General features: G+C 42.2%; 3 protein-coding genes across 3 annotated transcripts in view; all 3 read left to right on the forward strand.

The window, feature by feature from the left end:
• Positions 1-17,214: 17,214 nt before the first annotated feature.
• Positions 17,215-96,165, forward strand: ERCC6 (ERCC excision repair 6, chromatin remodeling factor). Its single transcript, XM_032766647.2, has 20 exons — positions 17,215-17,329; positions 25,179-25,299; positions 27,607-27,715; positions 30,721-31,450; positions 45,964-46,092; positions 52,648-52,806; positions 62,069-62,204; positions 72,490-72,660; positions 73,222-73,398; positions 74,764-74,880; positions 76,776-76,871; positions 78,671-78,889; positions 81,888-81,998; positions 84,897-85,016; positions 87,071-87,165; positions 89,707-89,852; positions 89,949-90,659; positions 91,262-91,463; positions 92,757-92,835; positions 93,320-96,165. Exons 1-20 carry the CDS (start codon positions 17,313-17,315, stop codon positions 93,749-93,751), a joined length of 4,077 nt encoding a protein of 1,358 aa, XP_032622538.2. The 5' UTR covers positions 17,215-17,312; the 3' UTR covers positions 93,752-96,165.
• Positions 96,166-106,874: 10,709 nt separating this feature from the next.
• On the forward strand, positions 106,875-114,164 carry LOC116816947 (bone morphogenetic protein 2-like). The gene is made up of 5 exons (XM_032766638.2): positions 106,875-107,166; positions 107,792-107,931; positions 108,859-108,975; positions 110,238-110,439; positions 113,713-114,164. Exons 1-5 carry the CDS (start codon positions 106,875-106,877, stop codon positions 114,162-114,164), a joined length of 1,203 nt encoding a protein of 400 aa, XP_032622529.2.
• A 24,596-nt stretch (positions 114,165-138,760) lies between these two features.
• DRGX (dorsal root ganglia homeobox) overlaps positions 138,761-144,179 on the forward strand; it is a 23,780-nt gene continuing 18,361 nt past the window's right edge. Inside the window, exons 1-3 of the mRNA XM_032766658.1 lie at positions 138,761-138,794; positions 142,659-142,756; positions 143,018-143,119. Of these exons, the coding sequence (XP_032622549.1) occupies positions 138,761-138,794; positions 142,659-142,756; positions 143,018-143,119 (234 nt within the window). The remainder of the gene's footprint in view (positions 138,795-142,658; positions 142,757-143,017; positions 143,120-144,179) is intronic.

The following is a 144,179-nucleotide window of genomic DNA, read 5'->3' on the forward strand; positions in this document are numbered from 1 at the left end:
TAAAATGTTACCTTTTGGCTTCACAGATATGACCTTGGAAGCCCAGCCTCCCTCTTTGTTATTGCCAGCTGAATGGCTGCGCAGTATTAGAAAGCAGCCACAAAAAATTTAAAAGGACTTTCTGCATGAGGTAATGATGCACTGAGCGGCGGAAAAACAGGAATTGAAGGAGTGGCGGGACAGCAGGAAGAGGGACCGAAAGGAGAATGCGGCACGCCAGAATGAAGCCACAGAGCAGCTCTTAAACGTTATGGAGAGCCAAGCGGACATGCTCCAGACGCTACTAGCACTGCAAACCGAGCAGCTCCGCATCCACCTTCCCCTGCAGCCACTGCCACAAAACTCTTTCCCATGCACCCCTCTCCCACCCCAACACTGCCAACACACTTACCAACTTCCTGGCTCCAGTCTGTACCCGCTGTATTCCACTCCTGCGCCATCACAGTCCAGGCCTGTGCACTTCCAGTACCCACTGCACTCAACACCCATCCCTCTATAGTTTAGTCCTGCTGAATTGCAGTACCCACTGCACTCAACACCCATCCCTCTGTAGTTTAGTCCTGCCGAATTGCAGTATCCGCTGCACTGTACTCCAAAGGACAAGGTTGCATATGATACCTGGACATATACAAACCTTTAACTGTCCTGGGACCTCACCTCCTCCTGGGACCCCTTGTTCCCCCATCCCCCACAGTGCTGATGTGATTTTTTTTGTTTGTGTCTCCTCCAGTTGTTACTTTTTAATAAAATAATTGTTTTGGTTTGAAAGCAATCTTTATTCCATTAACTGAAAACAAACAGAGCCCTGCAAAGCAACAGGCAATTTTCTTAAACCTTACAGTGCATCGTATGCAGCAATCACAATCACCTCCTAGCATAACAAGCAGTGCAATCTCAAGCATAGCAACAAATATTAGTGGTTTTCAGCTTCAAATTGCTGCCTCAAGGATCCCTGATCCTTATGGTCCCACACTGTGCCACTCTAATAGCCCTGGTCTCTGGCTATTCAAATTCAGCCTCTAGGCGCTGTGCCTCAGCGGTCCAGCCCTGAGTGAAGCTTCTTCCTTTCCATTCACAAATATTATGGAGTGTACAGCATGCAGCTGTAAGCATAGGAATATTGTCATCAGCCAGGTCCAGCCTCCCATATAGGCAGCACCAGCAGGCCCTTAAATGGCCAAAAGCACATTCAACAGTCATTCTGCATTTACTGTTGTTGAACCACTCCTTGCTGCTGTCAAGGTTCCCTGTGTATGGCTTCATAAGCCATGGCATTAAGGGGTAGGCAGGGTCTCCCAGGAGCACAATAGGCATTTCGACTTCCTCTCCGGTGATCTTCTAGGCCAGGAAGAAAGTCCCTGCTTGCAGCTTCCTGAACAGGCCAGTGTTCCGAAAGATGTGTATGTCATACACCTTTCTAGACCTGCCTGCGTTAATGTTCATGAAATGCCCAAGGTGATCCACAAGCGCCTGGAGAGCCACAGAGAAATACTCCTTCTGATTAATAGTGTCAGAGGGGTAGCCGTGTTAGTCTGGATCTGTAAAAGCAGCACAGAGTCCTGTGGCACCTTAGAAACTAACAGACGTATTGGAGCATGAGCTTTTGTGGGTGAATACCCACTTCGTCAGATGCATGATTCTGATTAATGTACTCGGTGGCTAGGTGGTCTGGTGCCAGAATTGGAATGTGTGTGCCATCTATCACCCTTCCACAGTTAGGGAAGCCCATTTGTGCAAAGTCATCCACAATGTCAGATATGTTGCCCAGAGTCATGGTCTTTCAGAGCAGGATGCGATTAATGGCCCTGCACACTTCTGTCAACATGAATCCAATGGTTGATTTTCCCACTCCAAACTTGTTAGCGACTGATCAGTAGCAGTCTGGAGTAGCCAGCTTCCACAATGCAATCCCCCCGCGCTTCTCCAATGACAGGGCAGCTCTCATTCTCATGTCCATGTGCTGCAGGGCTGGGGCGACCTCATCAAACAGTCTCATGAATGTGGCTTTCATCATCTGAAAGTTCTGGAGCCACTCCTCGTCATCCCAGACGTGCATGACAATGTGATCCCACCACTCAGTGCTTGTTTCCCGAGCCCAAAAGCAGTGTTCCACTGTGGTCATCACCTCTATGAATGCCACAAGCAATCTCGTGTCATAGCTACTACGTGTGGCGAGATCAATGTCGAACTCTTCTTGCCTTTGTAGTTTAAGGAATAACTCCACTGCCACTCGTGACGTGTTAGTGAGAGCAAGCAGCATACTGGTCAGCAGTTTGGGATCCATTCCTGCAGTCCAAACAGGCAGCGTACGCCGTTGAAAGATGGCGCCAAATGCAGATGGAAGAACAGGGATTGCTGGGATGCAAAGCAATGCATTATGGGCCATTGGGACAGGACCCAGGATGCCCCGCAACCCCCTCCACCTTCCCACAACTCTTAGCGGCAGAAGTGGAAGAGATGCTCTATGAGATAGCTGCCCAGAGTGCACCACTCCGAATACCGATGCAAATGCCGCAAGTGTGAACCCGCTATTGCACAGGCAGCTGATTGTGAACACACAACAGCAGCTTCCCTTCAGAGCTCTCTGAGTGGTGATGTAACTGCCGGGAATGTAACTCTGTCAGTGTAGACATACCCTCACTTGTGTGCAGGATTCAATTCAAATGTGGAACTTTCCACAAAATCTGGGACATTTAAAGCTCAGTACACAGTAATATGACCTAGAAGCTCATTCACTAGTCTAGGATTCAAGACACCAGGATCTATTCCTGCTCTGCTACTGGCCTGCCAAGTGACCCTGAGTAAGTCACTGCACCTCTGTGCCTCAATTTACCCATCTGAAATGTGGGGATAATGATGCTTCGTAAAGTGCTTTGAGATCTACTAATGGAGTATCATAAGTCTTAGGATGTTTGCTGTTAGCATTGTGACAGATTTAAGTTCATTCAGGATATTGTCATGCAATGAAAGTTAACCATAACTCAATAAAGTTTGTACCTTTGGGGTACATTGTGTTAGAAATGCAAATCTTTATGCATTATTCTGAGATCATATGGAACTTCTTTAGGAGGAAGACAGGATTAATGCAACCTCAGGAAGGTCAGAGCCAGGAGCAATGCATGTGAAATGGATTTCCTAGGAAGTACCTTGGAGTGATGGGAACACAAGTTCTCTCCTCCCATGCCAACCTTTTGAAGATTCTGTCCTGAGGGTGTGACTTAAGGTATACTAATAATCTGCTGCTGGAAACTCCAGATAAAAGAGGCCTCATTTGTATAAAGAGGATGGACTAAATTTGTCATGGGTGTGCTTGTTCTGAGCAGAAGCTGTGATGAAAAGGGATCGTCTGGATAATGCTTAATCCTGCCTGTGAGCACTGGACTGGACTAGATGACCTCTCGAGGTCCCATCCGTCCTACATTTTATAATTCTATGAACCTGTAACCACAAGAAAGCACCTAGCATGGGTTGATTAAAGACTGCACTTGCAAGAGCCCATCCAGAGTGAGGATGAACTCTGGTAAGTTTATTAGCGTGCACGTAGGGATTTTCATTTGTTTATGACATGTTTTCTCTGCAGGGGTGACTCCAGGCACCAGCACACCAAGCGCACGCTTGGGGCGGCAAGCCGTGGGGGGCGCTCTGCCGGCGCTGTGAGGGCTGCAGGCAGGCTACCCTCGGCAGCTTGCCTGCGGATGGTCCATTGGTCCGCCGAAGCTGCGGAACCAGCGGACTGTCCGCAGACAAGCCACAGAAGGCAGCCTGCCTGCCGTGCTTGGGGCAGCAAAATTCCTAGAGCTGCCTCTGTTTCTCTGTAATGTTTTTTACCTTAAGGATAAAATAGGCTTCCTTGGACAGAACTGTGTAGTAACTTACATCTGTAGCTGTCACTCTGATCAGTCTCTGAAGACAGCACAAACACAGTGATGGCAGGGAACTATTTAACCTGCACATACCCCAGACAGCAGGGAATAAGACGCAGGTATCCACCCAAGAAAGGCAATGACTGGGGAGCTGGAAGCCAAGAGTGGGTGCCCTTACTGAACCACTGAAGGGAAATACACATGCAGTTGCCCTGAACTGTGACAAACATACAGTCCTGTAGATATATAGGATATGTAATATAGCCAAGTTAGTGTGGGGAAAATCTTAGCTTCTTGAATTTGCCCACATCTAAATCCTTGGTCTTCCACACTTAATGTTGCATTAGCACTAGATTTTTGCATTTAATTTCTTAGCTATATTGTGGCAGGGAAAACAATTCTATTCCTCAGCAATATCTGGAGTAAGATGTGCTGTCTCCTGCCAACTATACAAATTGTTTTTGCATAATTAGCATCTCTCTCAGATTGATTACCCTGGCATCGCTCTGAGAGCTACTTGCCAGTCGACTTCCTGGTACAGAGAGATTGAGAAGCTATATTACTGTGGATAGAATTCCCATTTCTGCCAATGGTGCCAATATTCTATGCCTTCTTGAGAAGTAATGCATCAGCCTAAATCATTTCTCTGTTTTCATCATAACTCTCTAGTTCTGGTGTTTTGTTTTAAAAGTATCACTGTGACTTGGGGGTAGCACTTCCACTGCTGGGCCAAGAGCCTGCCAGGACTTAAATAAGGTCAGACCTAATGCTGATACTGCAAGGATGATGAAAGCTGGAGATGCTTAAACTAAAATTCCTTCTGCCCAGCTCTGGTGGGCCTTGCAGGCTGAAGATCCTTAAAGGGACTGTTGGGTACTCAGCACTTCTCAAAAGTTAGGGCATTTATTTAGATGTCTAAATATGGATTTAAGACCCTAACTTTAGGCTCTTGTTTTTTGAAAGCTAGAGACAAGGCACAGCTTTTTAACGGTGAGGATAGTTAATCACTGGAACAATTTACCAAGGGAAGTGGTGGGTTCTCTGTCACTTGAGATCTTTAAGTCAAAATGAGAGCTCTTTCTAAAAAGAAAGGCTCTAGCTCAACACAAGATAATGGAGGAACTCACAAATTCTCTAGCCTGTGCTATGCAGGAGTTCAGACTAGATGATCTAATGGTTCCTTCTGGCTTTAAACTGTGAATAAATGAAGATATTTGCCCAAGCTCTTTAGGGCAAGGAATGTCTTTAGATATTTAGTAAAGTGCTGTATTCCACTGAAAGTGCTATATAAATAACTGTTCTTAGGCAGAGGATTGTTACTATCTCAAAGCCAGCTCAACACATGTGGGAGTCTCCGGATTGCTCATTTCAGAAGTGTAGTAGAAAAGGAGGCCATTTTCTTAGGACATGATTCCTCAATTCATGGATGGGACCCTTTGGAATCAGTGAACTCAGGTGCGAAAAGCTGCAGGACTCAACCCATAGAGACAGATTCTAGTAATAGACCAGTCCTGAAGTCTTTCTTTGGCCTTTACTCTATCAAAATTCTTACAAATCAGTGGTGGGATTGGTCTCAGTAAAACCAAGGAAGGAATTCAGGATTTGGCTTAATGTAAACACATTGGCACAACCAGGCCACAGCTAATACCTCTCCCACTTCCAAAATACACCAGCCAATGGCACACATGCTTGAAATAAGTCACTTGCTAGAGGTGCGAGCCCAGAGTGGAAAATACTCTCTTTGCCCTCACCTTCCTCAGTCTCAGTTTAAGGACAATATTTATTGTACGAAACAGAATAGAAAGGCTCGTGTCCCTTTTAGTCTTGTCACTGGACCAGGAATCAAGTATCAGCCTTTGCATTAGATTTTCAAGGTAAAGCATCAAGTGTTTCCTTTCCAAGTTGTTTTTTTATGCTTGCCTCTAGACGTGTTTGTGCTTAGGTGAGTGCCTCCAGCCATCAGAACGCACAGCTGAGCTCCAAGGCAGTTGCTTTAGCACTCTGCCAGTAATCCCACATGGAAGAGGAAGGGAGGAAGCTCTAGAATTTAATTTCCACTATCTTAGTTCAAATCAAAGAGCGTAATTACTCTCTTCTCAAAAATCGCCTGGGTCATTCCAGTAGGATGAAGTTGTCATCTTAAATTCTCAGCTTAGGGCAACCGGGGAGAGCACGTCAGTACATGTGAGAAAACACAACATAAAGACACAAACAAACATCCACCTGTCAGAGAACTAATTTTTTTTCTGATTTATATAACTAAACACACTGTAGGCAGTCTTGCCAACTAGCCATAATGGTACCGACAAGTGAAGAAGGGGACACTGTATTTACTTTTCACTTTTATCCTCCAGCAAGTAGATACTGATAGTTTACACTCACTTATTAACACCACACTTGGTTCCAAGAAATTGATGAATGCCACTGTAACAGGATCAGCCATCTCCCAATGCATTCTCCGTCACCAGGTGGATGCTCTGCAGCACCTGCCTCAGTTTCTTTCTGGTCATAGAGCCCCTTAATAGCACCCACACGAGTCTAATCTTGAACATTCCCTGCTGTGGTCCAGTTAATCAAACTTATCCAGAGTCTTTCAGAAAGAACACAAGCAATATATTTTCCACCTCACGCCAGTGGAGCAGCCACTCCTTCGTTGAAGATTTCTCTTCCCTTCGGAGTTCCCTACTGTCCCTCTTCTCAGTTCCCTCCTCACGGCTGGCTCAGTCCCTTCTTGCTGCAGGAGTAGTCTTGCTCCTTCAGCAAAATCTGCAGTTGCTTCCTCAGGACAGTTGTATCTTCTCTAGACTTCTGTCCTATGTGGCACATCCTAGCCCTGTCCTTTCCTCCTCTATCTCTCTCCTGGCTACTTAGTTGTGAATTAATCACTGGTTCATTACTTATTACCTCACCTGGGGAGGTGAGTGGATTCTTGTCACAAGTGGGCTTAGGCCATTTCCCATTAATGGGCTCCGCCACCCTATGATGGTCATTGAGAGCAGAATTTTGCGCTAATGGCTCTACATCTTTAGACTGGCGGTGGTGTTGTGTGTGTGTGAAGTGATATCAGCCCCCCTGTGAAAAGCAGCACCTGCAGATGCAGCTTCAAACTGATTCTCTTGTAATCATAAACATACTAACGGTATTCTACTGCTCTCAAATGTGCAGTCCACGTTGTGGCATGAGATGGAGCATGTTTTAAATGTATGATTAGGTCCAGATATTTACAGACAGAACCATGTTTTAACCTGCTGAGGATAATGATTGTTGTAAATTCACCCCTGGATAAGGTGGGGTTTTGTTGCAATGCTCACTAGTGAACAGCCTTTGTGCAGGTTGGTTTTTTTTTTTTTTTTTGGTAATCTATCAATAATACACTTCAGTGGAGCTACAGAAATTGCCGCCTGCCTTAGTAGTAATAATATTTAATATTTAATGTGGGGCCATGGCCCCTTACTGTTGGACTGACATCTGACCATCTTTCCATCCCCTCCATTAACTCATTTTCGTCTCAAGCTTGGGAAAGAAGGAACTTTTCATGTGAAAGCTCCTCTTTTGGCAACTCGTATAAAGCTCTGTATGTTTTTTCCAGGATAGTCATTGCTTATAGATTGCTTCTCATTAATCAGCATCTGGAACACAGAGACTGCCCCTCCGTGCAGCAGTTTAGCTTTGACAACAGCTTCATGTTGCTCTGTCTTTAAACGCTCCCTGGTCACGCTCTTTCTCACTCTGCACAAAGGCCTTGTACTTAGAAGATGGCAACATAGGTTAAAAGTAAGCACCTTCATCCTAGCCAGTGAGCAAAGATATTTGCATTAGTAGCCAATCCTCTGAGCAAGAAAGACAGGCAAGTGTACACCACACAGATGCTATATACCCTGCCCTGGTACCTCAGCGAATTTTGGATATATGTCAAGTTGCTAATACACCTCTACCTTGATATAACGCTGTCTTCGAGAGCCAAAAAATCTTACCGTGTTATAGGTGAAACGGTGTTATAGCTAACTTCCTTTGATCCACCAAAGTGCACGCTCTTCCCAGCTCCTCCCCCGAGCACTGCTTTACCATGTTATATCCAAATTCTTGTTATATCGGGTTGCGTTATATCGGGGTAGAGGTGTATTTATGGCCCTTAAAGGGCTAGAAGCCAGGCAGTCTTGAGACTTCTGGAAACCGGTGGGGGGGAGTGTTCTCTGCACCATTAGTTGTTGATCAGAATAAGCTCAATCCTCATCATTTTCAGAGCCAGTCACAAAAGCCTTCCCCTAATGAGAGTTAAAGAGAACTCAGTATCATTTCTCATGGCCAGGTGACTATGAGGAGGAGATGGGAGAAGATAAAAATATCTCTATGTAACAGCTGCTGGTCCTTGATGAACAAATGCACTGAAACTCTTAATAATGTGTCTGGTACAGAAAGACCACAGTAGTGGGCATGTGAGAAATACTATAGATTAGGCAAAAGAATCACACCAATGTTTTAAATGCTTGGGGCATCACTAGAGCTCATTTAAACTACTTTCTTGTTAACTGCAGCCCCGTGGCCTCTGTGGTCGTGCAATAGAGACAACACTGAAAAGGGCTGTCAGGTAAATTGCACTGGAGAGATTGTTGCAATCTGTATATTTCCAAGGCTGAGCTGGGGGCTGCAAGAATGAGGATGTGGGGCATACATAGCTTCACATCTGCATGAGAGCTGGGGGGAGCAGAAAGAAGCAGCTCTCGGATAGGATCAAGTGGAGAAGGGTTTGACAGCCGATCGCCCTGTTAGAACTCCATTAGTGGAGACAGGGTGAGAGGCATGAAGATGAAAGATGTTATCCTTGGCTAGCATGAATAGTAAGACAGAGGATTAGTAGCCATATGCAAACAAGTTAATTGCTTAAACTCTGCTATCCACCTACCACACATCTCTCTAATAGTGAACAAAATGTTCTGTATGCAGCCTGTGTGATTTGGGATAAAGTGTGCACTATAAATGTGTCCTTACTATTAGAGATAATTTCTTCCTGTGTCTGTGGCACTTCACTGAAGCAAACTGTGGAACAGGCAGGCCCACTGACAGCAATTCCAGGCCCCAGGGCAGAACAGTCAATGGGCCCCTATGCATGCACAAGCTGTGCCCACGTGGACGTGGTCCACCTGACGTTTCAGCGGTGCTGCGCTTGCGCTGGCTGGCTGGAGTCCAGAGAGCTGCTGGCACGGTCAGGGCTTCCATATGCTCACCTAGTAGGGTTGCCCACTGTCTAATTGCGCAAACCCAAATACCTTTGCCCCGACCCCTGTCCTGCCCCTTCCCTGAGTCCATGCCTCTGTCCAGGGCTGACCTTAGCGATAGGCAGAATAGGCAGCTGTGTAGGGTACCACTCTGCCTGGGGGCACTACTCTGCCGGGAGCCCGGACAGACGGGAAGCAGTGGAAAATGTAAGAGCAGGACTGCTGGGTCCTAGAGAGAGCCGAATGCAGCACAGTCTGAGGGAGGGGCTGCTGGGAAGTCGCTGGGAAGGGATGGGGGAAGGAACTCACCTGCAGGGGCTGGCCTCGAGGTGCTCAAGCACCAGGAATATTCAAGGCTGGGGGTTGTGCTCCACCAATATTTGGAGCTGGGTTTCTCCCCTGCCCCCGCCTCAGAGCTTCCCTGCCTGAAAGAAAACAGCCAGTGTCTCTCTCCTTTGTGCTGCTTTTGCCTAAGGCTATAGAGATCAGTGGCAGGCAGCCTCTTGGAGCACCGGGGGAGGGGAAGAGGAGAGAGGAGGGGGAAGGAGGGGCACAGATGCTTGGGAGCTCTCTCCCCCGCCCCCCCTAGCACCCAGTGGCAGCAGCAGGGGTGGGGTGAGGTCACACATGATGGCAACCCCCTGCCCCGGTACCCATCCTAGGGGAGGCGAGTGGGCTTTCTGGACCTGAGAGAGTCCCCAGGAGCATGTGCAGTGACTGTGGTGCCTCGATGCAGAGTGAGTGTGCCGCGGGTGGGGGGAGGAGGGGGGAGAGGAGGGTCCCTCCCCTGGAGCTTGCTTCTCTGCCAGTAAGGAGTGGAGAGAGTCCTCTCTGACCCTAGCCCTGGGGGTAGCCTGTCTGCATCCCAAGTTCCTTATCCCCAGCCCTGCCCCACCCCAGAGCCTGGCGCCCCCAGTGCCCCATCCTGAGCACCCTGCTGCAGTGTGAACCCCTCATCCCCAGCCCATCCCAGAGCCCTCACTTGAGGGAAAAACATGCAACTTAAATTTGGTGGTCAGTTGGAGTATCGTGTTTAGCACAATACTTGATTATTTTACACCCTTTAAAGTATACAGGTGTTACAAAGTGGGAATGTTCTTAATGTTTTCTCTGACTACTGTGTAGGTGCCTCAGTTTCCCCTATGCATTTCTCAAGGATCTAGATGGTGGGATAAGGGGGTGTGTGATTGTTGTAGAGCCCTAGAGTGCCAGTATGATGCCGTCTGCACAGAGAAATGGCCAAAACCCTGTCTCCGGGCAACTGATGGCCTGGGTCGCTCTCCTGCAAAGGTGCCAACTGAAGGTGTTGAGAACAAAGATGGCCTCCTAATGCCTGGAAAAGACACAAAGGCCGGAGGAGAGAGTGTCAGTGCCTGTTTGGACTTCCGGGAAGTGCATGGTGTGGAAGAGGATGCTGGGATGCTTTGGAACTACTCCATACAAAGCCAGTCAGGACTCTAGGGGAGCTCTCCTCTCTCTGAGCAGACTGTCTCAGAGCAAGACACTTACAGCTTCCTCCTGGGTCTGACCTCAGAGCATTCAGAATGCCCTTCCACACTGTGCGCTTTCCGCAGCGAGTGTGCCCAGGCAGTCCTGGGGCAACCAGAGGTCCCGGCACCCCAACTCAGCCACCCAATAAAACAGAAGGTTTATTAGAACGACAGGAATCACAGTCTAAAACAAAGCTTGTAGGTACAGAAAACAGGACACCTCAGTCAGGTCCATCTTGGAGGGTGGGGAGCCTAGACCCAAGTTCTGGGCCTCTCCCCATTTCCCCAGCCAGCTCCAAACTGACACCCTCCTCTAGCCTTTGTGTCTCTTCTGGAATCTCTTCTGATTTCTTGTCAGCCCAGCACCTTCAATTGGCACCAATTGCAGGAGAAACTGAGGCAACCCAGAGAGTATTTCCAGAGAAAACATTAAGAACATTCCCACATTTTTTCACAACAAGTGCAACAAAATATAAGTTACCGATTATATTGAGCAGGCAAGTGCTGCTCTGACTTTTAAACTTTTAATTGACCCTTGTAATCTTGTGGTGCTAAGATGCATTGTACCTTCATTTTTATATTGGCTTACAGGGGCGACAGCAGGGTGGGGGGGGCGCACCACCAAAAATTATACAGTCCTGCCACCTATGCTCACCTGTGAGTGTGACTCCTTTCCCCTGGCGTGAGGGCTGTCAGGGCTGTGTTGGGTGAGGTGCTGTGGGGGAGGTGATTGGCTGGCTGCCTACCTGCTGAGGAATGACAGTGAAAGTGAACTCACTTCAGCTCGCAGGCAGCCAGCGATTGCAATGGTCACAACAACCGGCTGGGCTGGGGACAGAGCCAGATAGCATGTGCGAAAAATCAGGACAGGGGGTTGGGGTAGGGTGAGCAGATGTCCTACTTTTACAGGGACAGTCCCAATTTTGGGTCTTTTTCTTATATAGGCTCCTATTGCCCCCCACCTCCGCGTCCTGATTTTTCACACTTGCTGTCTGGTCACCCTAGGTGGGGGTAATTGGTGCCTATGAATAAAGACAAGCCCCAAATATCAAGACTGGCCCTATAGAAAATCAGGGAAAAAAAACATCTGGATCTGGTCACCCTAACTGGGGAGCGCATCTCTCCCCCGGACTGGCAGTGAACCATCTCATCCGGGGGGAGCTGCAGCAGGGCAGGATGAGCTGCTGTGGCTCCATAGGTCGCCCCATCCCTGAGAGTGGGGAGGTTCACACATGATGGCAACCTCCCTTAGCGTACCCATCCTAGGGGAGGCGAGTGGGCTTTCTGGACCTGAGAGAGTCCCCCATGGAGCATGTGCAGTGACTGTTGTGTGCAGAGTAGCGTGTGCCGCGGGTGGGAGGAGGGGGAGGGAGGGTCCCTCCCCTGGAGCTTGCTTCATCTGCCAGTAAGGAGTGGAGAGAGTCCTCTCTGACTCCAGCCTGGGTAGCCTGTCTTGCATCCCTAAGTCCTTTTATCCCCAGCCCTGCCACCCCAGAGCTGCTGCGCCCCAGTGCCCCATCCTGAGACCCTGCTGTCCAGTGGTGAACCCCCTCTCCCCAGCCCATCTCCAGAGCCCTCACTTGAGCGGTAAACCATGCAATTAAATTTGTGGTCAGTTGGAGTATTCGTGTTATGCACAATACTTTGATTATTTTACACCCTTTAAAGTATACAGGTGTTTTACAAAGTGGGAATGTTCTTTAATGTTTTCTCTGACTACTGTGTAGGTGCCTCAGTTTCCCTATGCATTTCTCAAGGATCTCTAGATGGTGGGATAAGGGTGTTGTGATTGTTGTGAGAGCCCTTAGGTGCCAGTATGATGCCGTTGCACTAGAGAATGGCCAAACCCTTCTCCTGGCAACTGATTCGCCTGGGAATCGTCTGCATGGGTGCCACGTGAAAGGTGTTGACCAGATCCTCTGAATCTGTTTTTGGAACAAGATGCCTCTAATCCTTTAGAAAGGACCGGTGGGAGAGCTGTATGTGCCGTTGGGACTTCCGCGTGAAGAGTGCACTATGGGTGTGAAGGAGATGTGCCTACGGGGATGCTTGGAACTAGTCCATACAAGCCAGTAGGCGACTCGGGCTGCTCTCCTCTCTCTGTAGCACGACGTCTTCTCAGAGCAAGACACTTACAGTCTCACTCTGGGTCTGACCTCCAGGCATCAGAATGCCCTTCCACTTGTGCGTCGTTCCGCAGCGCTGTGTGCCCGCAGTCTGTGGGGCAACATATGGTCCCGGCACCCTCATATCAGCTCCACCCAATTAAATCACCTGAGGTTTAGACGACATGGATGCACAGTCTTAAAACTAACGCTTGTAGTGTACAGAAAACAGGAGCACTCTTAGTCAGGTCCCATCTTGTGGAGGTAGTGTGGGAGGCTGAGACCCAAGTTCTGGCCTCTCCCCATTTCCGCCAGCCAGGCTCCAAACTGAACTCCCTCCTCTCGCCTTTTGTGTCTTCCAGCAAACTTGCCACCCATATTCTACTGACAATTCCTGTAACAGTAGCATCAGGAGAATGGAGTTTCTCAAAACTAAAGCTCATTAAAAACTATCTCCGCTCTACAATGAGTCAGGAACACTTGACTGGTCTTGCTATTCTTACAATCGAAGAAGACATCACTTTGTCTTTGTCATACGATGACATTATTATTGATTTTGCAGCCAAAAAAGCCAGAAAGATTGCTTTTAATTAAAAACTAATACTTGTTTCAATACCTCTTAATATAAATTTCCAATAAAATGTAGACAAATTTAAAAAAATTATATTATTTGCATCATTCTGTCAAATCAGAATTTTTTCTATAGTGCTACTTTTTAGTGCTAGTTCATCAGCATTACAGTGTGCTTAATTAAGTTAAACTGGTTTTAGTAACATCCCTGTGGCAAGTTTTCCAATAGAGTAAGCTTATGTTTGTGTTGCTAAGAGCAAGACAGGCACAGGGGCACCAGTTTAATAATCTCGCCTAGGGCACCATAAATCCTAAGGACGGCCCTGCCACTGTCCCATCTCTTTTCCAAGACCCTGTCCCCTGCTCACTCCTTCCCCCCCCTCGGTTGCTGGCTCTCCCCCACCCTCACTCACTTTTACCAGGTTGGGGCAGGGGGTTGGGGTGCGAGAGTGGTTGTGGCGTATGGGCTCTGGGAGGGTGTTTGGGTGCGGGAGGGGGTGCAGAGTGCAGGCTCTAGGGGCCGCCCAGAGGATTCAGGGGGCCTGGGGTCTTCGGCAGCGGGTGGCCCCTGCCGCCAAATTGCCGCCGAAGACCCAGCACTTCGGCGACGGGTCCCGGGGCGAAAGGACCCCCTGCCGCCGAATTGCTGCGGAAGATGCTCCGGGGGCCCGGGCCCCACGCGAGTTTTCTGGGGCACCCAGAGCGAGTGAAGGACCCTGCTCCAGGGGTCCCGAAAACTCTCATGGTGGCCCCTGCAAGGCCCAGGAAAAATGCCCCATCCCCTCCCCGGTGACCCTGGTTTGGGTGCGGACTCTACACTGGGGCAGGGGGTTGGGGTGAAGGAGGGAGTCAGGGGGTCGGCACTTACCTCAGGTGGCTCTCGAAAGCGACTAGTATACCCCCCTGACATAGGTGGGGAGCCATGAGATCTCCACGCGCCACTGCCTGCATGCACCACCCCTGCAGCTCCTATTGGCTGCAGTTCCTGGCCAATGGGAGCTGTGTAGTCAGCGCCCGGGGTGGGGGCAGCGTGCAGAGATCCCCTCCCCAGGTGCTGTAGGGACGTGGTGCACAGCAGCGGAGTGAGGACAAGCAGGAAGCCTGCCTTAGCCCCTCTGCGCTGCTGGCAGTGATGGCCAAGGGCTGCCCCTGGCCCTTTTAAATCGTCCAGGATCCTAGGCAATTGCCCCCTTTGTCCTCCTCCTCCCCCCTGCCACGTCAGCGGGCCTGGGAATAGATGAGATATTGCTACCTTGTTATATTTATTTTATTTTCCATTATTCTCACTGATCAATAAAATGGTTTAAAACAACCTATTTTTTAAAATCTGCAGCTAGTCTCAAAACACGCACACGTTTTCCTCTACAAAACCACGTGCAGCATGGCAGAGAAAAATCTGTTCTACAAGGGAACAACTCTACAGTCTAAGCTGGCTTGAAATACACAAACTCTCTAGAGTCAAAGGTTCAAAACCATCTATCTAAGATGGCCTCATCACTGTAGTATCTGAGAAACTCCCAATCTTTACTGTATTTATCCTCACAACATCCCTGCAGTAGGTCAGCACTATTATTCCATTGTACAGGTGGGGAATAGGGGCACAGTCAGACTAAGGGGTTTGCCCTAGGTCACACAGGGAGTCTGTGTCAGAGGTGGGAGCTGAAACAGATTTGCCAAGTCTCAGGCTATTAGGAAGTCCTCCTCAACCCTTTATCTTTCTGAAAAAGTACCTAGTATAGGGTACCTCTATACTAGTGTTGCCGGCACAAAGTGCCCTGGGGGGGGGCAACAGCGGGGGGGTTCGTTGCCCGGTGTGCACTACGCCAATAAACACACCAGGGGTGGAGAAGCAAAACACAAGTTTATTTGAGCTCTAATAAGGTGCGAGGGAGAATGCAATCTCAAATCCTGCACACCTAAAACAAGCAGTTTCTTCCTTTTATATCCCAGTTGTTTACTACAAAACTTTTTCTTGCTGACTAACTGATCTTTCACTCCCCCCTCCTTTCCCATCCAGGCTTGATCAGTAGCTTTTCACCATCTTTCTTGTCTCCCCTCCCTGCTCCCCTTTCGGCTGCAGAGACATGTATCATGTATCTAAGAGTGGCCTTGAACGTGCTTACAATTAAGCTGCAATGCCTATACAATCAGAAAACTAACTGGTGACATTAGCATTTTACAGCTAATTAACACTTAGGTTTCCACTAGGTTACATCACAAAGTGTTAAACATGGATGCGAACAATGGTTCATTGCAGGCTTTGAGCAGCGAGCGGCTTTATGACATTATGTGTTTCATTTCCCCTGAGTTCCGTAGAGTGCCTAGTGACAAACCAACAATTAGGAAGCCTACATTGTGGCGCAGCAGCAAGCTGCGGCCGTGTACATCCACACTCTAACAGTGATAGAAGGGGTTTCTGTCGGGTAGAATATTCCCCCCCCAATGAGCCAGTAGCTAGTTCGATTAGACAGAATCTTCTGTGCTCCATCGCAGTGTCTACACCAGGGTGAAGCAGTCTAATTAACACAAAACAGTTTTCATAGAGTGCTGATTAGAGTAGGTAAGCCCATACTCACTTCTAGTGTAGACCATAACGAGAGTGCACATACATGGTGCCTCTGTCTCAGAATACAGCCAGCTTAGAAACAATTCTGTCCATAGCTTCAGTGGCCCAACAAAAGACCGCTGGCACTTTTTGCAAGAGCAGGCTTTTGTCCCTAGTTTCCTGGTTGAATTTAGTACCCTCGCCCTGTCCTTAGTCTTGTAGCTAGCCTGTGTTTGTAACAGTACGACCGAGCAGCAACATATATAACACCTGAGCACCCTAGAGAGGACCAAAAAAGGAGCTCAATTACAAAGTGTTTCTCTAAAATAGGTTGAATCCGTAAACTGTATTCTAAAAGATTGAAATGGAAACACAAACAATTCACTGCTCTGCTCACATTCATATTTTGGCAGGGGCATGTCATCTCCTACTTTTTGTTTGTTTTTATATCATTTTTGGTCTTCTTTTTCCTGCGAGATTGGCCGATAATTTTAGTTGAAACACTCAACAACTTTCGTCGTCGGACGGAAATCCAACCTTCGCGCCAGACGACGCATGCTGGAAGTACTCTGCAAGAGTGGAGGAAAGGAACAACGCCAAAAACAGACAAAGTAGTACACGCCAACGCACATGCCTATTAAAGAATACAGATGAGCCAGGGGATAGGTGCCAGCAATGTGCTAGCATACCCTGTACGGGGGAAAGTACAGAGACGACAAAGCGCTCTCTTGGGTCTTCTGCGCAGAGCGATCGAGAAGAGAAAGGAGCGAACGAGTTAGTGCGAGTCCTGCGGCATTGTCTCGCGCCGGAGCGTCAGCAGAGGGAACGGTTGGTTCTACTATAGCGCCACATAGTCCCCCAAAGACCTATGTTTTGGGGTTTTGGGGCCCCAGGCCGGTCGCGCTGAGTCCTAAGCACTGCACCGATGAGAGATTAGATCTATTGGACCCGGGGCCAGGCCGGAGAGCTGACGGGGGCGGACTCCAGACGACGGCGCGCTCCCCACCTGCCGGGCGCCTGACCATAGCGAGAGCTCGCTCCGACGCGACCCCCGGCCGCCCGCACATAAGGGCCAACAATCACGCCAACGCACGGGCAGAGAGCGAGCTCGCGCCGGGTGCTCAATCAGAGGAAGCCGCCCGCCGGGCGGGTCGCACGAGCGGGGCCCTGGGGCCGCTGCGAGCGGTCCGGGTCCGAGCAGCGCTGAGGAAGCGGCGAAGGGCCCGTGTGACAGCGACCTGGAGGGCAGCCCTGGAGCTCCGGCCTCCGAGAATGGCCCCTGCGACTCCTCTGGGGTTCCTTCGCGGGAGCCGCCCCGGACGGGACAGCCGCTGTTACACATTGACAGGCAGCAGATCCAGTCCGTGGCGCCCGGTGCCCAGATTGCTGAGCTGAAAGGTCTCGGGGTTGACGTTTACGACCAGGATGTGCTGGAGCAAGGAGTCCTCCAGCAGGTAGACAATGCAATCAGTGACGCCAACAAGGCGACAAAATTAGCCAGTGCAGAAGCAGAATACCAGTCGATGCTGGACGATTTAAGGTAAGATTACTACTTTTAGACACGTGGTATCCAGTAATAAAAGTTTGTTGAGTCATAGAAGTAAGAGATGGAAATGATTATGTATCGCTCACTTCCCCATAAGATATCAAAACAGTTGATTAGTTGAATCCTTATTTCCATTATACAGGTGGAGAATGCGAAGCACAGACAGGTATATGTTAAATGACTTATGTGAGGTCATCTACCTAATCAGTGGCAGAATAAGGGACTAGAACCCTGGTTTCCTGATTTTGAATCTGGTGTCTTGTCCACTAGCCCATGCTGCCTCCCACCAAGTATCTTATCCCGTTTCTGACCAGCCAGTGTACAGTTGTCCCATGCAGTGTATTGCAAGGTGTAAATCTAACTGGAGTTATGCTTGGAGAAGTGATCCTGTAAAAACAGCACTATGTTATGTGCTTCATATGGTCTGTGTGATCCCATAATTGATGGATCACAGAACAAAGCATCCTGTCACAAGCTCTTGTAACAGTATTCAGGAAATCCACCCTGTAAAAACCAAAAGCTAAAGTATATAATCAGTAAGGTCTAGAGCAGTGGTTCTCAAAGCCGGTCCGCCGCTTGTTCAGGGAAAGCCCCTGGCGGGCTGGGCCAGTTTGTTTTCCTGCCGCATCCGCAGGTTCGGCTGATCGCATCTCCCGGCTAGTGGGGGCTGCAGGAAGTGACGCGGGCTGAGGGATGTGCTGGCCGCCCTTCCTGCAGCCCCCATTGGCCTGGAGCGGCCAAACCTGCGCACGCAGTAGGTAAACAAACTGGCCTGGCCCTCAAGGGGCTTTCCCTGAACAAGCAGCGGTCCGGCTTTGAGAACCACTGGTCTAGAGGAATGGGACTAAAGCTTTGTATACATTAGCTCTTTTGTTGGTCAAACTTTTGTCAGTCAGAGGTGTGGGAAAAAAACAAACCCTGACCAACATAAGTTACATCAACAAAAGTGCTGTAGTGGACAATGCTGTGTTAGCAAGAGAGATTCTCCTGCCAGTCTAGCTATTGCCAGTCTTTGGGGATGGTTTAATTATGCAGAAGAGATCTTTCCCATCAGTATAGAGCACTACACAGGAGACCTTACAGCCATGTAGCTACAATGGTAAAGCTGTGCTGCTGTAAGATCTGTAGTGTAGAAGCAGCAAAGAGTCCTGTGTCACCTTATAGACTAACAGATGTATTGGAGCATGAGCTTTTGTGGGTGAATACCCACTTTGTTGGATGCATGTCAGTGTAGACATACCCTAAGACGCATGAACTCCTGCACTTTAATCCTAGCTCTGCTTCACAGTGTCCAACTCAACCATTGACTTACTGTGTGATCTTGGACATCTCATTTAACATCTTTATTCTTTAGTTTCTCTGTTTTTGCATTATTGTTGTTTTACAGTGCCCGAGAATTGTTTCTTTACAGTGTGTCACAATACGTATAAGACAGCTCTCAAAGAGCTTAGAAAACTTTATGCACCTGACTAATCCTTTTGACATCAGTGAATCTATTCATACATGAAGTTAAGAGGACGCATAAGAGTTGTCTGAAATTAGGCCCTAATCTTTCAGTGATGGAGCAAAAGGTGGTAGTGGGTACACAGGAGTTGATACAGGAAGAGTGGGGCAAAGTCAATAAGATAATGCATTTACTCTTTCAAGGCTGGTGCACAGCGTCGGGAATAAACTTTTCATAGAAATGTAGGGCTGGAAGGAATTCATTAGGTCATCTGGTCCAGCCCCCTGTGCTGTGGCAGGACCTAGTATACCAACACCGTCCCTGAGAAGTGTTTGCTTAATCTGTTCTTAAAAACTCCAGTGATAGGGATTCCACAACCTCCCTTGGAAACCTATTCTAGTGCTTAACTTTCCTCCTAGTTAGAAAGTTTTTCCCAATATCTAGCCATAATCTTCCTTGCTGCAGATTAAGCCTATTACTTCATGTTTTACCTTTAGTGGACCTGGAGAACCACTGATCATTGTCTTTATAACAGTCCTTAACATATTTGAAGACTGTATCAGGTCCCCCCCTCAGTCTTTTTTTCTTAAGACTAAACATTCCCACTTTTTTTATCCATTCCTCATAGGTCAGGTTTTTTAAACCTGTTATCATTTTTATTGCTCTTCTCAAGACTCTCTCCAGTATGTCCATGTTTCTTAAAGTGTGGTGGTGCCCAAAACTGAACACAGTACTACTCCAGCTGAGGCCTCACTAATGCTGAGTAGAGCAGGACAGTAACCCTCTCCTGTAACCATCTCCAGTAACACCCCAGAATGTTAGCCTTTTTGCAATTGCATCACACTGATGTCTCATTCAGTTTGGGATCCAGTATTTTTTCTTAGTTGCATGTGCATGTCACAGAAGAAATGGTCTTTAAGAGGGAATTAAATGAGGGAAGATGAGTAGTCTTTTCAGACTAGTTAACAAAGAGTGTTTTACGTGTATGAAGATGCTTGCAAGACAGTAAGCAAATGGGACATGAAGTCTGGTATCACTGACAGATTGGAAGGGTCAGGGACAATGAGAGAAGAGATGGATGTAAGCAGAGAGAGAGTTGGTCAGGGTCCTGGAAAGTCAAAAAATAAATGTTACACTTGGTGTGGTGGTGGAGGGGAGTGAATGAAAGATTCAAATAGTGAGATAACAGAATCAGAATGACAGAACCCAAGGATAATCTTAGTAGCTGCATTTTTGCATGGACAGGAAGAGGGTGATGCAGATATCAGGGAGGTCAGATACGATGAGGTTCTTGTAAACAAGGTGGGAGGTGACCAGAGCCTCGAGGAGAGTTCTAGTTGTGTAGACAGAGAAAAAAGGGGGATTTAAGTGATGTTACGAAGGAAGCAGCAGCAAGATTTGGAGATGGCCTATTTGAAATTTAGATATTTCCTGAGATGGAGTGCAGGGCTCGGCAGCCTTTCAGAAGTGGTGGGCCAAGTTTTCATTTATTCACTCTAATTTAAGGTTTTGCATGCCAGTAATACATTTTAACGTTTTGTAGACGGTCTCTTTCTATAAGTCTATAATATATAGCAAAGCTATTGTTGTATATAAAGTAAATAAAGTTTTTAAAATGTTTAAGAAGCTTCATTTAAAATTAAATTAAAATGCAGAGCCCACTGGACCAGTGGCAAGGACCTGGGCAGTATGAGTGCCACTGAAAATCAGCTCGTATGCCACCTTTGGCACGCATGTCATAGGTTGCCTACCCCTGGCCTAGTAGATATATGGGACTGCGTATAGAAAAGAGTCAAAGATGGTATGTGGGTTACAGGCCTTAGTTATAGTGTGTGTGATGGTGTGTTCAACCAGGGTGGATAAAAATCAATGATTTTTTTAAAAAAATCCGATTTTTTTATCAAAAAAATTCAATTTAAATAAAATGCTTTTTGAGGGGAAAAACTATCTAAAGATAGATTTAATTAAGATCCATGATGAAATATCTTTGAGCTATAATGTAATAGGGATTATAAATTCTAATTCTGTAGTATAAGACAATATATTCATGCAATGTTTAAGAAAAGTTTTATAGATGAGTTCCAATAGTTCATGTGTTAGGGATCCAATCATATCAGGTTCCAGGGGCTTCTGTATAGATTATTTAGGTTAATCTTTCTATCTACCCAATGGGACTCAGTTCTCAGTCTAGAACAGGCATGGGCAAACTGTGGCCCGTGGGCTGGATCCAGCCCCTCAGGGCTTTGGATCCAGCCCACAGGATTGCTGCCCCCCGTCCCCCCGCTTTCCCAGGCGGCCCGGGTGACACAGAGCAGCCCCCCCCCCCCCCCCGGCCCTGCGCCACTTTCAGCAGTGGCTGGCCCAACGTCCCTGCGGCCCCCGAGCCCTTGCCTCCAGACGTCGTTCCCCACAGCTCCTATTGCTTGGGATCAGGGAACCGCAGCCAGTGGGAGCTTTGGGGGAGGTACCTGGAGGTGCAGCAAGGGCAGCGGACACAGAGCCCTTCGCTCCCCCTCTCCCAGGGGCTGCAGCTCTTCCTGGAGTGGCGCGGGGACAGGGCAGGTGTGCAGGGATCCTGTCTTGGCCCCAGTGCGTGCCGCTGCCACCCCGGATCCCGAACCCCTCCGGCACCCTGCCCCCCAACTCCCTGCCCTAAGCCCCTTGCCTGCACCATGCACTGCTCTTGCACTCCAGCTCCCTACCCTGAGCACCCTACCACACTCTGCACCCCTTGTGCACCCCAACCCCCTGCCCTGAGCTCCCTGCTGGACCTTGCACCTCTGTGCACCTCAACCCCCTGCCCTGAGCCCCCTGCTGCAGCCTGCACCCCGACCCCCTTCCCTTGGCCTCCTCCTGCAGTCCGCACCACTCTTGTATTCCAACTCCCTTCCCTGAGACCCCTCATACACCCCGCACCCCTCCTCTGCCCTAATCCCTTGCCCTGAGCCCCTTCCTGCACACTCATCCCCTCCCACACCCCACGCTCCCTCTTGCACCCCAACCCTGCATACAATTTCCCCACCCAGATGTGGCCCTCGGCCCAGAAAGTTTTCCCACCCCTAGTTTAGAAGATACCATCAGAGATGCTTAGTTTTACTGTTCTCAAACTGTGGATTTGTCTCTCCAGCAGTTAAGTGCTTGTTAACAGCAAAAATGTTTTAAAATAAATACATAAATAATAGAGGTGAGAAATAACATACCTCAACTCTATTGTCCCTCTGCAAATTTGTGTATACAGAGTCAATCCCTTACCTCTCTCTAAAAATGCAAAGTTTCAAAAAGTTCAATGAATAGAAGATTGTTGGGGGTGGAATAGATGTGGACAAGGAGAAGAAGTCTGGAGATAAATGTGAGAAGCTGGGGACATATGTTTGTTTTGTTAAAATATTATATGTTTGCTGTTGAAGAAGAAAATCCAGAACACTTAACAGTTGTTTTAGTTAAATAAAACAATTTAAATGTCTGTCTGGTGATGTTCTCCTCCTAATACAGCATGGCAAGAAAATCCTCCAAATATTAATGATTAACCTGTTGAATTGGAGATAGTTTACCTCCCAGTGACTTCATAGATATCTGCTTCAATTACCTTTGGTAAATGAAATAACTAAACAATCATTCATTTTCTGATATAGCTGTAAAACTAATCTGAAAAGTTTTTTTCAAAATAAATCATTGTTTGAAAATGTATAATGTGTACCTTCTAAAAAGGAAACCTACATCTATCTCTGAGTTGTGAAGAATATGTATTAAGATTATAACAACCAACAAGAATGCACTTTTATGTAGAAAACCATGATTAAATCGAGTCTTCCTGACTACTGATTTAAATCAAATCCACCTTTTGTTGAACAGTAACAGAAGAGAGAGAGTGGAGAGAGTTTTGGAAAAAAGACAAAGTTCAGTTGTGACCATTTAAGTTTTTAAGTCAAAAGTGATATCCAGGAGGAGATGTCAAAGAAAGAGGATGAAGTGAATGACTGGATGGCTTCAGACAAGTCAAGAGTAAGAGGCATATGTTTGAGTTGTCAGCATTGATGTCAGAGCTAAAGTAGTTGAATCTATTTGATCAGATGAGATCACACAAAGAAAAAGGTGTAGAAGGAGAAGCGGAAGTGGCCAAGGTTATAGTACTGTAGGACTCCAGAAATCGGAGAGGTAAGCAGGAAGATTTGTAAAAACGCCCTGATGGAGTGGCCGAAAAAGTAGGAAGAGAACTAGGAGAAGGGACAGTTGCAAAATCAGTAGAAGGACAACATGATGAGAAGGGAAGACATGATCTAAAGTGTTTAAAAAGAGCAGAGAAGTCAGGGATAGTGAGGATGGAGTAAAAGCCCTGAGACTTGGTGAGGAATAGGTGATAACTCAATGGAGCAGTGGAGGGTGAAATCTAAATTAGAGTAATACGTTCCAAGATCAAAAGGGATCATTGTGATCATGTTATCTGACTGCTGAATAACGTAACACATATAACTGTATAACATATAACTTCTCCAAAATAATAAATTAGAATGGAGCAGGGATGGGTTTGGAGGAGGTGAATTCAAAGCAATGATTTTTAACTGCTTTCTTGATGACTTTGGAGTTGAAGGGAAAGGGAGATGTGGTTGAAGATGTGTTGGTTCTGAGAATAGGAAAGACTACACTGTGCTTAGCCATTATCCTCATTTACAGATGTTCATCTCACAGTCACAGAGATTGTGACTATTTCATATTTACATAGCGCTTTTGAGATGCAAAGCTGTGCATTAGAATGATGTATTTATTCTACCATTAGAACTTGCAAATGTGACAGAGGCTGATACAGGACCCCCACATAAGGGTGGACAGAGGAGGGCACATTTAGTTGGAGTAGACATCCATGAAGATGTTTTCACTAGTATGTTCCACCCCAAACCTAAGTAATAGCAGAAAACGTGGTGAAAAAAGCATGGCTTTTCACAATGCACATGCCGCATGTACTGTGGATGGCAACAGCAAATTATGATTCTCCTTTTAAAACACATTGTAACTCTCATTTCATTCAACAGAGACCACTTTGCAAGAGTAAATGTGAATTTATCCACTGTGTGTATGTCTTCAAAGAAACTCTCCTGGCCCCTTGCTATTTAACTAGTAGGGCTTGAACAATGTGAGACTCGTTCTTCATCTGTTTGCACATTTGTTCATGTAATTTCTAATTACATTCCAAAGAGACCTCTGTTTGTTGCATCAGCCTCTGATGGTTTGATTTCTGTTTGGCCTAATATCAGCATCTAAAAATATCACTTGGTCTTGCATTGTTATATAAATGAGCTAGCTAGCAGACTAGTCATACAGCAAGTTACAAGTGTGAAAATAGGGATAGGTAGAGAGAAAAGCTTGCTTCTTTAACATATATTTAAAAGTCCACTCTCTCCACCATTATTTGTTTGGGCTGGTATGCTTTCCATGGCATTTCTGATTATTAATTTGAATGGTAATGTATTATCACATTCTGCAGTTGGTCCAAAGGTATCAGTTACATCGTGTATTGTTGGAGAAAAGAAGAACTCAGTATCTTATATTCAAAAAAATGTCATTTGCTACAGATAAGAGGTAAAGCTCAGTACAGTAGGCTCTTTGTGCTGTCGTTTCTATTGATGAGGCACCCCCCCGCCCAATTTTGACAGATCATGCAACAGTCATTAAATGGTGACACTTTTTGGTTACTATCCGTCTGGGCTTTTACCTGAGGCAGTGGCAGGTTATACATAAGAATTTGAATAAATATAATGGCCTAGGCATGAAAGGTTCAGTAGTACTGTACCTTCTTAAAATTATTTTACAGCGCGATACAAAAATAATTTTATCTGTTAAATTAAAGGGACACTAAGGTTAAAATAAGATTTAAAATAAATGCTCAGACCAATGTAATTTCTTACTATAGATTATTAAAACAGATTTTAAAAAAAACCCAACTCTTTCACCACTTAGACTTATTTCTTGCGCTTCTCTACCTTGGATATAAAAGTAGGTTGGCCAGTTTCACTTCCTGGTAGAGCCCCGCACGGAACTATTCTTTAATCCCACTCCTGCTATTATGGCAGCAGGTCCTGCAGGACCCGTGGGATCCCAGTCCCACTGCAGGGCTCTACATCCTGGTAGTCGTACATTAGCAGAGTTGTAATTTATTGAGTTCCAAATACAAACAACCTATTGCAGTATTTGAACAGAATTGTTTAACATTTCAAAAACTAGCCTTTGTAAAATTCAAAGGCCAAGAACATCAGCATACTTATTTAGAAATCCAACTTTAGCCTTCTGTTTGTTAAAATCTTGGCTATAATTTTTAAGTGTAAACTGTCTGAGTTGAAAATGTCATGTATCCACTCTTCTCATTATTACAGCTGAGTACTAAATGAACATCTTTTTATTTTTCAGGTCCTGTACGACATCTCTGAAACAGATCAATACAATTATAGAGCAACTTACTCCTCAAGCTGTCAACAGCAAAGATATAAACAGAAAACTAGACTCTGTAAAACGGCAAAAGTATAACAAGGTGACTTTAAAAAATTAACTTTGGATTGCTTAAGACGCTGATCTTGTGTCAGTCTTCACACTTGAGGATCCTGATAAAGGATCAGAGTCTAAACTTGCAGTTCCTTCACCATTGTAACAGTTTTTGGTTTTCTTTACCAGAGGTTATAAGAACTTAATCCAAATCTCTCTGAAGTCAGTGGGAGTTGTTCCATTGACTTGGACTTTGGATCAGTCTCTAAAATAATAGTTCTAGAGCTTGTTTGGATAAATGATTGTAATTAAATTCCTGCAGGGCCTCATGGTGGTTTTTCATAGTGTTACCAATGTTATGTGACTTTTTCAACACACTTGTGTCCATGTTATCTGAAAATGAATTGATGAACAGCCAATTGCAGGTTAATAGCTAACTTGAATGAGGTGTCCTTTATTAGCCATTTCTAAAACTGCTGAAGACTTAGACCAGAGGTTCTCAAACTTTATTGCACCATGACCCCTTTCTGACAACAAAAATTACTACAGGACCCCAGGACGAGGGACCGAAGCCTGAGCCCGCCAAAGCCTGCCTCCCTGGAAGGGGGGAGGCTAAACCAAAGCCCCACTTCTCCAGACTGGGTGGCCAAAGCCAAAGACCAAGAGCTTCAGCCCCAGGCCGGTGGCCTGAGCCCTGCCACCTAGGGCTGAAGCTCTTGGGCTGAAGCTTTGGCCCCAGGCCTCAGCAAGTCTAAGCCAGCCCCGTTGACCCCATTAACATGGGGTCCTGACCCACTTTGGGGTCTGACCCACAGTTTGAGAACTGCTGTCTTAGACTAAATCACTGTATAGAAAAACCTGAGCAACTTATGAGTCGTCTTATTGATCTTAAGAGACTAGTCAAATGAGTGAAGTTGCGTGTGTATGATGATTGCTGATTCAGGCCCTAAATTACAAGTTGCATCCTATTTGTGTTGTCACTTTCTGATTTCAATGTTTTTAATAATACTTTGCCTTTTTGAATAGTTAAAAAAAAAAATCCTTAGTAGGTGAAAACCAAACTCTTTTTAATAGTGAGACAGAAATTTTAGTTGCCCTTTAAACACATAAGATGTGAAATTATCTCCTTAATATCTTAGTGCTGACATGTGGCAAGTGTTTTATAATATGGATATTATGACAGCAGGGATGTCAGTGCTTATGTAAGTATCTTTTGTAACTGCACACAGGTGCACTGGACAATTTTCAGCAAATGACACTCTTAACGAAACAGCTCACTGAGGGTAGTTTTACTAAATTTAAAACTTGATCCTCAAATCATGCGCCTCTCGGGGGAGAGGAAAAGATTTAGATAGAACAAAGTTTATGAGTAATAAAAACGTACTGCTTTATGTGTTTAATAATTTGATCAGTTTATTTTTAAATCAGAAAATCATAGATTCCAAACCCAGAAGGGACTATTGTGATTATCTAGTCTGACATCCTGTATAACACAGTCCATAGCCCTTTTGGTCACCTTAGGAATCGTAACTTTGCCATGTTATAATACTTACGAGGACAATAAAAGTGGATAATAGATTGTGAAAGAAGTGTAAATGATGGTGAGCTACAATTGTTACAGGACTCATAATTTTTAATTCCCTCACTCTTGTATTTGTATAAGCACTGTGGTGTTAGTTTTTTGCAGATAAATTAGTTGTCTTCTCTTGAGCTGACTTGGTATAATAATACCCACTGATGCATGAAGAACATTGACTGGTTTTTGAGTTCTTTCAGTCTCTTTGTGGCAGCACATCTCAAAACAAATGTGTTGGAGAGAAGATTTGTACTTAATTCTATGATTGTATTTAGCACATGTGAAAGTGAAGGATTAGCGGAGCTCAAATATATGCTTAATGGAATTTCATATGCTATATATGAGGCTTTTCTTCACTGGATCCTAGACCCAAGTTTTAAAAATGCATACCCAAGTGTATGTGAAAGTATCTGATGCAAATGAGATTTGTTTGCATGCACAACCTTAACTTGTGCATGCCCATCTGGTGTTTGCAAGCATATGCTGTGCATGCACACTTGAATTACTGCACTGTTAAAAATTTGTGCCCCAGTCATGGTGAACTGTGCCAAACTGGGGGTGTAGATGTGTATGAATTATGTAGAGAAGTACCTACCAGGTGCTGGGATGACACCTTCTGCATGCATTTTTATCACATGGAACCATATCAAAATTTGAACTTGTTTCAGAAGCAAAGTGCTAACCTGCTGCTTAACATATTAATAAAGCTTGAACCTTGTTTGTAAGAAAAGCAAGTCTGCTACCAAGAGTTTTAAATTTTGTACACTATTGTCATTCAAGGAACAACAGTTAAAAAAGATTAAAGCAAAACAAAAGCGTCTCCAAGCAGTTCTTGGTGGAGCAGAGACTCTCTTTGGAACAAATGATGTTGAATTTCAGGACGATGAAGGTGAGGGAAAATACCGTTGCAAATCTGGTTTTGCATTTCTGTCATTTCTATGTAATGCCTTTTGTTGTTTGAAGCTCATTGCCAAGATCTTTGCCAGTGAACATAAGTAAATAAATTTCAGTGGTTTGTTTTCAAAGAATGATTTTAGGAACACTTAATTCTCTGCACCTGCAGAATTGCAGATCTCTGAGTATCCATATGGGGATTTTTAAAGACTGAAAGTAGATCTGTACTTAGTTCAGTAGGGAGGACTGATGCACATTAGAGTATTGGGCTTAATAAATTGGTAATCTTAACATTTTTCACAGCTAATGTGATAAAGCTAGCATAATGATTAAATTACATTTTATAATCAGCCATCAATCAGTACTCACAAAATTGGTTTTCGTATCTTGGTAGGAAACACTTGATAGAAATTAAAAAAAAAAAAAATTCTGTTGTACAAGCTGTACAGTGTGAGAACAACAGTTTCTTATGGAATACTTTGATAATTGTCTCAATGTTTCCAAGATCAAATCTAACTGATCGTGTGTTTTTTTTCTTTTTTTTTCTTACTACCTTCTGCAAACCCAGCATGAATTCTTAGTCAGGCTGGTATCTTTCTGTCACATACATCATCATTAGTCATCAAAATTCTGAAGGCCAAAATAGGTACCCATTGACACCTGTGCAACCCCATTAGACTTCAGTGAGTTTGCACAGGGGTTGCTCATTGAAATTGATAATACTGTTCTGACACATTAGTTGAATAGGTTCCAGCTCTCACTCATATCTATGTTGGATCTGCAGGTCATACAGGAGTAAAAAGCAGCAAAGACTTATTTGTGACAGTAAAAGTGGTAGATTTGAGTTGGAATAGCTCTGTGGAATAAGAACATGCCGCTTTGGCCGTCATTTTTATGAGTAGAAATACACCATAAGATCCTTCTTTTTACGCTCTGTGCATTAATACTCGGGCATTTGGTATGAGGAAGTGTAGCTTAGTCATGATGTGGTCTTTACGTCCAATTTGTGTTCTTATTTCTGAAAGCTTACAGTTACCTAATCTGGTGAATGAGTTTACGGAAATAGCTACATATGTGATTACTGAATCCTTGTCTTCTGTAAATAAATATTTAGAAGAAAATAGTATTCTGATGCTATCGTGATTAGCTTATAAATACCTAGATATAACATGCAAACATGTAAAAAATTTAACATAAAGCTGTAGCAGGGTATAGTTGATCTTAAAGAGCAATCGTATCTGTTCAAAGAACATTAAACTCAAGTTACTTTTACACTTGCTCATCACACTCAGGATGTGTAGCAAAAGAAACATACACCTCTATCTTGATATAATGTGACCTGATATAACACAAATTCGGATATAACATGATAAAGCAGTGCTCCGTGGGGGGCTGCACGCTCCGGTGGATCAAAGCAAGTTCAATATAATGCGGTTTCACCTATAACACAGTAAGATTTTTTTGGCTCCCAAGGTTAGTGTTATATCGAGGTAGAGGTGTAGTAATTTAATAGCTTTTTTTTGAAAATTAGGCATAAATTTTAAATTAGTTTCCCCTTGAGTGAGATAAGTAAGTGTTCAATTGAATCGTTTTGGAATATGGTACTACTTTAAAAAAAAAAAAAATTCACTACACAGATTTAACTAAATTCTATATTTGGCATTTACTAACATTGGTCCTGATATGGAAATGTAGTTAGGTACATTTGTAATCTCACTGAATTTAGTGGGACTACTCATGCTTAAAGTTAAGCACAAGCTTAGCTACTGTGCTGGTTCAGTGACAGAGGCCCCAGTCCTACAATCTGATTCAGGTGTACCCTTAAGTACCTTACAGGATTGGAACTGTAATTTGTCTTTCTGGTGGGAAGGCTGAAGAAGAGGTGTATTGTGGAGATATTTAATTGTTGTCTCATCAAGAAACATTAATAAAGAGGAATCTGGAGGAAGTGAGCTTGTAGATGCAGTGTTTGTATTTGGGAAATTCTGGCAAGGACTTGAATTGGGCACTGAATCGAAGAAATGGAGTTTAGAGATACCAGCATCTTGATAACTACTGTTTTTAAAAAATGAGTTAAAGTGGTTTCAGATACTGCACCAGTCCCTTAGTGTACCTGCCAACTTTTTGTTATGCATCATGTTGCGAATGCATATACATATAGACCAGTGAATGTGGTGTATGAACAGTTCAGTAATTTTTGTGCAGTTTTGTTTTGTGTTCTGTGTAGTTGCTATTTTTTTTAAGTCATAATCAGAAGGTAGATGGCAATGATCTTTAGTAGATGTTTGATAGGGTATTTGATAAGGTAAGAAACTTTGATCGTATAATCAGCTTTGTGTCCCTTCTCTGATGTATGGTGTGAAGAAATGCTAAGACTACAAGTTTGAGTATAATAGCCATTAAATTATTAATTGTAGTGTTGGAAGATCAAAATTCACGTGGTGTGTGGGATTTTCAGTCTTTTGACTTGTGGAAAGTCAGTATGTCGGAGAGGACGTTAGTGCGTTAGTGGTACTGAGTGTTGTGACGACAGTGGGTTAATGCTTGGAGATTGATGATTATCTTTGCAGATATGCTTCATGTTAGTAATGGCTGATTTCAGTGGTGGGTGAAGTGATTGCACTGTGTGTATAGTTTGAGAAACACTTTGACATAAAAGGTGCTATATACTGTACATGTAAAGTGTTATCTGACCATTTTGCCTCTCTATTTCATTCTTTTCCTTTTTGGAACACTTTTTTTTTTTTTCTCTTTTTACCTCCAGTTTAGTTTGTATGGCTGTTTTCTCTAATCATTGAACTAGTTGGATGCAATTTTGGTTTATTCTGTACAATGTATGAGGAGCAGTACTAGTTTCAGGATTGATGCTTTATATATTATTAAAATGAATAAATTTAAAGGTTAAAACAAACCTACTTACCTGTTTGAACTGTGGAATATTACTTAGAGCACATTAATGAATCTGCAGATAAGAAATGAATGTTCTGAGTCTCTTTGCAGAGCCTGGTCCATCGTCTCTTGGCAGTATGCTCATGCCAGTCCAGGAAACAGAATGGGAGGAACTCATTCGTACTGGTCAGATGACCCCGTTTGGAACTAAGCTCCCTCAGAAGATAGAGAAGAAGCCACGCAGGTTAATGCTAAATGAAGCATCTGATTTTGAAAAGTATTTGGCAGATCAAGCTAAGCTGTCATCTGAAAGAAAGAGATCAGGCCTTAAGAAGGGAGCAAAGAATAAAACACAGGCCAAGAACATTCAGTGTGCAACTCCCACATTAGTCATAAAGGGAAAGAGAGGCAAAACCAGAACCCTGTCAAAAACAGACAAGCGCCTGAGAAAGCACATGAAGAAACTTCAGAACCATGCTCTTCAGATCCAATTTAAGATAGGAATTCCCAAGGAAAAGAGACTTCCTGAGGTCAAGGAGAAGCTGAGAGGCGAAGACGGGGATGACAGTGAAGAGTCAGAATATATTCCTGATGAGGAGCTTTTTAATACAGAAGAGGAGGACGAGGCAGCATTTTTTCATGCTGATAATTCTGATTATGAACTGAAGACTTTGCCAGGAGGAAGAAAACATTCAGGGAAGAGAAACCTTAAGGAAGAAGCTGAGGAGGATGAAGACTTCTTCCCAAGCTCTGAGGAAGAGGAAGAGAATACAGTAGGAAATCGTAGAGTAAAGAGATGCAGAGATGATGGAGATGAAGATTACTATAAACAAAGGCTAAGGTTAGTCCAAGAAGGCTTTGTTAGTAACTTTTATAGGTGATATCACACACACACAATGGCTGAAATATACTTTCAAGAATTCAGCTGAAGGGAAGGGGTTGTAAAATTAAACATAGACTGAGCCAATGAAAATATCCACATGCAGACTTCTAAAAGGCTGTTATGATATTGGGAATATTCTATAATTATAAGGACCTCAGCGTCTGATTTCCTGCTGTTAAAGAGCCTGCGTTGTGAAATAAACAATTTCTACTTCATTGTTTTTCAGTGTGGCCAAAAATCAATACATGAGAAGTAAGGCAGTTTGGGGGAATTGTGTAGTATTACTAAATAATAATTCTGTTTATTTCTGTAGCACTTCATAAAGGATTTTGTATGCTTTACAGAGATGTACAGGTATCATTCCTCCTATTGTACAGATAGGAATACTCAAGTACGAGGAGATTGTACCTTGCCCAGTGTCTTGCGCACACAATCACTGATAGACCAGAGAATAAAAGCTAGGAGTTCCGAGTCGTAGTCTTCTGCTATAACCCATTGATTTTGCTGCCCAAGAGGAATTAACTCTTAATTAGTGGTAGTTTTGTACAGTAGTATTTTTATATAGCCTGTTGAGTGTTTGGAGGCCTTTCAACAGGAAGTTCTGATGTCTGTAGGAGAGTTTCCATTCGCACTAAACAAACGTTAGTTTTAGACCAGATGTGGGCAAACTATGGCCTGCAGGACCGTCCTGCCCGGCCCCTGAGCTCCCAGCCAGGGAACCTAGTCCCTGGCCCCTCCCCTACTGCCCCCACTCCCACGCAGCCGTGCTCTGGCCTGCTGCTCCCGCTGGGCGGCGTGGGGAGCGCAGCTGGCTCTGGTTGCATGTCGCAGCTGCAAGCTCCTGCTGCTGCTAAGGAGGCGGTTGGATGGGGTAAAGGTTCTGAGGGGACGGTCAGGGGATGTGGAACAGGGAGGGTTGGGAGTGGGAATCCCGGTGGGACTGTCAGGGGGTGGGGATGTGGATAGAGGTCAGAAGGGCAGTCGGGACAGGGAACGGGGGGCTTGGATAAGGGAGTGGGATCCTGGGGGGGTGGGCAGTTAGGGGCGGGGGTCCCGAGAGGGGTGGTCAGAGGATGAGGAGCAGAGGACGCTTGGATTCTGTTAAATCAGCACACGTTTGAGATAGGAAACTGGATTCTATTCTGGCTCCTGTATAAAGACTAGAATTGTTATGGAAATGCTGGTTGTGATTCTGTAGTAAGGTTGAGTTGAATTTTGCACATTAAGCACGATTCCACCATTTTGTTATGTCAGAAGAATAGGGTCTCTTTCCCAGACTTATAGCACTTGCTCTTTGAGTACAGAATTAATTTTCTGAGAATTTACAAGTAAATTGTTCAATTAGTTTGAGTTAAAATTAATTGATCCTTTAAGAAATGTAGCACCCTGTGTCAGACCACCCTTTTTTGGACCTGAATAATCTTAATCATAGAATTATAAAACTGGAGGGGACCTTGAGAGGTCATCTAGCCCAGTCCCCTGTGCTGAAGGCAGTAGTAAATATTATCTCGACCAGTGTTTCTCAAACTTGCAACACTTGCATACCCCTTTTGAGACAGTTGTCTTACTGGCTTACCCCTTCTCTGATTAAGGTAATTTTTGGGGGGAGACCCCTCTGAGGCCACTGCCAACCCCTTGCCACCTGGAGTCCCGACCGCCGGCTCTGCGCGGCCCATTGCTGGCCTGGGTAAACGGCACCCCCAGCTGGCAGCAGGCTGAGCGAGACTGGTGGACGGAACCATGGGCCAGCAGCAGGCTGAGCCGCTCAGCCTGCTGCGGGTCTGGGATCTCGGATGCCGGCCCCACTCAGCCCGCTGCTGGCCCTTGCCACTTGGGGTCCCGGCCACCCACTGCTGGCCTGGGTGAATGGGGACCCCTGGCTGGCAGCAGGCTGAGCAGGACCAGTGAATGGGACCCCGGGCCAACAGCAGGCTAAGTGGGACCGATGAATGGAACCCCGGGCCGGCAGCGGGCTGAGCTGCTCAGCCTGCCGCGGGTCTGGGGTTCTGTCTGCCGGCCCTGATTAGCCCACTGCGGGCCCCTTGCTACCTTGGGTCCCGGCCACCGGCCTGGCTCAGCCCGCTACCAGCCCCTTTCCAGCTGGGGTGAAGCCCTTTCACGTACCACCAGGGGTATGCGTACCACACTTTGGGAAACACTGATCTAGACCATCCCTGACAGGTGATTGTCTAACTTCTCTTAAAAACCTCCAATGATGGAGATTCCACAAACTCCTTAGGCAATTTATTTCAGTGCTTAACTACCCGATAGGAAGTTTTTCCTAACGTCCAACCTAAACCTCACTTGCTGCAATTTAAGCCCATTACTTCTTTTCCTGTCCTCGGAGGTTAACAAGAACCATTTTTCTCCTTCCCTCTTGTAACAACCTTTTATTTACTTGAAAACTATTATCATGTCCTCCCTCAGTTTTCTCTTCTCTAATCAATCTTTCTTCATTGGACATGTTTTCTAGTCCTTTAGTCATGTTTGTTGCTCTCCTCTGAACTTTCTCCAATTTGTCCACATCTTTCCTGAAATATGGCGCCCAAAACTAGACACAATACTCCTATTGAGGCTGTATCAACCCATATCTCGTGTCTTGCTTACAATACTCCTGCTAATACATCCCAGAATGATATTTGCTTTTTTTGCAATAGTGTTACTCTGTTGAGTCAATTTAGCTTGTGATCTACTATGACCCCCAGATCCCTTCTGCAGTACTCCTTCCTAGGCAGTCATTTCCCGTTTTGTATGTATGTGACTGATTGTTCCTTCCTAAGTGGAGTAGTTTGCATTTGTCCTTACTGAATTTTATCCTATTTACTTCAGACCATTTCTCCAGTTTGTCCAGTTCATTTTGAATTTTAATCGTATCCTCCAAAGCACTTGCAACGCTTCTCAGTTTGGTATTGTCCACAAACTTTATAAGTGTACTCTCTATGCCATTATGTAAATCATTGGTGAAAATATTGAACAGAACTGTACCCAAGACCCATCCCTGCAGGACCCCACTTGATATGCCCTTCCAGCTTGACTGTGAACCACCGATTACTTTCAGGGAACGGTTTTCCAACCAGTTATGCGCCCACCTTATAGTAGCTCCATCTAGGTTGTATTTCCATTGTTTGTTTATAAGAAGGTCGTGCAAGACAGTATCAAAAGCCTTACCAAAGTCAAGATACACCACATCTTCTACTTCTCCATCCACAAGGCTGTCAAAGAAAGCTATTAGATTGGTCTGACACAATTTGTTCTTGACAAATACACATTGACCTACTTATCACCTTATTATCTTCTAGGTGTTTGGAAATCGATTGCTTAGTTATTTGCTCCATTATTTTTCTGAGTACTGAAGTTAAGCTGTCTGGTCTATAATTCCCTGGGTTGTGCTTATTTTCATTTTTATGTATTGGCGCACTGTATTTGTCATTTTCCAGTCCTCTGCAATCTCTCCCATCTTCCTCAACTTTTTGAAGATAATCGCTAATGGCTCAGATATCTCCTCAGTCAGGTCCTTGAGTATTCTAGGATGTATTTAATCAGACCTTGGTGATTTGAAGACATCTAACTTGTCTATGTAATTTTTAATTTGTGTTTTCCCTGTTTTAGCCTCATATCCCACCTCATTTTCACTGGCATTCACTATGTTAGACATCCAATTACTACTAAAATTTTTGGTGAAAACTGAAACAAAAGTCATTTAGCATTACTGCCATTTCCACATTTACGGTTATTGTTTCCCCCCCATCATCAGGTAACGGGCCTACCCTGTCTTTGGTCTTCCTCTTGCTTCTAATGTGTTTGTAGAACGTTTTCTTATCCTTTCTGTCTCTGTCTGGTTTAATCTTCTTGTTTGCCTTGGCCTTTCTAATTTTATCCCACATGCTTCTGTTTGTTTATATTTATCCTTTGTAATTTGACCTACTTTCCACTTTTTGTAGCACTCTCTCTTGAGTTTCAGATCATTGAAGATCTCCTGGTTAAGCCAGGGTGGTCTCTTGCTGTATGTCTTATCTTTCCTGTGTAGTGGGATAGTTTGCTTGTGCCCTTAAAAATGGCTCCTTGAAAAATTGCCAACTCTCATGAACTGTTTTTCTCCTTACACTTGCTTCCCATGGGATCTTACCTACGAACTCCTTGAGTTTGCTAAAGCTGCCTTCTTGAAATCCATTATCTTTATCATGCTTTATTCCCTTTTATCATTCCCTAGAATCATGAACTCTTTCATTTCATGGTCACTTTCACCCAAGCTGCCTTCCACTTTCAAATTCTCAAACAGTTCCCCCCTGTTTGTCAAAATGAAATCTATAACAGCCTCTCCTATAGTAGATTTCTCCACCTTCTGAAATAAAAAAATGTTTCTAATACATTCCAATAACTTGTTGGATAATCTGTGCCCTTCTGTATTATATTCCCAACAGATGCCTGGGTAGTTGAAGTCCCCCATCCACCACCAAGTCCTGTGCTTTGGCTGCTTTTGTTAGTTGTTTTTAAAAAGCCTCATCCACTCTTCTTCCTGGTTAGATGGTCTGTAGTAGGTAATGGAATAAGACGAATGTTTCAACCTTCCAATGTACTTTACTCATTGAAATATTGTGTATAGGCTACTTTGAAGCCTTTTTTTTTTTTAGATTAATGGTAATTTTTACCATTATTTTTCTTAACTGAAAGTTTCTTCTGCTACAGAGAATTCCATGATGAATTTCCTCTTTGATAATGATGGCCATTTCCCATTGTTCTCAAAGGAAGTGAGGCTAAAAATGCCCTTAGTAAAGATGTCCTCTTTAAGTTGGCCACTATGAAGTACATAGGGCTGATCTGTAATTTATGTAACCTGGTTATTTAGATAGCTGCTGAAAAGCAGTAGGTCACCTTTAGTATTGGGTAGCCGGGTTCACCCTGTGCTCTAGCCTGCTGCAAACTACTCCATGGCTTGCTGTGCACTAACTCTGTATAGACATGCCCTTGCTCTCTATAGAGAGGTGGGGGAGAAGAAGTTATCAGGGACTGTGTGCGAGGAACAGGATGACACAATCAGGCCTTACAGCAGGGTTCTGAAGTAGTTGGGCCTTCTGGGGGATGGTAAGCATCAGGTGAGAGACACACCTATTTAGACTGTTTTATTGTTTTTAAATCCTTTTACTCTTCTGCTTTTCTATGTTCTTACTGTTAAGATTAAATAGTACTTTAAGAAAATTGCTTGGTCACTCTATTGTACACTGGTCACAGCTCCTGAAGGGAAAACTTGCAGGTGTCAAGTCCAGTTGGACTTGCTGAGAAATTGTAGTTAGTACACAGGAAGCTTTAACCTAAGACTCTAGGAGCAAGAGAGTCATGAGATTCCAATCCAAGGAGGTAAAGGTTGAGGGCCTGTCATCTGAGGTGGTGCACTGAGAGAGATCAGAGGTGTCAGGAGGTGCAGCTAGCCCTGTGACCTTGACAGCCACTGCCTCTATTCCAGGGGTAGGCAACCTATGGCACGTGTGTCAAAGGTGGCACGCAAGCTGATTTTTCGTGGCAATCACACTGCCCAGGTCCTGGCCACCCGTCTGGGGCACTCTGTATTTTAATTTAATTTTAAATGAAGCTTCTTAAACGTTTTAAAAATCTTATTTACTTTACATGCAACAATAGTTTAGTTATATATTATAGACTGATAGAAAGACCTTTTAAAACATTAAAATGTGTTATTGGCACGCAAAACCTTAAATTAATGTGACTAAATGAAGACTCGGCACACACTTCTGAAAGTTTGCCGACCCCTGCTCTATTCATTCCTAATAGAAGTAAGGCCTAGCTGTCCTTAGGGAAGATGTAGGTCCAAGATAGCATAGGTGAAAATGATTATTAACTCAAGTTCCAACTACAGAATCCTTATTGTTAGTGGGGATACCTTGGCTACAAAGAGCTCAGTTTTACTTTCAGATCCCAGATTGAGAGACCAGAGCTGGAACTGATAAAACAATAGGCATGGAATCACATCACTTTTCAAAGTAAAACCACATGTTAGTTATGTAATTCTTCTGTATGGGGATTTCAATAGGGGATTAATCTGAGCGATGTCGATAGGGCCAAAGACAGGCTTTTTTGTAGGCTGTGCTAAAGTATTAATAAATGTATTAATCGGTAAAATATTTACTACTTTATTGAATGAAGCTGTACTCTTCCATTAAAATAGGTCAATATTAAATCATTTTTAATTCAGTGTTTTCATCAAGAGTAATTTATTTTGATTGAAAGTTTTAATATGATTCACAGTTAAATTCATTCAGATTTTTTAATAATGTTAAGATTGTGACAATTTATCCTTAGCAAAGTCATATCATAGACTACATTTCTTTAAGTTGCTAAAGTTACAATAAAAGCTTAAATGAATTTTAGAAATATCAATAACTGTAATTGCCACCAAAACATTCCATCTCTTAAAAATTTCATAGCTACAGTTATTGTGGCTGTTAAACTGCAGCTGTCCACATTGACATTTTTATGTTGATACCCCCAGGTAATCTTCATTATGGAAAATGCTACTAGAAAATAAAGTGCAGTGAATTAAGAAGCATATTAAGAATGCCTTGTAAATGAGAGCAAATAACATTTCTGTCTAGTGCCATGTCAGTTTTTAGTTTTGGATTCAAATGACTGGATGAGATTTCAGTAAATTTTACTCCTGAGAAAGGAGGGAAAAATCCTTTAGGAGTACTTAACAGAACAGTACTTTAGGGCTAGATGCTGAGTAAAGTGCTGTGTTTGTAAGGCAGAAAACAAGTCTTAAACTTAAAACTTTGTGAGGAGTGGGAGTGAAGGATTGTCCTGCATCAGGGTGAAAGTATTGTGGTTTTGAAGTATGATAATTAGCGAAGTGTAATACTGCTATGGCCTTCTAGATCAAGAGACCATTTCCAAAGTGGAAGTTTGTGTTCTTGCAATAAACAGGTCAAGTATGTGATAGTTCTGGGGTCTTTCTTTTCTTCATACGGTTACTCTGAGGAAGCAGGAGGCCCAATTCCATGAAGCAAGATGTAATCAGTAGCAAGGAAGAGAGGAAATGTAGTTACAGAATTGAGCATGCATGCCTCTGTGACTTTAAGTGTATTATCTTGTGTAAAAAAAAACCGATTTAGTTCATATGATCATGTTCACTTCTAGTAGCTGTAATTGGAGACTAGAACAGCTTGCAACCTACGTCCACTCCAGTTTATTTTACAATAGCACCCAAAGCCCCCAGTCAGGGCTTGGGGCCTGTTGAGCAGACACATAGAGAAGTATTATCCCAACCTGAGGCAGTTAAAATCTAATTTTTTAAGACAAGAGACAACAAGTAAGAGTAACAAACAATAAGAGAGGATAAAGATAAGAGGCTGCTAATATCTATAACCTCCCAGTTCTGAATCAGCTCTAAGAGGTAGGTTTGGTTTTTTTAAAGTAAAAATATAAATGTGTCCTCATTGCCGACTGACCCTCATTCTAATAATTATTGGCTAAAGAGTTTGTCAGTTTCTGCAGTAGAGTCCCATACTTCTGGTGCTGAAGATCCCAGGTTCAATCCCTGTTAACAGGGTGTCTTTATGTTGTTGCAGTTCATTACACTTAAACTACAGCTCTCTTAAGGCAGAGATGCCTAAAGTTAGCCTATGGAGTCCTAAAATGCTCCCTCCTTTTCCTTGTAACTGTAGGGTGAAGACAAAGCTGATTAATTTCAAGATTGAATTGCTCATGATTAGAAATTGCATGTTTTGCTGATTTCCTCTATTTAAGTTCAGAAGATACAAATATTGGTACTGTGCGTTTTTATTTGTAAAGTTTTTATATACATTTATATTCAAAACTTTTTGGATCTGTCAGACTCTTTGCAAGTAAACATCTTTGGGTTTTCTTGTATTGTTCTTCTGAACAATCTGAAGCGTCTTACAAAATGAAAAGATACTTTTCATCAATGGTCACTTTTAAAGTTTTTCTATTATGATGGATTTCCCTTCAGAAATAAGTCCAGAGTGGTGTGGTGGTGGTTTTAACTGAATTTAACTATAACTTGGGGATCTGTGCTTTTTTTCATATATTGGATTGAAATTATCAAGCATTTATGTTGTGGAGTTTGTTGCTATTACAGTATCTGTATCTGGGGAAATTCATAGAGTCAGAGGTCATCTTTACAGAGATCTTTTGCTTCTGCGGTGCTTCCTTGCCATCTGTGTCTCCATGGCAGCCACCAATGCTTTCTTTTCAGATGCTTCCAGGGGTAGATTTCCAATCCATATTGTGCAAATTAATTAGGTGGTGCATTTCCCATAGATTTCCAGAGGAGAGCATGGGAGATAGCTCTCTGCCCACAGAGTTCAGTCCCTATCAAGCACACATAGGTTATGTGTACGCAGGGATGAAAATTTCATGGTTGGCCTGGATCAGCTGGCTCAGGCCCTAGGACTGAAAAATTGCTGTATAGACTTTCAGGCTCAGGCTGGAGCCCGAGCTCTGGGATCCCGCAAGGGTGGTTGGTCCCAGAGCTTGGGCTCCAGCCCGAACCCAAACATCTATATGGCAATGTTTAGCCCTGCAAGCCCAAGCCCTGTGAACCTGAGTCAGCTGACTTGGGCCAGTGGTGGCTATGCCTTGGGGCTTTTATCTCCATGTAGAACTGCCCATGGGCAGATAGTCAGCATTGGAAAGGCTTCCTTTTTCTACACCTCCCGACCTGTGTGTGTCTGATACAGTCCCCTGAGTTCATGGAAGTGCAAATGGCTATTGGCCCCAGAAAATTCAGTCAAAAATATCAAAATGAAAACTGAATTGCTTTTTTCCCTGGCCAGGTCAGCATTTACATATCATATCTCTCTCCTACCCAGGGAGATTGATTCAAACGCTTCATAATTTCAGAGGTATAAATTAAAAAAAGAAAATGCTGAAACATTACCTTTCCGTGAAGACCTTCTCTTAGACAGAGCATCCTGACTGCTCTTTAAAATGACAATGCCAAGATGCAAGTGAAGATGTATTCCGGTTCACTCTCTGAATACACCTTTCATTCTAAGCTCAAGTGCATAATTGTCTGCATCAGTCTTAATTTACTCTCTGAGGTTTGTGCTACTAGCTGCATGTATTTCATCTGCTAGGACATACCAATTAAATCCGCTCATACAGACATAAAAAGTCAGATCAGAAAAGTAACACCAAATGTCTCAGTTTAGCAGATGAGAATAATCGGTAAGGGATTCTTAGCTGTCTAAAATAGAGAACATATTGTGCTACAGAATTGTAAACTATATTAAACACTCAGCTTGGTTCCTGAATATATTTTTTAAAATCTTATTGTGCTCATTACTGTGCTTCTGTTGTGGAATTTCTTTCTTGGGTATTGAAATAAATGGAGTATGAGCTTGCTATCTAAATTCACTCCTATATTAAGAATGATTTAACTGCATGATGCATGGTATTTCCACTTCTTTTGCAGACTGAGGCTACTCTTGGGTCAGTGATAATTAATAACATGAAAAATGAAGAGATTTCTCAATAAGGTTGCTGAGAATTTCAAGCAGCATGTTATGTGATACATTAACATCTGTATTTCTTTTATTGCTCAGTTATCCTAGTAAGGCCTAACCTGGGGTGAGTAAGGAATTTTCCCACCCCATAAACTACATTGTACAATTGATTAGGTACACTGAACTGTGTCTGGCTTGCATCGGATATTTGTCACTGCTGGGGAAAGGATACTGAACTGTATGGCCTGTCTGAGCTATTATGGCAAACCTTATGTTTCCATACTTTCATTACAGCTAAAACAAGTTGCTGCAAAACTTCATTATTTACTTTTAAAGTATCATGGACTATTGTATCTCAAATGTTCCTTAATACAATGCCTTAGCATTCTGTTCACAGGGTATCTTAATACATATGGTAACCTTATTAGTAACCTAGGTTAGGTTAGGTTAGGTTATGGTAACTTAACCAAGCTTTGGAAAATGTTGATAATATTGGAGAAAGTTACAAATTGCAGCCATTTCATATAAACTTGGTACTAATGAAAGCTACAATCACCTGTGGAGGAGATGTAGCACCAAATTATTTTAATACTAGTTTCTTGTAGTGTAACACTTGAATAAAATAACAGATACAAAGTTTGCAAAAGAGGAACGTTCCCAAGGAAAAATAAACTGCATAGTGCACCAACTCAGACTGTGGACATAAAATTATTTGGTACCTAGAAAGTCAGCAGACTTAACCAATGTAGTCCAGGACTCTTTTACAAAATACATTTATGTAATCTGAGACATCAGGCTTCCAAACATTCCATGGCCGAACATGACTCGTTGCAAAGTGCTGAGCACCTGCAGCTTTCAGTGTCTACAATTGGATGTAGTATCCTTATGGCTGCTCCTTGATTACTTTCTCCAGTATTTATGAGAGGGTGCTATATTTCTTCCCAGAGGAGAATAAACTTTCATTACTACTTAGTGATGATTCATATTGGAAGGATAAAATTAGAGATTGGGTCCTTCCTTATCCAAATTACTGCCCAGTTTGCCAACTACATGATAAATTGATTTAAAAGCCACTGAAATGCATTTCCCTTCTATTTGTGCCCCGCAGTCAGTATTGAAGCAATGTAAGATATTTAGTATGATTATGATAGTGTTTCCTTCTCTGTTTGACTTGTTGATATTTTTTTTTTCTGGGTAGACTAATCTACTCAACAAATTCAGACCCATGTCTCCCTTCCCACAGGTCCCTTCCACTCCTACATTTTATGATGTCAGCATTTATCAAATTTTACCATCGATTCACCATTAATTTGGGGGTATTTGCATAAACTGTGCATGGTAGCTTATCACTGTAGAAGGGAACAGAAAAATCCCAAATATATTCACTGTGTGTGAATATGAAATACAGCATTTCCTCAGCATTTTTAGACAGAGTGGGGGAAAGTACATATGCTAATGGCTGTGGAAAATACCTAAACGAGTCAGAGTGTATCTGTCATGTGTGCATGAATATTTAAAGGAGTGCAGGGAAAGAATATTGCTTATTTTTTTTAAGTAACTTCTTCTGTATCTTGCTTTTTAAACTAATCAGGGGTGTAAACATTTTATTTCATGGAATGTGGCCAAATGAGACAGTTTAGGAACTTGCTTATAAATATTTGTAACCCACATAATTTTTGGTTAGAACGCTGTTAGTATGAAGACCTCAGCTATTCATTTCCCCCCATATTCTCATTTTTTTGCATATACCTCTTCATTTCTTATTTAATGTCGGTCTCTTCTTCATAAGTTTTGTTCTTACAGGCTTATAGCCTCTATACAGTGGAGCCAAAGTGCTTTACTAATGGAGCTGGCCTCAGCAAAACTGATGAGCATCACGAGGCACTGGTCAGTTTCACTTTCCAGCCATCTCCCTAGGTAATTAATTGATGCATAGGTGGCAGTAGTCATCCATGTTGCTCTACATAGTCGAAGTTACAGGTTTATTGCTGAGTTCCCTAGAAATAGGCTGTAAGTGAATTCTGGGAAGGTAATGGTTTTCTAGTTGGAAAATTACTACAGAGCAATGTCTTTGTCCCTTAATTCAGTTTGTTTAAAGTTCATTTGAGAGTATAGAGATTGTCTGGTTTAACCCACATAGTTGCTATTAGGGCTCCTGAATGAACTCTTGCAGAAAAATGATGAGACAGAAACACCACATCACCTATGGGTAAACACTTCTCAGAAAATGATCACTCTATAGCTGACTTCTCAGTCCTCATCCTCAGAGGAACCCTGCACAACACTTTTAAAAGACAAGCTTTGGAGCTTAAATTCATAACTTTGCTAGACTAAAAATCATGGACTGAATAGAAACACCAGATTTATGGCTTATTAGAACAATCTATAACCCCTGACAATCTGCCCACCTCCCCACCCAGCTTAGTTTTCCCCCTCCTCCTTTCCTCCCTGTGTCTGGAGGGGTGTTAATACACCACTTCGCCTTGATTGGTCCCTTGAAATATGTGTTAACTACTTATGCTAAACAATTTTTTCCACCTTGTATTTAGCTGTGAGACTCTGATGCCAGATCTACACTACAGACTTCTGTGGGTATAACTACATCACTCGGGTGTGAGAAATCCCTACCTCTGAGCGACATAATTAACCCAACCTAACCCTCGTCAGTGTGGAGAGTGCTATGTCAATGGGAGATTTTCTTCCATTGGCACAGCTACCGTCCTTGGGAGGTGGATTAATTTAACCAATAGGAGAAGCTCTCCTGTTAAGGTAGTAGCATCTCCACTAAAGTGCTACAGCGGCACAGCTGCACCACTGTACATGTAGATGAAACCCTATGTTTCCCAGACCTAAAGAAGAGCTCTGTGAAAGCTCGAAAGCTTGTGTCTCTCACCAACAGAAGTTGGTCCAATAAAAGATATTACCTCACTCACTTTGTCTTACTTACTCTTGAGATACAATACACTTTGCATAATACTGTATAAGAAGATATTTAAGAGAGAGATTAAGTATTATGGTGAAGAAAGGAAGGATGAATTTCAGAAGAGGTGTGTAAATATCCTTCAGATTATCAATATCTCTTTAATCCATCACCCTGTTGTGATAAAATGGAAAATAAATAAACCTTGTTATTCCATTATCTTGCAGTAATTTTTTTCTGCTATTACAGCTATCTAGTCAACAGAGGGAGCCTGAGCTAACTAAAAATTCACGTGTTAATATTCCCACTAGTAAACTTTAAGAGCTTAAATGTTAGTTGGGGGCAGAAATTGTTCAGCTGTAATGTTTATGCATCATAGAAAGCAGAGATGTAAAGATCTGTTGGGTCCCATCTTGTCCATCCCCTATTGTGCCATTGTAGAATTGTTCTAGAGAGTATATTCTGCAGTGCTTTCTCCAGTCTAGAGTTTAATGATTCAAGAGCTGAGACATCTAGCGCTTCACTGGTGAGACTGTTCCACAGCATAATAGCGCTCACTGTTAAGATGCATATCCTAGTATTCAGCCTAAATTTTCCTTTGCTCATTTTCATCCTTTTGCTACTGTTTGCAACCTTTTGGACCATCTTAAACAAGTCATCTCTCTGCTTATTTGCTTACATTTCTCAAATACTTGTAGACTACTATTGTACCCACCTTGTCCCCTGAAGTCATCATTTTGCTCTACATATTTGGTTATTTAAATCTATCCCTCCACCTCATAATGGTTTTTGCAGTGAGGTGTATAGTTTCCTGTGTGATATATACTTAAGATGGGCAGTAGAGTATTTGCAGTTTTTCCCTCTGAAACATACAGATTCATTGCCGGGGGCAGAATTTCAGCAGGCACAGACTTTCCTGCTAGCTAGTTTTTCAAAAAGCTATAAGGAACTAGTCATCTCATCATCTGGTTCTTACAGTATGTGGTAACCTTTTATTAACTGAAATATTGATGACTGCTCTTGTGCCGTGCCTCCAGAGCAGCAGCGTGATAGCACATTTTCCATCTGTCCCACAGCTATACTACCTTATGTGAAAATTCTCTGAACGCACAAGCTTAGCATAGTTAGATCTAATAGCATTTGATGAAAGACTTCCCAGGACTGCCTAAAAGCTACATGAACTGGTGTTAGTTTTTCAGTACTCTTCCTACTCAGTCAATATTGAATCAGTTTCTCCCACCCTGGAGATGGGGAACACTGTGCTATTGGAAGTACATATTTTGAATAAGACAAAAACCCAAGATGTTAACTACTTTGGGTATTTAAGATCTTTTCTCACTTTTCATAAGAGAAGTGAGAACCCCAGTGACTTCTCCAAGTTCTGGCTTGGATAATTACACTGCTTACCTGAAATCTCTCTGTAATTTCAAATTACTATCATCATTTTCTACCTGAAACAGTAAGTGTTGAACAGCAAAAGGGTGGATAGCATATAAGATGTCGTAGGCTTTTTCTGGGTAAAAGGAGCTATGTAAATAATATTTTGCGTAAAACTTTCAAAAGCACATAAGATTCATTTTTAAAAGTGAGTTGGGCTCTGAAGTGCCTAAATCCTGTTGACTTTCACTGAGACTTAGGCTTCTACATTGGTCAGGCTCTTCTGAGAATTTTCTCCTTAGATATATGGAAAGAATGAAGTCAAAGTTTTTAGAAAAGTATAATTAAACACTTCAGTAACATTGAAGACAGTAGTGAAATGCATGTACACATGGAGACAATTAAGATGTCCACATGCAACTTTTGGTATTTCCTAATTTTTGTGCGCTTAACCATGTAATCTTAACATTCTCTTAGATGGATTATTATTTAATTCTCTAAAGAGATTTCACGATATAGTTCGTGTGAATGACACTATACAAAAGCTGTTTTTTTTTCTTTTGGGGGCAGAAACGCTAAAGACATTTTTCCATTTTCTAATTTATCTTGGGTTTTCCATTTGCTGTGTAGATCAGTTTAATTTCATGTTGTATTTTGTAATCATGGTAATTGAATGGTGAATCTTAACGTCATTATAGGAGATGGCATAAACAACGATTGAAGGACAAAGGGGAACGTCGAATGGCAGAAGAAGATTCTGATGAAAGTGACGCTGAATTTAATGAGGGTTTCAGAGTACCAGGATTTCTCTTCAGAAAGCTTTTTAAGTAGGTATCATATACTTTAAAATATTGTACAGACTCTTTATGCAAATAAATAAATATTAGCTGTCATTTCCAAGTACCCTATCCTGTACTCAGATGAGTAATCACTGTGGCTTCTATTAAAAATAGATGGATCATAAATGATTACGTGAATATGGGAAATATCTATATATCAGCTAATCTAGTGATAAAAGAAAGATTTAAGAACTGTTTTTCTTTGTAAAGAACACTTTCTTTTCTTGGCAATGCTAATGTTTACTTGGGGTATGGAGTGGAAGGAAATTTTATTTTTTTAATGTGAAGATTAGCATATAGTGGCTGCAGCTGCTTTAGTTGTGGTGCATAAAAAGTAGGAAAATGTGCACTTGTGTGATGGGAAGAGAGTTAAATACTTGGCAAAAACTGTGGGGAAGTCTCATCTTGAAAAAACTATTTTATAACCTATGTTAGTTTTATTTAAAGTGCTATTTAAACTTAGACTAGACAAAATGCTCAGACATGTCGAGGCTGCAGTCCTGTAACCTACGTGGGGTGTAGATCTGTTGCAGGATTATTAGTACCCTCAGTATGTTAGAACATTTTGTCCAGTCCAGGATTGTCCTTCTTTCATTTCGGTGATACCACGATGCTGAATGTAAATACTGAGAGACACTTACAAATCATTCAGCCTGGGCTCTTCTGAATAAGCCAATTACAAAAAGCAATGCAAATAAAGTAGCTGACGAGTCACCCCATTACATAACTTCCCTCTGACTTTCATGCAGTATTGATGTGAGTGTAGCTGTGGCTGATGGTGTTCTGCACAGTAGGAAGACTATCTCCTCTCTGGAAAGATTAACTTGAAATCTAGTAATTAGCTCTGTAGATGGCTATGCTTTGTAATAGACATTGCATGGTATCTTTTTAATCAGGAACAGTTAGTTTTATAACCTCAAAGAAATTACTACTTTTGTCCCACAGTTCCTCAGAATTAAAGAGCCAGCTCTGAAAGAGTAATTGAATAAATATCTGGTTGACAAGACCCTGATCAGCCAATGTATCATCTCCAATTCTTTATACAAAGATAATGCAGTAATCCCCCTAAAAACAGATCCAACTGAGGCAAGCAACTAAAAATTAATCTTTGAGATATAAGCCTCACTAATGAAGGGTATCCCTGCAAGCATGAGTCAGTTGGCAAAACTTCCTAAGTGGTTAAAAAGATCAATTGAGTTGAATGATTTGTCTGACTTGTAAGTTAAATGTTCAAGTCTTCTATGTGTGAAGGTTCTCAGTCAATAGGCATTAAACTTTGAGTTCTGACCAAATTTGAGTACAAAGATGGCTGAATATTGACCTAAGGAACCCTACAGTTGTAAATTCTACATGATGCTTTTTGACACTGTTTAATCGAATCCAAAACACATTTGCTCCCATTGGTAGTAATATCAGATCTTTTAACTTTTTTCAGTAAACTGTTTAAGCAATATAATGCTTTCTCACTATCTATTACCATCTGCTCTTCAGAAGGTGTAGTTAGATGAACTGTGTTCCTGCTGCTTAATATAGTGGTGGAACCAGGTTTCAGGAATGCCAGTGTAAGAACAAAACAAAAACTGGTGAGCAGGATTACTTTTAATAAAGGCTGAGATTTTGACATGGATATTTTTATTAAAAGTCACAGACAGGATGCAGGCAATAAACAGAATCACAGAAATGTACACAAGGCCACAGGGGACCCTATGAAGCTATATTATTGGTGGTGGGGCTCTAGCTGAAGCCCTAGGCAGTGGGGTTTGGGCTTTGGCTGAAGCCCAAGCCCTGTCTCCCATGCTGAATTACTGGAATTTTGAGGAAGTTGCAGCGGTCTCGTAAAATCTCAGATCCGTGACTGACCCATAGCCTTAAATAAAGCTATGTGATACAGTGTACTGGGCATATGAGGCCCCTGCTGGTGGCCTTATGGTTCTACCATGCCCTGCCCCTGAAAAGGAGCAGTGAAGGTGGGTCCTCAAGGTATGCCTAGAAAGGCTGCAGGGAAGCAGCCAATTAGAGCACAGCGAGCTCAGTTAAAAGGAGCAGCAGGGCCTGCTTCCTGAGCTTATCAGTTCGTGGCTGGGACCAGAAGTGGGAGGAAGTCCTGGGAAATGGAGAGAGTCTCTGGGCAAGGAGGCTTGTGGGAGGACCTGCTCAAGCGGGGGTAAGCTGGAAAAACTTTCTAGGCCAGGAGGGCTCGGAGAGACCCTGTGCAAGCAGGGAACAAAGCAAATGGAACCTAAGGAGTGTAACCTAAGGTAATGGGTGAAAGTGATGGGGTCAAGTGGCAAGCAGCCCAGGGAATAGCAGCAGCAACCAGGTAAATGAAAGCAATATGTGACTGCTTGTCTATAGGGTCCCTTGGCTGGGACCCGGGGTAGTGGACAGACCCGGGTCCCCTCACCAGCCTTTATGGAAGTGGCTTAAGCCCCAAGCCCCCAAGAAAGGGACTCAAATTTAAACAGACCTAGAGATGGGGCTGAAGATCCCAAAAAGGGCCAACCATTCGTTGAACTTTGTTACCCTGGAAGGGGACTGCAGTTAAGAAATAACCTGTCTGGAGAGCTGACACACCATAGAACTGCTAAAGGCAAAGTGTCACCATGGAGAAAACCCTGAAGGCACTGCTCTATAACAGGGCAGGGACAGACTTGAAGTTTGCCCGGAAGGGGCTGAGAACTGAACCGAGACACAGGGCCACAGATACCAATAAAGGCACAATGATAGTCCTTATTCAATCTTTGTTACCTCAGAAAGGGTTCATCCATTTTACACTATGTGCAACTTAGCTGGAGGGCTAAGCCACTGAACAGGGCAACAGTGAACAGGGGGCACCGTGTGAGAAGAGAGAGTGTGCAGGTTCACACCAACTGACAGGGAGCTCTTACAAGAGGTGAGTGTGCCCCGTCACAAGCCATAAATGTACATTTACTCTGCTATTTATGCTTCTACCTGAGGGAATTCCTGTCTACGCTGTGAGACGTATTGTTGTGATACCCAATCACAAAACAGTTCTTTCCCAATGTAATTAAAGCATACCTCTGTCCCGCCACTGAAGATGAAAGTAAAATGTATAACTGAATCCATGCTGTAGCTGTGAAATTACAGGGTTTTACATAATATGGTTAAACCCAACTCAATCATAGTTATGCTGGGAAGACCAAAAAGTATTTTAACTGGGTTCCCAACATGTTTTCATAATGAAGACCAGAACATAGAAAACTAGTGCACTGAAAGCTGTCAGGATATGGGAGATTAGAATTAAGTTAGGATGATTGTATCTCACTAGAAGAGTATTAGCTTGTCTCATTTCTTCCCTGTGCTGTCACTTCAGTTCTGTTTTCTCTGTTCCGGTAAAACTCTCCACTGTGTCCTGTAGTCATTAAAAGTGCTCTTCCTACTTGGGGAGGGAAACTAGTGTAAAAAATCTGAGAATTTGGGAATAGTTAATATTTTTAACTAACATTTGTATGGTCACAGTCATTGAGTGCAGACAGTCAGTATAAAAAAATCACCACAATACTTGTGAATCCGATAAGCAAAGATAGAAAATAAGTTGTGAAGAAAAGTATTTTGACCTCTCTTTTACAAGGTCATATTTAACTAAAAAAAACTCATATTCCTGAAAATATTTTACTTACTGTTTTACAATAATTCTTAAGATAACATAACAGAGTAAAAAGAGACAGCATTTAGTGTACAGTCAGTTTCTTCCCTGTATAATGGCAAATACCCTCCCTCAAAAAAAAAAAAAGGGGGGGGGCACCTTATGACAATGTTTTTAGCGTGGAAACCTACTACAGTAGGATCATGTTAGCATTAAATATGTTTAAAAACTGTACATGCTAAACATGTGCTAATGCTGTCAATCTCCAGTATAGATGGGGCTTGATTATGTTATAAAACCGTTTACAAAAGCATATAGGCAGTCCCTGTAGGCTTCGAAACCGTATTTGCGTCTTTGTAGTGGGAATCTTAAAACATTGTTCAGATGTAACGTGGTATGAGTTCTACTGTAATCACACCATAACTGGCTAGCAATATGCCATTGCAGGAAGATTCAGAGATAATAGTCACACATCAGATGTCATGAAGGTGATCCAATACCCCAGTTGTTGGTGTAGAATGAAAACCTAGGTAAGAAGATAAAGCACCTATCTAAATACAGGCTTTGAAATCATTGTGAAGTGTTTTTCTTTCCTGCCTGTGGGGGTGTCACGCAGATTAATAGTTTACCTCCTTAATGATAGGTTTCAGAGCAACAGCCATGTTAGTCTGTAACCGCAAAAAGAATAGGAGTACTTGTGGCATCTTAGAGACTAACAAATTTATTTGAGCATAAGCTTTCATGGGCTAAAACCCTCTTCACTGGATGCATGCAGTGGAAAATACAGTAGGAAGATATATATATGCACACACACGCACACACAGAGAGAACGTGATACAATGGGTATTACCATACACATTATAACGAGAGTGATCAGTTAAGGTGAGCTATTACTAGCAGGAGAGGAAAAAAAACTTTTTGTATTGGTAATCAAAATGGCCCATTTCCAGCAGTTGACAAGAAGCCCCCAAACCTGAAGCAAATACTCACCAGCAACCACACAACAAAAGCACTAACCCAGGAACCTATCCTTGCAACAAAGCCTGTTGCCAACTCTGTCCGCATATCTATTCAGGGCACACCATCATAGGACCTAATCACATCAGCCACACTATCAGGGGCTCATTCACCTGCACATCTACCAATGTGATATATGCCATCATGTGCCAGTAATGCCTCTCTGCCATGTACATTGTCCAAACCAGACAGTCTCTATGTAAAAGAATAAATGGACACAAATCAGACATCAAGAATTATATCATTCAAAAACCAGTTGGGGAACACTTCAGTCTCCCTGGTCACTCGATTACAGACCTAAAAGTCACAATATTACAACAGAAATCCTTCAGAAACAGACTCCAATGAGAGACTGCTGAATTGGAATTAATTTGCAAATTGGACACCATTAAATTAGGCTTGAAAAAAGACTGGGAGTAGGTGGGTCATTACAGAAAGTAAAACTATTTCCCCATGTTTATTTTTCCCCCCTACGGTTCCTCACAAGACTAAGCTTGGTAAGTTTATGGAGGGGATGGTATAATGGGATAGCCTAATTTTGGCAAATAATTCGTCTTTGACCACTAGCGGTAAATATGCCCAGTGGCTTGTGATGGGATGTTAGGTGGGATGGGATCTGAGTTACTACAGCGACTTCTTTCCTGGGTGTCTGGCTGATGAGTCTTGCCCACATGCTCAGTGTTTAGCTGAGTGCCATATTTGGGGTCGGGAAGGAATTTCCCTCCAGGGCAGATTGGCAGAAGCCCTTAGAGTTTTTCGCCTTCCTTTGCAGCGTGGGGCACAGGTCACCTGCTGGAGGATTCTCTGCACTTTGAAGTCTTTAAACCATGATTTGAGGACTTCAGTGGCTCAGATGCAGGTTTGATACAGGAGTGGGTGGGTGAGATTCTGTGGCCTGCATTGTGCCGGAGGTCAGACTAGATGATCACAGTGGTCCCTTCTGACCTTAAAGTCTTTGATCCTATGGTACTCCCTTGAATAACTAGTACACAAATGCTTCAACCGCCTTGGTATTTCCCTTTAAATGACTTATGAAGCAAGACAGACTTAAAAACATTTCTTTCACCCTCATGGCCTTTCAGTTTAAATTGTGTTTGTTTTAATTCAGTATAGTTCCTGCTTGCACTATTGTACATTGTTATAAAAAAGCATGACCTAAAATCAGTCTCAATCTGGCCTCCCAACTCCGACCTCCTTGATTTTTCATTTTATATTCTTCCGTTAATCTATGTTTAAATTGGGATATAGTCTACATGACTGTTCTTTCTGTGTTCAGTCTTTCACTTTGAATTGTAACTGCAGTGGTATCCTCTTCTACTGCTACATCCTACTTTCTGAGACGGATCTTGTTTCTTTGCCTTCCAAAATATTTTTGACATCTGTCAGCTTTTTTCATATTTAAAGAGGATGAATTCTGTTAAATGAATTTCTGGTTGTATATAAAGTAAACAAGCTTTAACAGATCTAACTGTTCATCTCTTGTAGTGGAACATAAATCCCGTGCACCACCAATTACAAGCCTAACCTTCCAATTTAGTCCAAATGGCATACCTTATTAGATACCTACCTGTTAAAGTTCCCCCTTTCTGAAGGGATAATAAAGATTTGAATGTTAGAGCAGCTTCCCAAGTTATTTCTAACGGTATTTTAAAAATACATGAAATAAAATACCCGGTAATTACCTTGTCTATCAGTTTAATTAGAAATGTTTTAGCATTGCATAAAGAATGAATTTGTCACATATAATGTCTGAGTGCATCAAAAATGCATGGCCTTGTAAATACAGCACTCATGTAAAACACACATGCAGCATGTTACTGTAACTAGTGTTAGAACCTTGCCAAATGATTATTTCATGAGTACTTTCTGTTATGATCTTATTATCAAACATTTGCCATGTTTTTTCCTTGTTGTTATAGGTACCAACAGACAGGTGTTAGGTGGCTCTGGGAATTGCACTGCCAGCAGGCAGGAGGAATTCTGGGAGATGAGATGGGATTGGGCAAGACCATCCAGATAATTGCCTTCTTGGCAGGTCTGAGCTACAGCAAGATCAGGACTCGTGGTTCAAATTACAGGCAAGTGCTCCTCTGCAGACTGTCAGTCTGTGGAGCTCAATTAATATTTCATCAGATGTATTGCTGGTGGAGGAGGGTCCTGTGAATTATTAATGACATTTCAATTACATTATTCCTTTAATTCTTTTAGTGGGGGACATCAAAGGAAATTTTTTACGAGACAATGGAGCTGTAGGGCAGGAAAAATTAAACATGTAACACTTTTAATGAATTCCAGGCATTGATGCTTCATTTTGCAGATGAGCCACGCTAGATATTTTGGGTCAATACAATGTCTAAGGTTAGCTTACACAAATGGATTGTTTACAAACTCAATTACGTTAATATCAATAGTTTACACAATATGGAATTTTAAATTAGATGTAATACCTTTAGTTCCATTTATTAAATTTTGCATTAAAATATTTGTTCTGGCAAGACACCAGGTGAATGCTTTACAGGAAGTAACAAGCATATTCAGGATGAAAGTCAGAGCTTCTGATGGGTAACGGAGCATCCTTGCGTAATCTTTTTTTAATACCAGAACAGATGAATCTACATCTGTGTTTTCTTCTGAAAGCCGTTCTTTAGGTTGACCGGACTTCCATATCACATCCGTTATTACTCCTTCCATGTGTCACTGAGTAGTACCTAAAGAAGGAATTTCCTCTTATCTGCGAATGAGACAGATTACCAGGAGATGATTCTTCTAAACCCTGGAATACTAAGTGCATGAATAAAAGTACTAATACTTTAGTTCTATAGCACCTGCTGTCTTAGGCTCTCAAATAACTAAATAGGATTTACTAAGAGTAGAAAATAAGTAAGGAAAATTTATTTTCAAACTGAATTAAATCTTTTCTTTGTATAAAGAATACTTAGCATGGACGTAAATACTGTTAAAATGACCTACAAAATATAGCATCTTTCTAGAACGATCTTACCAGCAAATAGCTTTACTAGCTGGGAAGAGGATACAAGTATAGAAAACATTGCTATCCTCCCCCACCTAGAGCTGGGCAAATAACTGATTTTTTTTGGTTCACTGGAATTTCTGAAAAATCAAAAAAAATTCACTACAACCAGAACCGAAGCCAAGAATTGTGGTCAATTTCAGCTAATCAAAAGTCAATTTTAAGTTAAATTTTAAGCATGTCATTTGACTTGAACTGCTTTGTTTCTGTGCCTTTTTGAAAGTCTAGATTCACAAAACAGGAAGAGGTGACGGTGGTGTTGTCCGTCCCTTCCTTTATAACTTTTAGCCCAGTGTTTACAGCATTCACTTGGGATATGAGAGACTCTGGTTCAGTTTCCCCATCTGCCCGATGTGGAGCAGGGATTTGAGCTTGGGTCTCCTACTTAAAGCAGAATGCCCTAATCTCTGAGCTGTAGAGTAATCTAGGGCAGGTGTCTTCTCAGTCTCTTCCATTGAAGCTGTTCTACTAGTTAAGCATTTTAACCATCAGGCTATAGTCATTTTTTCTCTCTTCCCGCTCCCTTCCTCCTTGCCCTCACCCACTAGTCACTATTCAAGTAATTTATACAGAGTGGAACAGCTTGAACAGGAGAAATTGAGAGAGACCTGCCCCAGAGGAACTTTGCCATCAGGTTATACAATTGGTGAAGCTCTGTAGTTAGTTATTTTCCTGTGCCCTTCCAGACAACGTAAATGGACACGTTAAATTCTGTTGAGATAGGAGTGCTTCTGTTTCAGTACATGTGGCAATTTCCTAATGTCATATCAACAAAAATATGTTTACCCAATTGTCTTCAGTGCTGTCTAGTTCATGCCCCAATTTCTTTTTGAAGACAGTTTGCCTTTGCTGATCAGTAAATACTGATATCTTCAGCTAATACTTGGAGTGCTCAAGGTTCTATCACATTTCAGATGCTGTTGAGATGGTCTGACCAGAATTTTCTCTTTGGCCTTTGTTGTTGGCGGCAGTGGTAGATCTGCAAGTACCATAGTAGCATAATTGCTGAAATATCTGCATGGGTTTATTGGCAAAGCATGCTAGTAGGAGTCAGGAAACACCCCCCTACACACACAACCCCCTGTCTCAAATTCTAATCCCAGCCAGATGCCAGGCCACTTACTTACTGTCTCTTTGAGTAATTACTTAAACTTTGTAGCCCAGGGTAACTTTGCAAAATGTTTTAAAAGTTGCTAATAGTAGTTCAGCTGCAGTAGGGTTAACAGCTGAGGGAGTGCGAGTGTAGACAAGTACCGGCCTTGCTTGTCCTACTTTTTTCTTATTTCATATTGCAGTCATTAGTGAGCATAGTGCTTTACAGGCAAATAAAAAGACAAAGTACACACTGAAGTTTAGTTGGCATTATTAGTTGGCTGAAGCTATGGAGAGTGTGGGAATAGTGACAGAAGTCAGGGGGAGATACTGCCTTTCTCAAGAAGAGCAAGATATAAAAGGTTCCGTGACGGTGTGCGTTACTTGTTAGTAGTGTCCTTTTATTAAAAAGGTAATTACGTGTGTTTCATTTCATTGAGGCAACTGGAGACAATAGGCTTTGCAAAAATGAGTTTTGAGGAGAACTTTGAATGAGGACACGGTGAACATTAGATCTGGGAAATGTAGCCAAGCTTTCCCTCCTCCTTACTAGAGTAATCGATTCCAAAACCAGGAGGGAATCACTGTGATGATCTAGTCTGACCTGCTCTGTAACACAGGCAATAGAACATCCCCAATTCCTAGAGCAGATCTCTAGAGAAACATCCAGTCTTGATTTAAAACATTGCTAATGATGGCGAATCCACCACGGCACTTGATAAAATTGTACCAATGGTTAATTAGTCTCACCGTTTAAAAAGTTGCAATTAATTTCCAATCTGAATATATCTGGCTTCAACTTCCAGCCATTAAATGGTGTTATACCTTTCTCTGCTCAGTTGAAGAACCCATTATCAAATTTTGTTCCCCATGGTAGGTACTTATAGACTATGATCAAGTTACTCTTAACTTTCTCTTTGTTAAGCCACATAGTTAGAACTCCTTGAGTCTGTCACTATCAGGTGTGTTTTCTAATATTTAAATCATTCTTGAGACTTTTTCTCTGAACCCTCTCCAATTTATCAACATCTTTCTTGAATTGTGGACACTAGAACTGGAGACAGTATCCCAGCAGCGGTCACACCAGTGCCAAATACAGAGGTAAAATACCCTTTGTACGCCTCCTCAGGATTCCCTTGTTTATTCATCCAAGGATTTTATTAGCCCTTCTGGCCACAGCATTGCACTGGAAGCTCATGTTCAGCTGTTTCTCCACCATGACCCACGAATCTTTTTTAGAGTCGCTGTGGCCCAGGATTGAGTCCCCTGTCCTGTAAGTATGAAGTATATACTTGGCATGACGGATTTGACAGAGAGATCAGGTTTCAATAGAGACAATAATGGCTGGACCAATGTTCCTGGTAAATGTGACCCCTACATGAGTCACCTCTATAAACCCTGGAGGCCACATGGCTACAGGCAAGACAGATTCATGATAGCCATGTGATAGTTTCCTTCTGAGATGCACTGTTTGGGGGAAGTCTATAGAGAATTTACAGTGCAGAAAGGACTTTCAGATATCTGATTCCAATCATGGGATGGGAATCCCGCTGAGAGGGACGTTGTAGTGAGGGCACTAGAAGCAAAATTTTCCAAATTAGGTGTCTTATGTTGTGCCCTAAATAGAAGTTGCCTCAGTTTCAGAGATGCAGAGCAACCCCAGCTTCCACGAAGTAAAGATTCAGGAGCTTAACTATAGACACCAAGGCTTGAAAATGCTGGCATAAATCTCTTTAGGAATTCACACTTCACATAAATGGCGTGGAGATGAGTGCAGCGTTATGTGATGTTTGGGGTTTTGAAGATCTACAGTGAAATCTTGGCCCTATTGAAATCAGTGGGAGTTTTGCCATTAACATCAATGGGACCAGGATTTCACTCCTTAGTATATCAAGAGATGCATCTGATTCAGACTGACAGAACGTTGATGAGAATATGATAGGGGAGGATTGCGTCTCACTTCCTGTATTGGAAAGCCCTGCAGAGTAGAATGGAAACTGTCCCTAAAAGACACTCCTGCATGTCACTTATTTGGTAAGGATAGGCAAAACTATTGCAGACAGACTGAGCCTACCATAATACACCATCATGAGTGGTCCTGGATAAAAGGCTGGGGAAGTATCTCTGTCACATCTCCGAATACAAAATTACTAATTTACTACTTAAGAAACCAGACTCAGAGACTCATACCGTAGTGGCCATAAATGTCTTCCCTTGTCTGTGTACTTGGACCATCACATAAGCCATACCTTCCCTCTCCCTCCCTACTTCCTCTGACCTATTAGTGACTGATTGACACAGAATTAGTTCTTACTTGGCAATTGCTGATCGCATCAAAATAAGGACCTCGGCATGCATGAGCAGACACACATGTTCCTTCCCTCCACGATACCCTGGAACCTTATGTGCCTGGCCCCTGATAGGGTAGACATTGAAGAGATTGCTGTTTCTGAGCAGGTGTCCAAGTGATTCTAGGTGCTCAGAAGGCATCTATTGGAAGGGCATATAATTTCAACTGGAAAAGGTTTGTGAACTGGAGTGAAAAGACCTAGGAGTGGATCATTTTATTTATATCCCAAAAACTGTTTACCAACTTTCTTTACCCATCTCAGTCTTGGTTACAGGTCCCACTCATTGGAATTTATTTGGTTGCTGTTTCATTTGCTGCAGGTAGATAAATTTCTGCTCTGTTTTCAGTTCAGATTTTGGCAAGACTTCACAAACCCTTAGTTAAAAGGACCCTTGTCCTTCATCTGGAGTGTACTGAGGTCCTTAGAACATCCTCCAGATTTTCTCTCTCTTCAGTCAGATGCATTAAGTCAAACTGTCTCCAGGAGAACAGCTGGTTGGCTGACTGCATTCTTTGTTGCTTTTCCTCAGCAGGCCTGCTAAAGAATAGTTATATTAATCATATGAGTCTTGAATATTATTTTGATGCATTTCACTTTCTCTCTGAAGCTATCTCTACACTTGGAGGAGGAGGTGTAATTCCCAGCTCAAGAAGACATACTCTCACTAGCTTTGATTGAGCTAGTGTGCTAAAAATAATGTAGCTCTGGTGGCTGGAGGGTCTAGCCATCGGAGTGTGTGTCTATCCTCTTAGAAAGGTATTTACTCAAGAAGGCTAGCGGATTACAGTGCCATGGTTACACTATTGTATTCCCTTGACATGGAATCACGCCTCCAGCTCAAAGTCTAGACAAACTTAGAGGCAGGAGGGCCTGCTGTACCCTTTCAGCTAGAGCACCCACTACCTGCCAGTGAAGAAAGTGAGTAACTTTGCAAGTCTAATAATTCACTGGGAGGTGGATTCAAGAGTTACGAATCTATTATAATTACAGCCTTCTGAGTACAAGATTTCCAGGTGAATAATTTTCCTTTTTTTCCCTCCGACCTCTTCAGGTAGCTAAAATGGATTTTCTCCAAACCTCCAAAACAATCCATCTGGATCGAAACCAAGCATGAGAAAATAGCTTCTGTGGGTAATTTTGAGAGAGAGAATCCACTGATTATGAATGTTTAAAGGCAAAGTTCCTTCTCAATACTGTCGGTAGTGGCCTAACAGCACTGAAGATCTTCAGTACTTTTATATTAACTAGGCATCTGGTAACTACTTTGGCTTGTATTACAAGTCTTGCTTTTTATGCTACGGTTGAACAAATCAGAAAATGGTAGGATTTCGTTAGATCATTGATGAGCAGTCTAATTTCTGTTTGAAGTTTACAAAGCGGAATGCCACATTGAGCCTAGGGAAACAAAAAGCCAGACCTGAAATTTGGGGCTAGAAATGAAAACCTGCCTGCCTTCAGTAGGAATTCTTTGAGTGCTGCAGCCAGTGCTGATAATAAGCAGCAGACTCAAATCAATTAACCATCAATATTCATATCCTGTGATCCATAATGAAAGAGTATGGTATATTGGATTATAGCTCAGATCTCTCATTAATATCATATTGTGGGGAAAAGCCTTCAATAAGAGAATGTATGGTATAATAACCCAAGAACTAAATCAATTGTGAATGAAAGTGCCCACAAGAACATAGTATCTCTTGACGTTAAAACAGTTGCTTTTTGAGAGCCAAAGAACAACCAGGTTGCGCTTCTCTCCCTCTCTCTATATTGGAAGCTGTTTGTGAGTTCTGATTCAGTTTGTTTCCATAGTTTTAGCTCTTTTTGTTTTTAAACTGTGTTTAAACTCTTTGAAAACTTGAAATTCGGTGAAACTTGCTTGGGTTTGGGTTGTATCAGGCCTCCAAACTTTGCCCAGGCTTGTGAACCGAGTGAACAAACTTGAACTGATTTTTTTTTTTAAATGAACCCCCTCTTTTAATGCAAGTTTTAGGGCGGGATTCAGTTTCAACTCATTGTTTTACATGTTTTCAATCAGAAGCCTTCTTACCTATGTGTTACTTTGAAATGAAATTCCAGGGAAGGGTAGGTGAGTTGCAAACACCTGTGAAGTGGAACAGATTACAAAACTGATCAAAACCCCTGCAAACTAAAACCGGCAAACTTTACACAGCTGGGGGGATTTTTGATTTGGAGTTTTGAGTTTGCAGCATTGGCAGAGAGGAGTTATGCCACTGCTACCCAAGTGCTGCACCTTGTTTTCTGAATCCATTTTAAATCCACTTCAGCTGCTCAAGTCGAGCTGTCTACTTAAACATACTATTTGGGCCCATTTGCACTGGCTGGCTAAACCAGCAGTTTCTTTAAAACCGCATGGAAGTCCGAGTGTAAAGGGGACAAAGGATTATCAGTGTTTGAAAGGGATTATGGGGTGACAGAGCGATATAAATGTCAGAGAATTACACTAATTTCGGATTATTCAAAACTAGTTGAGTCTAGTTGTTTATAATGAGGGACCTGTGTTCTTTCTGCTGTTTGTGAGGAAACATTTGAATAGCCTGTCACTTTATTTACTTTGCATGGAGCTTTTTGGATTTAAGGAGGGAAGAGCCATGGTCCCTGCTTGAAGAGTTTAAAGTCTGAAGAAGGATCATCCAGTGTTAGGGCAGTAGATTAAGATGTGGGTGGCCTGGGTTCAAGTCCCAACTCTGCGACAGACTTCCTGTCTGACCTTAGGCAAGTCACTTAGTCTTTCTGTGCCTCCATTCCCCATCTTTATTCCACATAAAGATAATAGCCTTTCCCTAACTTGCTGTGGTGTAGTGAGCTTAATTAGGAGATTGTGATGCACTCAGGCGCCACAGGTTGGGGCGATGAAAGTACCTAAAACAGACTAATTAGATATAGAGAGAGCTTGAAGATAGCAAAGAATGAGGGTAGGGAGAGGGGCGCAGGAATTAAAACAAATAAGTGTATTGTAGCAGCTGAATCTCATACATTCTGTTTTTTTTTTTTTTTTTAATAGACTGAGGTGGGGAAGGAGGAGAAGGAAACATCACAGTAATGGAAGCTGGTGAAGGAGAACAAGGATGGGAATAAGGGCTATTAGTGCACAGACATTTTTCCACAAAGAGGGAGCTGAGGCTGGGGAAGAATGGGTGGAGAAATGAGGCTAGAATGAGCAGAATCTCTTGTCATTTTGGAAACCTATATGTTAAATAACCAGAATCCTTCATAAAATGTCCCCAGTCTCTGAAACGCTGTTATCCTTTTTTTGTGGCTGTTCTAGTTTGTTTCCTTCCTGGCTATTTATCAGTAATCTAGAGGTGTTTAGTGATTTCTCTTCAGTCTCTCACAGCTAATACCTCTTAAATGCACATGATTTTCCACAGCAGTTTTGCATGACTTGAAAACACGGATGTATGTGATTGTGGTAAAGATGACTTACGTACATATGTATGTATGTATGTTGATGTTTCAATGTAGAGAATATTTTAACAGTAAAACAGTATCATTTTGTGTTGAGATTTTTCCTGCTGTTGTATCTTCTCTATGATAGTCTGTCAGTGTTTCTACCTGGACTAACTCTGTGTGTCTCTTATTTTAAATAAATAAGTAAATAAGAGAGAGAGTTTTCCTTCTGAAGAGCAGGATAGCTATGTATTCAACTATATCGTCCTGGAGTCTGTTCCTAACTATAGTCTTCCAGAGAGAGGGGGGAGGGAGAGAGAGAAAAGGGGGTCAGATGTGAACAAAAGAAACTAGAAGCCAGGGAAGTTCCAATCCTAGCTCTGACACTGACTTCATCTGTAGATTTTGGCAGATTGTTTTGCCTGTTTACCTCAGTATCCTCACTTCTAAAATGGGGGTCTGATACAACCTCATAGGATGTTTGAAGTAGTTGCTTATAAAGAGCTTGAATATGAAATGTGCTCTAATAGTGCCTCTTTAATAAAAAGGATACAAGACAGAGCCCAAAAGTAATCAGAACTTCAAGTATTTTTGGTTTTAAAGTTGCATTTTCTTTATTACCAAGATAATGCAAAATGTTAATGTATAATGATGTGGGCAAACTCTTTTTTCACAAAATGATCACTTTCATATCTGACACCTCAATCCTTTTTCTGAAAGGAAACCTGCATAACCCCTTCAGAAGACGAGCCTGGGAGATTAAATTCATAAGTGTGCTGGACACTAAAAATCATGTATGCAATAGAGATACTTTTTATGTCTCATTACACCAATCTGTAACCCTCTAACCCTCCTTTGGCCTATGACTCCAGTGCTGTTAATTGTCCACTTCATCTTGAATGGTCTCTTGCAACATGTATTAACTCCTTATCTGTTCCACCTTGTATTTAGCTGTGACACTGTTTACCTTCCCAGACATGAAGAAGAGTTCCCTGGAGCTTGAAAGATTCTCTCTTTCACTAACAGAAGTTGGTGCAATTGAAGTCCTTACCTCACCCACACTGTGTATAATAAGATGCTTGAGAGAATGTAGGCCCCCATTTGTTTTTAGACAGCATGCAAGTAAAAAAGTTGTTGGCAGCTGATAATTTCGATTCTTTAAAAGAGACATCGTGCATCCTAAATCTGATTTGCATTACCACAGTACCCTTTTACCATTTCCTTTGCAGCTTTTCTATTTCTGTATTTCTATTGATAAATGCATCCATTAACTGTTCAACTGTTGTAGCTGTATCCTTTACCCCTTTCATCATGCTTAAAAAAAAAAAAGCCAATCAATTTCCTTAGCTTGCGTATTCTACTTGAAGTATTGTGTGTCTGTTGGTTACTTTAATGGGTCACTTAATATAGTGTATTTATTTTACATTAATATTTTTCTTCCTGAATGTTTTATTTTAGGTTTAAAGGTTTGGGCCCAACGGTGATTGTGTGTCCTACCACAGTGATGCATCAGTGGGTGAAAGAATTCCACAGTTGGTGGCCTCCCTTTAGAGTTGCAGTTCTACATGAAACTGGCTCTTACACCAACAAAAAGGTAACATTTGAAAAGAGGTGTGTGTGTGTGTATACTTTGTGTTATCTCAGTATATAGGGTTGTGTATCCATTATTCCTGAAGATTTTGTGTGATGCTTCTTTTTTTTTTTTAAATGTTTTATCCTTTAAAACATTCTCAGTGATGTGCATAGATTCTCTGGGAAATACAACCAAAAAAAGTGATGACTAAACCGTAATGTAACCAAGAAGTGTGTATTGGTCTTAACATCAGTGCATGCTTCTGTAGTAAGCAGTGCTCTCACACAGAATTTATTGTTCGCTATGCTATAGCTCACAATACTCCGACATACTAAAAACCATCCCAGACCCCTTCCAGTGTGCCCTGGGGGAAGGGAATCCTTCTTGACACCCATATCTCAGGACTAGTTTAACCATGTGCATGTGAGCAAAAATTCCCATACCGTGTCATTGAACTCTGTTCACACCCTACTGTGTTGGTGATGTCCATGTAATATTCAACATGTCTTTCTTGAATCTTGTCACATTGGATTCTTCTGCCTCCAGAGACAAAAAATTCCAAACACAGCTCATGCTCTGACGGAGGGAGAGAGTTGTCCTTGCATCAGTTTAACCTAAACTTTTGTCATCTGAATTTAATTCTCAAGAGTCCACATTTTCCTTTTACTCTCTTCTAAATCAATGCAGTCCCCTCTAGGTATTTTTGCAATGTAATACAAGCCCACATGCACATGGAGAGCACAAATAAATCCCTCTTCTTCAAATTTTAGAGTCTGAATGCTCAATCCAGAAAGGTGCTGAGCCTTGTCAACTCCTTCTGAGTTAAGTGTAGTCTTGATCATTAAGTAACTCTTTTTTCTGTACATTCCCACAGGGGTAAGATGCTCTCAAGTAAGTGTGTTCACCATTGTGCAAAGCCATGGTGTAATTGTTTCCTTTGCCTTGCATATAATTAGGAAACAGCGTATGAAATTATTAGCCTTCTTTTCTGCAAATGATCAGTGTATCTAAGAACCTACTTGTGTACAGACTACTGGTACTGGAGAATTCTTCTATTGTGCCATCCTGCATCAGAAGAGCCTTGATCCAATTTTTAATTCATTTCACCTTACACAGGCACATGTCCACTTTTTTATTTATTTGGTCATTATCTCAGTTTAAATCAATGAGTCCTGCTCCCTTAGAGCAAGTGACAGTAACTTTTTTCTCTGACAATGTCTCTGCTACTCTTTCACTTCTGGAGTAATCTTTAATTTTATAAAATTGTATTCCATTTCGCAAACTGTTGAAATCTGTTTCACATGAAGTGTCAATATTTGGTACTTGTTGGAAAGGAAATGAGAAGAATATTTAGATTTGGTTTTGGCTTCAGTTTCAGGCGCTTAAGTGAGTTTGCAGAATTCAGTAAACCATTTTAAAATTTCTCTTTAAATATTTATTGAATTTCTTGTAATAATATTATAATGGTATGGCTCTTAATTGCATTTGATTAAATATATTATGAAATAATCGATACAATTACAGTACACAGCAAAAGATGAACAGCACACTGAGAAATGTGCTAATAGCTTGCTGTTGCTCAATTAACTCAATATGTCTTCATTCAAGCCCTAAAAGTCTACTGACCACAATAATATGCTTTCATGTTTTCCTAAATTAAATCATGCATACTTTCTTATTTTAGTGTTTTTGTTAATTAATGAACCTAACTTACACAGAATTTCCACAAGCAGGGAGAGAGGTGCGCTGAAGACTTCAGGACTCCCCACTCTGTCCCATCATCTAAATAATCAACAGTTCAAATACCCTCTGCTGATGTCTGTCTCTTTAAATATTTTTATTTGTGTTACTGTAACACCTGGAGCCTTAGGTATGGACCAGAACCCCATTGTGATAGGTACTGTACAAACAAAAAGACGCTCCCTGCTCCAAGAAACTTACAGTCTAAGAGCTAGTCTACACTGTCAGCGCTTGTGTCTTGTGTGGTCGTGGCTCTGAAAAACCCACCTCCACAAAGGGCATAGGCTGGTGCACTGTCTACACAGGCGCTTTACAGTGCTGAAACTTGCTGCGCTTAGGGGGCTGTTTTTTTCACACCCTTGAGCGAGAAAGTTGCAGCACTGTGAACTGCCAGTGTAGACAAGCCCTAAATATAAGACAAGAAACAACAGATGGATACAGACAGATGGGGAGGAATTACAAGTAAACAATGAGGCAATAGTGATCAGCAGGATAGGCAGTGGCCTCTGCACAACAAAAGCAATAATGGCACTCTGCACCTTGGAGCCCTGAAAAAGAATGTCTTATGCCAGGGTGTCAAGGAAAATCAGCATGGTTTGAAACTCATACATTTTTCCCATGGCTGTATGTATGCCACAGTTTTTCCTACTCACTCCGTAGCCAAAAAAGGGTCAGTTTGTGTGTCTAATTAAATTAAATCCCTTTGTAAAAACTGTGTTGGCGCTTCATTGGTCTTGGAGTGAAGGAGTCTGTTACTGTTACGATTTCATCAAAACATACAATTTACAACATCATGAAAACTGATCCTGCAAAATAAGTAGTTCATTAGACTTGTTCTTTCCTATTTCAAATTCCTCCTCGATACGCACTTACTCTTTGAAGCCTGTCAGTGCTGACCTACCACCTACAGAAGATTTACACAACAGTAATGCGGTGATTCCATCTCCTGATCACCTGCAGGGCCGGCTCCAAGCCACAGCGCGCCAAGCGCGTGCTTGGGGCAGCATGCCGTGGGGGACGCTCTGCTGGTTGCCGGGAGGGTGGCAGGCGGCTCCGGTGGACCTGCTGCAGGCATCCCTGTGGAGGGTCCGCTGGTCCTGCGGCTCCGGTGGAGCATCTGCAGGCATGCCTGCGGCAGGTCCACCGGAGCTGCAGAACCAGCGGATCCTCCGCAGCCATGTCTGCGGGAGGTCCCCGGGACTGGCGAGCGGCAGAGCGCCCCCCCGCGGCATGCCGCCATGCTTGGGGCGGCGAAATTGCTAGAGCCAGCCCTGATCACCTGTAGTCATTCACAACAGTACTCTTATAAGAGGCACTCTGGGATGCATGAGAGGAGCAAATGACTCCCAAGAAGCCAAAAATATCCAGCCCCTACAGCTAATGAATAAAATTTAGCTATATGGCAAAAAAAAAAAAAAAAATTGAATAAGAATTGACATGTGGCCCTTTTGAACATGGTAGTAACTGCATAGTGTACTGAGGAGGCAACAGGACAAGAGTTTTGTAAATCTTCAAATGAACCTTGAATTCTTTAACTTAGAACTATTACTGTTGCACTGCCTTGCATCCTGGGATCTCCAAGTGTTTTACAAACATTAACCCTACTAAACATTTTATTCACTTAACTTCAAAGGCACAGTATAACTCGATGTAGTCGTTCCCCCTCCCTCCCTTCCTCCTTCCCAAAGTTGCTCATTGCACATTATAGCAGTGTAACCATGATTGTTTTCCTGTGAATTAGTACTGGGCAATGCATTGAGCTTTATTTAGTCTAGAGACACTGGAGCCACCAGTTCCGATGAGTGAATGTGGAAGTTGGACAGTTTTTCCCAATATCTGATCTAAATCTTCCTTGCTGCAGATTTAAGCCCATTACTTTTTGTCTTTCGTTTAGAGGACATGGAGAACAATTGATCACCATCCTCTTTATAATAGCGCTTAACACATTTGGAGACTGTTATCAGGTCTCTTCTCAGTCTTCTTTTCTCAAGGTTAAACAAGCCCAGTTTCTTCAACATTTCCTCATAAGTCAAGTTTTCTAAACTTTTTATCATTTTTGTTGCTTTTCTCTGGACTCGGTCCAGTTTATCCACATCTTTTCTAAAGCATCGCATCCAGAGTTAGACACAGTACTTTAGCTGAAGCTTCATTAGGACTGAGTAGAGTGGGAGAGTTACCTTCTGTGTCTTAAACATTGTACTCCAGTTAATACAGCCCAGAAAGATATTAGCCTTTTTTGCAACTGTATCACATTGTTGACTTGTATTCAATTTATGATCCATTATAAACCCAGATCCTTTTCAGCTGTACTACCACCTAGCCAGCTGTTCCCCATTTTATAGTTGTATATTTGATTTTTCCTTCCTAAGTGAAATACTTTGCACTTGTCTTTATTGAATTTCATCTTGTTGAGTTCTCTAATTTGTCAAGGTCATCCTGAATTCTAATCCTGTCCTCCAAAGTGCTTGCAATGCCTCTGAGCTTGGTGTCATCTGCAGATTTTATAAGCATATTCTGCACTCCATTATCCAAGTTATTAATGCAAATATTGACTATTACCAGACCTCGGACTGATTCTCTGTGAGACCCCACTGGGTACACCCTCCCATTTTCATAGCAAGCCCACTGATAACTATTCTGAGTGTAGTCTTTCAACTAATTATGCACCCACTTTATAATTTTCACCTAGGCTGCAAATCATGTGGAACTGTATGAAAAGCCTTACTAAAATCAAGATATATTACATGTACTGCTTTCCCCCTATGCACTAGGCCAGTAACCCTGTCAAAGGAGGAAATTTAGGTTATTTGGCATGATCTGTTCTTGACAAATCTAGGCTGGGTACTCCGTATTATCCTCTAGATGCTTACAAACCTGTTTAATAATTTGTTCCAGTATCTTTCCAGGTATTGAAAGTAGGCAGATGACTCTATAATTTCCCAGGTTTTCTTTGTTCCCCTTTTTAAAGATATCTATATATGAACTACATCCTAATGTCAAAGAACATTTCTCATATGGAACTTTGGGGGCAAAATGAGCTAAGTCGTGTGCAAGACTTAACAGACAGTGCAAGAGAACGTTTGGTTAACTAAGCTAATCACTAAAATGTACACACAAGGCAGCACAACGATTCTTACTACATGACCGAAGAAGCTGTAAAGTCAAAGTGGTCCAGTTCAGATCACTCCAACTGTCAAACTTTAAAAACTGCATAACAGACATTTCCTATTGAGAATTTTTGTAGCATTACAAGACAAGAATTTGAAGTTCAGGAGAAGAAAAAAAGCTGTAGTGCTGGTGGCTAAGTTTTGAACTGTACTAATCAATCTTGCAAATCTGCTATACTCCTCCTCTTACCCAGGGGTAATGTATGTATTTGAAGATATGGGAGGTTAACTTGTTTTTTCTTTACCACCACCACCACCATTATAAAAGTGGAACATAAAGCTTTTCAGTAGTGCACTTTGTCACTGGGAAAAGAAGAGGGTTGGAAAGACCTCCCTTACCCAACAAAATTCTGAGGGTATGTCTACACTACACTCAGTAATTACTGTGGTGATGCATGTCCACACTACCCTCCTTGGGTCAGTGGTGCACATCCTCACCAGGAGTGTTTCCACCAATGTAAGAGGGGCAGTGTCAGGAGCTGTTAGAGCCTGGTCTCAGCTCTGCTAGCAGCTCACTGCCAGGAGCTTGGCTACCTCCCAGGCTCCCGACAGCCTGCCCCATTCTCTGCCAGGAGCCAGGGGAAGCTGCTTGGGGCTTCCTGCCTCCCGATTCCCCACTGGGAGTGGGGGGGAAGCCTCCCGGGGCTTCATGGCCCTAGGGAATGGAGTCCAGCTGCCCCAGCTCCTGACAGGGAGTGGGAGCTTGGAAGGGTGCCCAGGCTTCTTGCCCTGGCTCCCAGCTGGGGGTGGGGTTCAGCCACCCAGCTCTCCAGGAGAGTGGCAGTCAGCTGGGCTCTAGCTGCCTAGCTTTCTTGTCAGTTTCATGGTACCTGTTCTGAAATTGATAGGACAGCAAATAGCCGATGTAAGTAATGGAGTATCTACACAGATACTGCGTTGCCCCAACTACACCAGCATAAGCCCTATACCTTTCATGGAGGTGGAGTAGGGCGCTTACGTCGGCAGAAGCAAGGCTGCAGTGTAGACACTGACACATAATTAGGTCGACATAAGCTACCTTATCTCAACCTAATTGTGTAATGTAGACTAGATCTGAATAACTGAGGCACCCACGCACAGCTTGAAGCACAACCTATTGTTAAAGTTGCAGAGTCATCTTTGTATGTCTAGTCAATTTGAGGCAGTTGAAGAGCAGAATAGCCCAGATATAAGTACACAGGAGCATGGCTACATCCCCTCCAAGACAGAAAGGCATGCAGATTCTGACATGACAATTTACCATGCAGTGCCAGACTTTGAAATCAAAGTACTGCTAATGTCTCTCTGCAGTTTACCTGTAGGCAATTTTTGCTTTATTTATTAATAAATATTTCTTCAGAAAATAAGCCAAAGGCACCTTACATTGCAAAGGAAAAGGATGCAATCCATAGAAATAGTTAACTGCAATATAGTTTCACTCTTTTAAAAAATTCTCTCTTCAAAAAAGAAATATCTTTCTCTCCACCAGCGTCAATATTTACTGGTCTAGTTTCCTACATAAAGAGCCTATTTAAAATCTAATATACATGTATGTGACGCTGTCTAGAATCTGTGCAAGCAGCTTCCCACCTGAGAATCTGAGTGCTTTGCAAATGTTAATTAAGCCTTGTTCTACTTCCGTAACGTAGGTATTTTCCTATTGTACAGATAGGGAAACTGAAGTACAGAGGTCACAGAGTCAGTGGCAGAACCAGCTGTAAAACCTCAGTTCAAAGGTAGCCAAGGCTGGAACTAAATCCCTTTCTCGGTATGGAAATAAACTTAAAGTGAAGCAACAACAAATAGTGTTATTGAAGCCTTTTCATAATGCATGTAGATTGTTTTGGGGGGGCACATAGCAAAGAGAGGTTTTATAGGTTGAATTTATGGATTTCTTCTTAATGGTTAGTTATGAGATAGTGAAAAGAGTGCTGGAGAAGGCCATTTAGATTGACAAATAATACACGGTTGAGTCAGCAGTTCTATATTTATTGTCCTGGTAGGTTCACACTTGTTTTTTAAATACATATTGGAATCTTAGGGAAATAGTAGCACAGCTTGTTCACAGTCTGTTTTTTTTTCAGACTTTTTTCATTCACATACATAGCTTGTATCACAGCAAAATCATGCAATATAACACTTAAATATTCAGCAGGATGAAGAATGTGTTTTAGTTAGAGGCATTTCTCTGGTGCACATCATCAGAAATACGATATGGCCAAAAAATCATTGGTTGGTGCTTGTCAAAATGCTGTCCTGTATTGGACACTAGACATATCTTAATTGGGAGGCCCTAGATAATCTGTCATCACCCTGATTTAGGAAGAAAGATCATTGTTTCAAGTCTGAAGGCAGGAAATACTGTTTTGAATAAAAATGCAAAATTTTTTAAAAGGGTTTTCTCATTTTGACATTGTTTCTTGTAATCTGTGACACCGTCTCTTTTAATACCAGAACTTAGAATTTTAAGCCTAATTAACCACTGCTTAACCCCTTAGGCATTGGATGAATTTGTCCCCATTAAGCAAAACTTACTCTAATGCTGTCCCAGTTAAGCAGCAGTCATTAGGCTAAATTGGTTCCCTGAGACATTCCAGTAAAGCAAACATTGCTATAAAGTACATCTTAATTTAAGCAAAATAAAGAGTATTGTGAGCAGATTGCAAACTAAAGACTATAAATACACCAGTTGATAAAGTAGCATGAATTCTGAAATGCTACAGTATCAGAACAGGATACATCAAAATTTAAAACTGAAATCTATGAAAACCCTTTTCCTCTTACATTATGTTCAGAACTGTAACTTACGCCATACACTCTCAAGTATCCACTAGATACGCTGAAATGACAGGTAATAAATGTTGTTGTCTGCATTGTTAAAATTGTTTTTGCTGTGTTTTTCTTCTTTGTCAGCACAAATCCTTGTTTATTAAAGATTTAGCTTGAAGGAAATTTTAATTAATTACAGGTTCACTAAATCCTGACTAGGAATCTGCTGTGCTGTGTTTACAGTGAGTGGCCTTCCTGTGCCTATGTTTCACTGCTGTTCTCTCTGCTATCTGACAATGTGATTTATGGCTGTTGTTTTTCTACCAGTCCACTGTATGCCCTCTAGGAGGGATTGGTCTCCTGAGCCTCCATAATAACAGCAGCACTTTCACAAAACATCTTTTAATGACAACAGTGTAGCATTCTGTAAGTCAGGCTAATAGCAGACATACCCTATTAATTGCAAAAACTGGGAGAGGTTACATATTTTACAAGCTTTTAATTTGAAATCGCCCGAGATGATTTGTCTTAAGTGTTTGTGTAGAGATGTCTACAATATTCTCTGATAGGCCATTACTGAGAATCTAGAACACACAGTTACAGAATGCTAGGAATGAATCAGATGAAGTTAAATTGTGTGGGCAAATCTGCCTAGGAATACTACTGGTTCTGTAAAACAGAATGTTATAAAAAGAGTTCATGTTACGGGAATAAAGTAGCTAATTTCTACTTTTATTTTAACAATTGCATATGTTACACTTATTGTGGTAGATAACATTCAAAGAGAAGAAAATCTAAGGTTGAACTGAAAGAGGTTGGAGGGTGGACATTATGTCATGTCTTCAACTATATAGGGATCAGTTAAAATTATTTTTTTTTTTTTTACAGAATGTGATTGGTGGCTTATCAGATGTTCATCTGAGTCATTAGGGAGGAAAGCAGTGTGTTTAAAAAAAAAAAATTCAAAAAATTCTGATTTTTAAAAATCACACCATTGTTTATCAGCTCAAAATCTGCTAGATACATGATCGTTTGTTACATACCAGTTCTGGCCATTGTTTGGCAAACATTTTCATGTTTTCTCCTTGGGAATTTAAAAGATCAGGAAACACCCTGGCTGTCATCTTTTCTTCTTTTCTGTTTTTGTGCTGATGTCCAAATCTTGCTTCTATTAATGTCATTGGGAAAACTCCCACTGATTTCACTATTGTAGGATTGAGTCCCAGGTCAGCAGTGAATGTGCACAGCTCTTGAAATAGTATTGACTAGTTACTATAAGCCAGTAAGAGAGCTCATGCATAGAAAGACACTTGGTTAAGTGTTACGATATAATTGGCCAAATGCTGCCACAGATCTGTCAGTGTGTCACTCTGAATTTTCCAAGTCCTGGAGGGCTGAGGCTCACGTATGACTAATTTCTCTTGACTTCTTGAACACAGATTAAATTGAGAGAAGGTTTAGAGAAGTTCCAGTTACCTGCTCGTAATTCTTTTCTCAAACTTTCCCTTTACCATTTTTCTCGATTTTCTTATTTATTGTTAAGTCTTCATTTGCCAGCCTTTGATCTTCCAGTATTTAAAACATCCAACAAAATGGTAATTGGTGGATTTCTTCTTCTTCTTCTTCTTCTATTATTTTATTTATTTTGATGTTAATGCCCAAAAGCCAGCTGAGACAGGAGGCATTATTTTGGTAGGAAGTATACAGACAAAGAATAATAGAGGAAGGAATGCCCAACAGATAGGGCACTAGTCTGGCACTCAAGAGACCTGAGTTCAGTTCCCTGCTCCACCGCAGACTTCCTTGGTCAGCTTGGGCAAGCTATTAGCCTCCTTGTGCATCTGTAAAAAGGGGATGATAGCACTGCCCTACCTCACAGAGATGTTGAGAAGATAAATTCACTAAAAGTGTAGGTGCTCAGCTGCTGTAGTCTTGGAAGTCTATAGAAGTAGCCAAGAAAGGTAAGAGACAGTCTCTGCCACAAAGACCTTACTGTCTAAATAGACAAAACACACAGGGTAGGGGAAAGGGATGTTACAAGCAAGCAGAATGAAGAGTGTGATAGTTTGCAAATGTCATGTTAGTACCATGTTTTTCTTCAAAATTATTTGGGTGGGATTTAGCCAAATGGAAAGACTTTGTCGGCTTTAAAATATAAATTTTCGTTAACTCATTTTTTCCTTTTTTTTTTTTTTTTTTTAATTACTGCATCTTAGTTGCAATGCCAAAGTTAAAGCTGAGGAATAGAGAGGAGGGCTTGAGAAAATTAGTTATTCAGGGAAGACTTAACTTCAGTAGGTTCCAAACAGGTCTTGAATTGTAATGTAAGAGATAATATTTCTTCTGAAAGGGCAGTGGACCAAATTCTGATCAATTACATGTGCTAATGCTGAATAATTCCATTTTAAGTCATTGGAATTACTTAGGATTTGCACCATTGTATCTAAACAGAGTTTGTTCCTTCATGTGTATTTGTTAGCTGTTTTGGGATGAGATAGTATTGGTCTTGGCCATAGTTATTTTATTTACAAAGAATACTTAGTTATTTCCGATACTTTTTAACACAACCAGGATCACAAATACACAGTTCAGTTGGTCTTAATTTGGCATTTGAATGCTAAATTATTGACAAGAAGTAATTCTGTTCACAGGTGAAACTAATTCGTGAAATTGCAGCATGCCATGGCATTCTAATCACCTCCTATTCATACATTCGATTGATGCAGGATAATATCAACAGCTATGATTGGCATTATGTGATTTTAGATGAGGGTCATAAAATCCGGAATCCAAATGCCGCAGTTACACTTGCATGCAAACAGGTACGGTACCAGAAAACAAAACAAATATCTTCATTTGTAATATTTTTTAAAATAAATAAATAAATTATTTGAAAAAATAACCTCAGAAAATGATAGTAACTATGAATTGCTAAGTTAAGTTATAGATTTAAATCTTATCAAAGAACAGATTGTTACAATCATTTTATTTTGTGGAGTATTAATGCTAAGTCCTGTTTGAGCTGTCAGTTTTGTAGACAGCTTTTCACAAGAAGCTTATATTTATTTCAGAGAAAATATGCTGCATACATCTCTACTTCGATATAACGCTGTCCTCGGGAGCCAAAAAAGCTTACCGTGTTATAGGTGAAACCGCATTATATCGAACTTGCTTTGATCCATGGGAGTGCGCAGCCTCCCCCCCACCCCGGAGCTCTGTTTACCGCGTTATATCCAAATTCATGTTATATCGGGGTAGAGGTGTATTTTAAAATGTGACAACTCATTGATGTGAAATTAGATAGCCTCTGCAGTAGGAATCTGTATTATAAGCCAACTCATGAAAATGTCTTACTACTAAGTTGTTTTGTTTTATATTAATAGTTCCGCACTCCCCATCGAATCATCTTGTCTGGCTCCCCTCTGCAGAATAACCTAAAGGAGCTCTGGTCCCTCTTTGACTTCGTATTCCCAGGGAAATTGGGAACACTGCCTGTCTTCATGGAACAATTCTCTGTTCCAATAACCATGGGAGGATATTCCAATGCCTCTCCCGTGCAGGTAAAGCTACAGCAAAATATTTTTACTAACTGATGGTCATTAATTTGAAGGAAATGGATTGCTTTGTTGTTTCAAAACTCACTTAAAAATGTATACTGTATTGGGTGTCTTGTGTCCTGATCGAGTAAACATATTTACATACATTATATATACATGCATAATATATTTTTTTCACTGTCTGGGCTTCAGACATTAGCAAAATGCTGTAATATTTGAATTTCAGACACTGTAGAGAAATGGTTAAATCCACACTGACAATGGTTTTCATTTAAAAACAATTTAACTATTCCCATCCTATTAATAATAGCAGGTTTTATGAAAGTGTGTTTAAACTAAATCTAATTTTGGAGCATAAATTGCCTAGGATTATTCTTTTAAACGCAAGTATATCTGTTAATCTTTGCAGTTGTTGCAGTTATCACAAGTATTTTATTTAGCTAACTTTTAAACATTTACCTGCATTTGCATTTATTAAATTAGTTATTAGATTATCTGAAGATTAAAAGTGCTGTATAAATGCTTAGAATATAAATTATTTCTACTATAACATTTCTGGTAATGTTTTATGCACGCATTTTTCTATTATTTTATCTTCATTCTGAGTTTAAGTGCTTCCCTTGTCTGAGGCTTGGTAATTTACTAAATTGAATGACCAGTTTGATTTTTATGTATCAATAATTTATTATATTCTTTGTTTTGCTTTAAGAGAATTGAGGGTATTTTTAGCCATTATGTACAGTTAATACCCATCTCACACATCCATTACCCATTACAGAACCATATGCTCCATTTAAGGCCAGAATGACCTTTAGTTTCTGTGATCATAGGGATTTTCTTATACCGATTTTTTTAATAGTCTCAAGTGGGCACTAATCTTCACTTATTGTCTGCTACCCACCGTTGGTTCAGGCTTCGTTTTGATCTTCAGTCTGTATATGAGCAGTTCTGTGTGTGGCTTTTGGTTTATGAAAGATTACACACACGGATTCATTGATAAAAGGGACTTGCCTAGAGGGAAGTGTTTCTTACTAGCCAATACATCTATAATTTCTAGTCTTCTTTCAGTGGAATAAATTTCACCAAATTAAGCCAAAATGAATTGTATCTGATATGAGGGAGTCCATTTATTAAATATTATTGTTGGCTCACATGAATTCATTACAAATCACATTATATTGGATACTAAAAAGACATTACTGTAACTTCATATATCCATTAAGAGGTAGAAAGTATAATGTGTCTGCTTGTGCCATCTAGTTTTTTTTACTTTTTCCTACTCCTACCTACTGAATCTCATTTAAATAAAAACAAAAAACCCTCTACATTAAAAACTCCCTTAAATGCTGTTTTTTTCCCCTTCTAAAGGTAAAAACTGCCTACAAGTGTGCATGTGTTTTACGGGACACCATAAATCCCTACTTGCTGCGAAGAATGAAGGCTGATGTGAAAATGAGCCTGTCACTGCCAGATAAAAATGAACAGGTTTGTTTAAAATATATATAGTGTTTGATCCTTTGCCTCCTGAAGTCCACAGCAAAACTTCATTTGATTTTGTTGAGAGCAAGTGTGGAAAAAGAGCATAAAGAAGTTAAAGCTACACATTTTAACTTCTCAGTAGTGGCATAAGGCTAATGAGCTGGGGAAGTCAAAGTGTGTTTAGCAGCTTGAATATCTACTGAAGTATTTTATTTTATAGGTATTTATAAATCACTTGATTACCATATCATCTGGGCACAGAAGTCTGATGGAATTCTGTAATGTGGAAAGTATCTGTTTTCATCTTAAATAAGGAATTGTAGCCCCACAGATCCTACAGTTTAGAGCCTCCTCTATGATCCAGCATGCAATGCTTCATCGTGACCTTGTATTCTCCACACAGCTATGCATCCATGTTAAAACAAAGGGCATGTAAGGTGCATTCTAGTCTATTTTATGCAAATTGGTTTCAGACCTTGGGCTCCTGGAGAGTGATCAGTGCAACCCTCAAATGGTCAGACTTCTGCATCCTAAGAACAGTGCCTGTAGGGTACCTCTTGTGGTATGTTCATAATCAGAGTTATCATAAAAATTGTTGTTCCTGCTGTTAGGAGGTTCATTTGGCCAACAAATTGTTACCAGGGAAATATGTAGTGACAGTAGTAGTTCAGGTTGCAAACTTGCTTCTGTTCTGACCCCCTGTTTGTACATGCTAATAAACTTCCAAAATTTTCCCTTTTTGGGCTGAAATTTTCCATGGTGGTTCTATGCCTGAAGGTGAATGTTTTTGGAAAGGTGTTGAGCTAAATTCCTTCAGCCATTTTTGAGTTAATGAAAGGGTTGTGTTTTTTTAAAAAAAGAAATAGATATCTGTGACTTCCTGGAGCCACGGTTTCTAGTGTGGGTTAGGGTTTATTTCTTCCCTGCATGAGGCTTTGTTTCTCTGCTGCACCCCTTTTTCTTCCTTCTCCCCTTCTTGCTCCCCTCACAACTGCTCCTTGATTCAGGATGCTTCTCCCTTCAATTTCTACCACCTTGAGGCATCTAAGACAAGTGGTCATGCTAGTGATTCCACATTGGGACAAAAAGAACAGGAGTACTTGTGGGACAGTGTCATGGGGTGGGCAGTGAGTTAGCAGGGGAGATGATTGTGTCTGCTGTGAAGTCTCATGCTCTCTGTTTGGTCAGACTCTGGAACATGGTTTCAGTACACTTTAAAGAATGTAGGTTGCTTCTCCCTAAAGAACACATTCCTAAATGAATTAAAATCATTTGATTTTTCTTGTCAGTCTCAGAGCTGTACGTGAGTTTGACTTACAGCATGTTTGTTGCTTTGCAGGATGTGAATGAGTGATTTTGTTCCATTTTAGCCCATCAAACAATGTGAAAAATCATTATATGGTCACGTTCAAAGATTGATGACAGAACAGATAACATATGTTATCCTATTGTTTACCCATGAGATCATAAGGGGATTGCAGGTTTTAAGGGACGTACAGTGTATCTGTTATAAAGCGCTTCCAATACTTAGTATTCTATACATTCCACTTTAAAAAGCCCTTGCATTAAGGGAATGTTAAGATTGCACAGTTAAGCAATGAGGTCAGGAAATTGCAAAGTGAAGCTTGAATACATAAATGCAGTTGAAAAAAATTATGAACTGAGAAGAGCACAGAATGGATGCTGAAACTCATCCCTAACTATAGCATTTGCCCCCTACAGATACTGTACCTTTTTCTAAACATTTTAGCTTCTGATGAGTTCTTATTCTTAATTTTGCACTTTTGATGAATCAAGAGTTCCTCAGTGAAGCTTTATTCTGTTTTGTTTGTTGCACGTTTCATATCTCATGAAGCTGAACGGTAACTGGATAAGCGCATAATATATATATATTTTTTTAGGTTCTGTTTTGCCGTTTGACAGATGAACAACGACAAGTCTACCAAAACTTCATTGACTCCAAAGAAGTTTACCAGATTCTCAGTGGAGATATGCAGGTTGGCATTAATTAAGGTAGATGATGACATGTAAGAGTTTAAAAATAACCATCTGGATAAAGGTGCTGACTGCCCTTTGGCATTTTTCTAACTGGACTCTGAGCAGGATCTTAGAGGGGAAACAAAAGTACCTTTATACCCAAGATGTCCCAGAGCCTTTTCCATAGTAATGAATTAGAGGCTAGTAGTAGACTGACTAAGGAAGACATTATGTGTTGAACAATAGCATGCACACACAACTGGATGTTAGAACCTGTTTTACTGAATGAGGGAATGCTGGCCAAGGAAGTGGGTTACCATTTCTAAAAATCACGAGGATCTTCATCTTCCACCCAAATACCAATCATAGGTAAAAGGACTTCTTAACTTTGCAGCTTTTGCCTTGGTACATGACCTGAAGTGTAAACAGCCTAAATCCTGGTGTTGGCTTTCAACTTATGACCCTCTGTTCTAGAAGTGAAAATGCTGCCTATAATGCATAGTGGTATCTACAGAAGGAATGTAGCCTATAGATTATACTTCAGACACTGAAAAAATTATGAATGATGATGAATATCCAATATGAATGACAATGAATTGTTATTGGGCCAGAGAATGACTGTGAGTGTCATTTTCTACAGCCTGGGAGTTTGTGCATTTACCTAGGATGTGGGAGATCCAGGTTCAAATTCTTATTGTAATAAGACTTTAATTATTTTATCAAAAGTAAAACCCTTTAAGAGGAGAGATTGAAAACCCCACACAAGAATATCCCATTGCCCCGTGGCTAGGGCACTCTCCTCTATTGGGGGAGATCCAAGTCCAAATCCTTTCTCTACATCTGGCAGATAGCAGAGTTGAACCCACATCTCTGACATCGCGGGTGAATGCGTTAACCAAATGTAGGGCTTCTGGTTTGGGGGATTTATTAATTTTATTATTCCAGGTTTATTTTTAACAATTTTTCAGTTCTCTGTAGATATCCAAAAATTAGGGGGGTTGGCGCTTTCTCTTTGTTTATACAGTAATGAGTAATTTCCACACAGTAGTGCTTTTTAGAAATTATACCCACACACACAAAGTCTGCCTTACTGCTCAGTATAGACAAGTCAGTAGGTACAATTAATCAGTCCTTGTGGTTTTCTGGTATTTTGTTTTTTTTTGTTTTTTTTTGTTTGTAGTAGGGGTGTTTTATCAGTTAAAACCAAAAACCTATTTGTAAGGGAGGCACCACCATCTCTGGCTCTTCTGGCCGTTTTGTGAGTCCTTTAATTACGTTTGTCAAAATGCCTGAAAGTATAAATGAAGTTTTTTAGGTAGAAACAAAAGGTTTTGTTCTGATATTACTGAAATATTTAGACTTCTTTAGCTTGATTGGAAGTATCTGAAAAATGTGATACAAATTCATGAATAGTTTCAACCTGAAACTGACTTTTTCTGCAAATAAACTATTTAATCTGAAAATTTTTTCCCAGGAACCATGTGTTCCTTCTGATTTATTGCCTTATTTTGGAGGGATGCTAGTGAGATCAGCTGTTTCAAGTTGCAGCCTTTGTTATACTGAGTAGTAGGTAGAAGAATGTGTATAACGGAAGCATTCATAAGTTGGTTTTTACATGCATCGTATCTTAATGGCCACTGTATTATATCAACTGTATGATACCTTTTACTGAAATGGGAACAAAAGTGTTCTGGTGTAAAAACCAGAGCACCAATATTCAGTGACTATCAGTTTGGTCCATTATTGTCTCTTCTTAAATGTAACCCATGGTAGAAGAAAAATTTGCAAGAAAAAGACACTTCTCTCCTGTATTCTGTAGGTTTTCTCTGGACTTCTAGCCTTGAGAAAAATATGCAACCACCCTGACCTCTTTTCTGGTGGTCCCAAGATTTTGAAAGGTGTGCCAGATGATGAGTTAGAAGAAGCAGATCAGTTTGGATACTGGAAACGTTCTGGAAAAATGATAGTGGTAGAGTCCTTATTGAAAATATGGCACAAGCAGGGTCACAAAGTGCTGCTATTTACCCAGTCAAGACAGGTAAGAACATCTAACAAACTTATTACAGTTATGCAGTAGCTGCAGTAAAAACAAAACAAAAAACAAAAAAAAACCTCCACCAGATTAGATGTGTATGTGATCTAAAAAGACCTATAACTAGAAACTAGGTTATTTTGTGGATTCCTCAAAAAAACAAAATTCCAATTATTCTGAAAAGTGTCAAAGTGGGAAATTTCTTTGTTTCTTAGATGTAGAATAACTGGAGGATAGACTTCTATACACTTAAGTTCCATAAACTTTATTAGCATGATAGTGTATACCAAGTATTGCCCAAGTAAAATATGTGGAGCCAAATATTGCTGTCACTTACGTGAGTGTAAATGAAAACAAGTCCTTTTGAAACCAATAGAGTAACTCTGGATTTACACTGGTGTAACTAGGAGTGGAGTTTGGCACAGTAGTACAGTACAAATAACTGTCTGTGATAGGGCTTCACATGCCCTGTGCCATGAGTCTATTTCTGATTCAGTGATAGTTGGTTACACATCATTAGGTATTCCTGCCATGTCTTTAATTCTCTCAGAATTGTACTGAGTTTTTTGCTGTTCAAGAGGAGTTCTTACAATTTGGAAGCGTGAAGTAATATCTTTCTTGCACTTCATATTTTGATCAGAGGAGTAAATGCAAATTGCAGCTTCCATTTCTCCGATCACTTCTTTTATAAAGTTGTTCCTTGGCTCGACACTATATATTTTTTTAATGAGATCACACGTTTGATTGATAAAAGTAATAATGTTGACATAATATACTTAGATTTCTGTAAGGCGTTTGACTTGGTACCACATGACATTTTGATAAATTGCTAGAACTATATAAAATTACCATGAAACACACACAATGGATTAAAAATTGAGTAACTGATAGGTGTCAAAATGTAAGTATAAATGAGGAATCATCATTGAACAGTGTATTTCCAGTGGAATCCTCTAGGCACTGGTTTTTGGACCTATGCTGTTTAACATTTTTTTTTCAATAACTAGGAAGAAAACATAAAATCATAAATGATAAAGTTTTGTAGCTGACCAAAAAAAAAATAAATTGGGGGAGTGGTAAATAATGAAGAGGACAGGTCACTGATTCAGAGCAATCTAGATTGCTTGATAAACCGGCTGCAAGCAAACAGTGTTCATTTAAATACAGCTAAATGTAAATGTAGACACCTAGGAATAAAGAATGTAGGGCATACTCTATCCTGGAAAGTAGTAACTCTGAAAAAGATTTGAAGGTCATGGTGGATAATCAGCTGAACATGAGCTCCCAGTGTGACTGTGGCCAAAAGAGTTAGTGCAGCCCTGGGCTGTATAAATAGGAATCTCAGGCACAAATAGAGAGGTTTTTTAACCTCTGTATTGTGCTGCTGGAATATCGTCTCCTGTTTTGGGACCAGAATTCAAGAAGGATATTGATAAATTGGAGATGATTCAGAGAAGAGCCAGGAGAATAATTAAAGGATTAGAAAACATGCCTTATAGCAGTAGACTCAAAGAACTCAATCTGTTTAGCTTAACAAAGAGTTTACAGGGTGACTTGATTATATTCTATAATTAGAGGACAAATATTTAATATTGGGCTCTTCAGTCTATTAGAGAAAGGTATAACATGGACCCAATGGCTGGAAGTTGAAGTTAAACAAATTCAGACTGGAAATAAGGCGTACATTTATAACAATGAGAGTAATTAACCATTGGAACAATTTACCACGGGTCATGGTGGATTCTCCGTCACTGATCATTTTAAAATCAAGATCAGATGTTTTTCTAAAAGAGCTGCTATAGTTATTATTTTGGAGAAGTTCCGTGGTCAGGCCAGACGTCAGAGGGGTTGGGAGGTCATACTAGATTATCTTAATGGTCCTTTCTGGCTTTGGAATCTATGTATCCCGGGTAACAAAGAATGGTATAAATTACCTTGTATAGATGCATTGTTGTGACCCGAGTGTTTCTGATTTTTCTTGTCCTGTTCTCCTTACTGAATGTTCCAAAGGCAAAGGCTACTGTCCTGCGTCTTTTTTGGGTGATGTGATGTTAGCATCTCTCCCTCCTGTGTCTCTGTTAGTGTATTAGTGTGTCCATTTTAGATCTACAGTGTTGTGGAAATGAACACATAGTTTAAAATAAAAAAATTGCTAGCCTTAACTGTGGATAGTAATAGATGCTGTGGCCTCTACTATTCTTGTACTTTCCAAAAATTGTAAAGGGTGTTAAAGCATGTGCAGCATGGCTGTTTTCTGTGGCACATTTGTAAATCTTCACTCACGTACAGTATATGTCACTACCTTCTTAGAGGCAGAGGAGATAAAAGAGGTCCACCCAGATGACCAACAGTTTGTCTAAGCGAGGTGGGAAGTGGCACCTCATCAGCATCTCCACTCCTGGGCCAAAACAGTCATTTGGAAGTCGCTCCATGTGATAAGGCCGGCTAGGGCAGAACCATTCTCTGGCAAGGTCCCCCTGCAGAGTAGCAGAAATAGACTGAAATGTTTAATGCTGACAATTCAGCATTGATGTTTTCTGTCCTCCATTACATGGCTGCCTGTCAGCTTTGGTAGTGTCTGCTGTAGGCACTTGTACAGCTAGAGCCCATAAAACTGTTCCATCCTGCAAGTTCGAAGTATATACATGGCCTTCCCTTCTTCCCTGTTCCACAGATGCATGACTTCACCTTGTCTCTGCAGGTTCCCTGAAGTGTTCCACCTCCTCCCTGGTAATTAGTCTTTTGAGGCCACTCTGCTCCACTCTGTCAGGGCAAACACCCTCCTTCCCAACAAGAGGATACATCACATATGTTTCACAGCTTCGTATCATTTGTGAATTTTCTGTTCTTTAGCCTTTCTAAGTCCCCCCCATTCCCACCCAGGAGAGCATGCTTTATCCCTTCAGTTGCAATTGCTGTTAGTCAGTTAAAATTATTTCCGGTATTATCTGATCAAATCAATCTTCACACCTGGATTTCATTCAAATCCTTTCCATCACAATAGATGCTGAAGATCCTTGAAGTATTTCTGAGAGACAGAAACTATTCCTATCTCAAGATGGATGGTACCACGACAATTGCATCCAGACAGCCACTTATAACAAGATACAATGAGGTGAGAAATTGCAACCTGTCCACAAAATTCATATTGATAATTGATGCCTGAGCTCAGTTCAGAGTAGACTACATTGGGCATTCACTCTGGTCAATCTGGTCTAAGGGAGCAAGCTTTTGGCATTTGAGTTGATTCAGAACTGCTTATCTTAGTGTGAAGGGAAAGAAATCACCATTTTTCTCAAACTGAAGTTTGGTTCTCTGTTAAAACAAAGCCCAAGACTGAACAAGAAAGAGAACTTTAATGTAAAAGAACAAATTAAGTTTAGACTGTTTAAAGTGTGATTATGGTCAGGAAAAGTGAGTGAGCAAGCAAGGCAAAGCACTCCAAGTATCTGCTCCCCCTACATCTTTGTCATATCTGCTGACTTACCTGACAAAATCAAGCATTTACACTTGTTAGCATTGCGAGCCAATACACCCATGGAAAATCAAGCTAGATTATTTTCTGTCTCGTGCATTTCCGACAGAAGGGGTAGCTACGGTCTAATTATAGAATCACTGTTACTTGGGATGAAGAGGCAATGAGTACACAGCTCAGTCTTAAAATCCCAGGAAGTTGTAACACCAACATATGTCATTCTCCACTGAGGAAACGACTGCCGTTATTAAGATGTCAGAATGCCTGCAAGAGATCAGCTCCTGGATGAAGAGCAGCTGACTCAAACTCAACCCAGGCAATACTGAAGTGATACTGGTTTGAAGGGGGAAATTTTTCAAAGAACTAACTGTAACACTGTTTCTTCACATTCTACTGCAGGTGTATAGCCCCCATTTGTCAAAGTGAGACGAAGCCTCTGCATCTACTTTGACTCCTCACCTAAGTTCCCTGTAAGCTGCATGGCCGCACATCAGCCTATTTAGCATTGTGCAGGCTCTCAGGGAACCCACCCAGGGACCTACCAGGGGAGGGGCGCCCAGACCCCAACCTGTCATGGCTGGGACAGCCCCTCTGCCCCAACTATGCCACAGCCCAAACCTGCTGGGGCATCCCTACTCCAGCCTGAACCCAGCCACAGCCGGGGCAGCGCAGTGCAAACCCAGACGGCCCAGGCCAGGGAACCCCTCCCTGAACCTAGGCCCAGCCAGACCTGCGGGAGCCAGGAGAGGGTGCCTATCCTGCGTCCCCAGCCCCAGAGCTGCCATGGCAGGGAGAGGCACCTCTCCCTCCACAGCCCAGGTGCTGCTGGGGAGAGAGAGGGCTGGGGGTAGTCCTCTCTCCCCACAGTAGCCCCAGAGCACCCTCCTACATCCTAAACCCCTCATCCCTGGCCGCACCGCAGAACCTGCACCCCAACCAGAACTCTCTCACCCCTGCACCCCAACCCTCTGCCCCAGCTCTGAGCCCCTCATCGTTGGCCCCATCCCAGAGACCTCACCCCCAGCTGGAGCCCTCATACCTCTGCACCCCAACCCTCTGCCGCAGCCCTGAGCCGCTTCCCAATCTCTGAACCCCTCAGCCCCACCCACCACATGAATTTTGTTGTGTGCACCAATATGAAGGTGATGTGTCACATATCACTTCCATATTGGTGCACATAACAAAATTCATTCCGCACATAGGAGGGAAAAATTAGAGAGAACACTGCTCCTCATTAAGGGTATGTTTACACTTTGAGCATGGGGATGTGATTCCCAGCTCGAGGAGACATACTCACACTGGCTCAATTAGAGCTAACATGCTAAAAATAGAATATAGCCATAGCAACAGAAGGAGCCAGCCACTCCAAGTATGTATCTAGTGACCAGTGGGCATGTACTCAGGCTACGTCTACACTACAGAATAAATTCAAATTAGCTTAAACCGGTTTTATAAAACAGATATTATAAAGTCGATTGTGCGCGTCCACACTAGGCACATTAATTCGGTGGTGTGCGTCCATGGTCCGAGGCTAGCATCGATTTCTGGAGCGGTGCACTGTGGGTAGCTACTGTAAAATAATGAGGCCAATAATGTCGATTTGCGTCCACACTAACCCTAATCCGATATAGTAATATTGATTTTAGCGTTACTCCTCTCGTTTTGTAGGAGTACAGAAATTGATTTAAAGAGCCCTTTAAATCGATATAAAGTGCAGTGTAGTGTGGACGGGTGCAGCGTTAAATCGATTTAACGCTGTTAAAATCAGTTTAACAGCATCGTGTAGATCAGGCCTCAGTCTGAGTGTGATCATCTTTAGTAAACATTGCAAAACTTTTCTTAAAAAAAGAAAAAAAGAGGTCACCATAGCAAGAATGGCACTTATAACACAGATACCCCCTTCCAGCTGCCCTCCCCCAACAAAAAATTAATTAAAAGGCCTGAACCAAACCAACCGACAGTAAAGCCAACTGAAGGTTGAGATTTTTAACCTTAAAATGGGAAAAGTCCAATAAGGGCTTCAGTATTGCCCATCCATTTTACATGGAAGGTGCTCAGATACAGTGGTGATGAGTGATATTATAACACCCTAAGACAGATAGGTAACCATTTGAAAAAATAATTATTTGACTTGTAAAGTGGATCCAGAAGTTGTGGAGAGGGAATACTTTCTGCTTCCATAGCACCTTTCATTTAGGAACATAGGACTTGCCAGACTGGATCAGCTCCATGAGCAATCTAATCCAATATCCTTTCTCCAATAGGGACCAGCACCAGCTGCTTCAGAGAGAGATGCAAGAAACCCTGTGGTGGGCAATTATGGAATAACTTGTCTGTTGTGATTGGATTCTGGGTCTCCGGATTGTTAATGATGGTCTTCACTTCTGTAGTACATGTTGAAACTAAATTAACCCCTTTTTCTTTACATAAAAAAGTGCATAATACATCCAAGAAAATAATGTGACAAGGGCATCACTACTTCAGACATTCTAGCTTGGGGTGTTTGCTAAATCCTATCTTGTGTTGCATGTATTACAGGATACGTCCATCTTTGTTTTTCTTCTTACAACTCGAGTAGGTGGTATTGGCGTCAACCTGACAGGTGCTGACAGAGTTATCATCTATGATCCTGATTGGAATCCCAGTACAGACACACAGGTATTTTTGGCTCAGAATGTATCATTTAATAGCTAGGTTTAAAATAAAAAAGGATTGAAAGAGGTAATTTAAGTTATTTTAACTAGTGAGAGATCAGTGTTATGCTGCTTCTAGTTCCTGCATTGCAGCTGTTTGAAAGATTTCAGTGTTCTTTCCTGTAGCTTTCACAATCTCGCATGGCAGGGGAACTGCTATGTCCCTTTTTTCCCCTTAAAGATAAACTGCAGTACCTAATCAGAACACCTTAGAAATGTAGTTAATAAGCAGAATGAATGAACGATAAATGTTCAAAACAGCACCGACTGCTATCTGAATCTGCAGGGACTTTAGCATTGTTTTAAAAGGTAAATTCTACTTTTTATTAATCTGAACATGGTTGCTGGCCAAATATTAAAGTAGCCCACACATCCATAAACTACCATATATACTCGATCATAAGCTGGTTCATTTATAAGCTGACCCCCGCAAGATGGATAAGTAAAAATGGAATTTTTTTTTATGACCCGTTCATATGCTGACCCTATAATTCAGGGGTCAGCAAACTTTGGCTCCCGGGCCATCAGGATAAGCAGCTAGTGGGCTGAGATGGTTTGTTCACCTCGCATCCACAGGCACACAGGTAAACCTAAGTAAACAAAGTGTCCCGGCGCACCAGCTGCTTACCTTGACGGGCCGGGACAGCAACTGGTAGGGAAATTTTTTTTTTTTGGCTGGGGGGGAGGGTGAGTAGCCTCTGTGACCATCCCCCACATAACCCCACTCCTAGCCCGGGACCCGCATGCTCTCCCCATCCCACTCCTTCCCACCTTATCTGGGGAGGGCCAGGGGAGGATGTTTCTGACCTGGCTGGAGCTGCTTCAGCAGGCTGGGCAGCCCGACTGCAGCATGCTCCGATGGGCCAGACCAAGTGGCATGGCCGCAGCATGTTCCAGTGGGCTGGGCCAGGCAGTACAGCTGCATCGTGCTCCGGCGGGGCCACAGCCTGCTCTGGGGGGCAGGGCCAAGCGGCACGACTGCAGCTGCTTCCAAGGCTGGAGGGAGAGCAGCCTGGCCAGAAGCAGAGAGACACTGGCCCCGCCTCTTCCCTTCTAGCTCTGCTGGCTGTGCTGCCTCTTTTGGGGGTAGGGCTATGTCTCACCTCTCCCTCTCTAGAGCTGTTCACAAGCTGACCCCCTTCTCTGGTGCTTCCCTTTTTTACTTAAAATATTTGACTTATGAATGAGTATATACGGTTCTTTGAAATTCCTCTGCTTTGTCATGTGTCTGATGGGGGCTGCATTCCCTAAATTCATCATTTAAAAACATCAATGTCAGCATGGTAGTTTCCTATGTGATTGTAAATTAAGCCATGTAAAACCATTAGATGCTGAGATTATATTTTATACACTTCAACTTTCTTTCTGAAAGAGTTGAGCTTTGTATAAAGTAGCCACATTTCTAAATAAAATTACTGTGCTGGATATTTATTCTCAGAATGCATGCATGTTCATTAGGTGTGGGGGAAATCCATTCAGTCTCTGTGGATATCTTTAAACGCAAGTTAGGGACTTACCCGTCTGAAAAAGGGGAAAAATTATAGCTCCACTAGACCATCAGCGCAGCCCTACGAAACTCCCTTCACAGACGGTCTGGGTGACCTGAGTTGTTCTGTATAGGGTATATTTTGTAAGACCTTCAAGTTTCAAGGTAAGTCATGGAGGAGTTAAAAACTGTTGGGATGCACATGAATAAAGTACAATTGATTTCTGAAATGAATCTTTCTTGGGGATTAGTTTATCCAAGGGAAAACATGATTAGATCACATGCCGGTTCCTTTCTTGTTGAAATTTTACATAGATTTGTAGATATGGTTACTAGTCTTATCTTTCTAAGAAGCTGGCCCATATGGAATTATTTTTTCCTATCAGTGTAGAAATGTGATCATTATAATCTCTTGAACTATTTGTTAAATTTTCAAAGTAGATTTAAAATACATAGTAGTGTCAATAGCTCCCTGTGAATACAGCCCTTTGCTTCCAGAGGTTGGGTGTGCTAAACACATCTTTATGCTCTAGGCTCGAGAGCGTGCTTGGAGAATAGGCCAGAAGAAACAGGTGACTGTTTACAGGCTCCTTACTGCAGGTACGATTGAAGAGAAGATTTACCACAGGTCAGTAGGACCAATATTCACTGATACTTGAACTATGCTGGAGGAGGAACGGTTGGAGTGACTTTTCCATATCCTGCAAAAATGTAATCATGACTGCAACTTTACTCAAGCGAGTAGCAATAATACCTAGCTCTCCCAGAACGTTTTTATCTGTAGATCTCATAGCAATTTAAAGGAGGTCGGTATGATTATCTCTGCTTTATAGATAGGGAAACTGAGGAACAGAAGTGAATGACGTCACCCAGTAGGCCAATGGCAGAGCAAATAATAGAATGCAGGAGTCCTGAGTCCTAATCCAGTACACATTGCACTGGGCCACACCTATGCAATTCATTTCTATGGGATTATCCATGTAAGCAAAATTAAGCACATGCTTAAATCGTTCTTCATTTTTGCCCCTTATAGCAATCCCCTTGTATATTTAGTAAATCATAACGAGTTGCACTATTTAGTATTCTAAATAGGACTCTGCAAGTATTTTCTTATTCTGAATAAGGAGAATGCTGTAGAAAAATTGAAATGGACCTTAAGCATGAGTACATAACCCACTGCTACTAAAAATAATCTCTTAACAGATCTATTCCCTGTGTTTGTTCAGTCAGATCAGATTACTTTCATTGCAAAGGAAGGCTACTGCTTTTTTTATTTCTCTTAGCTGTGCATAGCCATTGTAGCCATAAGCAAGTGAGCTGGAGTCTGCTGATTCTGATGCATTGTCAACAGAGTTGTGTACTGACACTAAGGTGGTTGAATGAGTGCAAGTTTACAGAATGCAGTGGTTCACCACACAGCTGTCAGTATAGAACCAATTTCCATGTTATAAAATAAATGCACTTTAAATTATTTTCTTTTCCTTTACCTGCCAAAACCTGATATTTACCTGAGAGTGCTATTCCAGGTATATAGTCTGAAATCAATCAGATTTCTAGTATTATGTGTGATATGTGATACATAGTATAAAAAACAGAATAGCCACTCACCAGACTTTATAGTTTTGCTTCTATCCCCAAATTATTAATTTTACAAATATCAAAATGAATACGTCCCCATGAAGAACTGGTTAATATTCAGATGTATGTTTAAAATGCATCCAAACCCCTTAAAACGTATACACTTCTAAATCAAAACTACTTTTTAGTTTGCTTCACCATCCAGTTATTGTAATCACTCCATTAATGTGAACTCCAAATGAGGCTGAAGTACCTAAGTACATTCATTTGGATGTACATTTCTCTTCACAAAGGGAACATCCTCTTTCAAAAGGCAGATAAATGAAAAGCCCTAAATAATCCAATACCGCACTTACGGAGAGCATTTGCTATTTGCTTCACCACACAGACACAAGGCTTCCGCTGCTAGTTGGCTCGCCTCCCACTGACAAACATTGGTTCAGTTTGACTAACCCTGACCACACAAAGGAAGTGGGGTCTGATCTAAGGGTTAGAACAGCCATCAGAAATTCATTTCTTTTCAGAGAGCTGTGATGGACTCACTCTGAGCCTTGAGCAAGCAACTTTATTTCTCTTTGCCTCCGTTTTCCCATCTGTGAAATGGCAGTAATACTGACCAACCGCGTGGGGTTTTTTGAAGCATAATCAATTATTGTAAACACCTTTGAAATCCTCTGCTAGATAAGAATTATTATAATTATTATTACATTATGCTGTAGTTCAAAACCATGTTAATGTGACCTGTCTTTGAACACAGATTTTGCTAACAGGGCTTTAACACAGTTTCCCTGCATAGTGTTGACAAGGGACTAACTCTGTTGAAAACTGTGGTGTGGACAAGGGGGAATGGTTTGAGAACTATTTTAGAATCCTATTAGGCCATCCTACTGTGGACTGGAAAAGAATATTAGTAGCTTGCCATTGAATACAGTAGTACAAACAGGGCCTAACTGCAGGGGTGGACTAATGCTAAACAGAAGCCTAGATCTACCACTACTGAATGGAGTGTTCTGGCAGCTTAGTTCCCCCAGACTGTTCCACCCAGTCCCTCTGGATGGGGTCTTAGTCTTCCTCCACCCTGTGGGGTAGTCCAGCCCACACCAGCAGACAGTCGGGCTCTGTGCTGCTGCACTGCCTATATGATTTGTTGCCCCTCTGACCAACATCATACCATTTAAACTTCATCACTTTGACAATCGCGCCCTCTTCTTTCACAGAGCTTCCTGATGGCTGTGTGGCATACATATGCGGGGTTTCAGTTTTAATGTACAAAAAACCGTCTAGCTGTGAAGTTATTTACTACTTAGAATAAATGAAGTCTCATAGGACACTTCAGGATGGTGGGTACCTAGTGTGTTAAGGGATTGCTAAAATGCAGTAAATTCTTATGGTTAACAATTTAGTGGGTTGTTTAAAAGTTACTAACTCAGATTGTCTTTGTAAAACAAACATCATCTTCCCACCACTTAATTGTTCTGCAGGGTAAAATTCATGATGATAAAGTTTTCTGCTTGAGCACTGTATTCAGTACTTAAACATAGCTAGACATTGTTTCATGCCAGTGGTACAATTTTATTTTATGTTTTTCCAGACAAATCTTCAAACAGTTTTTAACAAACAGAGTGTTAAAAGACCCAAAACAAAGGCGCTTTTTCAAATCCAACGATCTTTACGAACTTTTCACTCTGGCCAGCCCAGACGGGTCTCAAGGGACGGAAACTAGTGCTATTTTTGCAGGTACATGAAATCATTTTACCTAAACTGTGAAATCTAGATTTTGTACAAGAGATTATGCAAAATGTTTATTATTATTTAACTTCATACCTATATCAGGTACTGGTTCAGATGTTCAAGCCCCGAAACGCCAACTAAAACGGAAACTTAAAAAGCCAGCTGATGGTGCTTCCAAAGGTGATCTGCATCTTAAAGAGCACAACTCACCTAAATATGACAAGCCATCATGTTCTTCCTCGATAGGCCATTTATTATATTCTTCTTCTAAAACAATAGAGCCAGTTAGAGAAACCAAAGGAAACTTGGAAACTTTCAACCAAAACAGTTCTGCAAAAGTTGGTAGACAAGCTACAAATAACATAGCTTCACTGATTAAAGATGAGGAGAAAAGTTTGAAAACAGCTGAGGGGACTGTATTCCAAGCACTGCCAGAGAATGTGGAATGTTCAAACTCTGCATTATTTGGTGAAATGCGTGGGGCACCTACTGTAAGTATTGAGAGCGGACATGGTCTCGTATGTGAGACAGAGGGCTCCCAGTGGAAACAGAATGGTAAGTTTGAAGATGAACAGCTAAGTAATAATCCTCACAAACGCACCTCAAAAACTAAACACAGTATGGATACTCTGACACTTGAGGGCCACAAGAATAACCCTAAAAAGCCAAAACATCACAAAGGGGCCAGATTTGAAGGGGAGCGCATCCCATATCTGGTGAAACAAAAGCAATACAGAAAGGACAACCAAGAGGAGGAGGAAGAACAAAAGAAGAACGATGATTATGTCTTGGAGAGACTTTTCAAAAAATCAGGTAACTTTTTTATTGATTTGCGCAACAATGCCAGGCTAGGAAAAAGTATAGAAAAGTCTACGCAAGTGGGTTTCCATTATTGTAATTGCTAGCAGCTACAATACAATAGATGACTTTTAAACATTTTCTTTAATGTAAATGATCTGTTGAAAATATTTGTGATTTAATCTTCATATAGCGAAAACAACCACAGGTCTCTTTGGCCAAAGGTAATAAGTGGGACAGCGGTATGGTGGGAAACACTGGTGCCAAGGGAGGTAACTGAGTTTCACTTAACTGGGAGTTCCACTGAAGATAAAGTTACTCAAATGGATTTAGCCCACATCTAGCAATACAGTGGAACCTTCCTAATTTGCACTAACAACTGGGAGATCCAGTATGAATGAATGAATTTTGATGCCCTAACGGCAATAGAAGTGGTTTATTATATTGCAAGTTTCTTTGATTCACTTGATATAATAGGAATCTGTTATAAATGGATGTATTGAAATGTTGACTGTTTCCACTGTCAGTGTAAAAATGAATTAAGGTTTTTTTAAAAGTTCACTGCTTAATTCTTACACGTTCTTTCCACCTCCTCCCCATTGTACATACTCTGCTAGGAGTACACAGTGTGATGAAACATGATGCTATTATGGAGGCTTCCAATCCAGATTATGTGCTAGTGGAAGCAGAGGCAACCCGAGTTGCCCAGGATGCCTTGAGAGCCTTAAAGATCTCCCGACAGCAATGTTTAGGAGCAGCTTCTGGTGTGCCAACCTGGACAGGCAACAGTGGTCTGACTGGAGCACCATCCAGACTAAAGTAAGATTAATACCCACATGGCTTCTCCAGAGAGGGAGCCATTAACATAGTCTGCTTTTTGTGCTAGCTATTTGCTCTGGATTTACTTCAAAAACTATAAATGAGATACAGGGCTGATTACAGGAATTGTATTGAAATATTAGGTCTCGGATAAAATTTTCGAAAGCACTTAAGTCCCATTTTCCCGTGTTAGCTTAGGTGCCTAAGACACTTTTGAAAATGGGAGTTAAGCCCCTAAGTCACTTAGGCGCTTTTGAAAATGTTACTCCTCATCACATATAGTTAAGAGATGAAGATATAATTAGAATGAATGAAGGGTCCATATTAAAGAGAGTACCATTTTGGGGTTGTGATCGTTCAAACTAAGCCAGTTTCAAGCTGGATCAGTACCTGGATGGGAAACCTGCAAGGTGCTACACATGTTGTGCTGTCCGAGTTACTGGATGAGATCCCTAGGTGTGCCTTGGCTAGCTCTGCACACCTCGGAAGGGGAACATATGTACCTTTCCTAGGTACAGCTGGGGCAAATTCAGCAACCAGCACACGTCAGAGCAGCCTTCTAGGGGCCATTCTGCCATACAGAGATTCCGGAGGGGAGGGGGAGCAGTGCTCTCTGGCCATGCCCCTTCTCCAGAATACTTATTGCACTGCAGTGGGTAGGGGGTGTCAGGTACAAGTAGCCTATTGGCTGACTTTTTGTAACTCAATTACCTGTGCCCTTTGCACCACTAAAATGGCATAGCGGGGATGGAGTGGGTGCCAGGATCTTCCCTACCATCTTCCAATGGGACATAAAACCAAGGTCCTGAGCTCTCATAGCCTGAAGGATCCTGTGTCACATTCCACGTTAGCTTGGGTGTCAGATTCTAGTGTGAATGTCAGATTATATGGTGCTATCTAAAAGTCCCCTTGCAGTTTCAGTTGAATACAGTAAGTCTTCTCTTCCCGTCTCAAACTTGTGTGTTGTTGCCATCTTAAACTGCTGCTACATTTTACACTAGAGGTGGGTGAAGTTGAAGACTACTTCGAAATGAAAGGCCTATATAAATGTAAATTGTCGTGTGTACTAGGATACAGCTTCCTACTGCTCCTGGGCCTCTGATAGTGACAATTGCATCCTGTATATGAGAACCCCTTGGTCTGTAAATTCTAAGAAATTCTTCTCATTGATCACTAAAGGGGTGATAAGATCCACAATACCTGGAGTATTCAATCAAAGTATCCTACAAAGTGTCACAATTCATATTTAGGAGAGATACTGTAATAAATTACTCCTCTTGCATGTTTTTTTAGGAGTAGGTTTGGTCAGAAAAGGAACCCTACTTTGCTTGTCCCAAATTCCTCCACTATATCTCCCGGAAAGAGATGCAAGGTAAAGCACAAGAACTGGTACTACTTTATTTTTTCCATGAGTATTAGCTGATTTAGTTGAAACATTCTAGCTTAACTTTTGCTATTTAGGATATATGTCTCGTAAATAATTCCCATACTCTGTATGTAGAATTCCAAAAGTTTTAGGCCTTGAATTACATACAGATTTGATCTTACATTTTGAAAAAGAATCATCAAATTCACTTTAATCAGTTGCAGCAGTCCTTCATTTCATCTTGCTGTGCTCACTCCGGTTCAAGAGTAGGTTTTTTTTAGCTTTCCAACAACTGAAATACATATTCAAGTTGTGAAGTTAGCAAACATTGACTCTGACATGTTTTATTTCACCTAAATAACTCCTGCAGTTTGTTGAGGCTGGTTTGGTTTGTTTTTGTGTAAGCCTGAATGGCAGGCAAATTCACTAAGAATAGGCTCCATGGATCTCAAACTCCAACTTTTCCTATAGTGTCTGTGTTTATTTGCAGGATGCTGATATAATAAGGAAAGAGAAGGTAGAGAAAAATGTTTCCAGTGTACATTTTGATGGGAAACTCGAAGCAGGCGAATCATCATCCAGCGCACTAGATTCATCATCTTTGTTAGCTAAGATGAGGGCTAGAAACCACCTTATTTTACCGCAGAGGATGGACAATGACGGTGATGAGAATCTTCAGGCTTCTGCTCCACTCCCAACTTCGACGGAACATGACGAATTGCTAGTGGATGTACGAAACTTTATAGCATTCCAGGCTCATGTGGACGGAGAGGCTAGTACTCAGGAGATACTGCAGGAGTTTGAATCCAAGCTGTCAGCAGCACAGTCTTGTGTGTTCAGAGAACTTCTGAGAAATCTTTGTACTTTCCATAGAAGCCCAATTGGTGAAGGTGTCTGGAAACTAAAGCCAGAATTCCGTTGACCCTTTGATTAGGAGTGCATCTGTGTGTACTTGGCCAAAACTCTGCTCCATAAGACTTTCTATTCATCTTTTAAACTGGAGGCTTCTGTTTCATTTTGTGTACATATTTTAATTACTGACTTCTACTGACCTAGTGCAGCACTTAAGTATGTTTCACTGGAGACATAACAGACCAACTTCCTATTTACTCTATTTATATATAAAAGGTGGCATCTACCTCACAATTGAAACAATACAAAATAGCACCTTTTATTTTAAAAAAATCTTAATGTAGATAGGCTGTGGAACAGGTGTATTAACATTTTATTGCAATAAGAGCCATGGACTTTGTCATGTTTTCAGATTTTTATCCAATTTCTGTGAAGTTCAGTCTTTGTCCAATTTTCTGTGTATTACGTGACTGGTCGTGATGGGGTGCACATTATACCAGTGAACAGACGCATTAATAATGAACAGTTTAGGTGGGTATAAAAAGGTAACTTGTACCAACATAGTATCAAGAATCATTATGAGAGACTTTCATCAATGTTGAAAATTTGTTTTTAGAGTTGCTGCTTTCCTTTTTGCCTGTCATTGATGTGTGTCACTAAATACTTGGACTAAAGTCTACTGCCATGAAGGTTTAATTGCAAAAATAAAGAGCCAGGCAGAGCATCTGGGTGTGTCAGCAGATTGTAACGGGTTATAGAATACTTTTACCTTTAAATCACCAATTCAGATCCTGCCAAGTCCCAGAGTGCTTGCCTGGTGTAATACTTACTACCATGAGGAGTCCCATTGAAACCAAGGTGATAGTAAGAAGTAAGTCTAGTAGTGGGTGATTGGTAGTTGCCATCTATGGCCTCTGTAACATCACAGTCTCACCAAAATTGGTGCTAATTGTGACCTGTTTTCAGTCTTGACCAAGAACTGAACTAGCCATGGAGAATGCACTGCCCTCACACTGCTGGCATGGTCCTGTTGGGTCAGGGCTGAGGCACATTTGTGGTGTTTGGGGAAGAGTTCCTTGTTGTACCTGTTCTGTGGATAAAAAGAGAACTTCAATCTCCATAGCTTCCAAACCAGCACTAAATTAACATGAATTTCCTTTAGAGGAAGAAAGAACTGGATTCACTGTAGTCAACCTGAGTTTTATTTCCACCACTGCCACCTTGAGTCTCTCTGCAAGATACCAATATGCTACAGAGACAGATTTTAATAGAAAAGTGATACAGCTCAATGCCAAAATGAGAAAATTGCATTTCTTTGCAGCACAGCTAAAACATTATTGTATCATTTAAACTAGGAATAACTAAATGTAGTCAGTGGCTCCCCTTATAGGGAGACGGGCAAAGATGATCAACTGCACGGTTTTATTTGAGTTCGTTAGTAATAAGCAATTTCTGTTAACTAATGATTAAGCTGCAAGTACAAGCAAAATTTAAAGGTGAATGGTGAAGCAAGAATAAAGTGCTTTACTTTCGTGCTCCAGTGTGATTTAGAAAGATGGCTCTGGAGTTTATTCCAAACAGGCTTTCCTCTGCTTGTGTATTAGCCTAAAAATACTGGATTATTGCTTCCCTCTTTGTTGAAAGATCCTTACTGGAACTGCATTACCAGAGTAGCGATGCCACACTTGAGTTACAGCAGTGCCTTCCAACACAAAGGAATGAGAGAGGCTACTGAGTCTGACTGGCCAACAACTGTCATCCCCTCCACACTCAGTTTGGAGGAAGGATTGCCGCAGTTCAGGTTCCAGGCTATTATGACAAAGTCTCTAAACTTGCCAAGGACTTACAGTGAAGAAAGGGAACCAAAAAGCTGATATTTCTAATGCAAAAATGTGTAGAAATGTTGAGTCTGACTTCATGCACCATGAAAGAACGGTAAAAGGGCAAAACCAAACCTTTTTTTTCCAGTTTCCTTTAAAGTTGTTTGTATGCTGATTTTGATTGAAACTGCAGGAATTAAGTGTTTCTCTCTGGTGCTTAACAAAGAGTTTGAGTGCCCTGTATCCCATACTGCTTTCATTCTTAAAGGCATATTTCCTATATTAGAGGGAGGAAAGTTTATAGCGCTCTCTCCTCTGATGTGTTCATGATGTAAAAGGAGCTGTACATGCTTTTATAATTCCTCAACTTTTATGAACGTAATAAAATGTAGTAAAAACAAACTTTTTCTAAGAGACTTCCAGATTTCTGGGGTTAAGTTATATAAGAGGCTTTCTGGTTGGGTAAAAGTAGAAAGACCCCACTGGAAACCCCAGCAGAAATCATCGTGATCATCTATTGAGAGGTCCGTCAGACCCTAGAATATCTTTGAGGATGTGAGTATGACTGTAGTCTTAGTTCTTGCATGGATTTTTGCAGGGTTTATATATGCATGGGTAAGTCTAACTTTACTTATTGTGTTAATAAAACTTGTAATATAGATAAGACTTTGTACTTATGATTGTGTCTGTAGTCACTGTCCTTGGACTTTGTGTGTTTGAGAGAACCACCAAAAATGATTGTCACTCAGTTGAACTTGAAACTCTAGCAACAGGAGCCGAATACATGGTAGTTTAATACAAAGTTATTAATCAATTTAAATTAAAAACAGCTTCCAGTGCCACTCTGGTTTGGAGCTGGAGGGGCAGATGTGTCAAACCTGAATGGCGCTGTGACCTTGCACACTGGGCAGTCAGACCCAGCCCAGTGGGACAGGAGCTGCTGGTGCAGTGTGACCTTTTGATGACTGTGATTTTTTCCCCTCTGCACCTCTTCTGTGAAATTGTCTAAAAATCGGTATGACAAAACTAGGTAAGGCTGCAAGTCTTTAATGGATTCCATGACTTTCTGGGACCTCCATGACTTCTACAGCTGCAGTGGCTGACCCCAGGGCCACCTGAGCAGCTGTGGTGGCCCCAGACAACTAGTCCTGGTCGCTACCCTGGAGTAGCAGCAGTGCCCCAGGCCATCACCAGAGGAGCAGAGGCAGCAGTGGGACCCTGGGCTGCCCTTGCCCAGAGCAGCGGGGGCAGCCCATGGGCTACCCCCTACCTGCAGCAGCAGTGGCGGTGGGACCACAGGCCACTCCCCCCGCCCCAGGAGCAGCAGCGACCGCTGGAGCACCCTGCCCCTGAGCAGCAGCATCCGCTGGAGCGCCTCCCCCAGCACCTAAGATTTAGTTAGGGGCATTTTCATGACTTTTTGTTTATTGTCCATGACCTGTCTGTGACTTTTACTAAAAATACCTGTGACTAAATTGTAGCCTTACTCATAGATCACCTCCATTTGTCTGCTATAATCCCAAGACTACTTGGTTGTGACTAGTATTAACCAGTCTTAGTGGAATTCCTTGCATAAGGGGGGAAGATTTTTCAAAAGTATCTAACAAGACTTGTGCTCTTCAACCTCTTTGGCACTTCTGAAAAATCTCCCGCTAAATCATTACAGCTACAAAGTTTGCTATGAAGTGGGCCAGATCCTCAGCTGGTGCAAATGAGCACTGCTCCATTGAAGTTAATGGAGCTATGCCAGTTTACATTACCTGAGGATATGGCCCATGGGGTCCACCATGTCAATTATTGGCATTCGCTCTTCCCAGAATATGCAATATAATCTCTTTAAGCAGGTGCATGCTAAAATCCTAGACAAGTCCAACAATTTCTCTGATTTCCATGGGTATGTTTTGGATCTGAGACTGTAATTGTCCATTTCCCAACACAATAAATAATTAAGCAGTTGTGTTACAGCTCTGGCTCATTAAACATTTGGGAAATGTCTTTTATGCCTGCTTCCGGTCGGGTTTTCTCTTGCCGATAAAATGCTTTTTACACAGGATGACCTTGTTGGGGTTTTTTGGTCAGTTAGACTCTATATACTGTATAGCTTCTGTGATGTACTTTCAGAAACCTTGAGGAGAGGAGATATTGACCACTGTCCTTATTCTGCCCAATTCATAACATGTTGGGTTTTGGCTACTTCTGATACCCAGTGTCTGATAACTGCTCTTAGATACACTGGTGTAAATCTGTATTAGCTCAACTGAATCCATTTTTCCATATCTACCAACTAATTCAGCTTGATATTGTGTAAATGTGGTCCCATACGCAATACTGACAGAACCAGAAGAGGCACAGGGAGCTTCTTTATGCATAGAGGTTTCAGAGTGGCAGCCCTGTTAGTCTGAATCAGCAAAAAGAACAAGGAGTACTTGTGGCACCTTAGAGACTAACCAGTTTATTTGGGCATAAGCTTTCGTGGGCTAAAACCTACTTCATCAGATGCATGCAGTGGAAACACGGAGTAAATGGGGAACGCAGACAGAGGTCTTCCAAAGAAAGCGTAATACTTTGCTCTGACAGAGGAGGCTGGCATTAGTGTTAAGGGAAAGAGCTGGATATACGAATAAATAGCACCCAAGGGGGACAATGTTACGTCTTGCAGTCCCCTTGTGTACAGGGCTGATTCCTTGTGGAATCTATTTAATGTTCCAGCTTGGACTGTGGATCTGTCACATCCTCAAAGTGAGCAAGACTTGGTTCCTGGGAAGTCTCCGAGCTGCTGCAAATAGTAGTGTTAGTGATTCAGTAGGAAGCACTTTTTCTTCTGTCAGGAGTGAGCCAATGCCCCCGCATGGTGTTAGGGGGCACCTGGGCTGCAGGCTGTGATGTCAGATACAGTGTAAAAGGAGCTACCATGAAAGAGCCCAGGTCAGTTTTATCCCTAGAATGGGAGTTGACCCCAAATTCCAGCTCAAGTAATTATATTCTGCCATCCTAAATTTCCCTGAAGTTTCAGTTGAATACACTGTTGTTCACTGCCTACCTTACACTGTCACTACAAGCTGTTAAAAAGCCACAGCAATCTACTCCAGAGTTGGTGGGTTTCTTTAAAGAATTAATTTCTATCCATTGGCCTAGGCGACAGAGCACTGGACTCGGAAGACCTGAGTTCTTCTCCTGGCTCCACCACTGGCCTGCTGGATGACCTTAGGCAAGTCATTTCACCATCCTGTGCCTCAGTTTCCCCATCTGTACAATGGGGATGATAATGCTGACCTCCTTTGTAAAGCACTCGGCGACCTGTGAATCCATTACAGGGGTGTTTGAAGACTTAATTAATGCTTCTAAAGTTCTTTTAGGAACCCTAGTGAAACACCAGGATGTACTGGCAAACCTAGAGCTGGGAGCAAATCTCCACAGGGAAGGGTAGCAGATTGGTAAAAACACTCATTTAGGGCCCCTTATTCTCTTATCCATTCCCATTCAAACTAAATACTGAATTTACTCTTCTTATCTCACCAGTTCTCTCCACCTACTACCCACTAAGGGGTTGCTGTTCTAGGGACTGAGGTGATGTCAGCACTTCTGCCTCATTCTAAATTGCCCATGTGGTGAGAGTCTTGCTCCTTCAGCCATGCCTTTATGGGTTTGTGCTCCTGGAGGACTCTGAGCAAAGTGCTTTTATTAAGCAGAGAGGAGGAGATTAGTCTAACCTCCTCCCTGCTGGGGGAGCTGTTGGGCTGAAGAGAGCCTGACAGGCCAGTGCCTGCCTCCCTCTGGGGTGAGGTGTCAAGCTATGGGCGGAAGAGCTGATGGTGTTTGTACTGTGCCCTGGCTGCACCAGCCACAAGGGAAGCTGCTCCTTATCCCCTCAGATGAGGCCAAGTGAACTGCTCAAGCAGACATTTGCTCTCCTTGGTGAGAGAAGAATGCATCATGGGCTAGCGAAGAGTCAGGGCTATGCAGCAGAGACAGAAGGGAGAATGGGAATGGCTGCTGGGAGGCCCAGAGAGAGGAAAGCAAGCTGCACTCTTCTGCTTTCCTAGACAACACACTATGCAAAAATGAAATTAAGGTTGAAAGTATGTAACTAACTTAAGGGTAACGATCATTACAGAAATGTTGTAATTACACCAGAACCAAGCACTACAAACTCAGAACTTAGAATCAACATTACCCTCAAAGGAAATTCAAATGTCCTGTGGGATGAAAATGCACAGCTAAGGCATTCAAACAACCTTAACTCTGCCCTGTGTGAACTTCTTGGCTACCACCTCTAACAGTGGTGTGACAGCACTATCATGGCCAACACCAAAGATTGAACCAGTAATCCTCATGAGTTACTATGGATTGAGCAAAATAGCCAGGTTCTATAGATGGGGCTGTAACAGACTCCTCTGTAGATCGGGCACTGAGCGGGCCATATTACACACATTGATCAGTGGGTTACACTTGCACTGAATATGAAATTACCAGTGTAACGGGGGGAAGTTACAGGGTCTGTATTTCACATTTATTGTGGGTTTCCCCAGAAGTCAGGACTCTTGGCCATGACAGGAAAGGTCTAGCAGCACCTGGCCCAGGACCTTGTGGAAACTGGAACAATGGGAGCCTTTCCACGGCACCTTGGAAATGCTGAGCTGCCGCAACGCCCATGGAAATCAATGGCAACTGCTGGTGCTCCAGCAAAATTGATCCTAATGCTAACTGAAGTCAAAAGGCCTTCTCAATAACTTCGTTGTTACCAGCTTGCTAAATAAAGTAAAAAAAACCTACAAGGAAATTCACATCAAGCTTTTCTCAGACCACTGGAGAAAGCATCTTGTTTCAAATAAGCCTCACAATGTACAATCCCCAAGGGCTCTGGGAAATTGCATGGTGTTATAGAACATTAACTAATCTAATATTAAGCACTCCATGCGCTCCTGAGCTGCTATAAACCATTGACACCAATGGAGTGACCCCAGTTTTCACCAACTGAGGGTCTGTCCCTCAGCATAGACAAGAACTGTTGTTTCTAATCTAGCTGGTTGTGGTTAATGAGTGGGCCCACAAGCAGATGGCAGAACACTGAGCATGGCAGACCTTGTCTACATTGACTGCTGCGTTGTGTTTAACACCATTAGTGTTACTTATATTCTAACACAATGTAATCTCCCAGGGTAGAGAAATCCCAAGAGGGCAGTGCATCCCTGGATGGAGAGGTTGGCAGAGTTTTCATCTCTCAGTGGGAGCCGGGAAGAGACCAGCTACCAGAAGCAGGCACCTGAGGAAGGTGGAATATTTGCACGAGAGAAAGAGGAGAGAATAGCCAGTAATATTTGGTGAAATCACAAGGACAGACGTAGCCCTAGCATCCAGTTTCTGTTCTGAAGGATAACTTCACAACAAAGAGGTTGGAGCTACAGTCCAGCCAGTGGCATACAAAACAGCTTGATCTCTTCAGCTGGGGATTCCCCTGGAGGAGGAATCCCACAAGTGGTTGTAGAGTGGGCACAGGTGACTCTTACTGCTCCCAATGCAAAATTTGGATCTGGAACCACATGCTAAAGCCTGTGGTATTCAGTGATGCTCAGAGCCTGGGATTTGGTTCAGACCAAAAGCCAAAAAGGAGCCAGTCAGCCATGAGATCTGGAACCAGAGCTGGGTTTGTGTTCTGAAGTTTCCTGGTATTCTAATACAGCCATTTGATTTACAGCCATCCCTAATGTGCAGTTCCTTTTAGCCATGTTTGTGGCCACAAAATCCTCCAATTACCAAAAAAGGTAGGAAATCCCCATAAAGCTCCCTGCTCAGACTCCACCCCTGCCATGCCTATGCAAATACCCCCACCCAGCGATAATACTATGCACTTAAATTGCACCATTCATCCGACTCTCAAAGTACTTGACTTATATCACCTAGTGAAAACTCAGATCATCCTAACTGCAGTAAGTAGATATTATTTTACAGGCAAGCTCCCTTCCCACATGCATCTGCTCCTTACCCATCATAAGTGGTTCATTACAATAAGCAGCATATTAATGAAATTCAGAGGTGATATGACATCAGGAGGAATTCCAAACAATATTGAGAATGAAGAAATAGTACAAAAGGACCAAGAGAGGTTAGAAACATGGGTAAGACACACCACATGTAAGTAATATGTGATAAAAACAGCTCGATGTCTAGTTGGCAGCCAGTATCAAGTGGAGTGCCTGAAGGGTCAGTCCTGGGACCGGTTTTGTTCAACATCTTCATTAATGATCTGGATAATGTGATGGATTGCACCCTCAGCAAGTTCACAGATGACACTAAGCTAGGGGGAGAGGTAGATAACGCTGGAGGGTAGGGATAGGATACAGAGGGACCTAGACAAATTGGAGGATTGGGGAAAAAGAAATTGGATGAGGTTCAGCTAGGACAAGTGCAGAGTCCTACATTTAGGACCAAAGAATCCCAGGCACCGCTAGAGGCTGGGGACCGGCTGGCTAAGTGGCAGTTCTGCAGAAAAGGACCTGGGGATTACAGTGAACGAGAAGCTGGATCTAAGTCAACAGTGTGCCCTTGTTGCCAAAAAGGCAAATGGCATTTTGGAGTGTATTAGTAGGAGCATTGCCAGTAGATCGAAGGAAGTGATTATTCCCCTCTAGTTTGCATTAGTGAGGCCACACCTGGAGTGTGTCCAGTTTTGGGCCCCCCACTAGGGAAGGGATGTGGACAAATCGGAGAGAATCCAGCGGAGGGCAACGAAAATGGTTTACGAGGAGAGGCTGAGGGAATTGGGATTGTTTAGTCTGCAGAAGAGAAGAGTGGAGGGATTTGATAGCAGCTTTCAACTACCTGAAGCGGGGTTCTAAAGGGAATGGAGCTAGGGTGTTCTCAGTGATGGCAAATGACAGAACAAGGAGCAATGATCTCAAGTTGCAGTGGGGGAGGTTAGGTTGGATATTAGGAAACACTATTTCACTAGGAGAGTGGTAAAACCTGGAATGGGATACCTAGGGAGGTGGTAGAATCTCCATCCTTAGCGGTTTTTAAGGCCCAGCTTGACAAAGCCCTGGCTGGGGTGATTTAGTTGGGGTTGGTCCTGCTTTGAGCAGGGAGTTGGACTAGATGATCTGAGGTCCCTTCCAACTCTAATCTATGATTCTATGAATACGGGCTAGCTTTGTACTGGCATGCTAAGTGATACACAGCATGTGATGCCGTGCTAAGAAGGATCCCTCCTAAGACAACATGCTTTTAGATTATCTCCTTTCAGCATAGACATTAATGATCCCATGACTCTTCTCACAAAAGCAGGGATTTGCCTCTACAACTTTGGCCAAAAAGATCATTCCCATCTACACCAGTGTTACACACTGCGATGTTCCCTGTCCAGCTGCCAAATTCCATCCCAGAAGTGGCTGCATTTCAGTGCTGTTGTACATGTATGATTTCTTACACCCCTGAGAACTGTCAGGCTGAGTGGTGCTATGCAACTGTGAGATGTTGTTATCCTCATCAATATTTTCTTTTTCTTGGCTTTGTTTTAATGTGACTGACAATTAGCTGTGACGGATTAGTGAACAGTGTTTCTGAAGCGCATGGATTCCTATGCAACCTTCTCAAATGCAACCCCCTGCTCACAGTGCACACCCATTTGCTATAAACGGGTGCACATCTTTGCCACTCAAGTTTATGATTTTATGGTAAGTACGAGTGAGGTTGAGTGACTGTGTGTGTTGTGCTGGGACAGTTGTGTTGATTTGTGTGGGTGGCAAATAAAGGGTGTGTGCTGCAACAATATGTGTTTGGGGGGCATTGTGTGCTGATGGTGGTGTTGTGGGGGGGATTTGTGTCGGAGAGGTTGTGCTGGGAGATTTGTGTTGATTTGTGCAGGTGGCAGTTGGGAGCACGGGTGTGGCCATTGAGCCAAGTAATTCATGATCTGTGCAGTCTCTCACTCATATAACCAATTAAATCTTTGCATTCAGATTAGCTGTAGAGTAAGGGTGATGACTGGTTGAGTCAACTTGGATATCACAGTGGTCTAGGACTCTTGGCATGACATAGAGTCACACCTTACTGCAGCTGTGCACCATGTAGGTCTAATGTGTAAAGTCAAAATAGCTCAGATCTTAACAACTGAATGGTAACAAACCATGACACCCAGTAACAATTCACCTTGCTGATATACTGAACACACAGAACTCTCAGCCACGCTTATAGTTGCTCCAATTTTGTTTTACTGACTTACCAGACGTTTTAGGCTTCGTGTGACACAGACAGGGGCATTCCTGAACTCTGAATAGATTTCTCTCTCTTTCTAACAAGAGTGGGCCTTAGTAAAATGCTCAGTTTGTAGAGATGCCTTATTTTAAAATCAAAATAATGTATACTTCACACGCAGTTTTCACACCAATGTTTTCACAAGCAGTGTTAAGCTATATGATAAGCATGCTGTGCCCAGACATGAAGGATAATCTGCTAATAATTAGGACTCCAGAGATCCAGGTCGTATGCCTGACTGTGCTGTAGACTTCCTGTGTGACCCCAGCAAATCATTCAGCCTCTCTTTGCCTCAGTTTCCCCATCTGCAAAATGAGGCTGATAATACTATAAGGAACTGGCTAGTAACGGTGTACACTATGGCACTCTACTGGATGGATTCCTAAGTGCTCAGTTGTGTATCACAAGCCCCATTCTGCTAGCAGCTGGTAGGTATTCTCTTCCTCCGAGTGGTAGTGGCTCTTGCTTTTAGAGCTGGACAATCTGAATTCTCTACTGGTTGTTACCCCAAAGTGACAAGTGGCCGCAGTGTGCAGCACAGTGACCACTATGAAGTTCCAGGCAGCAACAGATTTGTTACTTGATACAAATGTATCATGGCACTAAACGAAACAAGTTCTGTAAAATCCTTTCATTCCCTCATATAGGAAAGCACCAAAGAGAGGCCCAGTTTCATTATTAGATCCATTTTACAGATGGGGGAAAAATGAGATGCAGAGCAATGAAGTGACGTGTCCTAGGGGCAAAGCTGAGAATGCACGAGTTCTGGCCCCCACTACACAACATGTCCCGGAAAACACTGCAAATGTTCTATTAGACGCAACTCCACTAATACATCACCTAGTTCCAGAGAGGGGATGGGTTGCCAGCAGCTGGTTCTGTGCAGTTTTATTTACTGAGGTCTTGTCTACTCGAGAAAACCGCATTGCTTTGACTCAAGGTGTGGTTTAGTTAAACTGGTGCAGACGCTTGTGTGAATGCTCTTATTTCCAGGTAAGAAGGACTTATTGCAGTTTAACATAAATCAATTAGAAATTGGTTTGCTCTCTTTCACAGTAAGCCACTTAAACCAAAAAAAGAGCATCCACACTAGAGCCTACACCAGCTTAACTAAATTGATTTAGATGCTGATTTAAATTACACGTTCATGTAGACAAAGTCTAACAGACAACTGCATGGAGACAGAGGATCTGTGCCAGGGTCCACCGTTGCTTAGTTCATCTGCTTATGCTGCTCATGTTCCACCTGAGGTCATCTTCTTATGTAATACCTTGCTTAGCTGCCATGGAGAGGTGGATGTTACCTGCATGGGCTGAGGACCACCAAAGCTGCTAGGCTCCTGTTGTCATGCTGTGTCTTTAAAACAGCACAAGGGAAACAGAAAGGACAATAGCAAAACTTTCTGTGCCACGTTGCTCAACTTCATTTACGTGAGATGTTATGCATGAGGTACAAAGGGGCAAATGGTTCCTTTGCTGTTCCCAAAAGGTAGAGACAGATCTGGTCAGTGTCCATTCCAGATCCAGAATTTGAGCCTCATACTTGCAAAATTTGGGAGTGCCTGGCCCAGCGGGATTGGATCAGACCTAGCTCTTCTTCTGTATTATTATTTATTTGTATTACGGTAGCATTGAGTCCCCAGCTCCATTATGCTGGGCACTGTACATGCACATAACGATTCTTTCAATTGTTTCTGGACTCAACTGGTAGTGGTCCTTCAGCTGGTGAGGAAGGGCTGGTATCAGGGAACAATAACACAATTAGGCTCCTGGGGTATAGCGATCTGGTGGCTTAGCTGACCTAAGATTTGGGCTTACTGATATTGCATTTTAGTGCCTCTGTGAATTGAATTTTATGAGGCCAAGATGAGAATGAAGGGAATTTGCTGTTGCTTCTGTTCACCCTCCTTGTGTGCCCTTTAAACCAGCAGTTCACAACCTTTTTCTTTCTGAGGCCCCACCCCCAATGTGCTGTGAAAACTCCATGGCCTGCCTGTGCCACAAATGTTTTTCTGCATATAAAAGCCAGGGCCAGCATTAGGCAGTAGCAATCAGGGCAATTGCTTGGGGCCCCATGCGAAGGGGCCCCACAAAGCTAAGTTGCTCAGGCTTTGGCATCAGCTCCAGGTGGCAGGATTCCCATACAACAGGGCTTCATCTTTCGCCCTGGGCCCAGGAAGTCTAATGCCGGCCCTGCTTGGCGGACCCCCTGAAACCGGCTAGTAGGCCCTGGACTCCTGGTTGAGAACCAATGCTTTAAACCACTGGGTGGATCATACAAACAGCCAACTTCTGCCTTTTCTTCTAGAGGCTGGGAACTGACCATAGATCTCCTGAGCCCCGCTCCAGTGCCTTAACCACAAGCCCATCCTTTCTTCCATCTTGCTCTAACAAATAGTGCATGAGGGGTACAGAAGGACAAAGAAGAGAAGCAGCTGAAGGTATTGCACATTCAGGGAACTACAAACGAATGGCTTCTTTGATGCTTACAAGAGTGGAAATGACACTCCCCTAATTAAGAATGAATCCCTGTAGGTGTACTTTCACAGTCCTTAAGCTTCAATAAAGGGGGTAGGGTGTGGGTCTCATTACAAGACCATCCCTGCTGGCCAGGAAAAGCACCATCCAATGGGGTGTTTGATTAGGGAAAGCAGTGCATGCTTAGCACGGTTATCAGGTTTAAGGCCAAGGACTGAAAAGGGGGACTGTATCTTAGACCTAGAAAGAACAGAAAAGTCCATCTTTCCCGCCCTCTTCTGGTGATTGGAGGGTGGCTAGTTGCAGCAGGGATGCTAACAAAGGCCTGAAATAAAGGAATAAGTCAGATGTGTTGATTCAGGCTGTTTAGCCAGCTAATTGTGTAGCTTGTCCATTTTCTCACTTGCAGGAACTCCGCCCAGGACCACACCACCACCAAGCTCAGATTTCTCATGCAAAACCAAGCACTCCCTGCACACTGCCTTATAGAACTGGTGGGGTGGATTTCTCAGCCCATTTGGGAGGCTTGGCTGCCAGTGATAAGTACCTGCTGGAGCTTTGCACTCCTCAAAGACTCCAGACCAGAGCACGCCTGAGTTGCAGCTGCACTTCTCCTCCTGTAACAGCCGAAGAGGATCCAGTTGACATGGTGGCATCCCAGGCCTGGCGCTGCCTTGCATTGCTGCTCCTGCTGCTCTGTGACCCCACTCTCTCGTCCAAGGTGCCCGTGCGGACGCAGAGGAAAGGGATTGTCGCTGAAGCCATGCGGAGACTGCAGGAGGTCTTTGACATTGAGGCCTTGCCCCATGATGTCCTGCCTCACAGGAAGCCACCTCAGTTTATGGTAGATCTTTTCAATAAGGTGGCAGATTCCAATGGGATCACGAAGGCCCCTGGGCTGCTGGAGGGCAACGTGGTGCGGAGCCTTGAAGACCGAGGTAAACCCAGAGAAGGAGATGGGGGAGAGGCTGGGTTAGGAGAAGTGGGACAAGACAAAGCTAGGGAAGCAAATTCACCCTTGGTGTAACTCCACTGAAACTAATGGGTTTGTGGAGAGAGCAGGGATATATATGGGGGTGGAGGGGAATTCTGGTCTGTACATGTATAGGAATGTGGAAGGGTGTTGGGTGATGTAAGGTGTTTTGTGTCTGTGTGACCCCTGTAGATTAAGCTTTTATATGGAAGCCTTTGATACTCATTGCTACTTAGTGAATGCAGGGGGAGGAGGGGCATTCTGAATTCAAAATAAACACAGGTCTGTTTTTTGTTTGTTTGTTTGTTTGTTTAATTCTTTTAAAATATCCTGTGCACAGAAAATTCAATTTGCTCCATTTTGTTAGCGGCCTGGCTCTTGCATGGTTATATGCTTCTGGTTTGCTGTGAAGATCTATTTTTAATTCTATTTTCACTTCATTGTCTTAAGTCTATCACTATTTTAACACACACATTTGAATAGTTCTTCCTGTTACTGCAGGTGACATTGCCATTTTCTGGAAAATCAGAGTATTCTTTCTGTGTCTTGCATGTTGGACTGGTTATTAATAGTCCTGGGTTTTTTTCCAGATTATTTTGATCAGTCGTATTTCTACTTCAACATCTCTTCAGTTGGGAGGAATGAACAAATGCTAAAAGCTGAGCTCAGAGTTTTCAAGCTAAATAAAAACCATATGCCTCAAAAATCTTTTTGGCAACATTTTCTCAAAGTAAGTGGGTGATTATATTATTAACAATAATAACAAATGACTAATTAATCAACAGGTAGTGTCTTTAAGCTAACAAAGTTTAAAAAATCAAGCATGAAAGAAATGAGACTGAAACCAACTACCCCATGAAACTATCCTGTGTTTTATGTGATTACTGCCAGCAATTTACAAGTGTGACTTCAACAAGCAAAGAAATACAACCAGGTTTTTGGTTTTGTTGCTATGCTATTTCTTTTTCCCCCTGAGCTTTTTTCAATGAAACATCCATGCTGCCAAACAATCTACTGGTATATCTGTGCAAAAGCAAACAGGACAGGTCAGTGATCCCTGAAGGTGAGCTCAAACCACAGTCAAGCTATCGCAGATTTTGAGATATTTGCAATCCAGAGCCAAATCCTGCAGTGCCAATCCATCTCTAGGGAATCAGGTGGCCTGCAAACCCAATAGGGCAACAGGAAACTTGGGACAATATCAAGTAGTCAAAAGAGAAAAAAAAAATAGATAGGCAGGTGACTTTTCCATTTGCAGACATTTCTTTTTGTGTGGCTCTTAGTACATGACATAATATTCAAGTGCTGAGAGACTATTCACTGGTTGTTTTGTTATGTATGTTTTCATTATGATTACCAGATATACAGGTTCTTAGTTATTACTTACCCCTAAAAAAATACTGAGGATTAGGTGTATATATCTATCTAGGGTTAGAATCTAGATAGACCTCTCTGTAGATATTTAGTAGATTTACATTACTTCTTGCCCTTATGTGAAGCTGACCAGAAGCAACTTTTTAGTCTCAGTCCAGGTCAACAGACTGGGTGAATCCATCCTGGAAGTGGAGGAAATGTGTTTCTTTGCTGCTGACCTCTTTGCTGAAGACAATCAATTGTTCTCCATTTAATTTTGTTTTGTTATATTACCATATTCAAGGTGGATGTGTATGAGCTTTTGGACAGGAAAAGTAAGCCGCAGAGAAGAAATCTCATTTCATCCAGACTACTGTCTTTGTATACCGAAGGCTGGGAGGTGTTCAATGTCACACAGACAGTAAGCGAAGAATTCTTAATTCCATTGTTTTTTATGCTAAAGATATTGTAACAAATTCATGGCCATGGGCTAGGAATTTCATGCTGGATACCAAAACTTCAGGGCACTAGCAGAGACAGAAGCTTAAATTCTCTAGCTCCAAAGCCACAGGTCCGATAACCTGAGCTTATTAACTGGTAGCAGCATACGACCTGCAACAGCCAAACAACCTTAACTCTGCTCATAGTAACAGCATACAATAACTACATAATTATGATTAAATCATTTTAATGTTTGCAGTCCCAGGGTAGATGGCACTGATTTCTTGGAAATTGGTTTTTCATTTTCTTTTTACACTCATGGCATCACTATAGGGCAGAGTTAAGGTTATTTGGGTGCTTTAGCTTTGTATTTTCCATACCTTTTAATATCTCTGGATCCTTATAAATGTAACCTTAACTCTAAATCTCTTTGGTTTGTAATACATGTTTTGGAGATGCCCTTACATTATTGATATGTACTCTCAACCTTATCTCCAGCTGAACCTGTTTTTTTGGTGTAGGGAATTTCACTTAAGAAAACAAAATCAACCATCTGATATCAGTAATGAGTTGAAAATCTGTACTACTAGCCTTATCTAATTATTTTATTCTGTGTTTAAGATCAGATTCACAAGCATGCTGTGGATGACTGATTGATTGAATTACCTCTGATGTCACAATGGCCTCAGCCAAGAGTGACTTAGCCTTACCTGTTAGTCCACAATCATAATAGTCAGATTCAGCTATTATTAATAACTTAGCTTGATTGCTAATTTCTTCAGAGGTAGCCTGTGTGAGAGATTTAAATGAGTTTTAACAATATGGAAAGTCTGGAGTCTGTATTATTCCATTATTAAGATTACTTGGGAAAAGAGAAGTCTGAAAAAAGGTTCTACATTCCTGCCAAGGATCAATTTTAAAATTAATTTTAACTTATAGATTAATCAATCAATGTACTAGTAAATTCTCAAAAATAATAATTCTGTATTTAAAGGTAAGGGCTGTGATTTGGGGGAAGTTACACTTTATGCTTCATACAACACAAAGATGGTGAGTCCCTGGTTTAAGTTCAAAACTCAATTTAACCTTAACTAGGCAGTTACAACTATTGTCTTCATAATAATATACATATATCCTGACAATCCTTTAGCCTATTCCTTCTTCCCTGATATAAACATTACTTAATCCTAATGAGACAGACTTATTCAAATGATCTTTTCCACTTTTCTTTTTTGTTCTGAGGTTTCCAAATGGGTTGGAAACAGCAGCACTAACCATGGCTTTTTGATCACTACAACTCATCTATCTAGAACCAAAATGGAATCCAACTTTGTTAAGTTTGCCAAGAGCCGGCACAATATGCGAGATAATAGGAATGCTTTCTTGGTCCTCTTCACCAATAATGACAGACAGAAATCTTCCAGCTTCCTGCCCTCTTCCACTGGTAAGACAATGCAACAGTAACTCTTTGAACAGAAGCTCCTTTTAATTAGTTCTGTTACTTCCTCATGCATTTTCTGCAGATAGTTTCATTAGTCACATGCAGTTTCTGACACTGAAACTGATTCGGGTTTGCCGCTGTCAAAAGCTTGCTTTGATATAATCATTTTATTATTTACTTCCTGAAGTGGGTCACTAGACATTTTAGGCCAGGTCTATACTAGGAGCACTTTGCTGGTATAGTTATACTAGTATTTTAGACAGGCAAAGTACTCCTGCTTGGAGGCGGTTTAGATGAGCAAAACTGAATCTTATTTGAGCCCCACCGTGAGCAAAACAAGTTATACTGACAAAAGTGCAGTTTTGCCTGGTATAACTGCATCTACACTAGGTGCTTTTACCAGCACAGCTATGTCAGTCCCAAAACACAGATCAGCACATCCCTGACCAACACAGCTATGCTATGGAAGCAAAAGTTTGTAATCTTCAGTCTACAGACCCTGCCTAACTGTCTTCTCTTCATGCCCACCATTCTAGTCAAAGGTGTAGAACCAGTGACTCCCAGCCTATGAGCATGCAATGTCATCTCCACCAATATGTGGAGTTCAGCACCTCATGGGATGCAAAGTAGTGCTAGGGAAGAGGACACAAAATGATAAGGTGGGTAGCAAGCAGAAGAGGGGAAAGGAGATACACTGGCGGAAGGGAGAGAAGAGGGCCAGAAGGGAAGACAGGCTGGAAGTGTCACTCAGATTGTGTGTTTGTGTGTGTGTGCATGCACGCATTTGTCCACTATGCAACGTTTTAGTAAGTTAAAGAAAAAAATTGGAATTTATACTACAAAGATTTCCTATTTATCAAATTTATCTCCAAAAACATGTGATGGCTATGATGCTAAGGTTGCAGGCTCATATGGGGTTTCAGTGCATATTATCTTTCTAGCAGGTAAACAACAAACAGAATAACACAAACAAAAATGAGAACCCAGGAATGCAGAGGTAAGGTTGCACTGCTCAAACGAGGCACTCAAGCCACCTTAACTCTGCCCCTGTAGAGATATGTTCATACCATCTTTCCTTCTTTCCCTGTAGACTATCGAAAGCATGCTTGAGAGAATGTTGGTTTTCATCTTTTGTTTCCCACAACCATGTCTTTAATACTAAGTGTGATGATTTGTCACTTTTGTGTATCTAACATCCTGACAGGGCCATAAGCAGTTACAAAATGGAGTTATGCAGTATCTGTATTCTCTGCTTGACAAACCTCCCAGGGTACCTCAGAGGGGAATGCTATTGCTGCAAGCTACAAATCATCTCAGGAGGTCCACAGAGAGGAAGAACTCAGTGAGCACTAAGCTTGGGGAACAGAAGATCACGAAGGCAACCCCTTCACTCCTGTGGACCTTCTGAGGTCTGCAAAAGCCCTCGGAGAGACTAATGAGGCTTCTTGATCCCTCACTCAGGAGGCTGGGTAACCCTCTTTTGTCCAGTGCCAAGGTTTCCTTAGTGGCTGAGTTACAATTTTAGGTCTATCTGTGCAAGGAAAAGGAGTAGAAAACTTTTAGTTATTTCATTTAGATAAGAAAGTGACCTGCCAAGGAAAAATATATAATGTTTATATCTACTTTTGCTTCTTTATGACTCATAATAAAAGCCAAAAGGGTGTTTTGTTTTGTTTGTTTAAAAAGGGGGAAGGGTTCTGCTTCTTCTTTATTTACATTAGACTTGCAGGTCCTGTCTAGGCTGGAAGATTCTACGTGACTAGAGAGCTTATGGAAATGATGATATCACAAAATGGAAGTTCAGTTGTCCAAAAGGGAAGGGGATTTTAGTTGAGCAGTTTAAAACTTTTTTTGCTTTTGCTTTTGGTTTGTATTCTAAAACGTTGATTTAACTGCAATGACTAACTGACGCTTTGAATAACGGAATTCTTTGTTGACTGTTCAATACCTCACCTCTTAAATTACAACAAACATCCCTTTCACCTCCCACTGATCCTCTACCAGAGCTAAGAGAGATTAGTCTTTACAGTCCTGATACGTCCAAATAAAGAAAACTTAAAAATAAACTTTCCAGCCTTATTTGTACATCAGAAAGGACCCAAACAAGACAACATTGTGCTGGCTCATGAGAACCAGACTGTAAAACTGACTAGAAAAAAAATTAAAATAGACCCTGCCTAGTGTCAAGTTTACAGTGAAATTCTGGCTCCCCGTCCAGTAAAAGGACTTTATTTTGTGGCTTGGAGACAGAATCCTGCTTCTCAGTGTAGGAAACCTTTGCCCCATCTACAATTTGTGGTCAATAAATCTGGGCTGTCCATGTTTCTCTGTTCTCTCCGTTTCCCCTCTGCCTTCTTATACAGAGACATAACCAGACTTGGCTCTGTAGTGCAGGGAGCTGTGCAGTCTCCAACAGTTTCATGATTTCCTGAGCCTTTCCTTTTGTTTTTTCACTGCTTTTGGGGTTTTACATGCCAAGTTGAAGCTAGACATATTCAGACTGGAAATAAGGCGTACATTTTGAACACAGGATCAGGATGAGGATAATGAATCATTGGAACAACATACCAGGGTCGTAGTGGATTCTCCATCACTGGCAATTTTTAAATCAACGTTGGATGTTTAATTTTTTTTAAAGCTACGCTGTAGTTCAAAAGGGATCCTTCTGGAGGAGTTCTCTAGCCTGTGTTACACAGGAGATCAGACTAGATGATCACAATATACCCTTCTGGCCTTGGAATCTATGACTCTATGAAGAAGACTTCAGGATTTGGTCCTGAGGGAAGTGCAGCCTAATGTATAAGTATTTAAGATTTATAATACTGTCATTGTCTAAGGCTATGTCTACACTCTGAGCTGCAAATGTGATTCTCCTGCCTGTGTAGACATACTCACACTAACTATCTTTGAGTAGCAGTGTAGCCACGGAAGCACGGGTAGCACAGTGGAGACATGACTACGCCATGGGTAGCATGCACATGGCAAAGCCGTGCCTCTGCTGCAATTGCCTGTGCTATTGCGGCTCTGCTGCTGTTTGTATTTGTGTTAGCTCAATGAAAGCTAGCCTGTGTGTATACGAACAGGAGCAACCACACCCCTTACCCATAGTAGAGATGAAGCATAAGTGTCATGGTTGTTACCCAGTTTTGTTTAAATCTATGTGTTTCATGGGGACTATCTTCTTTGAGAGCAGTAAACTCCTCCCAACGTATAGACAGAAATATAGTGTTCTTCATGGCAAAGATTTACTTACCCGTTATGTCCTCTTGCTTTCAGAATTCCAGCCATCCTTGCCTGAATATGATATTTCATCACACCTGCCTCACCAGAACGAGGTCTTTGCAAACATCAGGGTGAACAAAAGCAGAAGAATTCGGGATACCTCCTCCTTCTCCCCCAAAGACCAAATTGTGCCATGCCAGCTCAATGATCTCTTCGTCGACTTCCATGAAATTGGTTGGGCAGGGTGGATCATTTTCCCACGTGGCTACAAGGCTTATTATTGCAAAGGGGCCTGCCTGTTTCCCTTAGGGGAAAGTCTAAGAGCGACCAACCATGCCACCGTCCAGTCCATAGTGCATACGCTGAAACTGTCCAAAGACGTCAGCACGCCATGCTGTGTCCCCGACAAACTGAGCTCCATCAGTATTATGTACTTTGACGACAATGAGAATGTCGTCCTTAAGAATTATAAAGACATGGTGGCCACGAGCTGTGGTTGTCACTAACAAGAACCCTTTCTGCCTGCAACTGACTTGCATCTGGCCTTGGTGCACCTGTTCTCCACAGCCCCAGTGGTGCTGGAACAACTTTTATAGTGAGAGTGCTGAAGGCAGATACCATGTATTTGGGTTGTTGTTTCTACGTCAAGTCGGGGGGGTGCCAGCACCCCAGTGCCAGCACCCCAGTTCCAGCACCTATGCACAGCTCTTGTGACATTCAGATTAACAATGTGTCAGGTAAGGGGGGAGCCAACCAGTCAGCTTTGAAATGGCTCCACCTCCAGGCTCCACCCATGGAACTGCGGCAGAGAGGAGAATGCTACCAAACTCTACAGACTTGCTGGCTTTTCAAAGGGTCCCATGCCGCCTGGCCTGTGGTGACAATGCAGGGAAGGTGTGGCAGGTGCTTCTGTATATACAAACTAGTGGGACAGAGCAGAACTTGGCTTAAGCCGGGCTATAACATAAAATCCTGAGCATTTTAGGCAGAACCATTTTAAGAAAACACCTCTGTTTGGTTAGAGTCTAGTTGTTGGAGCAAGGAGCCAGGATTCCTGGCTTCTATCCCAGCTCTGGGAGCCAGGACTCCTGGGTTCTATCCCTGGCTGTGGGAGGGGAGTGGGATCTCGTAGTTAGAACGGGGGAGGAGGGAAGTCTGGGTTCTATTCCATACTTGGAGGGGTGAGGGGATCCTCTGCAGCTGGGTCTCAGGCCAGGCCCGCTCCCAGTCTGTGTATCCGTCTAGTGCCCATTTTCGAGGGAGCTGGGTCTCTGTAGACTGCTCCTCTATGGTTAGTGTCCTTCATAGCCACTACGAGACTAAACTATAGAGACCCCCCAAAAGTCCTCCAGGACAGTAAGAGCACATTCCTCCCCCAGCCCAGGAGATCTGGTGGGAGCTGGAGACTACGCTTTAGGCAGGGGCTCTATAGCCAAGTATGTCTGTGGGTGGATTCAGAGAGGGAGCTGGAACCTGGAGGGGGTAGGGGGAAGAGGAAGGGTAGGAGCTGGAGCAAGGGAACCTGGAATAGGGGTAGGGAGAGATCTATTTTATGCAAATGACCTAATACATATTTATCAAATATGCAAATATGGCATTGCTCTATTTGCATGGGCTCCAGATTTGCAGGTCTACAGCCCTAAGGGTCAGGTCCCACCCCAGTACCAAGGGGGCCCCAACAGTGCTGGGCACATAGTGGCAGAGCTGTTCCTCAGCCTTGATCCAACACTTGCCTGGCACACCAGCTCCTGCATGGGCAGTTGCCCAGCATGGCCCATTATAGTCCCCTGAGACCTACCCTTTCTAAAGTGAGCGGGAGACCATGCTGCCCAGGCTGCAGGAACAGCCCCTTCTGCTGTGTGTACATGGGAAATGCCTGCCATGTCTTGATGCCTTTTTCCACATTGTCACATGCTCTGGATCTATATATGATAAAGGTTAACAAGGCAGGATAGACATTAGAAATAGCAAAACACAATGCTAAGCAAATATTGTAATTTCTTGAAGTTCAACAGTAACTTTCTGGAGACGTGTCTGCTGCAGGAAGCTGGAGAAAATATTTATACTGTAGGGAACTATCTTTGTCTGTAAATAGCAACTTCTGTAATTAGCAAATTGCCAAATTGTTTTTACTGTATTAAACAAATGTGTGGAATATTTTTAATTAATCTGTAATAGAGTTATTTAATTTTCCAATAAAATTATGAAATACGTCTTCAATGTATGTTATTGCAATGTTATTACATTGGTCAGTTTCCCTTCTAAGGCTTGGTCCAATGCTCATTGAAAACAATGGACGCATTCCCATTGCCTTCAGTGAGTGCTGAATCAGGCCCTAAACTCCCATGGCAAAATTGAAAAAACAAAACAAAACATCTATCCTATGCACTCGATCCTGTAGTCATTATTCAAATAAAACTCACACTAAAGCTTTCTAGGATTTTTGCCTGAGTACCATCAGCAATCTCAGATCCACTGGGATTAGCCCCATTCACTTTTTGTGCCAATGCCTAAGTAAGTTAAGTCCCAAGCTACACTTTTTGAAAGACTGTTTCAGTATGTTGGCATATAAAGTTCTTAAGGGCAAAAAAGCCCAGTTATGGTTCTATATTATACACTCCCATTAATATAGAGAGTTGTATGAAGCTATTGCAATTATATTAACAGATCCAAATTATAAAGATTAATGCTTCGTAGAGCCATAGAGTTAAAAGGGACTACAAGGGTCATCTAGTCTAACTCCCAAATGTGGCTCAAACTTAAACCCATTGAATAACTTACTCTGTCATAAATCTAGAAGGCCAATGTGTTACCCATTAAACCACAGAGCCTGTCAATAAAGTGTATAAACTTCAGAGCATAAACTGATCCCCACCTTGGGTCAGGATGGCATCTGCTCCCATGGTACAGTGCCTCATGATTAGATGGCCAATTCAACCCTGGTGTGATTCCACTGAGGACAGTAAAGGCCAGATTTCCAAAGGTGAGCTGCCTAACTCATTGAAATCAATGGAAGTTAGGCACTTAAGATTTTTTGAAAATACCACCTCTGGTAATCTGGCCCTATGTCTAGTTACACCAGGAGTGAATTTGACTTTGAGTGTTTTGTACCTTCCTCTGAACCACCTTGCCCAGGCCACTCTCAAAGGCCAAAGACTACCATCCTTGGAAAACTATTAAAGTGACCCTATTTGGCCCCAGAGGTAGCTGCATTTCAGTATTGGGTGAAATGATTCCTGACACCTTTACTGCAAAAGACATCTGCATTTTGGAGAGGGCCAAGTGGAGGGAGAAGCAGAAGCCCTTGACAGGGGAAGGGGAGCTGTCCCAGCAAGGAGATCCCAGTTCACCTCTTCTCTCAGAAATGTCTTTCCCCTTGCTGGTTCCCCCACTCTCCCAGGGTGAGAGGGGAAGAACTGGCATCTCTGCCACTGGTTCTCCTTCTCCTTTGAAGGCAACAAAATGGTCCAATGAACTTTACTCCCTCTCATGGCACCCTACAGTGGTGGGGGAGCAGAGAGACAATGACTGAATTCAGGAGGGATAAGAAGGGAGAATGGGAGTTTCTGGAGATGGCACTAGGAATGGAAGTGGAATTGGGAGGGAGTGGAGGTTGGACACCACTGACAAAGAGGATAACTGCCTACTATTATATCCAGCTAAGGGAGTTACTTCTTTAGTAAGTTAAGTCTGTGGTTTGGTGCTGGAGGTCTCATTTTCAAACCCTTGCTGCTGACTCATAGACATTCGTGTGGCTGGTTGTGGGCCTGTTTGAGAACCCAAACTCCATTTCTTCTCCTGCCAATATTCTTTTCCCCTTTCTGTGCCCCAGCACCACAAGATGGTCCAACGCTGCATCACCACATAAAGTTAAGACTCATGACAATAGCCTCCAAGATGGGTAAGCTCCCTATCCTACACTGATCTACTGTAACTACTAATATATATATTCCCACACACAAACACTGTTAACTTAAAATTGCTCAAGTGTTTTTTTCTCTTTTAGGTTTTATAACACTGCCTATCACCATAGTATCTGGGTGCCTTCCATGTAGAGACAATAGCAACAGCGAAAGCCTTCATGGAGTCTCCAGTTCTTCTCCCTTTTTGGGTAAAAATTTGGTTTTGGGTAGGGTTTTTCTTTTCAAGTTAGATTTCATTGCTGTAGAACCCCTATTTTATGAACTAATAGCAGATTGAGGAGTTCATAAAATCAAAAAGTTCATAAAATTTAGCACCTCAAAACTACAGGAAGCCTGCTGCATAGGTTGCAGTCTGGTGCACTACATCACTTTCTTCTTGTCCTTCAAACCACTGGAAAGAGCTTTCCAATGTACCAAAGGAATCAGAATGTGAAGGGATGTTGACTTGTTCTTTGTCACCGCTATCTGCCTGATGTGTTTGGGTTTTTTCCTGATGGAAATAAATGATTCTTAAAACTGGCTGTTTGTAAGACTAGTGCTTGTAAAACTGAGGTTCCACTGTAATATCCTCTTCTCTTTTTATTGGTAGGGATGATGGGCTGTGTCAGCGTTGTGAGTGTCATTCTTATGGGGGAAAGGCTGTTTGTAATGAGAAAATTCTTACAACTCTAAGGCTCGCACTGAAAACCTGGGAAACCATGAGTTAAGACAATATGTGCACCCAGCACAATACAGATCTCCATACATTAGCCCACTGCCACCAAGAGATATAGGCACACAAACACACTGAATATGGCCCCCTAACACAGTCATTTTCAATTAAATAGTATCCCTCAATGCACACACCAAAGAGTCATCTGGTTCCTCTGGGACATCTTTATGGGGCACATGTTGATTCAGATGACAGAAAGAAGAAAGTTTTCTATTAAAGAGCATATATAATTAATAAGTACAGTAAGTGATGGCATAGCTGAATATTAGATAATACAGTTCTGTGCCACAACAGGTGAAATATGCACAGCAAGTTACCGTCACTCAGTTCTTTAAATTATTTTTTTTCTGCACCACTCAACATAGTTTCATTATGGCTCATTAAACACTAATAATTAAAATAAAATATATTGAAATTGTTTATCCTGGACTTTGTAAGGAAATGAGGTTCATAACAATGCTGAAGGGAAGAAATGAGAACTGCTCCAGGACTTATAATTAGAATAACAATTACGCATATCGGCTTTTATTTTTTAAGTAGCAAGGTGCATTTCTTGTTGTTAAATAATTGTACTAAGCAAGTACCAGAGGGGTAGCCGTGTTAGTCTGGATCTGTAAAAGCAGCAAAGAGTCCTATCGCATCTTATAGACTTAACAGACGTACTGGAGTATGAATTTTCGTAGATGAATACCCACATGCATCCAACCAAGTTGGGTATTCACCCACGAAAGCTCATGCTCCAATATGTCTGCTAGTCTATAAGGTGCCACAGGACTCTTTGCTGCTTGTACTAAGTAAGAATTCCAGAGTAAGAATTGCTGGACTTTGGAGCATTGGTTTAGTTTCAACATTTGAACCGGGCATGTGTTTTATGTGACATAATCAAAGAAGTAGCAGGAGATTTGAAAGGAATGTGGATCTCTACCAGTGTGGACAGTATGGAAAAGGGCTGTGACTCACTTGGAGTCTACTTATATCTATTCTTATTAATAATTTAGCATAACAGTAGCATCTAGAAGCCCCAACTCTTAATGGGGCCCCATTATTTTAGGCACTGTTTAAGCCAGGGGTTCTCAAACTGGGGGTCGGGACCCCTCAGGAGGTCATAAGATTATTACATGGGGGGTTCATGAGCTGTCAGCTTCCACCCCAATTCCACTTTGCCTCCAGCATTTATAATAGTGTTAAATATATAAAAAAGTGTTTTTAATTTATAAGGGAGGGTCGCACTCAGAGGCTTGCTATGTGAAAGGGGGCACCAGTACAAAAGTTTGAGAGCCACTGGTTTAAACCTATAGTAAGGAACAGTCCTTGCCTTGAAGAACTTAATGTTCTAAATAGACTCAGAGGGATTGAGGGTGCAATCCACAATGGGATGTAGGCATTGTGGTGCTCAGCATCATGGAGCCTAACTTTTAAGCACCTTGGAAATCCACAGAAGATCACTGCAATTCACAAAGCCTGAGTTAGATGGCTAGGATCCCTATACAATACATGAGAAGACGTGGGCATTTAAGAATAGGATCCACAAAAGCCACCACACTAGGTGGGGAGCCGTCTGAACTAGCCAGTGGAGATGCTGACCAGAGGGGGATGTGCTATGCCTCACCCCCTCACAGAGATGGGTGCTTAAATCCAGGGTGCAGGAAGGCACCAAGCTCTGCTTAGTGATCCATGAATGGAAATGCTGCCTGGAGTCAGGAGGCTTAGGTGCCTCAGCTGTTTTTGTGGGAATGAATAAGGCCTTCTGCCTTGTCTATACAAAACAGCTAGCAGAGGCAGCAGTAGTGGTGGAGCTACCTATCTGAGCAGTTAGCCTACTTACCTAGGGTATAGGGGATCCAGAGCCAACTCCCCCATCTGCCTGCAGAGGACCAAATATTTGAACATGGGTCTCATGTCTCAGAAGAGTTCTCCAGCCATTGAGCTATGCAATACTCTGATTTGAGCCTCTCTCTGTATTTCTTGTCGACATTGTTCCACTGTGGATAAATTATGAAAGACCATTATATAAATTATTGTAGTATATATGTTTGTCTCTCTCACACACACACACACACACACACACACACACACACACACACACACACACACACATATAAAGCATATACTGCACTTTGCTGAGGATTGTGGGAGTCTTTGGGAGTGAGGTTGAGTGTTGGTGTGCATCACTGTTTACTCTGTTTTTCTTTGTGTGTGTGTGTTTAGTTTCACGGTTGTTGTGGGTTTAATTTCAGGATTTCTTTTGTTTTAGCAGGCTTTTGTCTGTCTGCTGAGGGGAGGCAGAGCCCTTAGTTTGTTGTGGATTCTGAGGGTTTAACCCCTAGCCATGGGTTGAAAATTTTGCCTCCAGCCTCTTCCTCTGTGGAGGAGTATGTTGTAACTGTGGGGAAGGTGAGTGGGTTTAAAAGGCGAGTGAGGTCTGCCTTCCGTTTGTTTCCTTGCTGAGCAGGTGGCTGTGGAGGAGATTATTGTGCGGGGTGTGTTTGTCCGTGTAGTGGCCTTCACGACACCTGCTATTAAAGTTGCTATCTCTAACTTTCCTCCTTTATTAGGAAGTGAGCAGCTGGCCACAGACCTGGCAAGTTATGGTATGATCTGTGGCCCTGTTAGGCTGATTTCTTTGGGCTGTAAAGCTCCAGAGATTCAACATGCCTCTTATAGACAGGTTTGTATGATATTAAACAATGCTTCCCAGGTTTGAGAAGTTTACCTCAAGTATGGGATTGGAGAGTGTGACTACACTGTGGCTGCTGACACTGATGACAGGGCCTTTTTTTGTTGTGGGAGTCTGATACTTTAGGTCTGTCAGTGCCCTAAGATGAAGCAGGCTGTCCTTGGGAATGGGGACCTTCTGCCTGGGAATGTGGGGGTTTCTGAGAGTAAAGCACAGGGCTGGGTGGCTGTGGCAGAGACAGGGTCCCAACCGGCTCCAGATGTCTGTGGGGATGTTTTTTGGTGGGGGGATAGCACCTCCTTTACAACCTGGGGGAGACGGCATCATGGAGTCCGTGGCTCCTGACTCAGTGGCCTCTTGGCCTGAACCTGACTGTGAAATGGAGGCTGGACCTGTTGCTATGGAATCTCTGGCCTTGGCTGAGGATTCTGGCTTGCAGGCAAAGCCCTAAAGTGAAAAACAGCTGCGGAAGGGGTCTAGTTTCTGAGGGTGCTGTGAAGTGGGCTACTTTGGTCAGTGCAGTTGCCTCCTTGAGCGAGCCATTCCTGATTATACTAATGCTTCTGTTTTCTCACCTGTTGTTCCTCCCGTGGATTGGGATGTTGACAAGCCCAGCAGTTTGCTTGCCTTTGGGTCTGCTGAATCTACTTTTAATAGCTTAGTCATAAGTCCTTGTACGTGCTTGTGGTAAAGATTCATCATTTTCTAATGCTTGTTACGGCATGGATGGTGACTGATTCCATCCATCCAGCCTGGCAAACTGCATGCACGCCTCCAGTTGTGAAGAGGATGGGTGATCTCCAATGGAGAATTCATCACACAGCTATAGTCATGCACGTGTTTGTGCATTGTTTGGCTCCACAGGTATCCATGGCTTGTCCTTTTTGTGACATGGAGGAGACTGCTTTTCGTACATTTCTTACTTGTTCCAGTTTACAGACATTATTTCTTTTACCTCAGAGTATTTTTTGGTTATTGTCCCTTGATTTTTCCCCCTACTGCATTTATTTTTACTGCTAAGTATAGGTTCATAAAGAGATGTGTGGTATGCCTTGCAAACTTTATTTTGGGTCAAGCAAACATGGCCATTTTAACAAAACAGACCATGTAAATGATCTGTTATTGGGCTTGCCAATGTTATTCTGTTTTTTAGATTAGATTTTAGATATTTTAATCTCATAAGCAATTTGGATCAGATTATTTAGCAGTGGACTATTGGAAATGTACTTTGTATTGGGATGAGCGACTGTTTTATAATCTGTAATTTACTGTGTTTTTATACTGATACTATTAAGTGTTTTAAAAGTCAGTCTGTCTCTCTCTCCATCTCCCTCCCCTCCAGTGACTATTTAAATATTTATCCACAGTGCCACAGTGGAGACTGAGGAAGCTCCAGATCAGAATATCCCAAATCTGACTGGTTACAGCACACTCCTGAGAGATGGGAGAGCCCTGTTCAAATCCTTTCTTCCCCTCAGGTAGACAGGGAAATTGAACCTGGGTCTCCCACATCCGAGGTGAGTGTTCTAACCACTGGGATAAAAGTTAGAAGGTGGGTGGCTTCCTTCTCCTTCTGGACTTTGAATGGGGCCCCATCTGGTAGGCATCCTGCCTGTTGTATCAGGCCCTGCAGACACTTAGGCAGACAAACACCTGTCTTCCCTGGCTTGTGAATCAGCCTGGGGCTTAGACTTCCAGATGCCTAGAGGGAGGAAGCAGAGTGCTTGCCCAGCAGCAGGAATGTAGGCACCTAGGGAACTTTTACCCTGAAAACGTAAGCGACGACTAGTGAGCTTAGGCAAATACAGGGTTCAGTGGGAGTTTTGTGGATGCCAGTGGAGCCAAAACTTGGATTTAGAATTGAGAGGGGAGGGTCAGTATCCTCCTAAAGGCCTGAGGCAAAAAGGCAGCTCCACAGAATAGGGGAGCAAGCAGTGACTTCATAGAGACCTGAAGCAGGAGGGCAGCCCCATAGGATGCAAGGAGGCAGTGACCTCACAGAAGCCTAAGGCAGGAGTAGCCATGAGGATCTGGGCAGGAGGAAGTTGACTTCTCAAGGGCCTGAGACAGGAGGCAGCCCCACAAGCTACAGGTCTTGTGTGGGTGTGGAACATTTGGGTCCCTTACAGGGAGTGGTGTTCCAGTTCTCCAAATCTTGATGTTTCCCAGCTGTTCTTTTGTTCTGAGAGTTCTCACTGTGCTCCTTGAAAGGGTGGAGTTGCCGTGTTAGAGTAGGGGAAGACAATAGTGTAGCTGGAGGAAGGGGGAACCTATTGGGGGGAGAAGGGTTGGGTATATTGTGTTTGTGTGGGAGAGGAAGGAGGGAGTGTGTGGGTGTGTGCAATGAGAATCAGTCAGGAGTGATTTCCTTTTGCTCAGGCCATGGGCTGGGACTGGGGATGAGGGAAGGTAGGATGCCTCTAGCACACGCTAAACTGGTCAAGTTGGATCAGAGCAAGAGCCTGTGCTTCAGCTCGACTGGCTTAGCATGCGCTGAAATACAATTTGCATTGTCTAAACCAGAGCATTATAACCTGTTAGATCATCCTAGCTAACAGGGGCCAAAAAACCCCCACATTTTATCCTAGTCAAGCCAACACCCTAGGTCTGCATCTGGCTGCCTAGGATAGTTACTATAGTGATGTCACTTACTTCTTTGTAGGAGATGGATCCTGATGTCCTCCCTCTACAGGTCTGTCTGTATTGGATAAAAAAATTAGAGGTATTCTTAACTTAAGTGACAAGAGCAGTGAAGACACAGCAACTCGGTTTAGCAGCTTGAGTTTAAGCCTATAGGGCAGCCTGGGGTCAAAGTGGAGCCACTGATCCAAGTTGCCATGCCTTCACTGATATTTTAACTCAGGTTAGTGACTCCGATTTAAGAACTCACCTTTGTTCTGCAGTGTCCCATATTTTATGTGACTGCTCCACTACCCATGTTGCTGCAGAGGATAGAGCTATGGAAAAGGGCCTCCTTGTCCAAAGTAGTGTCTGGCTGAGGGTGCTGACCAGCCCTGGAGTTTACAGAATCATAGAATATTAGGATTGGAAGAGACCTCAGGAGGTCATCTAGTCCACCCCCTGCTCAAAGCAGGACCAACCCCAACTAAATCATCCCAGCCAGGGATTTGTCAAGCTGAGCCTTAAAACCCTCTAAGGATGAAGATTCCACCACTTCCCTAGGTAATCCATTCCAGTCCTTCACCACTCTCCTAGTGAAATAGTGTATCCTAATATCCAACCTCCAATTTGTCTAGGTCATTCTGGACCCTATCCCTACCCTCCAGAGTATCTACCTCTCTCCCCAGCTTAGTGTCATCCATGAACTTGCTAAGGGTGCAATCCATCCCATCATCCAGATTGTTAATGAAGATGTTGAACAAAACCAGGCACAGGACAGACCTCTGGGGCATGCCACTTTATACTGGCTACAAACTAGACATCAAGCCATTGATCACTGCCCATTGAGCCCGACGATCTAGCCAGGTTTCTATCCACCTTATGGTCCATTCATTTAATCTATACTTCTTTAATTTGCTGGCAAGAATACTGTGGGAGACTATATCAAAAGCTTTGCTAAAGTCAAGGTATATCACATCCACCGCCTTCCCCATATCCACAGAGCCAGTTATCTCATCATAGAAGGCAATCAGGTTGGTCAGGTACAACTTGCCCGGGGTGAATCCATGTTGACCATTCCTGATCATCTTCCTCTCCTCCAACTGCTTCAAAATGGATTCCTTGAGGACCTGCTCCATGATTTTTCCAGGGACTGAGGTGAGGCTGACCTGTCTGTAGTTCCCCAGATTCTCCTTCTTCCCTTTTTTAAAGATGGGCATTATATTTGTGTTTTTCCAATCATCTTGGACCTTCCCTAATCACCACAAGTTTTCAAAGATAATGGCCAATGGCTCTGAAATCACATCAGCCGACTCCCTCAGCACCCTAAGATGCATTGCATCTGGACCCATAGACTTGTGCATGTCCAGCTTTTCTAAGTTTCTTTCCTTAAGAAGGGAGAGGAGAGAAAGATAGTACCTAACAAAGGTCTCAAGCCCCGCCCTTTCCCAAATTTCAAAACCTCCAATTCTCCCCAACTGCACAACCCAATGAGTAAGTAACCCAATCCCTCCCCCACCCACCCCAGCTGGCACTCCCTCCTATAGCACAGAGCCGTTCATTGTAAATGTACAGGAGCTCTCACAGTTAATTGAGAAGATTGTCAAGGGGATGCATTTCAATGACTCTGTGTAAAAATGTCACACCTAGTCCATTTAAAGTGTCCTGCTGGTGTTGTTGGGGCTCCACCATGGGAGAGCATTTAGCAGGTGTGAATTGATGTTTAGTGAATGACTCAACTGTGCTTTGCTATTAAAAGCCATTCACAGAAACAAGAAGGCCTTTCCCTTATTACAATATACAAGACCATAATGGGAAGTTTCTGTACCTACAAGAGCATGTGTGGATACAGGTGCATGGAGAAATTACGTCATGTCTGTTTCTTTACTGTAAAACAACAGCAAGTGACCTGCAAATCTGGGCTTTGACACTTTGTCCACATTAGGAAAATAGCCTCTTACTGGCAACAAGTGCAGCTGGGTACAATTGAATGGCAAGTGTTTTCAAACCAATGCTTTGATGCACTCGAGTCAAAATTATGTCTTTTCTCTGTTAATATTTCAGAGGTGGAAAATAAGAATCAACAGAAAAAAATGTTGATGAAATCAAAAAGAAAAAGGAGACATTTGAGATAGATCAGTTCCGCTGCCTGCGGGATTGAAGCAAAAAGACCTGCATAGGAGTACAAACCTCTACTTGCGCTAAAGGATTCCTTTTGTCAATTGGGGAGCAGAAGCAGACTCATTGTATATGGTTCAGTTACTTAATTGGGCAACACGCTTCTTATGAAAAATGTCCTTTTTCTTTGAAAAAACATGAAATGACTTTGCAATCTGGGATTTTTCCAGGCACTTCAGAAAGGAGCGGTGAAAATAGTTTTGTTTTAAAAAATTCCTTATATACATTTGCTTCTCCCCTCTGGTTATCCAGATTATTCAGATTACTTAATAAATCTCTTGGAAACGTTTTTGCATCTTTGTATCCTCAATAGATACAGCAGAATTATACAGCAAATTTAGTGAGAGGAAGAAATTATTACTTAGCTGAATACCAGAGTACATCTCTTTCTGGATTTATCCAAAGCTGAGCAGGAAGAAATGTCTATTTCACATTTCACATTGCATTATTTAGCTTCCATTTAGCCCACAAAACTTCGTCTTGTTAAAGGTATAAGAAAAACACATGTTTATTCCGTAATTGTGACAATGTGAAAACATTGTTAAATTCTCATAAAACTACTAACAAATCTTTGAAGGCCCCAGGGGAGTTGCACCCTCAGAGTTTACTGACTCAATAATTGCCTACATTCTAATCTGAAAGTGGTTGATTTCTTTTTATATGCCTTATGTATTATTATACCAGATGTTGCTATGTAGTTTTCTTCATGGAAAAAAGAGTTTGTGTTTAATTAACATTTTTGTGTTTATCAATCCTGAGATGTTTGATCTTGTACAGTATGTCAGGATTACTTCTGCTATTCTATGATATTCTCCTTTCTTTTATAATCCTTCTTTAAATTGTTTTTTTTTTAGTAACACTCTTTCAAAATAATAAATATTTTTTTTAAAAGTGGACTTGACACATCCCCAATTTCCATTTATGGAAACAAAATCACATTCAGGAGTAAATTTACATTTGTGCTGAGGCCCAGCCTCTTTTTTTATACAAGCACAGTAACACCTAGTGACCTGACTCCTACCCAGATAAAGGTCCCATTGTGCTAGAAGCTGCACGTACACATAGTCAGACACCGCCCCTGCCTTGATGAGTTCGCAGTTTACATTGATGATCCAAGTGGAGGGAAATATGCCCATTGTACAGATAGGGAGCTAAGGCACACAGAAATTAAGACGCAGATTATCAAACGTATTTAGGTTGTCTAACTCCCAATGATTTCAATGGGAGTTAGGCACCTACCTACACTGGAGGATCTGGGGGCCTACGTGACTTAACCAGACAGAAAATCCATGATGGAACCAGTACCTGAACCCAGAAATTGATCACCTGAGTCCCTACACAGTACCTTAAGAGATTACTTACTGTAACTTGAGGTTCTTCAAGATATATGGGCCATATCTGTATTCCACACGGGGGTATGCATGAGTGACATGCTCCTAAGTGCTGAAATTCTTCAAAGCAGTGCGGGTTGGCCTGCACATGCTAAGAAGTTTACCTCATGGTCCCAAGAAATGGTATAAGGTGAGGTGCAGGATGATGCCTCTTCAGTTCCCTCTTACTGCAATCTAACAGGATCCAAAGCAGAGAGGAAGGAGTGTTGGAAGTGGAATACAAACAGGGACCACATATCTCAAAGAACCTCCAGTTATAGCAAGTAACTTCCATTTCTTCTTTGAGTGCTGGTCCCTATGCGTGGTTCCACTCATGGGTGACTAGCAAGCAGTGCTCAGATGGAGGAGGGCACGAGGAAGCTGGTAGCAGAGGTGCCTGTAGTACTGCCATTCCTACAGCCACATCCACTGTTGCAGCTTGAGTTGGAGCATAGTGTGATGCAAATGTGTGGACACAGTTTTAAGTTGCCGCTCTGCAGCTGTCCTGCAGCAGAATGCCCAGTAAGGATACCGTGGAGGCTGCTTGTGCTTGCGTGGAATGAGCCATAATACCCTCAGAATGGAGTGGGAGTCTCTTAGCTACTTTGTAGCATTCTAATATACATCCCAAAACCCACTTAGAAATCCTCCATGAGGGCACAGCCCATCCACGAGTCCTTTCTGCTATGGTGACAAAGAGCCTCGGATATTTTCTAATGGGTTTGGTTCTTTGTAGGTAGAACACCAGGGCACACCTGATGTCGAGGGAGTGAAATCTCTGTCTCTGGAAGAAGCATGGGCTTTTGGGGAAAACACAGGTAAGTGGGTCAATTGGAATGTGGTACTCAGAAACAATCTTGGGGAGGAGTTTGGGGTGGAACCCAAGGCAGACCTACTCTTTGTGGAATACTGTGTACGGAGATGCAGGGGTGAAAGGTGTCTGCCATCATCGTTTCTAGCTCACTGAACCTCCTGGCTGAAGTGATTGCTACAAAGAATGCCACCTTCACAGAGAGGTGGGTCAAGGCACATGTTGCTATAGGTCCAAAGGGCAGACCTGTGAGTAGGGGTTACAGTCCCATTGAGTCATAGGCTTAATAACTAGAGGGAAGACTCTGACCAAGCTCTTCATGAATCGCACAGTAGTTGGGTATGTAAAGACAGAATGTCCCTCCACGAGGGAGGAAGGTAGTGATTACTACTAGGTGTACCTGCAGTGAACTAAGGGGCGGGAAGGCTGGAGTCTTTAAGGACACTGTGTAGTCTAAGATGATTGGAACATCCACAGTATCAAGTGAATGTTGGTGGTGTAGTATCCAGGTCGAAAAACACTGCCATTTAGCCCAACAGCAGGGTCTAGTAGAATCCTTTCTACTTTGGCTAAGGATTTTCTGGACATGGATGAAGTATGAGTGCTCTATTTCTAATGCCCATCCAAAAGCCAGGATATGAGGTGAGTAAACTCAGGTCAGGGTGCTTGCTTTTGCCCCCAATTCTGGGTTCAGAGATCCTGGAATAGGCAGCTTCTGGTTGGCAGGTATGTGGATATGGTTAGGAGTTCTGTGAACCAAAATTGTCTGAGCCAATAGGGTGATAGGAGGATAGTGGCTCTGTCGTGACAGATCTTCCATGGAACTTGTGGCAGCAGTGGGATGGGAGGAAAGGCATATTTGAGGCCAGCCATCCAGGGGAGTAGGAGAGCGTCGCCCTAGGAATCATGGTTTCTAGCTCCTCTGGAGCAATACCTGCAGAGCTTCCTGTTCATCTGGGATGCAAAGAGGTCCCATTGAGGAATACCTCAATGTGTAAATAGGTGGGTTAGAACTGTGTTGTGTATCTCCCATTCTTGGTCTGTGGAGAAACTTCTGCTTAGTTTGCCTGCCCAGAAATTGTGAATGCCTGGGAGGTATGCAGCTTGTATCATAATGTGGTTTCCGAGACACCTGTTCTGATGAGATATCACTCCCCCCTCTTTATTTATACAGACCACAGTGGTGCTATTTTTTGACATTATCTATACATGGAGTGAGCATATGAAGGGAAGGAAGGCCTTGCACTGTGGATCGCTCATAACTCTAGTAAGTTTATGTGTAATCTGGACTCACTTGTGGTCCTGATGTAGGACAAGATTCCAACTCAGGTCAGGAGCCGGTAAGAAGGAATTGGAAAAGTGTCAGCCTGCACCGCCCCTTATAGTCTCAGTCAGGAGAATGAGGGACTACTGCGTGTGTGTGGGTCAACAGACATCACTTTGAAGAATTTCCAGATTTGGGCACATTGCATGCATCTGTACGCGTCATGTGGAATACCCCTAGGGATCAGCACTCGAAGAAGAACCACAAGACCATCTTTCACTTTGCACCCAGTAAATCACCTATAGACCCAGGGTAAATTTTTCAAACATCCTAAATGACTTATGAGCCTTCGTTTCATTGACTTGCAATGGAACATAGGCTACATAGAGACTTCTGAAAATGTTATCTCTATAGGTATGATTCTAGGTACAAGCTCTCAGATCTGCACTTGCAGTTCAAATGCAGGTCTAAAATGTGGGCACAGATTTTGAGAGTGAAAATTTCACCTGCGTGACTAAGAATATGCCCCTTAACACAAAAATAACAAGGTCTAAGCTTTGCAGCATATGGATACAAATCAAGAAGCCACTAACTGAGTATTCTAGTCTCACTGGATCATAAAGCATAAAAAGAGATGAACAGCAAGACCATCACCATTCCTTTCCACATTTAGTTTGTAAGATGACAGCTCACAATTTCATCCCCTGCTTCTGAGTCCAAGAGACGTGTAATAACTTCTTCCTTTCTCTCTTGCATGCAATGTTCAAGCTACATAAATTCTTCCATCTTTTTCTCCATCCGTGATATGCTGTTGCTGCTGGAATGTTGCTTCTCATTCGTGTTGCTGCTCATTCTCATATCTCCCAAAGTTATATATAGTATTTTCTCAAATAGAGGGATGATTCAGTGGCACACAAACACACCAAAGAACCATGAAAAGGAAACACAAAGGCCAGGTTCACAACCTGGCATAAAAGAAACAGTATCCCATAGGCCACTGCATGTGACCTTTCCCTCAAGGCAATGTGTAATGCAAAGAGAGAAACAACGGTTCAACTGACATTTATTGCTCACAAGATGAGCATAGAAAATTGTACAGGAGCCCAGAGAGCACTCCCTGGACAGGTGTACACTGTTCATATGCGTAACACACACACAGGATCTGGAGGACAAGCACATACTGTTTAGTCATATGATGTGAACTCCTCACTCCCCTCAATACCTCAGCACACAGCAAACATGGAGATCCAAAGAAATGGGGAACAACCATGCCAGACAACACTGCTAAACTATATGGCACTGTACTGTGTATAAACCACCCACATACTGTAAAGCTACGTTATACCTTTGGGAATGGTGCATTGTTTGGAGGAGCACACTGCAATTTAGTTTGAGCTCTAACATGACCCAGCCCCCTTTTTTCACTTTGTGTTCTGACTTCTCTTTAACAGCCATATTTGCTACCTACTTAGCTGTATGCATGAGGGCAGCATACCTGTTCATGTCTGGTTAAACTCACCTCCTTTTTCCAAGCATCTACAGCAATTTCTGCTTTTCTGTGCCATGTCTTTATCTATCCTTCGTAATGCTATGCTTTGCCATAACCTTTTCACTGGTAGTCAGTAATTTACAATTCCCTTTATTCTCACATTTCCTCTACTGTGCTTTGGCCTTATATCTACTGTAAAATTAATGCTGTGGGCCAAATTCTTCTCTTGGTTACACAGCTGTCAATCTGGAATAACCTAGTGGTAATAATTGTACATTCATACTGCAGCATTTGTCCTTATGGCTAAATCAGACAACCCATGTAACTCCATTGATTTCACTGGGCTTGTGCAGCGGTAAAAGTGAGCAACACTTGGCCCTATAACTACATTTCATACACAAACCTTCATTAAAAGAGAGATAAGGATGCAATGTTAAATACTCATAAGACAGCAGAGGCCAAAGCTAAGGCTGCCTTTGCAATCTAAATTCTGCCCTCTGATGCGTGTACGTCACACACAGTTTCCAATTGCATGATCACACGCTATATTTAAAATAACACAACATACAATATCTATTTTTTCTACAACCTTACATACACACATGGAACATCTTAAAGTATAGGGCACCACTCTGTGTATGCCACACCTACCAAGTCCAGAAAAGTCATTTATCTGAAAAGTACGCAGTACACAGAGGAATAGTGAAAATCTGCAGGCTCATCTAGGGGTGCCCCCACTAGATGTAGGAGATAATGTTATATACTGTCTTGTCTTATTGTTTTTCCACTACACAGATTAATGTCTTGTGAGCAGGTGCTGTTTTCAATCTGCTTTCAATATGTAGTGTCTGTGCTCTCTGTGCAGTGTCCAGACTGATCCTTTTCCTGCAGTTTGTCTTTCTTAATGCAGAAATTAACAACAATACAATATAAAGTTCAGTTGAAACCTTCTCCCCATGCTTGTCTGCTCCTTGGGTCCCTCCTTCAGGGCTGCTCAGCCCACACCCTATATCTTCTCTAGAGAGTCCCTCCCACCGCCCTTAAAACTGAGCCATAAGCCATTTGCCTTGATGGATCAGCAAATCCAGGTTAACCCATTTGCAGCAGAATCAACACTTGCTAGCAAGGTAGGGTATTTCATGCAAACTTTGCCAGCCTATCATCTAATTTTTTTTTATTCTTATTTTCTTTCTTCAAAATGGAAAAAGAAAATATTCTTAAATCAGGAGAATAGCTGGATGACACAAAAATATCTGCATCTAACTTTCTGGGTTTCAGACTTATTTGGTTTATACTTCTGGAGACTAGTTTGATTATTTTTGCAAATGTAACATAAATGAGAAACACAGATATTATCCTAACCATAAATCGTAAGAATTCTAGGTGTTAGACCCCATATGCAAATACAAAGCAAAAGAGGTTCTGTGAACTATAAAATATTCATGGAATTCTTTCTCATAATTAAAAAAATAATAATAGTTTTGTCTTCCTGGTGTGTAATTCTTGTGTGTTCATAAGATTTATAAATATACAGCAAGATCAAAATTTTCCAAATTCAGCTGCTGATAGTTGGATGCCTAAATAAGTATCTTATTTTTCAGAGCTGATAAGAGCTCCCCAATACTTCAGTGGCCACTGAGAACATTTAGCATCTCTAAGAAGGAGGTTACTTATTTAGGAGCCTAAATATAAAAATAGGCACCTAGCATTAGGCCCTCAGGTTTGAAAATACTAACTTCAATGATCCCTCCATGTGAGTACTAAATACGTCAAACAGCAAAGCTGGGATAAATTATAATGAAACTGGTGTCAATTCTATGCACCTAGCCCTGCAAACTCTAGCCTCACAGTCAGGAATCAGGACCTGTAGCAAATCCAATCTCCAGGCAAACTAATGAGCACAGATGGCCTGTAGAAGGCTTCTTGATTGGCTACAATGCCTGATTGGTGGGAGGAGTCAGCAGGCTGTTTCTAAAGCCCAGGAGCAGCAGTAAAGGGTCAATGGCTGCCCAAAGTGTTTGCCTGTGGCTATGATAGTTCTTGCGTGTTCCTAGCCCAGCTCCTGGCTTGGACCCAGCCATTCCTCATTGCAGGAAACCTGGCTGTGACCTTCAGCTCTGATTCCTCACTTTGGTCCTGACCCTTGGCTCTGGCATGTGGCTTCTGATTCCAGTTCTGGCCTCCTACTCCTGGCTACTGACTCCTGCTCTAACCACTAGGAATGACTATCCATGTCCCAGTCATTGACAGAGTGATTCCATGGACGTTAATAGGACTAGATGTCTGAGTATGGACTACTCACATGAGAAATGAGTTACAGGATCTGGCCCTAAATCTGTAAATCTCACGAGTCTTTCAGTATTCAAGGCCTCTGGTGATCTCTAACCGTCAGCTCTGCAGCTCTCAATTTTCTCATTGCTCAGGGCATATTTTAAGGTTTAGGCCATAAACAGTTACAGGGAAATGTGGAAATTCATCTAAAGCAAACAACGACATCTTCCACCATTAGTTGCAAAGGAGAGTTAAGTAGGGGAAAGCCTGCTAAAATTGCCACAAACCTGCTAGTATCAAGGGAGCCAGCTTAGCCTCACCTAGAGGAAGGATGGTCCTGTAGTTAGGGTGCTAACTCAGGAGACCTGGGTTCAATTCCATGCTCTGCCACAGAGTCCCTGTGTGACCTTGGGTGGGCTGCTTAGCCTCTCTGTGCTTCCATTCCCTATGGGTACAATGGGGGAAAATATCCCTGCCCTGCCTCTTAGGGGTGTTGTCAAGATCAATATGTTAAAGCCTCTGCGGTGCTCAGATACTATGGTAATGGGGAGCAGAGGAGTACCATACATGGATAGATCTAACCCTTTGGAAACCATTCCTCATTAACCCTGCCTTGGGGCACAGCTGGGTGGGGTGAGAACATGACTAGTAGAGAGTTGCTTTGTATGTTGGGGACATAGTTCTTGGGAGTTATGCTGACTCAGTCACCGTTCATCCCTGTGGATCCTTGATCTCTGCTATCACATGGGGCTAGGTAAGGAAGGGTAAAGGCAGGGCTCCAGGTGGAGATGTGTTGCCATTGAGATGGAGCTAACTCTCTGCACTAATGTCCTAGCCATCTACAGATGCCAGATTCTGCCTGATTTCTCTGAAGATCTCAGAACATGGAATGGAAGGCTGTGAACTCTGCACTGAGCATTCCCTGGAGGATCTAAGAACAATGCTTCCTGGGGAGGCAAACTTGGCTCCCTCAGACACCAGGTTCCTCAGGAGCTATCTGGGGCTCTGTGAATACCTTTGGGGAGCAGGGAGAGGACTCTGCATGAGGACGTGATATGGCCCAGGCTTTGAAACAGTAACTTTTCCCTTATATTTGCCTGCTGCCTTAGCTGTGGAGCAAATATTTTCATTCCAGACAACACTCCTGACATGAGAAAAATATATTCAATCCCCATTAAAGAAAGCAAGGTTTACTTCCACAGTCAGTGGATGTAAGAATACTATTACCAGAGTGCATTTAATCTGTGCCGTTTAAACCTCCTGTAGCTCCTATCATCCCTATATACTGCTTGACTTTATTGCTGCTTTCCATGGTCTCCGTCTGATTTGCAGGCTTCCTTATTAGTCTACGTTTCATTAGACTTTACCCTCCCACTCCCAATTCTAAGAACCCTATCTGGGAGAAAGGGACTCTAGCAATGTGCAGTGTTTTTATGCGAATTAAGATATCTGCTCCTTAGCTGAAATCTGAACAATGAAACAGCAACAAGATAACAAAGAGAGAGAGTCATCACCTATGAGTAACCCTTTCTCTAGCAAAACTCCCTTTGAACTCATTGAGGACTGCAGCCTTATAAATTCAGACCAGAAATATTGTTGTTAACCTGACTAGGCTGTGTATATGTAATAGAGGTGTGTTACTCTCAGTGTCTGATTGGTGCAGGAAAGAGAAACTTTTCTTGGCTAGAGAATCCGGTGGTGTTTACCATGGGAAGTGGTTTAAATAAAACCTTTTGAAATATGGTTTTAGCTTTAAATAAGCGTTTCAGTCATCATAAAAAAGGCTCTAATGTCTCCTGCAGCTTTGATGTTGAACACGTCACATTCTTCATTAAAGCAATCACTGTTAAAACAGAGGGACATAAAGCAACATAGGATTTATTCCTTCATTAAACTGATGATCCGTATATGAAGCCAATTAACATGATGAGTCTGGTGAACATCAAGTGTAAAGAGGTTACAGAAAATTAAAAGCAGTCACCTTGGTCTTTAGCTAAAGAAAGAACACTTTTACATTATAAATTATAAGAGTGTCCAAGCGGGACAAATTGGCAAATATGGTTAATTGGAAAATACATTTTACTGAACATGAATTAAGATAAAATAACCTTTTAGCTACTAGCCTTATTTTGTGGCCAGGTATTGAGCATCACCTAGAAAGCAAGCGCTTATGACAGCGAGAGGCCAGCAGCTGCTTCATCAAACTTTGGTCACTCTGAGTTTCTTAAAGCTTTGCCAAATCAAAGCTTAAATCTCCAAAGGAAAAGATTTTCTCCACACATGGTTTTGTTCGGTCCGTTCAATCCATTTCTAGGATTTATTGCAACGAATAAGTCTGCCCTGGAAAGCGTTGGGGATGGGGGGTGGGCGCCTACAGCATAAAAACACTTTTGCTATCAGATTCAAACAGAAACGGCAAAAGACCAAGTCTACCCACAAGCAATATGTTTGCCTGACTTCTCGGGAAAGGCGAGCTGTGCTGTAATATTTTGTTGTGCGCACTTAGATGTCATTTTACACTTGGACTTTTAAAACATTGGTCTTTGATAGTGAGGGGATAGTCCCTCTTATTGAAACTTCCTAGATATTTTCCAGATGCACTAACTTGGGAAGAAAATAACAAGAACGATCAAGAGGTAATGTGAGGTTTCTGAGACATATAGAAATAGTCTTTCCGGCCGCGACCCCTGACAGTGTTAAATCGAAGCGACAGTGAAAGGGTCTTAATGAAGCGGCGGAAGGGAATGTTTGGGGCTACAGCTGGATGTGATACCACAAGCGCTGTCCCGGGTGCTGAAATAAATCGTTCCACTTGAATCTGCTTTATGACTTTGATCACTGGAGAAAAAGACTCCAATCAGATAGAACTTTTCATTATGTCAAATATACGTTTTGTGCATTAAAATTAAACAGGCGATGGGGTGGGGGAATTATATACTGCTTAGTCATCTCGCTTGGTTTTGCAAGGGCTGCTTCTTGGAGAAAAGGCAGCCTCGCTCGGTTAGGAGCTGGGAGCTTAGCGAAAGATCCTTCTGGTTCTATTTAAAAAGAAAAAAACTTAGAGCACTTACCCTTGCTCCATTTGAACAGCTCTGCCTCCTGCAATACGCTGAACTTGCAGACTTTAAACCGCTGGGGAAAGTAAGACTTGGAGCCAAAACAGCAATGCATCCCTTGACAAGAGCAAGGCCTGAAAGCTCCAGAATGAAGTTATTATTATTTTATTAGGAGTTCTTATGATAAAATACTCTCTCTTTCTTCCCCGTCCTCTCCCCCTCTCTCTCACACACACACACGACGTCAGAGAGAAAGGAAAAGGCACATCTGTCTACATGCATAGGGATCCTGCAGTGCCAGTCCTGCCATTGGGTTTGAAAGCAGTGGATGTAGGGGCTGCAGATGGGAGATTCAGCTTTGAACTTTGGGTTCTCTCTCTCAAGGTAAAAATGACTCTCTGCAGCTATTTTGAGGATAAGACTGGACTAGACTGTTGCAGGACTTGGTGCCTGGTCCTGTAATAACCAGCTCGAATACATAACAGAGTTTTCTGTAGAGACTTGCCCGGATGGTAAGTCAACAGCGATATATGTTGTTAGAGCGCTTTGGAAGATCGAACACGTGCAGGTTCTATATATACCATAATCGTGTTAGATAGATTCCACATCCAATCTGTTTTAGTTCTGCTTTACAAATAATGAGTCTGAAACAGACTTTTCGTCTGTGTACACTTCTTTGGGGAAATTTTCAAATCCATGCCTTGTTTAAAGCAGATGTATAGACGAATTTCCACAGACTTATTCGTGTTTATTTAATGAGATCATATATGTGGACTAACTACCTAAAGACCTCTTCGTTTTAAATTTATCTCTGCTTTTGCAGCTGTGCAATCTACATCCATCTCCTTTGCTTGTCTTTGAACTAGCTGTGTCTTTAAGCTCCCACCAGGTCTGAGAGAGCTTCTGTAGCTTTGCTCGCCTTTACTACTGTTCCTGCACAGAACATTACAGTGTTTATAAAATATTAAATCTGTGTAGTCTGCCCAAGAAGCAATTGTTCCAAAATAAAATCAGTAGTCTAGACGAAACATAGACACCAGAACTTATCAACAGTTGTCTGACTTGCATCTTCTGATGCATCTTGAGTGGGTCATAATACCAACTTTATTTTCAGTGGTGCATAAATTAATTACGCGCATTTAATAACCAAAATATCATTATATTCCCCCTTTAATATCATAAAGGCTTTACGCCAGGGAAGCACTTAATAGTGCAGGGGGCCATAACATGCCATTATCCTTGTGTAATGCTATTACAGAACCAATTATGCGCCATTATACTTGCTTTTTTTTGCAGTTTATGTGATTTGATCCAATCCCGCGTCCCTGACTTGAAAATTTCATCTGGGTACTTTAAAGTCTAATTTTCACCCGGGCTGAGGGAAGGGCTATCTCTCTCCGCTGAGCCTACGTCTCGGATGCATTTTAAAAGTAATTGCAAAGGGTCCCGCCGCAGACGGGAAGCGAGCATAAATCCAGGGACCCCTCGCTGTGAACAAAATCAAACTTTGCTTTGGTACGGTCGCTTGGAAAGACAAGACGTGTGCAAAGCGGAGCCCCAAAAAACCCATCAGCGGGCAATTAACAAGCGCTTTGTCAGACTCTGCATCCAGGGGAAGATCCGTGTGATCGTGCCATGCACAAGTACTGACGGTCCCCCACCACTCCTATCAATAAGGGGGCAGCCCAAAGGGGATGAACAGAGGGTCTGGGGAGCTCTGTGAAAGCGTAATGCATATAAAATAATGGGATTTTTTGTTCACATTCCTGATGTTTGCTGAGAAATGACGCTTTTTTTTTCCTCCTCCACACACCACGTGGGCCATTTGTAGGGCCCAATAGACCTATCCAAGTTACTCACTGTAGACAGCGCTGGAAATAATCAGATTAAGGCCAATTATGCGTGAGATTATAAAGGCAAGTGCTGAGAGGCAGAGCATGCTGTAGACAGATATAAAGACATCTGGCCACTTCCAGAACTCCGCAGAGCCCTTCTGTCTCTGCAGCCAACAACTCACAGCATCTTATTCCAATTAAAAAACACCCCCAATTTTACTGCTGATTTTTATCTCTGTTTTAGGTATGGAATTTTTTTTCTTATTATTTACCTTCCGGATTTGGGATGTCACGCTATGTACATTGTAAGAGTTATTTTGCTTAAAAGGAAACTGGTGCCCAAACTGAACGCAGCTGCCAGTGGATCGGATCATTTGAAATGAAGACAGCCTGTAGAGTAATGAAAGGTTTTACTGCTATTTACTTGGGTTAGAATAGTTTAGATTGGAAAATAACTTCTTTTTTAAACAATCAGTCCATTGGTGTCTCTAGGTAGTTCTCCTTTGTGTGCGTGTTTTATCTGTGGAGAGAGAGAGAGAAAGTGTATTTAGAAACTTTTGTTGGTTCTGAATGCTGTCCACCAGCAATGAACTCTTCTTCTTTTAAGATCACTGAATACAGTATAGGAGGCGATTATTTTCTGATCCTGTTGAGATGGGGTGAGGACTCACCAAGTTTCTACAGGAGCGCTCAGTTTATTGTCTGTTCATTAATAATTATTAGCCGCCTGATGAAATCTCGTCGCTGAGGTTTGTAGTTGTTTTGTGTGGAGGGGGAGGGGGGCAGGTTGGCTGATTTTTGAAAAAAAAAATCCGTATTATTCAGATCAGCAGAATGACTCTTTGGTGTTTGTTTCGCAGCTCTGGACAGCCGCCGTCCTTTGCCCCGCTCCTGGCAATGTTTTACTTCCACTGTCCCCCGCAGTTAGAGGGTGAGTGTTGTGGCACAAATTCGTGTAAGTACCGGCGTTTCCCTTTGGGCGGGGCGGGGTCTGGGCAGTGCACCCTGGTGAACCTTGCAGATTTTGCCGTTTCTTCCTTGATTTCCCCTTCCACCGGGAACCAGCAGAAAAGCGCAGCGTTACCCGAAGAGGAAATAGAACAGCACCCCTTGGTGTTTCCTCCAGCCTCTGGATGGAGGCAGGGATGGGGGGGGGATATATTTTTTTTATTTGATTTATGTTGGAAGTGCCTTGTTTTTGTTGTGCTCCCCCCTTCCTCCCCATGACATTTTGCCACCTGCCTCCCCTCTGTGGCTAGAGAGCCCACAGATCAGCCCCAGGCTACGGAGGAAATGCTTTCCTCCCCTCCCAGCACAGATGTTGGTTTCACGGCTGTAATCGCGACACTTTCAGGACTCCTCCCCCCCTAGTAGCCAAAGGGGCCGCATAAATCTTTAATGCTATTTTACAAACGTGCCGCGGAGCGGCTAGAAGGGAGAGGACTTTAAAAGGGCTTATTTTTGTATTAAGGTTATTTGCAGCAATTGAGATTCCTCTGTAACCCCGATCTCAGCTCTGCCCTGTCGCCGGGGCCGAGGCTGAAGGGGCGCCTCTTGCCTGCTTAGAGGCTAGGAATAAAACCAGATTCAACTCATGTAAAGTTCATTTCAGGAGAGGAAAACCCGTGTGGGGCTGACTCTCCCATTGTCCTTCGCAAATGCTCCCGATGATTAAATAACCAGGTTCCTACTCAGCTGCCACATTTCCACCCAGCACAGGGGATTTCCCCGCCTTTCAGCCACTTACAGAACTAGCCTGAAAACACCGAGGATCAGGGATTTCCGCAGACAGAAAATATCCCATCTCTTCACCCGAGTTTTGATGAATCATGAGCCTCGATGTGCCCAGTTTTGTAGACGCACCCCCTATATTCCACCTATTAAACCGGAGCAGCGCTAGCCAAGTGTTTTATGCAGGGCTTCCCCAAAACTCCCATTGCATGCCAGACAATTTGTTCATGTAGTTTATTGCTCAAAAACAGACACGCTGTGACTTTTTAAAAAATGACACATTCAGAGAGCGACCGTGATGTGTTCAGAGATCAGCCTGAAGCCGATCTTGTCAATGCCCTTCCTGAAAATAACACTTTAGCTGCTGAAAGTTGTTTTCCCTTTATACGAAGAAGCAGAAGCTTGGCATATGGGCTGGAGTTCAGGCTGTCAGCACCTCTCCTACGGAACAGCCTCAAAAATAAATTCTTTCTTCGTGAGTTTTCCCAGGATGTGATTTAAAAACAAACAACAACTTGGGGGAAATACTATGGCAATTTAAGTTAAACTCTTTTTTTAAACCTCAAAGTGCTCCTCTAGTAACCCCCCCGCACACATACGCAAAAGTGTCATAACTATTTTTGTGTTTTTGTTTTAAATGACAATCGATTAGTGAATGACTCACTTTTCTCTGCTTAGTATCTCTGCTTAGGAAACTGGCTGAGGTACTAAATTATTAGTCACTGTGCATGCGGACTGAGAAACTTTCCACACAATACGCGTCTTGATTTGCTGACGTGCAGATTCGGTCTGTATGTGCAGTAGAGAAACTGACACGGTACCCCCGGTTATTAATCTATGAATTTTTTTTAATTAGATCCTCTTTCAGAGCATTCCCCAGGGTCAAAATTCACTTTCTATAAGTATCTAAAGATTAGTTTATAAGTTCGTTCTTATTTCCAAAATTAATACACATGCAAAATGCGCGCCCAGGATAGATGAAAACACCTCCTTATCGCACGTTATAACAACTCCTTATCAATTTACACGTGCCAGATGACATATAAAACAGAACCCTAAAGACATGCCAGATACAGGTATTCAACATGCGGCTCTTTACATGTAGCCCATATAATACCAACATGCCTTTCAACTAATTAGTCGTATTATTTTTAAATAATTTGTTTAGTGAATTCTGAACAAGTACCATTCAGAACAATATCGTGTGTAAAATATGCATAAAATAGCAGGAAAGAGGCCATCAGATCAAATAACTCTTGATTGCTCCTTTGTTGTTACTGAAGAGAAAGGAAAAGAAGTATCAAAACCGGATTTAAATAGTACTGACTTCGTGGGCCATAAAAACAGAAAAGATTATACTTAAAGTGAGGGCGACTGTATTATTTCAAATCTAGACTGTTTGTCTCCCTACCGCCAGCCCTCAACAAAAGGGGCATTTCCTCAGTGTAACATCCGGGTTTGAGCTAAAACATGAAAGGGCCGCCACTGCTTCCGTTAGAAAATCCTTGTACAAGAATGGACAGGAGTTGATTTTACAGTCATACATATTGCCCTAATGCAACGTCTGTCTAAGATCAGTATCGCACAGCCAGTAAAGGGTGCATTTTCTCGCTCTTCAGAGTTTCTGTAGACTGCTGGGATTCCTATTATTATAATTTATTTCTAATACGGTAGCGCCTAGGAGCCTAGATAATGGAACAGGACCATTGTGCTAGGAGCTGTACAACCATAAACTCCTGTGTTCAACACATCATTCGGCTTTCGGGGGTAGAGGTTAGCAAGCAGAGCATTAGCTCTAGGGTGACTTTGAATGCTTGCGGGTGACTGTTTCTAAACATTCAAATAAAATAAGTTGTATTGTTTAACAAACATAGAAATGCACTGATCTGGGACTTTTCAAATACTATTCTAATTTTTAAAATATCTGGTTTGTTTTAAAAGGTACATCGGCAATTCAATCATCCATAATGTATGGAACAGGCTCTTGTTTTATTCTTTTTATAATTGTGAATGGACAGAATGTGAATATTTACGAGTTAGCTGCTATGCACGCATGCAACTGTTTCGCCGATCTTTTAGAAACACACGCCACTGAATCGCCAGCATAAATTATCGCAGGGAATGAATGCAGTCCGTCGGGTGAAAAGTTCACTTGTTATTTCAGATTCACGTTATAAGTGGTTACTTCTATTTACACTATAGATCATACCCATTGTGGTTGATCAGGAAATGAATACACATTTATATGTCAGACTGGAGACTTTCAGGTAAATAATATGCAGTTGAAAATGAGAGAGATTAATTTAATCATAATGAAACTGATGCGCTGATAGAGTTCAGATTTAATATGTATTTGTAAATACCCTAAATAGCTGCCTGCCCCAAGTTACAGAACAACAATAACCATCTGTTCTGTCCCGCTCTGCGTCCAAACCGCTTCAATATAGGTTTCTTTCTTTCTTTCTTTTTCTTCCATCCATCCACCCATCCAAAAAGGGGACATAAACCGCAAAACAAGATGTAAGGAGTTGAGTGCCTGAAAGCAGGCAGCCTCTGTTCCTTCTGGCTATTCCCAAAGTGGTCACCCTGGCTCGTGGGCTGCCATCTCGGTTTCGGTAGCAGCGCCCCTTGACTTCAGCGGAGAGTCCTGCTGTGAAATGGATTGATTACACCACGTCCCTCACACGCTCAGGAACAGAAGTTCAGAGCAGAGTGTCCGCTTCCAGCACCTCTGCGCCTTGCAGTCAGACACCTGGCGCTGGGTAAATGGAGAGGTTTAGTGGATATTTATAGTCTGGTACATGTTATTGTATTATTGGGATTGGACAGGCAAAGCGGACATAGGGCCCGCTGGAGATCTCAGCCAGACTGGTGTGAATCCGGGGTTATCTCAGTGGAGTGACTCCGGATTTACACCGCACCGAGATGCGAGTCCGGACCACAGGGGAGAACCTGGTTAGGAGGAACCGCGCGCTGCGGGGCGCAGACAGTGCCGGGTTCCCAGCAGTAACCTACGCAGAGCCCCACGCATTCCTCAGGCACTGCCCTGTCCTTGCCCCCATAGGTTCTGCCCCCTTCGGAGGCCACTCCACGGGAGACTTTGACGATGGCTTCTTACGCAGGAAACAACGAAGAAACAGAACCACGTTCACCCTGCAGCAGGTACGGGCGCCCTCTTCCCTTCCCTGTCCCTGCAGGCTCACCCCTGCCCCTCCTCGCAGAGCGCAGAAAGCCCCTCGGATCCAGCTGAGCCAGAGCCTGCTGCCTACAGTCCGCAAGGTACAGCCTGACCGCCCTGGCTCAGTCTGCCCTGCTGCTGTGCTGTGGGGAACACAGCATCCAGAGATAAACCCCAGCAACTCAGACAGACTGCAAACCCAAATCCCTCCTCTTGATAGATATTTCATCTCGTCCTTTAATCAGCTGGAGGCACTGGAAGCAGTTTTTGCTCAAACCCACTACCCCGATGTGTTCACTAGAGAAGAGCTGGCCATGAAAATCAACCTCACAGAAGCCAGGGTGCAGGTAAACATTCTGGTGAATTATTTAACTCTGATATTAAAACTGGCAAACTTTTTTTTTTCCCTTTTGACATCATGATTGCAGAGTGCACATTTGGCCAAAGAAAGCAAATGAAGACGATCTGTCATTTTCATGATGCACTTTAATAACATCAACATAATGTGGAATATTAGATTAGGTTGATTAATCGGTCATTCATAATTAACTAGTGATAATGTTCTACACTAATTTGTCCGCGTCTCTAAGGTACTAAATTACATCAATGCACATCCATTTCCTTGCTTTGGAAAAAATAAAATAAAAAAAAAAAGAGCTGAGACGTGATTCTCCAAAGCAGCTATGACCACTATCAAGCAAAGGGGCTAGTCAATTGCAGGAGTCCAATTGCCAGAATAGAAACCCTTCTGCATCACTTTAACTTTCCTCCCCTTCCACTACTTTCAAAACGCTGCATTTAGGTGGATTTAAAAAGCTTGCAATGCTATTTAAACACCTTTAATTTGATCCCATAATTAGCACGGCCCACAAACACCACTTCTTAAAAAAATTCCCAGGATCCATAGATTAACTTTATTTAAGTGTTTTCAAACTCTGCTGAGAGCTGCAGTCGCATGAGATGGATGCATATAGCTTTGCAAGCATCCACCGCTGGTTTTCAAGCCATTCTTTGAGCACAATTATGTATTCATTTTATTTATGGAGCTTTTCTGCATGCTGTTTTTCCCACCAATGTAGGTGCTCCGGGTTAAGACTATGCAAAGATCTAATTGTAGGAAATATAATAGCTTGCCTTTTGTTCCCTAGGGTCATGTTAGTATCTCTTAAAACCCAATGGCTGAAGAGCGATAATGGAATTCACCGCAGTAAATAGGGGATTGTAAACAAATTATTTCTCCTATAATCAGATTATGCGATCCTGATTATTAAATCTGAACATGAATCATTGGTCATATACAGGCAAATTAAACTGATTATTATTTGGAAATGAAAATCTCCTTTTGCCAGTGCATTGTAGGTGCTGCCTTTTTTTGCTTTTTTGTTTAAATTATGCCATTTTGGCTAT

This window comes from Chelonoidis abingdonii, chromosome 16 (assembly GCF_003597395.2).
Source record: "Chelonoidis abingdonii isolate Lonesome George chromosome 16, CheloAbing_2.0, whole genome shotgun sequence".
Classification (NCBI taxonomy): domain Eukaryota; kingdom Metazoa; phylum Chordata; order Testudines; family Testudinidae; genus Chelonoidis; species Chelonoidis abingdonii.

Coding starts and splice junctions, on each gene's coding strand:
- ERCC6 (XM_032766647.2), top strand. Junction 31,451..45,963: donor TACTATAAACAAAGGCTAAG/GTTAGTCCAAGA, acceptor ACGTCATTATAG/GAGATGGCATAAACAACGAT. Junction 92,836..93,319: donor CTCCCGGAAAGAGATGCAAG/GTAAAGCACAAG, acceptor GTTTATTTGCAG/GATGCTGATATAATAAGGAA.
- LOC116816947 (XM_032766638.2), top strand. CDS start 106,875: ATGGTGGCATCCCAGGCCTGGCGCTGCCTTGCATTGCTGCTCCTGCTG. Junction 108,976..110,237: donor TGTTCAATGTCACACAGACA/GTAAGCGAAGAA, acceptor TTTTGTTCTGAG/GTTTCCAAATGGGTTGGAAA. Junction 110,440..113,712: donor CTTCCTGCCCTCTTCCACTG/GTAAGACAATGC, acceptor TCTTGCTTTCAG/AATTCCAGCCATCCTTGCCT.